The sequence below is a fragment of the Pseudorca crassidens genome, chromosome 12 (genome assembly GCF_039906515.1).
Source record: "Pseudorca crassidens isolate mPseCra1 chromosome 12, mPseCra1.hap1, whole genome shotgun sequence".
NCBI lineage: Eukaryota > Metazoa > Chordata > Mammalia > Artiodactyla > Delphinidae > Pseudorca > Pseudorca crassidens.
Genome location: NC_090307.1, coordinates 4,917,259 through 5,057,352, shown reverse-complemented (window position 1 = coordinate 5,057,352; position 140,094 = coordinate 4,917,259). Strand labels below are relative to the sequence as shown.

The following is a 140,094-nucleotide window of genomic DNA, read 5'->3' as shown; positions in this document are numbered from 1 at the left end:
CCTCCTATACAAAGGGCACCTGCAGACTTCTAGAGGCTGGACTAGAGATTCGGGATTCCAGGGAGGGAAGCACACAGGGGCCACACGCTCCAATAACCAGGCGACTTCGCACAGAAGCTCGTGCCCTGGGGAAATGGCAGGATGCAGTCTCTAACTCTCGTTTAAAACCCATCAAGCCTCAGTTTCCCCCACATTCTTCCTCAGTGTGTCCCCTTCTCTCCATCACTCTCCGACTCTCTGTCTCTATTCTCTCCAGCCTCCCTCCTCCCTCCTCCATTTCTCCATCTTCTCCCTATTTGCTCCTTAACAGACTGTAATAAAGACTTACAAACATCTATGTTCCTTCTTCCTGATTTAAATTGGGCAAGATAGATCTTGTGGGTGTCACTGGATCAGGAGAGGTGAGGATGTGTCTCACCAATTGGAAGAAGCATAGAATTAGAAATGTGTCATTTCATTAAGTCAGTTAAGTGACACCGAGAATCCCACCGATCTTACTAACGATCTTGCACCAGGACCCCATTTTATTCTCAAAGCAGCTGCTCAAAATTTTGTTTTCTTATTTGCAGTGAATAGGTCCAAGGACTCAATCTACTTTTCTTAAAAAGCTATTTCGTTTTATGATCAAGCATTTGGGCTCTGGACTCAGAAAATCTTAACTGAGTTAAAGTCCCAATTTTGCCCACCATTGTGTGATACGTAATTTACTTCTCTGTAAAATGGAATAATAATAGTGCCTATCTCACAATTTCTTTTGATAATTATGTGTAAAGTGCTTAGAAAACACCTAGGAAGAAACATATCAAGAAGCACACAAGATGGACTTCCCTGGTGGCGCAGTGGTTGAGAGTCCGCCTGCCGATGCAGGGGACACGAGTTCGTGCTGCGGTCCGGGAAGATCCCACATGCCACGGAGCGGCTGTGCCCGTGAGGCATGGCCGCTAAGCCTGCGCGTCCGGAGCCTGTGCTCCGCAACGGGAGAGGCCACAACAGTGAGAGGCCCGCGTACCGCAAAAAAAAAAAAAAAAAAAGAAGAAGAAGCACACAAGAACTTCATAAAGAACAATTTAACGTTCTACTGAAGGAGATTAAAAGAAAAATACTTGAATAAAGGAAAAGGCATCCTCTATTTTGAGGACAACATATGAATTCATTAGTATAGATCATCTCACTGTGCCTGCACATACTAAACACTCAGTAAGTGAAAGAAACATTGAGATCAAGAGTGACAAACCCCCACAGTCCCAACTAGCCCTGTAGCAAGCGCCAGCATGTAGAAACAAAAATGTAAACAAAGGATTGAAAACTAAAGCAGACAGATGGCAAATAAGCATATGAAAAGATGCTCCACATCCTATGTCATCAGAGAAATTCAAATTAAAAACAAATTGAGACACCACTTCACACCTAATAGAATGGCCAAAACGCAGAACACTGACAACACCAAATGCTGGCGAGGCTGTGGAGCAACGGGAACTCCATTCATTGCTGGTGGGAACGCACAAGGGTGCAGCCACTTTGGAAGGCAGTTTGGCGGTTTCTTACAAAACTAACCTCTTACAAAACGTATTCTTACCACACAATTCAGCCATCACGTTTGGCATTTACCCAAAGGAGTTGAAAATTTATGTCCACACAAAAACTTGCCCACAGATGTTTACAGCAGCTTTATTCATAATTGCCAAAACGTGGGCATCCTTGTCTTGTTCCTGATCTTAGAAGAAATGCTTTAAGCGTTTCACCGTTGAGTATGATGTTAGTTATGGGTTTGTGAAATATGGTCTTTATTATGTTGAGGTAGGTTCCCTCTATGCCCACTTTCTGGAGAGTTTTTATCATAAATGGATGTTGAATTTTATCAAAAGCTTTTACTGCATCTATTGAGATGATCATATAGTTTTTCTCCTTCAATTTTTTAACATGGTGTATCACAATGATTTGCATATACTGAAAAATCCTTGCATCCCTAGGATAAATCCCACTTGATCATGGTGTATGATCCTTTAATGTATTGTTGGATTTGGTTTGCTAATATTTGGTTGAGGATTTTTGCGTCCATGTTCATCAGTGATACTGGCCTGTAATTTTCCTTCCTGTGTGGTATCTTTGTCTGGTTTTGGTATCAGGGTAATGGCAGCCTCAAAGAATGAGTTCGGAAGTGTTCTTTCCTCTGCAATTTTTTGGAAGCAACCAAGATGTCCTTTAGTAGGTGAATGGATAAGTAAACTGCGGTACATCCAGACAACGGCTTATCAGTCAGCACGAAAACGAAATGAGCTATCCAGCCATGAAAAGACATGGAGGAGCCTTAAATGCGTCTTACGAAGTGAAAGAAGACAATCTGAAAAGACTCCATACTTTATGATTTCAACTGTATAATATTCTGGAAAAGGCAAAACTATAGAGACAATAAAAAGAGTGGTTGCCGGGGTTGAGGGGGTGAGTTGGGGGGCGGTTTGCGGCAGGCACGGGGGATGAATAGGTGCAACACAGAGGATTTTTAGGGCAGTGAAAATACTCCACAGGGTACTGTGATGAACACATGTCATCATACATTTCTCCAAGCCTACAGAATCTACTCCAAATAAACACTAATGAGAACTACACCCTTTGGGAGATAAGGATGTGTTACTGTGGGTCCATCAGTTGTGACAAATGTACCATCTGCTGGGGGTGTCGATAACAGGGGAGGCTGTACCCTGCGTGGGGACAGGGGTTTGTGGAATATCTCTGTACCTTCCCCTCTACTTTACTATGAACTTAAAACTGCTCTAAAAAAGTAAAGAGTTGATTTTTAAAATAAAGCAGAAAAATGTCAAAAATAGAGAAGTCAAATTCTGAGGAACTAAAGAAAGGAAGAGCATCTGTTAGGGGGTGGCATTGCAATAGACACCTTTTCCATGAGCCGAGCCCAGCGGGGCATGAAGTGACCAGGGGCTGTCGGCCATCAGAGGGCTGAACCGTAAGGTCCCTGGAGGGAAGCAGCTGAAGGTGGGGTAGGAATGTCCGCGTGGTCCCGCCTTAGCTGAGGGTCGGGTCTGCATGAAGGATGCGCAGCGGCGAAGCTCTCGTTCTCCCTGCCGCCTCCTCTCGGCCCTTCCACGCCCCCCCGAGCTCCCCTTTCCTTCCCTCCGCTGCACCCCCTCTCCCGTCCCCCCTGCCCCTGAGCCTCTCTTTGGTTCTCAGCTCTGCCACTGCTCTGCCTTCCCCTCACAGCCCAGCGCTGCGGCCCCAGGGTTGGTCTCCCAGGTGCCCCCTGTCGCCCTGCCCGAACCTTGCCCCATCTCCAAGCCTGCTGTCCTGTTTCTTTTGCCTCCCAGAAGCCTCCCCGGGGCCTCACAACAAAGCTGGGATGGAGCCTGGCTACGAGGAGAAAGGGCTGTGGTCAGGAAAATGTTCGCTCCTTTGCTGAGGAGATTACACCTCCTCCTCCAAGGGCAGGGTACCATTGAGAGGTCTTAAGAAAGAAGGTGACTTGTGTTGAAGATACTCTGGCAGCAAAGTGAAGACTGGATTAACGAGACGAGACATTAAAAAGAGCGAGGCTCGCTCAGTCTCTGCAGAGGTCGCAGGAGGTGACGGAGGCCTAATGGAAGGGCGATGGACACGGGGACACCGAGGCAGAAGGAGACCAGGGAGATGGTAGGAAGGAGGACTGACGAGGAATGGAAATGTACACAGGAGAGACGGAGACCAGAACCCCGAGGACCAGCTGTGGGCAGGGCCACGCCCCTCGGGGGCTCCAGAGGGAAAACAGCATCCTGCTTGCCTCTGTGCACCTCCGGTGCTCTGGGCGCTCCTTGGCTTGTGCAGCGTCACTCCCATGGCCGCCTCCCTCGTCGCACGGCCTCCTTCTCTCTGCGTGTCTCTGCCCCGCCCCTTCCCTCAAAAAGACACTTGTCATTGGGTGTAGAGCCCACCCGTATGGTATGGTCTCATCTCAAGATCCTTGATTACGTCTGCAAGAGACTCTCCATTACTCACAAGGACCTACTGTGCAGCACAGGGAACTCTGCTCAATATTCTGTAATGACCTACATGGGAAAAGAATCTGAAAAAGAGTGGATACATGTATATGTATAACTGAATCACTTTGCTGTACACCTGCAACTAACACAACATTGCAAATCAACTGTACTCCAATATAAAACAAAAAGTTTTAAAAAAAAAAGAGAGACTCTTTCCAATAAGGTCACAATCACAGGGTCCAGATATTCCAACAGGGACATATCTTTTTCCGGGAGAGGCACCATTTAATCCATGACAGGGCCCAAGAATCTGTCATTTTTAATGGATTCATATCCAAGTAACATGGACCAATTGGGAACAACCGGCCAAGGGAACGCCCACCGTCGGCTCTACCTGCTGTAGCAAGCTCGTCACTCTCTGACTTTCCTGTTCATGCTGGTGTCTCTCTAAGGAGGCCATCGTCTTACTGCGGATGAGAGCCTTAGCAGGGGGTCGGTAAACACACAGTCCTGGACATCCCTGGGTTGTGCTCGCACAGCTATTTCCCCTGAACTCGAATGTCACGTCCTTGTCCCTCCACAGCCATGCTTCCCAGGGCTCCGCTCCCATCTGCTAACAGGACATCTGCGGTCATTTAACAGACACTGGCACACAGACGGTAGCTCAGTTTGGGAAGGGCAATTAACCTGCCGCAGAGGTAAATTATTTGACTGTTCCTGGCGAGAGCAAAGGTTGCCTCTGTCTGGCCCCCCGTGTGCCCGAAGGGAAGCAGCAAACAAAGCCTTTTCCTCCAGCCGAGCTTTCCCTGTGCTCCAAGCCGTGGAAGAGCCGTTTAGAGCCAAGTGTCGAAAAGGAACAGAGAGCAGGCTGTAACTGACTGAGTCCCACCACAATCTTGACTCTAGTAGAGCTGTCTCTTTTTTCCCCTGAAAACCCTAAAACCACAGATGATGTTATTCCACAGTTCTGCTGCCCTATAATTCAGCTGATGGGACGTTAGGAGCCTTGGTTAGAAATAACTGAAGGGATTTAACGGTAGATTATGGACACAGTCACGCATCTGCTCAAGGTTAAAACTGCAGTGAATTTCTTGAGTTCAAAAATATAATTCAGGTCTTTGTTCACCTCAATGCCTTTTACAGATGTTACCATGAAGTCCCCTAACAGGACTGCCAGAGGGACATCCCACATGTGATTTTTCTGCTTACCTGCAATGGACTTCAGAAATACCCTTTGGCTCTTTATATGGAAATTGTGACATTATGAAGTAGTATTCCAAGAAACCAACAGTACATTTTGCACTTTGTAGGAGACCAGCCTTCAGATTTGAGCATATTTGCAGAATGAGAAGGAAGATAGAACAGTTTAATGTGCTTAAAGGGTTTAGCTTAATTAGATTCTGTGTCTTGGTCAAAATAACTTACATATCAAAAAAGAAATAGGGCTTCCCTGGTGGCGCAGTGGTTGAGAGTCTGCCTGCCGATGCAGGGGACGCGGGTTCGTGCCCCGGTCCGGGAAGATACCACATGCCGCGGAGTGGCTCGGCCTGTGAGCCATGGCCGCTGAGCCTGCGCGTCCGGAGCCTGTGCTCCGCAACGGGAGAGGCCACAACAGTGAGAGGCCCGCGTACCGCAAAAAAAAAAAAAAAAAGAAGAAAGAAAGAAACCCTTAGCTCTGAAGTATTTTTAATATGCCATTCAAATACCTTGTTCAAAATTACATTGAGCAGAACTATTTGGAGAAGAATTAAAGCTATTTTGTGTGTCTGTTTTAAAACCTTGTCATTGAGTTCAACTATATTTTAAACTTAGGGTCTGAATTTATCCCTGAAAAGGAGAAATGGTTTCTTTGTGCTATGAAATCTTTCCTCTGCATACTGCATAGAACATTTTCTTTTATCATTATGACTATCTCTTCCCACTGCCCTTGTTTCTTATTATGACTTTACTTGTGGGAGTCTGGTTTGGTCCTGCCCTGGGATTGTTTTCACATGTGAGGGGGCATCAGCTATACAGTCCCAGATGCACGAGGAGGTGGGGAGACGGGTCCCCGATCTCCCACTCCCACTCAGCGTGCTGGGCTGGGAGCACTGAGCCACTGGCTGGCAGGAGAAAGAAAGATGCTTCTCCTTGTTGCTTTTGGCTGCAAGATAGTGTTAAACTATGATTTGAAAATCAGTAAATGTTTTTTTTTTTAATCTTTTAAATTTTTTATTTTTTTTGACATAGAGTTCATTTGCAATATTGTGTTAGTTTTAGGTGTACAACAAAGTGATTCGGTTATATATATTTTTTCAGATTATTTTCCATTATAGGTTATTATAAGATATTGAATATAGTTCCCTGTGCTGTAGAGTAAATCCTTGTTGCTTATTTTATGTACAGTCATTTGTATCTGTTAATCCCATACTCCTAATTTATCTCCCTCCTTTCTCCTTCAGTAACTATAAGTTTGTTTTCCGTGTCTGTGAGTCTTTCTGTATATAGATTCATTTGTATTAATTTTTAGATTCCACATATAAGTGATATAATATGATATTTGTCTTTCTCTGCCTAACTTATTTCACTTAGAATGTCATTCTCTGGATTCATCCATGTTGCTGCAAATGGCAATATTTCATTCTTTTTTATGGCTGAGTAATAGTCCATTATATATATTCCATTTTATATATATATATATATATATATATATATACACACATATATATGATCTCACTTTGTTTTTGAATTTTATTTATTTTTTATACAGCAGGTTCTTATTAGTTATCCATTTTATACATATTAGTGTATATATGTCAATCCCAATCTCCCAGTTCACCCCACCACCACCTGCCCCCCGCCACTTTCCCCCCTTGGTGTCCATACCTTTGTTCTCTACATCTGTGTCTCTATTTTGAAAATCAGTAAATGTTTTATGGTCAAGTAGCTAGGGGCACAGCAACATAGACCCAGAAATGGAATCCTTGTTCTGCCACTGACATGACTGAGTGACGTGGGTAAATTTACTTAACCTAGCTGAGTGTCAATTTATCGGCAGGTGACACAGAGACCAAGGAGTGTGAGGGTCAGAGGTGAATATACATATTCAGCTGAGTATGAGGCTTAGAATACAGTATGCTTGTAAACAGGATCTGCAATTACCACTTCATCTGCTTGCCTTGTTCAAAAATAACTATCCACATTGACTAAGAATAGAAGTTTTGAACTTAATGCCACATTTTTCTGTACAGTGGAAATGTGTGACCACAAGAATTCAATTTTATTTACCAGGGACAGTCTAACATATGTAAACCAAGTATGCAGTGTCAAAATGCAAAAGGACGATGTAGAAATGAGAAATTGGGAAAAATCACACCACCACCACAACAGTATATTTTTAAAGAAAAATGTGCCATTTATCCCCCTTCTACTTTATCAAATGTCATTAAAAAAAAACTATCTTTTTTTCTTATTATTCCCCCCCCCCATAAATGACCTTCCCTCTAGTTAGTGATAGCTACTGGTCCTGGTTTTTAAATACTTGGAGAGTAGCAAAAATTTTGATTATTTTAACTGAAGCTGTGAACAATATAATGATTTACAATAATACATTTAGCAACTCTGAGCTAACTCATAATTTACCCAAAGGGAATATACCTTTAAAGGAAAGTAGCCCTATAATTTCCTTCCCCAATCAGCATACTATAGGGCATGATGCTTCTATTTCATTGCCATAAATTCTCAAATTGCTACATCACAGATGACCCTAAGAATTTTAGCCTAAGAATAAAGATGGCTCTGATACAGTAAAGGAGCTCGGAGGTGGCCCTGGCTGGTGGGGGACAGAGGGACAGAGCAAAAATGAGTTCATACAGGATATGCTAGATTTCAGTGTCAGTATCCCGGTATCCCTTTATGCTGGCATAAAGGGCAGGGAGCTGAACCTATTAGACTTTTGCACAGCTCAGGACTGGAGACCGGAACTGTATGCCGTGCTTATGCATCCTCCCAGTGTCCGATGAGCCACAAGAATGAGAGTGAACATCACCATCTTACTCAGGGCGAGACTGGATGGAGAGTAACAGTCTGAAGGACGCTGTGGTCAGAGCCGCCCGTGGATGTAGGGAACCAAAGACAAGCCCCACACTGATCCTGTATTGCATTAAAGAGTGTCCCCAAAACTCCTGTTCGCCTGGAACATCAGAATGTGATCTTAACTGGAAATTGGTTCTTTGAAGACGCAATTAAGGTAAGGATTGAGGTGAGATCATAGTAGGTTAGGGTGCGCCCTGCACCCAATGACAGCATCCTTCTAAGAGACAGAAAGAGGCATCCAGAGAAAGGAAGGCCACATGAAGGTGGACGCAGAAATTGGAGGGATGCAGCTAGAAGCCAAGGAACACTATCAGAGAAGAGAGCCGCAAAGACGAAAAGGGAAAAACCAAGAATGAGCCTTGCGTGGCTGGATCAGAGATGGAGGCGCAGGAAGAACCCTGTTCATTCACGTGGATGGATGTAGAAGTAAATACGGATTTAACACGTATGAGCACTGCGTACTGTGGCTGTGTATTGTAACTGTGTACTGTGCTTGCTGTGTATTGTGGTTGTGTGGGTGTATTAGTTTGCAAGGGTTGTCACAGCAAAGTACCACAGATTGAGAAGCTAAACAACAGAAACTTACTTTCTCACAGTCCTGGAATCTCGAAGTCAGAGATCAAGGTATCGGCAGAGTTGGTCCTTCCGCGGCCTCTCTCCTTGGCTTGTAGACGGCTGTCTTCTCCCCGATCCTTTCATGGTCTTCCCTCTGTGTGTGTCTGCATCCTGATCTCTACTTATAAGGACACCATACTGGATTAGGGCTCACCCGTATGACCTCATTTTAACTTAACTACCTCTTTCAAGATCCCATCTCCATATGTGCAACGGAAGCTAACACAGTATTGTGAAGCAATTATACTCCAAGAAAGGTCTATAAAAAAAAAAAAGACCCCATCTCCAAACACAGTCACGTTCTGAGGTCCTGGGAGTTAGGATTTCAACATATGAATTCTGGGGAGACACAATTCAGCACATTAAAGAAGGAGAATATCCTTATTTGTAGGAAATATTCAGTAAAGGATTTGGAAGTAATGTGACATCACGTCAGCAGCTTATTCTCAGATGGTGTAAGAAAAAAGAGTTCTTTGTACTGCACTTATTTGCAACTTTTCTGTAAGTTGGAGACTGTTTCAAAAAAAATTGTTGAAGACAAATACTCAGAGAGGAGAATTTAAAATGTCGTTAATAGGTAGGTGAGACTACCACGATGAATGAAATGATGCCGTAGCACTTTGAAACCTCAGCTCTGAATTTATTCAAGTTCTTTCTTCCTATCCTTTACCAAGATAAATGCTTTACTAAGCAAAGCATTCTTCAGATAACCCATTACCAGGTGTCGGCATGAATTCTTAATACTCTGGAAGAAAATGATCCTGGAAAGTATAAAATATTTACGGCCTGCTGTCTGTTCTGCCTCACTTGAGGAAAATTCTCATCTGTACACAAATGTTCTTCAGCTTTTGGGAACAGATGGTGGAGAGTAATAAAAAGACTGAAAAATTAGAAGCAGGAGTGGAGCACAGTACCCAGCAGAGGGAAGCCGTGCCCTGTGGGGAGCAAGTGTCTCTGTGTTCTTGAGATAAAGAACCTGAACTGATATCTCAGCTTTAGTCCATCAGGTTCTGTCCGTTACTCCTCCTAATTTTATACACATCTCCCCTCTGTCCCCTAAGGATGTGTTATTCTGCATACTACCATTAATCTCCTCCCCTCTGCAGGACAGGTGACCTTAATGAAGAGACCACACGTGCTTTCCCTGTCATGAGTCGATCCTCTGCCATGCCATCACCTTCTTCACCCTCCTTTGCTCTACTAGGAACTGCAGGCAGTCCCCACACGAACGCCTACTTCTTACTTTCTTCAGGTCCATCTGACCTAATCACGATATTGCATCTTCACTGAGATACGCTGTCAAGAGATTCCACCGTCACATAACCAGCTTTGTTTAGGCTCGTTCACCTAGGCAATGCCACCAAACAAGAACACACCCGTACTTCATAAATAGACGTGGACCCAAAAGAATAATCACTCATGCACTCATACACTAACAGTCCCCTACTTTTAAAGACCAATGAAAATCAAAACATGCCCTGTTGCGTTCACACTACTTTTTGGTACATTTGATATTAACTTTTCCTTCCTGAGTGTCATTACAAATTCACAGACCTTCAAAACTTTATCTTACTTGAATTAAGGGTGCCATTTTCTTTGTGATGCTCAAATTGTTGCAATTAGATTAGCAGAAAGCCCCTTGTGCTAGTTCCTTTGTCCTGATATCATTGAGACCCCATCTATGGAGAAGATTACCTTTCTAAGAGCACTGGTGGGACGGGCATAACATTACAGCCTATCGTCTGAACGCCTAGTGTACACATGGGAGTGTGTAGGTGGGGGAGCACAGAAGTGATTCTCCTGCTGCCCTTACTGGGCCACTTTCTATGATGAAGCTGGAGAAAATATTTTTCAAGGTCATACTTTTAAATTAAATTAATTTTAACTTAATCAATTACAATTGAAATTAGTTTAAATACTGAACAAATATTTTTAAATTGTTAATTGTTTTCTGTTTTATTTCTTCTAAAACCTATCTATCTCTTTTAATTTTTCTTTTTCTTTCCTGCGGTACGCGGGCCTCTTACTGTTGTGGCCTCTCCCGTTGCGGAGCACAGGCTCCGGACGCGCAGGCTCAGCGGCCATGGCTCACGGGCCCAGCCGCTCCGCGGCATGTGGGATCTTCCCGGACCGGGGCACGAACCCGTGTCCCCTGCATCGGCAGTTGGACTCTCAACCACTGCGCCACCAGGGAAGCCCTATTCCTTTTTTGATATGTAAGTTATTTTGACCAAGAGACAGAATCTAATTAAGCTACTCATTAACCACCATTCCGTAATCAGGCCATTGACAGCTTCATTCACGAAGCCCATCGTACTTGCGTTTGTGGAATTGAAATCTTACACCCAAGTACAGGAGCATAGACTCTAGGGTACAAGGCACAAACCAGGGAGGAGGGGGGATTTTTAGGAGAACTGACCCTTCCCAGTTTCTCTCAGTCCCTCCACCATGGGTCTGGTCACTCTGGCCACCGCCACAGAACAGGGCTCAAGGATTGTCCCTCTAAATTTGCCATTTTGAGAACCTCTTGGACCATCCTGGCTCAATGAGGCTACCGCACGAGGTATCTTCTGTCTTGGAGAAATTTAGCAAAGCAAGCTTCTTTCCTTTGGTTTCCAGAAAGCCAATGTAGCAAGTTTCACTGCTCATGTGTTTTAATAAAGGGAAATGGCTTTAAATTTTCATAAGTTCTTAGTAACGATAAGATTTCACTAGGAGCATTTTGGAAGATCTTTTTCGACTTGCCTCATTACTCTTGAACACATACCTACAAGTAAATGACCCTTGCTCCTTAGAAGAACAAGAGGAAAACACTCTTCTGGAGGTGTGACAACTGACAGACTTGAAAGCAGCAATTTGCTTGAGTTTATTTATTATCCTTCTTTTATTGACTGATCTTCTCTGAAAAAAATCTGAGTGCACTAATTATGGAGAGATGACGTGCACCACAGAAGGACTCTTCTCTTCACCAAACATTTCAACCTAGTTTCTTTAAAAAAGCAAGACCCTTGGCTCAATTTAGTGATGACTTATATACCACGGAATATTACTAATAGTCATGCACAGGTGTGACATTAATTTTGAAAGACCTAATAGCACCAAAAGGTGGAGAGTTCAGGTCTGACCTTTGCCACCAGCAATGCCACCCCCGGCGGAGCTGGTGATTCCCCTTCTACCAAGGGCGGCACAACACCCTAGAAGGTCTGGACGATTGTCACTTAGGATAGGTTCAGGCCTGTGAGAACTGGGCAACGTGGGAAAGGGGAAAAATGTGTGCCTTTCTTGGTGAAATAGTAAATGTAGGTAATTTGGTACTTCTGAGGTTTGGCATGGGCACCTAAGGCCTCTATGAAATATTAAAAAGATTGTGAGCTCATCATGGTTTGCGGAGGAGACTTGAAATGAAAGGAAACAGGAAAAGTATGGAAATGACTCTGAGTGAGGCTTGCTGCGGGATGATGTTTCCACGGCAGGGTGATTTCCAGGAATGATAAAAATCATGATCATTTTTAAAATCCCCTAAAATTCTGCCAGGCGGCCAAATGGTGTCTATTTGATTTTACAATAATAACTGGCATGTACTGAACACTTACTAGGTGTCAGGCATTACGCTAACTTAGTTTTTATTCATTATCTCATAGTCAAGGCACAGTGATGAAGTTCCTGTAGAAAGCCACAGGGACAGTAATTTTAGATTATCACCCAGAATGTTAAAAAGCCTACAGCGTGGAGGGCTAGGACCCATCCTTGTGGCTCTAACAATTGATATAAATAACAAATAAACTGAGATGCTGATAGCATTGTTCAGATAATATACGTCTTTGCTGAATTTTGGTCTAGTTGCTCCACCAATTTCTTGAGAGAGAAGTGTTAAAATCTCAAGATATATTATGGAATTGTCTCCTTCTCCCTTTAATTCTGTCAATTTTCACCTCTCGAATTTTGAAGCTCCATTATTGATCACACACAGGTGAATGATTGGCATGTGTTCCTGTTCAACTGACCCTTTTATTATTATGAAGTGCCCTTATTTATCTCTAGGAATGCATTTTGCTTTGAAATTCCCTTTATCTCGTATGAGTACATCCGCTCCAACCTTCTTCTTTGCCTCCTCTGTTTTTCATTCCTACGTTTCTCCTTTTCTGCCTCTCTTGAATTATTTTGGTTTTTTTTTTTTAAAGAATTCGCTCAAGCCTGTTAAAGGTGTGATAAATCAGATAAGTTGATTTTTTGCAGGTGATAATCTCAATGGACACAACCGGCCAGAAGGGAAATCTGGTTACATGTATCAAAATCCTTCATAATATACTTGTCCTGTAGTCTAGCTAGTCTACTTCTGCACACTTACGTTTAAAAAAAAATAAATCATAGATCCAGTCTAGACCCCAGACTTATGTTTCTGCTCCCAGAGTTGACAATAATTGCTGATATGATAGTAACACTGTGGATGTACTATCACCACGTAACATGTCATAATAACTGTTGACAGTCCTCACCTTCCCCACCCCCCGCACCCTGACCTTCCACTGCTTTCCCTCTGCCGCTCATCTTAATGTCGCACTGGCATAAAATTGACCGTACACCTTTTAAATTAATTTTAACCCTTAGAATGTCACAAATTAAGAAAAAAGTTTTAGAATAAGCGGTGCTTTCTTTGAACTATTTAATTATGAAATTATTCAAGCAAAGAAAAAATATCCTAATAAACACCATGTGCCCATCATCTAGGTTAAGAAATAAAATTGTTTGTGAGCCCCTTCTCTCTTGACCTCCTCCACTGACTTTCTCTCCTCGTCATTCCCAAATCTGCTCCTGTTAAGGTCACCGACACTGTCCCCATGGCTAATCCAGTCATCCCATCAGCCTCCGTTACACCTGATGTACCAGCAGTGACAGTAGCCAGTGACAACTCTCCTGTCCTCCACGTGCTATTCTCACGGGCTTCCCTCATCCTCTCCGCTATCCTTCTTCATTGCTTCAGCTGGTTTATCCTATTCTCTTTGACCTTTAAAGGTTGGAAAATCTCACACCTTGGTCCACAGCCCTCTTCTCTTCTTGGTCTGCACCCTCTCCTTAGTTGATCACCCTGGTCCCATGGCCTTTAATAGCTTTGATCTATAAATCCTGTTTACCCTCAGCATTGAAGAGGTGTCTTCAGCAGCATATCCTGGGACATCTCCTCTGGGGTCTCTAATAGGCATCTTAAACCTAACATGTTCAAAGCAAAGCACTGAATTGCTACCACTCAAAAAATTCCCTCCTCCAGCCTTCCCACCTTGGTAAGTAGCATCACCACCCTCACTGTTCGTACCTCGATCCAACTTTTCAACAAGTTTTACCAGATGTCCCTTCCAAACAGCCCAAGTATCTTTCCTTCTCTCCATCTCCACCACACCCTCTCCGATCCCTCTGCCTGCTGGTCCCAGCCCCTCTCTCCTCTCCCATCTGTTCTCCACACGACATTGGAAGGGGTACTTTTAAACATGCAAATCAGACCATTGCTCCCCCTTAAGACCCCGAAGACAGAATTAACTAAAGCAATCACGACATCTGTCTCTCTGTGGAGCCGCAGACGATAATTTTAAATCCTTGGACAGGTCCTTTGGGTGACGACTCAGAGTAACAGCCCAAGCGTCCTGTCAGTCCAACTACTTGTTCGAGAGCCTCCTTGCACATTTACAGCTTGTCTCCTCAACCTTTAGGGGCCACTCAGAGCTTTGCATTGGGTAAAGGTTAAGTTGTGGCAGCCCTGATTCACAATGCGGCCGCTGGCAAGTCAGACACTTAGTGCTGGGCTCCATTAATTCTCCCCAATGTCTTATTTTCCACTGTTAGACCCACTCCTGAGTTTGGGCCTGTATCAAACAAACTCTTTCCTGTAAATAGAGATTTACCCTAAAGGGATACTCTTGGATTCAAATAGTTGTTATTCATTTAGCCTAAGGAGTTGAACATTTTCAATACGGTTGTAATTCAATCTATAACATTATGCAAGCATTTTCCAGGTGTTCCCAATTGCCCTTCTAAGAATGTCATTACTCTGCTCAGTAATATGCTGTGTTTCCAAACTGCCTCTCAAAGACCAATCTCCGCCCTCCACCTCATACTTCGAGAATTCTCTATTTCCCACAATATCCTGTCTCCAGAGCCAGCTACGATGAAGCCACTCTATTCACGCACCATCTTTCACTTTCCATAGAATGCTATCTTTCCCACCCCACATACCATAACTTCAACCCCTTCTTTGCTTTAAAAATAAAATCATTCTAACTTTCAAATCTCTATTTTAAAAGTGCCTTCTCTTATGCTCTTATTGTGGAATGAAAAAGTGCTTTTCACATATTTCAAGAAAAAAAAAAAGTGCCTTCTCTGGTGACCCTCCCGTTAGAAATGTTCTAATTACTCCAGCAACAGTTTCAGCCCGCATACTTGCAAACATTCTCTCTCTCCTGCCCCACACATACATATGAAAATCTCTAATATCTGAAAGAAACACACACATTACCACAAAGAGTAAATTATAAATCATCCAAACCTGAGGGGAACATAATGCTTCTATTTCCAAGATCATAGAATTCTCAGCATGGCAATAATTACTAAGTAATCATTCAATGTTATTTAACTCACCATCAGGATAGGCAGAGGAGCAACAAAACTACTAACACAGAGCATTTTCACAGTAACTCATAGTAACATAGTAACTTCGCTGATTTCCCCCAACCCCATGCTCGTCTTCATACACTATATAGGACTTTAAGTTAAAAAAAAAAAAAGTAGCAATACATCCACAGAGAATCTATCAAAAATATTTCATTGTTAGGTTTATCTTGCTCAAGTAGCTTTTAAAAAGTGATGGTGGGCTTCCCTGGTGGCGCAGTGGTTAAGAGTCCGCCTGCCGATGCAGGGCACACGGCTTCGTGCCCCGGTCCGGGAAGATCCCACATGCCGCGGAGCGGCTGGGCCCGTGAGCCATGGCCGCTGAGCCTGCGCGTCCGGAGCCTGTGCTCCGCAACGGGAGAGGCCACAACAGTGAGAGGCCCGCGTACCGAAAAAAAAAAAAAAAAAAGTGATGGCTTCTATTCTAACAATCAAGGCTATGGAAAGCACCTCAAAATCAGAGAAGAGGCCAAACACCAATATCCAAAAGAAACGTTGGAAATAACTATGAGCCATTATCAGTAAGGAAATGAAGATGTTTCTAGTGAAGATGGAGACCAAAGTCCTCTTCCTTCATTCCACAAACTTTGAGTTCCTACCTTGCACCAGGTTTTGGGCTAAGTCCCGGGAACAGAAAGGTGAGAAGGAATCCACTTCTGTCCTGGAGGAAATCACATGTTCGAGTGGAGAAGTTGAGAAAACAGCCATCATCTGAGCGTGAAAAATGCCCCCCAGAGGGGCCGGGAGATATCAGCTAAGGGTGCGGTATCTAAGCGGAGGACAAAGGAATGAGGAGGGGAAGTGTGGGGCAGGGAGGAGAGGGCATTTTAGACGCAGGGGCAGGCTGTGCAAAGGCGCCAGGGGAGGGGAGCTTGGTGCAAGCAGCCGGGTGCAGGGCTCAGGGGCCTGTCCCGCTGTGAGCAGTACAGGCATGCCACACCCAGGGGCCACCATTCCTGTCGCAGACATCTCCACTATGCTGAAATGTTTTCTATTCTTAAAATAATTTTGCTAGCCCCCAAAATGGACATTTTTTAATGTTTATAACCATTTTCTGACAGATAGTAGTAAAATCTCTCCTTCTAACAAAAACTAGTGCATTATGACAACATTCTGATGATGAAAATTAACTATTATTCTAAATTATAAAAGCATACATTATTATAAATTATATGTAATAGATTATATTATGCTATATATTATATATGTAAGAGGACATGATATATATAATACAAATTCTGCTCCAATTTACTAAGGAGGACTACATGTGATCATCAATAAACAAGAGCTGCAACTCTAGCTAATACTCTGATTAGTCAGCATTTTTTAAAATAAATTTGTTTATTTATTTATGGCTGTGTTGGGTCTTCACTGCTGCGCGCGGGCTTTCTCTAGTTGTGGAGAGCAGGGGCTACTCTTTGTTTCGGTGCGCGGGCTTCTCATTGCGGTGGCTTCTCTTGTGAAGCGTGGGCTCTAGGCGTGCGGGCTTCAGTAGCTGCAGAACGCGGGCTCAGTAGCTGTGGCGCACGGGCTGTAGAGCCCAGGCTCAGTAGTTGTGGCGCACGGGCTGTAGAGCCCAGGCTCAGTAGCTGTGGCGCACGGGCTGTAGAGCCCAGGCTCAGTAGCTGTGGCGCACGGGCTCTAGAGCCCAGGCTCAGTAGTTGTGGCGCACGGGCTGTAGAGCCCAGGCTCAGTAGTTGTGGCGCACGGGCTGTAGAGCCCAGGCTCAGTAGTTGTGGCGCACGGGCTGTAGAGCCCAGGCTCAGTAGCTGTGGCGCACGGGCTTAGTTGCTCTGCCGCATGTAGGATCTTCCCGGACCAGGGATCGAACCCACGTGCCCTGCATTGGCAGGTGGATTCCTAACCACTGCACCACGAGGAAAGCCCCAGTAGGCATCTTAAAACTCGAGAAGAACCGTCATTGGCGTGAGACGGATGGGGAGGTATACTGCCTCACACTGCACTTCTCAGAGTGTTCACCTGGATGGTGTTGCTGAGAAGCCACTTTAAGTCTTCCATCACTTTCACTGTGACAGTTTCTATGCAATAACATCCATTTGCCATGATAACCCACGAGGCAAGGATTACACATAAGTTAGGTATATTATAATAACGCACTAAATGTAGCAATTGTTTACTTGTTGCTACGGAGTTTTCATCAAGATGATAATTAAATGCTATTAAAATTTAGAAGCATGTTGCAGATTGTTATAATGTCTCCATTTCTAAGATAAAATACTTTTTCCCGGTGTCAGAAAGTAAAATTTGGATCAGAAAATAGAAAACTGAAAGCTACTAGAGAAGAAAATGAAAAACATTATTGAATAAATATTTGGAGATAATAAATGAAATGGCAGGGAAAGCATAGGTCACATCGTTAACACAACAAAGGATGAGGCTGAATTCACTACCATCATCTGCTTCCTTGTCCACTGTAATTGACAAATTTCACCAAATACGGAAAAGGGAAAACAGACCAAACTACATTAAGCTAATTATTATCTCCTGGGGACTCTGAGTTCCTAGTTATTTTGATTAATTTTTAACCCTCCAATTGGGTTCAACAATTTGATTCATATAATTTACATAGAATGAGACTGCTCAGGATTCCGAGCCTCTCTTCTCGACGCCACCCACCAACAGACACTTCCTCCAAGTCCTGGTCCTCCAGCTCTGCCGACCGCCCCAGCCCAGCCCTCGGGGCCACACGATGAATTCTCAAGAGAGAAGGGGGCACAGCCACCCTCTCTCCTGCCATCTTAGGACTGAGACTCTCTGAGGACCTTTTTAGAACATCCTCACTCCCTGTCTCCTCCCGCTGTTGAAAACTGCCAATCTACAATCAGAATTAGTTTTAGAGGATTAAAAAAAAAAAAAAAAAACGGTAAGAGGAAATAATAATGTTCTTCCAAATATCAATATAAAGGAACAAGTCCTTAAGCCACCTTCCTGTGGCTCGTCCATCTCTGCATCTGAAGGGGCAGCAGACAGTGTGCAGCACCTGCCCGGTGGCAGGAGACTGTCAGGTGCTGTGTGACCAGGATGGTATTTCCTGGGTGCAAGATGGGACACAGCCCATGACATCCTCCCACAGCTCAGACAAAAGGGGGCCACAAGCGAGAAAGAGAGACACACACAAGGATGGAGAGAAAAAGAGGGAGACTATTCTCAAGAAGATCGCTTTTCAGAGAAACACTTCACAGTCCAACAGGGCAGGGATCCGCACAGGAGCAGTTTGGGAACAGAACAGGGAGAGTCAAAGTCCTGGGTGACTAGAATGAAAGCTCTGTTCCAAGGACACACCCGTCCTATGTAGACTGTCAGTCCCCAGAGGCTCTGAGAACAGTGAGAAATTCAGTGAGGAAGGGTCTAGAAGGGACCTTCTGACCTTTGGTAGTGTATGCATTTTTATAAACGGATTCAAATGATAGAAAGGAGAGAAACAGAAATAGGGAGAGGAAGACAGGCAGACAGACAGACAGCTAAGCCTAACAGGATTTGTTGGTGGCAGATAATCAGCTCTATTTTGGGTATGTTAAGTTATGAAATAACCACGGGATATCTAGGTGGCAATACTCAACAAAGAATATATAGATTGGATGAAGATTTGGAAAATCCTTTCTTCCAAAAAGATCTGGAAATGCATATAAATATTAACGCCATGGGAGCAGCTGAGATTACTAAGGGAAATGGTAGAATGAAAAGAGAAAAAAGATCAAAAAGAAAAGGGGGATGAGGTGCTATAAATAATTCGCAGGAATTTCTTTCTGGATTCAGGAAATACATGCTTGAGCTGCCTGAGGGTAAGTAGAAGGTTTCTTTCCAAGTAGATAGCCTGATACCACTTGTCTCACAGTTGTAATAACTTTTTGCTCTTATTTCATCAGTTTCATTTAATTCTTATAGTAGTTCTAACTCCCCACCTCAAAACAGAAAGGGGGAAATCAATATAAAATTATTTAGCATCACTACACGTCCTTTAAGAATGACTAATTGAGGGCTTCCCTGGTGGCACAGTGGTTGAGAGTCCACCTGCCGATGCAAGGGACACGGGTTCGTGCCCCGGTCCGGGAGGATTCCACATGTCGCGGAGCGGCTGGGCCCGTAAGCCGTGGCCGCTGAGCCTGCGCGTCCGGAGCCTGTGCTCCGCAACGGGAGAGGCCACAACAGTGAGAGGCCCGCATACCGCCAAAAAAAAAAAAAAAAAAAAAAAGAATAACTAATTGAAATATGGTCCAATGAAGCAAAAATGTAAGACTGTGTCCATAAGACAACCCATGTTCCACCTGCATCTGACACAGCCCTCATAACACATCCTGGGGCTTGGACAATAAATCCATTTATTGTGACCTCTTGGTACATTTTGAAATTATACATAGGTGGTTTACAAAATGAAGTGTATGTCTGATCACAAAATCAGCTCCTGAAAATAACTGTCTGAAGACCTGTTTTTCCAGTTTTTGCCCGAGCACAGGGGGCCTCATTGCTGCTCTCCATCCTGAACCGCTTTCAGGGGGTGTTGAAAGTCAGCAGCTGCAGCAGCACATGATTTAATCCTTGTAGAGGTAGATGGCAAGGGCCAGGGTCAAGTGCCAATTTGTAGTTGACAGGGAGGGTCAGTTCCCTTGCTCATTTACTTGTAGGCAAACTCAATTCCTTGAGGTTTCAGGACAAAAGTCACTGCTTTCTGGCTGGTTGTCATTTGGGGGCCATTCCAAGCTTCTAGGGGCCACTCCCATCCCGCAACTCCTGGACCCCATCCTCCATCTTCAAAGCCAGCAAGATGGGCGGCATCCCTCTCGCGCCCCAAATGAATCTCTCCTCCTTCCTCCCTCTCCTCTCTCCAACCCAGCCAGCAATGACGCTTCACTTCTAAGGACTCACGTGAAGAACGTTGGCCTATGTCAGGCACCTAGTAAGTAGCAGCACCTGGTTTGAAACCCAGGCATCTCAACCACAGACCCTGGGCCCTTAACCACTCGAAGATGCTGATTTCCTAACAAAAAACAGCAAAGGGAAAGCGGTGCCAGGCTGAGCCACGCTGGAGACCGAGGTGGAAAGAAAAACCAGCTCTACTGATCCTGTCTTTACCTAAAACGTTAATATTTTGTTTATCATGGATATTTTGCATTCGTTTTGATATTTAAAATCTTTCATGTAAATGTTATTTATCTTGATTACTGAGTATCTGGCACCTCCCAGCCCCAACCCAAAGCATGTGCCTGAGGTGAGGGTCTCCCTTCTCCTCACCCTCCTCCCTGGGCCCTGAGGGGAAAGAACACACTGCTGACTGCCCTGCGTGTGAATCTACGTACGCACGCGGCTTTCCCAGACCCAGAATTCTCAGCTGCTTAAAAACAATGATTCCATGTGATGGAAAATGGGAAGTGGAACCAAGACAGTTCATAATATTCTGAAACATACCGAGTAATAAATCTTATCTTTATCTTACCCGTTGATCCAGAGGAGAGATGAGTAATGCAGGTAAAGAAGACAGGACTCATTCTCCTCTTTACTGGGGTGTGTTTCACTTTTCTGGAAGGGCCCCAAACGTGGTCAGAATTTCATTTGCTCAGAAGAGGGAGCTCTTGCTTTTTGTTTCCCCAGCACCTAAGGCTTTGGGGTCTTTGTTTCCTTGTTTTGTAAACACAGGAAGAGTATTAAGGAGTCTGTATAAAAGGCCAAGTCACCGTTTGAGTTGATCACACCATTCCTGCTGGGAACATCTGTCTTCCTCCGACCTTCTGATCCTTCTGTCTCGCGTCCCCTGTGAGCTGCCATCTTGACGGAAGTTTCCCGAGACTTGAACCCTCTGCGCCCACTAGAGGGCCACTGACACCCACCAAAATGAATTTCAGAGGCATGAAATTCAATAAACTGGCAATTACTCTACAAAGGCATTCTTTTAAGACAATCGTTTCTTTTAGACGGTCTTTTAAAGAATTTGTTTCTTCAGTATTCATTTTATATATAGTATTCATTTCAATCTCAAGATCCCCTAAGAAGTCCAATTTAAAATGAAAAGCTATTCACATAGCCTCCGAGTATCCAACAAACATTTAAATGCTGCGTCATGCATTCTGTAAGAGTGTGGCCACAAAACGGAGAAAGACTCAACCCTTATCTTCAAGAACAGACGGATTAGAAGCATAAAGAATTCATCACAGCATCGGACGACAAGCGTCAGCGTAGACACAGGAAAAGGCAGTGCTGGTGAGAGTGGGATCAGCTGCGTGTGTGTGTGTGTGTGTGTGTGTGTGTGTGTGTGTGTGTGTGTGTGTGTGTGAGCTAAAGACCAGGAGCACAGAGGGAATATGACCTCTGACTCCGACGTAAAGCAACATGCGTTTCCTGTGCAAAGTGGGGCAATCTATATACTCCGCAAGTGTTTATTACTTGAGAGTTAGGGAGTCTGTTCAAGCTGGGGTGGCGCTGAGAGCCCGTCACCTGTGCTTTGCCAACATCTACAGGTGCTAGCAGTTAATACTGGGAAACAACGCTAAACTGGTGAGAGCGAGGGGATACGAGTGGCCATCAGTAGTGCTGGCCAGAGTTCTCAATGAACGAGATGGAAACACAAACACACACGCACATGCACACACGCATGTGCACACAAGCAGTGGGGAGGAACAGCATCAGACATACACTTCATTTTGTAAACCACCTATGTATAATTTCAAAATGTACCAAGAGGTCACAATACATGGATTTATTGTCCAAGCCCCATTGGATTGATCAGAGAAAACAAACATACAAACAAAAAACCCGGGTCATCCCCAACACCCGACTGCATTAGAAATCTAAAGAGGCCTACTCAGCACCATAAGAAATGGAAGTTTTTGAAACCCTTTAAAAGATATTTTTAATTTTAGAACGGGTAAAAGCAAAATGTATTTTCTCCAAAAGCCATGCCATGTAGCCTGACAGGGAAACTCCCTCCCCTCCTGCTTTGAGAAGCCAGAGAAATCCGAATCCAGTGGGTGTCACGCTGTGTCCTGCTTGGTGAAAGGGAACGTGCCTTCTCTTTGGCATGAGGAGGAGGTGACGGAGAACCTGAAGAAATGAAATGCCTGCCAGTCCAAAGGTAAGGACTCTTGCTGTTTGTCCCACTTACCTCTGCCCCAGGCTCCGAGCCAGCTCAGATCAGAGAACAGTCAAGCGAGTTCTAAGCCCTGAAAGGCCTTGGTTCAGCCCTTTGTCCCCAGGAGCTCCCAGGATTGGAAACTAGGGGCAGAGGTACCTGGGTAGAGAGACCCACCTGGAGAACCATGTCTGATACCGGGTTCTGGCCCTCAACCATCCAGCCACATGCTGGGGTGGCACCCAATGGGTCCCCCAACTCCGGACCCTGGGCCAGTGGGGGGATTCGCAGGCAGAGCGAGAGAAGGGCATCAGAAGTGCTGGCTAAGCCCCGCGCGGGGGACACACAGCTCAAGTCGGGGCTGTAGGAGAACAGGTGCCTCCAGAGCCCTGCAGTTCAGGCTCCTGAACAGACTTCACCGGGGCAGCAAACGCTAAGCTTTCAGGCAGGAAGGTGCGTGATCAGAATGGAAGGTATTCGTGGGCATGAAGCAGAAGAGGATGACGGGGTGAGAGAGGACACTGTGCCTGAGGGCACCCCCCCAGGAAGGCCGGCTGGGAGGACACAGTCCAGCTCCGTGAGTGACCTCTGGGCCCTACACACTTGTATTTAGGCCTAAACCCCAGGGTCCCGGGGAGCAGGGCCCGGACACCATCACTTAGATAAGCACGCAGCTTCAGTGCTCAGGTAACAGCGGTGACGCAGACTCAAAGAGCCGTCCCCCTCCGCCCGCCACTCTGAACCCAGCGCAGCTGCAGGGCACGACGGCCAAGGTGGGAGACCCGACCCCGCATGGAGGGGCGACCCAGTCTGGCAGGAAGTGGCTCCTGGGCAGATGCTGGAGGCCAGCAGACCCCGCAGCAGGGGGCCTGGGAAGGAAGTCAGCGATGGGCCCCCATGGCTGTCCGGGAGGCCAGACACGCCCTCTGGGACCCGCAGACATAATTATAGGCGCTCTGATGGGGGCTGGAGGTCCTACACTAGTGGGGGTGGGGGGGGGATGGCGGGGGGGCCAGGGAGGCCCAGGTGACGTGTTGCAGCGGTCTCTGCACACAACACAGAGGATGAGCTGAAACCGTAAGCTCCTTAAAGCGGGATCCACGTGTTCTCCTTTTTGTGTCACTTTGACACTTCACGCTGTTGTGCAAGGCGGGTAAGCAAGGCTGCTCCCGGGCAGGCGGGGTCAGAAGGAGACGGTGGGCGCGGCAGCAAAGGTCCAGGGAGCTGGCAGGGGCTGTGCTGGGGCCACAGCGCAGACGTACCACCAAGAGAGGAGGAGTTCGGCCAGTAAAATGAACAGGGTTTGGTTTCTGAATGACTGGGAGGGTTGAGGGTTGATTTGAAGACGTCAGCAAGTTTTTGAACTTGGACAACAAGGACAGGTTGTCAAAGAGGAGTTTTGGGAAACATTGAAGGCAAGGGGCTGGGGAAAAGGCAGTGTGAAGTAGTAAAAAGCTGGAGGATAATGTATGTCAGGTATACATCCAGGGTGATTACTATCAATTATATATAATAACTAAAATCAGGGTTAGTTGATTTTAGAGTCGAGTCGAGTCTTAGGGGACTCGAGCTGATGAATACACAAGAACGACCGGCAAGTGGCACCCTGATTATAAATTATGCTTCTGACACACTTGAGGGCACTTACAAACATTCCATCCATCGCTTCAGTGTTTAGAAACACCTTTGAAATTGTATTTACACCACTAGCCTGTTCTGCCAATGCAGAGACACTTTCCTGAAAAAAGCTCAACTTAGCTCACCCCATAAACAAGTTCATGAAGGCTGAGGGTGACTGTCTAATATTTGACAGGTATCTTAATAAAGGAAATGCCCAGGGCTACTGGAGGATGAAACCTTGTTGATGGAGCTAGAGGGCCAAGAGATAAAATGGAGGTGTTTTAGATGCTGCCTTCCAAAATAGCCTCTTATTCCTCTAAAGATGGGCTCTTTGTTCCTGGGACTATTTTTAATTTTGGATTTCATCTATTTCTACTCCACTTTGGTGCAATCAAATTCCAAGAAGAGGCTCGTAACCTCCGAATATTTCAATTAGGAAGTACAGAGTAGAACTGGAAAAGCCTTATGCCAACGTGGGGCACCCTTAAGAAGCATTTCCAGCCTGTCATTGAAGTGAAGAGGTTACAGAACTGGTAAGAGGACCAGAGCTCTCACTTTCAAGTGTCTATCTTGCCCCCTCCCCACACCAGACACAAAGCTGACACACACACCACTGACCGGAGAACTGTGGACCGACTGACGACTGTCCTCTCTCAAATTCGAATGCCCTAGGGACGTGGGAAGTGTCATCACTGGGCTGGTGTGGCCTCTTTCTCTAGGTTGCTCCCTCCAGCTGCCTGAGTGAAGGTTTTTATTGTCTGGGGAGGGGACGGGAAGGCAGGAAAGAGTGCAGGATGATGGCAGGCTAGACTGGCATATGCCATTCTGGAAACCATCGGACAACGCAGAGAAACTCTAACCATTCCCCTGTAATTATTTTACCTTGGGTGAGAAGAAAGCAGATGTCACCTTGGACACTGGGAAGTTTCCTGCACAAGGAGACTCATGGTGGTTCAAAGCATGGAGCCTGGAGGTCTTGTTAACTGAGAGACGTGGAATAAGCTCCTCAGTCTCTTGGTAGCTCTGTTTCCTCACCTGCAAACCAGGATATTTGCAGTCCCTTCAAATCTTACCGGAAGGAGGGCAATGAGGGCGCAGACATCGAGCACCCAGACAGCGCCTGGCTCAGCAAGTGCTAACAATCATTGTTATAATTACCTTCTTCCTGGAAAGAGGTCATACCAGTCACGCGTGCTGTGTGCCAATCAGCATATAACAAGACAAGAAAAACGTGTCTTGGTATAACAACCTTATTTCACAACAGTCACGCTCTGTGCCAATAAGGCTCAGGCTCTTCAGACCGGTCGTGAAGGAGATAAGCCCCTGTGACTGGCAAGAAGAGATGGGAGAGAAGCAGATCCTACCCTGCAGGCCAGGAGCAGGGGGCGCTCCATAAAAACAGTTGAGGTTGGGCTAGTGGGGCGGAGCTCTGCCAGCCACCACCCTCTGCTCTCGGTCCAGCAGGAAGCACGATGCTGGCAGGTCTTCTCTGGGCTCTGGGCTCTGGGGTGGGGCAGAAGGTGCCACTTCTATCTTTGGTCACAAAACTCAAATGCATAGGTCTCCTGATTTTCTCAAATGTCTAATGTAAGGAGTGCTCAATTTAGCCAAAATCCATGAGAAAAAATAAAAACAGTTTTTTAAAATCTGTGGGGAAGGAAAAGTTGAAATACGGTGTCTGTAAATTACTCAGATTACTACCCCAATGTTCACAGCAGCACTATTCACGATAGACAAGACATGGAAGCAACCTAAGTGTCCATCGACAGATGAATGGATAAGGGAGATGTGGTACATATATACAATGGACTATTACTCAGCCATAAAAAAGAATGAAATGATGCCATTTGCAGCAACATGGATGGACCTAGAGATTATCATACTAAGTGAAGTAAATTAGAAAGACAAATATCATATGATATGACTTATATGTGGAATCTTTAAAAATGATACACATGAACTTATTTACAAAACAGAAATAGACTCATAGACATAGAAAACAAACCTACAGTTACCAAAGGGGTTGGGGAGGGGAGGGGAGATATAAATTAGGAGTTTGGGATTTATATATACACACTACTATACATAAAATAGATAAACAACAAGGACCTACTGTATAGCACAGGGAACTATACTCAATATCTTATAATAACCTATAATGGAAAAGAATCTGAAAAATAATAGATATATATACATGTGTAACTAATCACTTTGCTGTACAGTTGAAACTAACACAACATTCTAAATTAACTATACTTCAGTTAAAAATAAAAAAAGAAAACGATGTAAATTACTCAGATTCCTGCCAGGCGGAACAGAAAAGGGAAGGGAAGATGATCCCCAAATCTCCCTTCTTGTTGCTTGGAACAAAACCTCTTCCGCAGGCCTCCTTTCCTGGGAGAGGCGTGAGGTCAGAGCATCTGTGTATCTTCACTAAGATATTTGTTAAATAAGTAAAGTGGCTTGCCCTTCTTCACGTTCCCCCCGATTTGCTAAACATCACAATGACAGAGCAAAAGGCTCTTGGACTTAACATTCTCCTTGCCTTCTCTTAGGCCGTGCATAGTTTCTCTTACTGCTCCAAGACCTTCCAGTCGCCTGAGTGTTGACGGGAAAGCCTAGGCGACAAGGTCCTGTGGGTTCTCTGCCTTTGGAAGGGCCTCTCCCCGAGAGCAGAGCCGGCTCTGCAAGGGTCCTTGCCCTGGCCTGCTGCGTGCAGTCCGGGCATCACCGGCAAGACTGATGTCACCGCCCAGCCGTCCTCGTGCTTGGGTGTCGCTCCCGCACGCAGGTTGTGTAGGCACCTTCCCTTATAAACGAATGCTGTGGGATCGTAGCTGAGTTTGTTGTGGAGAAGCTTTTGTGCAGGTGCTACAGGCCTGGAAGCAGACTGCGCTGTGGGTGAGGGAGGGCTGCCCCACCCAGCAGGAGGGGCACTGATTCTACTTGCACAGAGTTGGCTTTGAATCCCGCCTCCTACAAACGAAAACCTGAAAAATGACTTAACTGCGCTACAAGTTGGCTCACTCACCTGTAAAATGATGGTAACTCTTGGGGTTAGTTTTGTCCCCGAAAAGGATATGTGAATGTAGCCTTATATGGAAATAGAGTCTTTGCAGATGTAATTAATATGTAAATTAAGATAGGTCAGACTGGATTAGGGAGGGCCCTAAATCTAATGACTGGTGTCCTGACAAGAGAGGACAGAGAGACACAGGGAAGAGGGAGGCAGACTGGAGTGATGCGTCCACAAGCCAAGGGTCACCAAGGATTTGCCACCAGAAGGTGGAAGAAGCAGGAAGCGTCCTCCCCTAGAGCCTTCAGAGGGAGCCTGGCCCCGCCGACACCCTGATTTGGGGCGTTTGGCCTCCAGAACTGTGAAAGAGGACGTCTTCCTGGGATACTTTGTTATGGCAGCCCTGAGAAACTCATACGGTAACCTAGTTCACAGGCTGGTTGTGAGGATTAAATGCGATTACGTAAGTAAATGCTTACTCAGTGTTAGGTATCATCCCTTTTCTTTCCTCTTCCCCACGGACTGGGAATATAAATACTTTCAGGAAGGGCTTTGATAGCCGTGCTGTCACCTGAGAACTCAAAAGTGAGAGCCACTGGGCTTTGATTAATCCTCCTGAAAATGCACAAATTACACACAGCTGCGGGCAGCTTCTCCCCTGCATCTTGCCTTACAGGAGAGATTCTAGGTCCGAGCTGGTGACTGGATGCTTCCACTGGCCCAAGTCCTGCCTAGCTTGGCCCGGGAAGTTTGGAGGTGAGCAGAAAGAAGCTATTGAGCTGACTGTCCTCTGTGATGGCAGAGGGGCCTGGGGTCAGTCCCTCCCGGCCTCCAGTGACAGGTCTGTAAGGTGAGGGACGCCAGCCAGACAATCTCCAAGTCCTCCTCAAGCTCTCACTTCCATGCATCAGGAGTCCAAGATTTGGGGGTCCAGGAACTCCAAAAGACCGGCCCCCAGGCTGGTGGCACCTTACAAGTTGTGCTCGTCCAACAAGAACATTTCAAAAACGTTCAAGAGTTGCTGCATTGTTTCCCAGGTTCTGAGACAGAAGTATCCAACTTATTTTAAAATGCAAGCATATCCTAATATAAAAGGTACTGGGGAAAGCACAGTAATGCATCAGGGAATAATGGTAGTTTGTTATAACTGAGCAGTTAAATAACTTATAATCATGAAAGTCTCCCCAAAAGAGAAGTTCTCTAATGAACAAAAGTCATGAGACAAAAGTCATGACTGTGAAGTTACTGAATTTCAGCAACAGGCATATCTCCAAATGTGGCAACTTAGCTGTGTAGCTCTCATGCACTGAGGGGAAAGAGTCCTTATATCGAGCTTTTATTAAGAAATAAAGAATACATCCAAATAAGCTGGAGTTTTAGATTCCTTTAAGCTTGGAAATGGTTTAACCAAATAGCAGTCTGAGAAGAAAGTTAGCATGTAGCTACGTACCAGGAAAAAGATCAAGTACCTTCTGAGAATATTTCTAAAAGGAAACTATCCAAGAAAGATAAGTTTAACATCTCCTTATACATCTTTAGAAAGCAATCGTCTCACTTAAAATGTAATTTGGTAGTTGAATATAAAAATATATGTTTTCACAAATGGTAGGATTTCCTTCTTTCTCATGCCTGAATAATATTCCATTATATATACATATATAATATAATAATGGAATATTATATGTATATATTTGCCACATTTTCTTTGGCCACTCATCCACTGCAGATAACACTTCCATATCCTGTTTTCATTTCCTTTGGATATATACACCCAGAACTGGAATGGCAGGATGATATGATAGTTCTGTTCTTAAGTTTTTGAGGAACCTCCATACATAGCGGCTGCACCAATTTACATTCCCATCAGTGGTGCACCAGGATTCCCTTTTCCCTACATCCTCACTGTCACTTATCTCTTTTCTCTTTGATGGTAGCCATCCGTACAGGTGTGAGGTGATAGCTCATGTGGTTTGATCTGCATTTCCCTGATGGTTAGTGCTGCCGAGCACCTTTTCATGTACCTGTTGGTGACAACATGGATGGATTTTGAGGGCATTGTGCAAAGTGAAGTAAGTCAGAGAAAGACTAATACCGCATGATATCACGTATATGTGGAATCAAAAAAAAAAAGTCAAACTCATAGAAACAGAGAGCAGAAAAGTGGTTGCCAGGGGCTGGGGGGGTGGGGGAAATAGGGAGAGGTTGGTAAAAGGGCACAGATTTTCAGCTATAAGATGAATAAGGTCTGAGAAGTGAACGTACAACACGCTGACTAAAGTAGACAACACTGTTGTATAACTGAAATTTGCCAAAAGAGTAGGACTTAAATGATCTCACACACACACAAAAGATAAATATGTGCGGTGGTTAATTAACTAGATACACATACACTCCTTCCCCAGCATATATGTATATCAAATCACCACTATGTACACTTCAAATATCTTACAATTTTATTATGTCAACTAGACCACTATAAAGCTGAAATTAAAAAAAAATATGCTTTAAAAATATGTCTAAATTAAGAAGGATGATGTTACACTAAGAAATGTGTGGTGGTGAGGGTGGTGAGCTGCACAGATTCTAGAGAAAAGAACACTGGAAGGTGAGAAGCCGTCAGCTCATGTGTTGCAGGCCTGAGAACCAGGCTCATTGGAAGACCTGCCGCCATGGGGCAAGCACAGCCCAGATCCCCCTTCTCAGAAATCTTCTCACTTCCAAGTGTTAACTCAGTTTCTCGGGTCAGACGCAACACCCATACATATCTGGATGCACGCATGGGTGCTGTTCACGATTAAACTGACACCATGCGTAACAAATTAATCTCCTGCAAGTCAGGCTTTTAGCTTCAAATGTCCGAAACCAGATCAGCAAGTTTGGGCATAAAAGAAATTGAACAGCCCCTGGAATCTGGGCGTGAATAGCCAGCCAAATGTTAGGGAGGTCACCTCCCTGCCCACCGCCTCTGAGCTCAGGGGACCGGCTACTTCTCAGCAGAAAGTCCTAGGAGAGAGCCACCCCCGACCACCACGTGTGGGCTTAGCGGGAGCCCAGCAATTCCTCCAGAGCCACGTGGTTAGAACTGGAATCGCAGGGGGAGGGGGAGCCACTCCCCAAATAAGTGGCAAGCTGTTGGGTGGGGGTGAGGAGGAGGGAGGATGGCTCTCACCTGGCAATGCACAGACAGGTGTATCCAAATGACATGTATGTAAACTGATTTGGGGTGTTTATTTTATTTTATTTTATTTTGCGGTGCGCGGGCCTCTCACTGTTGCGGCCTCTCCCGTTGCGGAGCACAGGCTCCGGACGCGCAGGCTCAGCAGCCATGGCTCACGGGCCCAGCCGCTCCGCGGCATGTGGGATCCTCCCGGACCGGGACACGAACCCGCATTCCCTGCATCGGCAGGCGGACTCTCAACCACTGCGCCACCAGGGAAGCCCCTGGGGTGTTTATTTTTTCGAGACAACTTCCTGGGGTCAGATCATACATAACTAATTTTTTTATCCCTTTTTTAATCAAGAGCGCTCTATGTAGAGACCAGCTATTCAAAACCATCTTTCCTTCAACAGCCATTCAGGGTATGCCTAGCATACTTCAGGGCTCATGACCAGTGCTGAGAGTACATTATCAGGCTCACTTAGTGGGAGCCTCTTACATGGTCATTGGGTGACTTAACCTCGCAGAACCTCAGTTTCTTCATCAGAATTACTGAGACCATTAACACCACCTTCCCTGTTGTAACAAGGAGACATACGGCGTAGTGCCCCCCACTTAAAACATCCACGATCAGTTATGTTCTATTAACTGGTGATGTTAAATATGTATTACTCTAATTTATTTTCATTTTGGAAATCCAGTCATGGTAAATATTGTTTACCTTCCATTTCCCACAATATTAAATTTATAATGATGATTATTGTAATAAATTCAAATTACATTTGAAACATAATTGACAGTTTGGGGCAGTTCCAGTTATCTAATTAAAGTAGTTAATAGTTCATCAAAGATATCATGTCTCAGTTATTCCAAATAATTAGAGGCTGACAATCATAATAGCCAGAAAAGAAAAATTAAGTCTTTGTAAGTGAAGTTAAAATAGGAGAGTTTAAAATAATATTTAAAATATCGTCAAGTTTTTTAATGTGAATAATGTCACTCAAGTGTAAGAAACACTACATGAGGTGCAATGAGGTAGCCTTTGACCTTACCGATATATTTTTTAGACAAAATTTAATGAGAAGTTTTGGTCATGGGCTTTAGGTTTTAAGAGCACTTTTGAACTTCCTAGAGATTAAAAGCTGCTATGCTTAAGTGGTCTGGGAGTGAGCAACTCACTTTTTCTCAGAGCCATGAGATTAGTAAAAATTTTGTCTTTCACTGACTATGACTGAGCATCCAGGAGTCCCTTCTAGAAAATTCTGCCACATGAAGGGCAGCAGGGACAAGCGATGGGAGGACATGGCAGAGGAGAGTAGCAGGTTCATGCAGACACTGACACCAGGGTATTATCAGCATGAGTCAAATTGTGAGACATTTAGTTTTTCTTTTCCAAAGAACAAATGCCTTAAGATCTTGAGTATTGTCAACCAAAAATAAATCAGTGTGGAAGAAAGAGAAATGGCATCTATCAGAAAAACTATACCATGTGTGCGATACGGGAATATTATTTCTAAGTCCATGACATATAATCAAAAGAGAGCAGCATGTCATTCAAATGGTAGAAATTAAAAAGCCCAGGGACTTCCCTGGTGGTCCAGTGGTTAAGAATCCACCTTCCAATGCAGGGGACTCAGATTCAGTCCCTGGTCGGGGAACTAAGATCCCACATGCCACAGAGCAACTAAGCCCACGCGTGTCCTAGAGTCCGCGCACCACAATGAAAGATCCCAGATGCCGCAGCTAAGACCCAACACGGTCAAACACATAAATAAATTAAAAAAAAAAAAAAGCCCAGAGAAGACAAGGTCCAACACTTTGGTTCAGTAAACAGTGTAAACAGTGAAATCGCTCCTATTTGCGTCTGCTCAATTCCACTCAGTGCTGGAAGCAAAAGCAGCTTAAGAAAATGAATACCCACGTTTGATAACAAAAATGCTGAGTGTTTAACAATAATTTTATTTATTGTAAACATTCATCAGTAAGGTGATATACTTGCATTATGCTGTAAGTGCTCAGAATTAAAGATCTTCATAGGAGAGAAATAAAGTGAAATAATAATTTGAACTAGTGTCTGCTGTGTAATTCTTGTTACCTTTGAAAATGCAATTATATATTAAAATAACCAGACATAGTTCTAACTGTGGGACGTGATGTATAAAAGAAATCTTGTTTTTAGATGTGCATGTCCAATAATGGTCTTATTATTGCAATCATGGCCAGTATTCTAGATTTAGAATATTTTCCAATCTCAAAATAAAGCATGTATTGGCATGTGAACTATATCTCAATAAAGCTGTCAAAAAACAAAACAGGGCATGTACTGTATTTAAAACACAAACATACCAACAAAAATCGCAGATAAAGCATGTATACCTTCAAGGAGTATTTTTTAAACTATGGTTCATTATTTAGATTTCATCAATCTAAACATGTTAAAACTCTGGCACAGAACTTGTGCCTAGATAAATATCACCTTACTACCAAAACCGAGGTAAGAGCTAACATTTATTGAACACCTACTAAATACCACGAGATGCTCCAAACCCTTTACATGAACTAACTCACTGGATTCTCACAATTACTTTAAGAAGTAGGCGCCATTACTGTCTCTGTTCTATGAAAGAGGAAACTCAGACACAGAGTTTGTACAAATTGCCCACGGTCACCCCGCTGGCGAGGGACAGAGCCAGCCTCCGAGCTCAGGCAGCGTGGCTCCAAGTGCACACACTTAAATCGGGTCTAGGCTAGTAGAGCCCAGAGAACTGAGGTCAAGTGCCTGCTCCGTCATCCAGTCAGAGCCCACCTGGAGTCGAGGCCTCCCGGTGGCCCTCTGGCCATATCCCCGCACCACTGTGTGCCCTTTCAAAGCTCCACAAAAGATGCCAGGGAAAGACACTGAACTGGAAGTCAGAATAAGGGCCCCTGGAATAAAGTAGCTGTGCAACGCTGGGGCTGGCCCAGAGGACAGCTAGGACACCTCTCGGCACTACCGTCACTGACATCCTATAGCCCTAGGAACTCCATGGACTTCCTTCCAGAGTTGATTTGGGTCAGAGTCCCCTCTAGGAATGAATGTGGACCAGGGACTCCCAAGGCAACATGGAGCAAAGGCAGGGCTGCATGACTGTCAAGTGACCAGGTGCGAGGTTGGCTCCACCACGGGCTGGCTGAGGCCGAGGGCCGCCAGCTGCACTGTCCACGTCAAATGCTCCCCCAGGACCACGAGCCTGGAGGAAAGAAGCAGGGCCTGCTCCCTCCTTTTCCTGGACCCCAAAGAGGGAATTCTGGAAGTTGCTCTGTGCATTCTTCTCCATCCCATCACTATTCCACCCTGAAGAATGGAGCGACCCACACGGCCCTGTTGCATGTCTCTGATGGGCTGAAAACTTTCTAGAGAGGTTACTCGGCTGTTCCGGAAAGATACACCAATGTTCAGCAGGTGGAGATGTCCCTAACTAGCCCTAAGCCTCCCTCCAAGTCATAACGTGAAAACGTGAATCAGTAAAGGTGCCCGCCTTCTCCCCACTTCTGCTCTAAACTCCTGCTGCTGCTAATTACGAATCAACCTAATTACTGCTTTCTCTTCTGCATTCAAGTATTTTCACGCTAAGATTTATTAAGAGCTTACCTAATGTCAACCCTTCCCTCCAGGTGATCAAAACATGGTACACTCCACCTTCAAACCTTCCCAGTTGATAAAAAGGTAGCTAAACAAAGTTTATCTAGAATCTCTCCTGTAAGGCAAGAGGCAGGGGAGAAGCAGCCCGCGGCTGTGTGTGGCACAAGGAATTCAAGACAGTCAGGTGGCGATCGAGGTAACTTCCACATTCATGGAACCATGGTGGTATGCCCCTTAATGGAAACTCCTTTTTTTTTTTTTTTTTTAACTGAAGTATAATTGATTTACAATGTTGTGTTAATTTCTGCTGTGCAGCAAAGTGACTCAGTTATATCTATGTATATATATGAAAAAGAATATATATATTCTTTTGCATATTCTTTTCCATTCTGGTTTATCACAGGATATGCATTATAGTTCCCTGTGCTCTGCAGCAGGACCTTGTTGTTTGGAGCTTTCCTCTCTCGAAATGAGAACTAAGGCATCTAGACCAGCAGACCTCAAGGCTGTGGGAACAGAGAGCAAAAACTCTTCAATGGGTTATTAGGTCCCACCCTGTTGTTCCCAGACTGTGGGACAAAGAACGTCATCAACCCATCACTGGCTTAAGACATACACCACGTCCTGTAGGATGGTACCCAACTTCCCGAGGGGCTGCCTCCCAGCCAGCACCGGCTGCTCCTCTGTTCTTTCAGGCCACGTGATGATGGCGTATGTGGTGAGAAGCGAGAGGCCTAAAGCTGCACTTCTTCACCTGAATGGACAATGCTCCCCCACGCAGGGTTCCATGACCATGGGCAAGGGGTGTCTGAAGTCCACAAAAGCATTTCAGTCGGGGGGGGCAAATCCATACCCGGAAAGGATGCCTTTCCATTCAGGACGAATCCATCATGATAAGATGAGCATAACATCGTCAACTCACCGCTAGGTTTCCAGCAGCACCTCCCACCCTGCCGCCCACGACCACCAGGCAACAGCATCCTTTCAGGGACTCAGTATTGGCAGATTGGGCCCTCAGCGGCGCTGGTACCCAGGCTGACTTGAGAAAGAGGATGTCCGTGCTGAGCCGTAGAAAACCTCCATCCCTGATGCCATGGCCCACTGAGCCTCCAGGTAGCTGGAGGAAGATGCTGTTCTCCACAGAATGGACCATCTTGTCCACTGATTATTGAGTCTTCTCTGCAGCAGAGATCCTTCTCTGCAGCACCTACAGGGAACAAAGATGCTGGGACCCACTGTAGTTATAGGCCTGGAGGCAAAGACAGCTGGTGAGAACACACCTGAACACACAGTCCTTACGCAAGAAAGCCTTTCCTCAGACAGGGAGGAGTCTAGCAAGACAGGCTGGAGGAACTGGGGGTAGGGGTTGTCAAGGTTCTTAGCTGAGGCCACTCAAATGTCTCCTTCCCTAATTCCCGGGTCCCACCTCTCCCCAACTAATGCCGCAAAGTTAACATAAGGGATTTGGTATGGTTGTCATTTCTGCTGCCCCCACAATTAGTTACTGGGCCCGGTCAGCCATGCCTGCCTTGTGGCTACAAGAAATGAATGCTTGTTTTAAGGCTGACCTCTGGATGCATTTGTGCCTAACCCAAGACTTCCAGCTCTTCCAATTCAGGACTGTCGTTCTGGAAACTGTCCAGCACCATCCTCGTGATCATTATTACTGCACATCAGTGCAATGCAGCTTCTAGTTAGTATCCCAATGCCTTGAACCCAACCAACATCCCAAGTCAAACAACAGGTGATGGTTTAGGCAGTCATGACACAAATCCATGTCCTCAGTGAGGATTCCCCTCCTCCATCTGCAGGAAGGGCACCACCGTGTGCTCAAGCAGGGAAGCAGCCCAGTCCCCTAATCCCATCCCAAAGATCTGATTCTGGCACTAATTCTGCTAACAATAACTCCATCGGCCAGGGGCCAACTTGAAAAACAAAGATCATTTAAAGATTAAAAACAGAGGGAATCTGATGAAAGGAATTGGTTATACAGGTGATGGAAAGGCAGAGAAGCCAAATAAAGGACCCAAAGAGATCAGTCACACAAGAAGACACCCCCATGATGGGCTGGAGGGACAAAGGGAAGAGGCGGGGCTCCTAGAGCCCAGGGAGGTGGGCACCACGGCAGGCCCATCCGACAGACGTTAGTACCAAAGAGAAAGTGCAGCCACTGCCTGAGACACCCCAGGAAACACAGGGAGGGAAACCCCTGCGGCTTGTCCCTTCCCCCTGCTTGGCCAATCTCCGACCCTGGTCCCCACTGGCTGAATCAGCTCTTCTCAGAGTCTAGGAAATGAAGCCTGCCGGGGTCACCCCCAAGTGACATAGAGCCAAACAGGGGACAGGTGAGGAATAGATCTGATAGCAAAAACCGCCAAGAACCAGCGCCCTGCAAGGCAGGCTTGGGATGAGTAGAACCCAAGTACGTAAAGCAGGCTGTGCTCAAAAGCAGCGCTCTGGTGTGCAATGAACCCAAAGACTTGGAGCGATGCTTCTGAATGAACTCTTGTGACTTGTAAATAGAACTACTGTATGTGAATAAATGTCAAGAGGAAAGAAAACACGGTGTAGAAAAAAACCGAACAAGCAAATATATACGTCAGATAAGGAGTTCATCATTCCCACTGCGATGTTCTGGGCTCAGCAGACCCCTTCAACACACAACGGAGGTGAGCATGGACTTGCTCTGGGTAAAGCTGGAACGGGGCTGGCCGCCTAGCCCACTCACCAAGTTTATGGTATATTTGGAACTATGCACAGGCAAACACAGGCCACAGATTTCAAACACCTCTTTTGCAACCCTGTACATATCATTTCAAGACATATCAACTATGTCAGATATGTCAAAACATGTCAGACCATCAATGCTACCGGAGGCTAGAATAGTGGGGGTCAAACTTATAAAGCTGCAAGAGGTCTTAGGGTGACCTCGTCTAATGAGGAGTCACCTGCAAGCAACACACTATTTTCAGGAGAAAGAAATCTCAGAAGTTACGTTCAAAGGCAGACACAGTGTTGCGATGCCTGATTTTAAAAGTTACCGTTTCTTTCCTTTTTCAAAGGAGACCTGTTAACCATGTTTTCCTTAAACTGACTCTTGTGCAACAAGAGGTGTTCTTCACCATCCACTGCTCTACAGCTGAAGAAATCTGTGCCCAAAGAGGAGCGTGGCTTGCTGCCTGAGGTTACAGAGTCAAAGGCAAAGCCCAAATTTAAAACCTACCCTCCCAACTCCTAATCCTAATCCTGCTTTCTGTTTCAGCCAGCGGTGGTTGCCAAGAACAAGAGAAGTGCTCTCACTTATGGCCCGGGAGATTAAAATGAGGCAACAGCCATGCCGCCTGCCCCAGTGGCCCCTGAGGCCAGTCAGCCCTGCAAACAATTGCACCACTCCAGTCTGTGTCGCAAGAGGGCTTGAAATATCAATCACGATTGTAACAGACAGTACTTCAAATGAAAAATTTGAGAGAAGGCCAGACTTGGGACAACCCTGGCTCTCATTTGGGAAGAAAGTGCAGGGTACAGTATTTCGAATTCTACGTGTCACGTACATTTAGTTATCTTGTCTGCTTCTCATTCTGGGCTCTCGTGGAATATGGGGCAAAACGTCTGTGACAGCAGACCACTGCCCTTCCTTCCTGCACCTGCCCTCTACCTGCACTAGGTGCTCATACTTCTGTGTCTCTAGAAACAAGTGGTTCCAACGCACAGTAGCACTTGAAAAATACTTGCTCAATAAATGAATGCACAAATGAGTAGAAGGTGATGGCCAGTCATCTCACTTTCTGGAGACTGACAATTCCTATCGCTCTGAAGATGATGTGTCACATGTACCTATTTTGCTGGTATCTTCAATCAACCAGGCAATATGTGTGAAGTAGAAACAAGTTAACAGTCCTTGATACTGATTTCTAATAAACCTAGAGCTGACAAGTATAATTCCTAAAATATTTGTTGGAAGAATATTTACAGGTCGTTTGTTCTTGTCATATAATAATATTATATAGCATTATACCTTAGCAGTATATAAAGGGCTAATATGAACATTCTTGCTTTTAATTCAGAAATTTTTCTTAAGTATGTTAATATGCCCTTTGATACCTTGGTTTTTTTAAATTAAGACTTCATTGAGTGATTTATTTGGAAAATTATTTCTAAAAAGGAAAATGAAAAGATAAACTCAGTGAACATTAGCACAGACACAGACTGGATGCAGCCTGAGTTCGTGAGCTTGGGCTGTTGCTGGAGAAGCCCGTGGTCTCAAACTGGGCATCCCCGGAGGTCGACCCTGGGACAAGCCCACAAGTGCAAGGAGTGAACGTGCGAGGTGAGCCAGGGAAGGGAGGACAGGCAACGAAGGTTGTGACAGTGAGGCAGGGACATAGGCACAGGTAACAGGGACTCAGCGAGGGCATCGAGCACGCCTCAGCACCATCCTGCCCAAAGGCTCCCTGGCACTTCGAGGCTGCCCACCAGCCGGCCAGCCATGGTCCCAGGAAGAGCCAGAGAACACCCTCAGGCAGAGAGACGCAGGAAGCCGACAGCCCCAAGAACAGGCCTTAGATGACTCCTCAGGTGGGCTGAAAAGACACAGGTCAGACGCCCTGCCCTCTGCCCTCACTAGGCTTGAAAACCCCGGGGCATCTACATAGACTTAGGCATCATCAAGGTCTCTTCACAGGTGAATATCCACTGCAGCGCCCAGTCATTCTCTAGAACTTACAGGGCCCGCCCAAGCTTCCTGGACGGTTCTGACCACCCCAAGTGAGGAGTGCTATAGCGTGGTCCAGTGATGACAATATTGTTGAAATACTACGCTTTTATTAATGAAAACCATGCACTCCAATTATATACACTTCTGTATCAGAAATGCCATTTCAGAAACAAATATTTGAGAACCCAGGACACGAAAGGAAGAGATTCACTCATAAAAAACAAAACCAGGGAAGCTAGTCACTAACTACTCTCCAATGTCAAATGTGCTAGAAAAAAACTGTCTTTTAGCTCACCAACTGGCAGCCCATCTACTAAGTAAGAATGAACAGTTTGTACCTTTTGGCACTTTTCAGGGAAAACTAGAGGAGAAGAGAAGGCCTGGCCTGGGCTCCACTGGAAAGGACAGAGGTGCAAGGAGGGGTCAAGGGCGAGGAGCGTGGAAGGCAGACCAAGCAGGGCAGGGGTGTCCCGGCTCCTGACGGGCAGCTCCTGGAAACATGTGTGCAGCGGACACGGAGAACCCAGTCCCACCCCAGGGCCCTGCCAGCGCTCACAGGACACCCTGCAGCCATTGTGAGAAACACAATCCCTTCCTACCACCAGGGCACCATCTGTATTTTGATTTTGCCAGCGGACCCACAGAGCCTTTCACCATTTTTTTCCTTCAGCACAGCACAGCACCCAGGATCTGGTACTGCATCCATTCGCCACGTCTCCTTAGCCACCTTTACTCTGGAACATTCCATCAGCTTTTTAAAAAACCTTTTATGACACTGCATTTCTGAAGAACAATTTCCTCCCCCTTTTTTAATGGAATTGCCCTCATTTAGGGTTTGATGCATTCCTGGCCAGTAAACCACATAAGCGATGCTGTGTCCACTGCAGACATGCGGGGTCCATTGACCCCTCTCTAGCAGCACCCATCACAGGCATCACCCAGTTTCCCTACTGCATGGTTCTATTGCTTCCCCTGCAGTGAGTAAGCAGGCTATGGGGAGACACACGGAGGCCGGTCCTCATAAAATATTCCCCTTAGACTCAGCATCCATCAGTAATTCTTGCCTGAATCCGTCTTTACTGTGACGGCTGCACAAGATTTCCCATTGCTGGCACTCCTCACACATCACCAGCCAACACTCGGCATTCCTGTAACCCTCCTTTCTCTCTCATTTATTGACTTATTTTTTTAATTTATTGTATTTTTATCTTATTTTTGGCTGCACTGTGCCTTCGTTGCTGCGCGGGCTTTCTCTAGTTGCGGCGAGCAGGGGCTACTCTTCGTTGCAGTGCGCAGGCTTCTCACTGCAGTGGCTTCGCCTGTTGCGGAGCACAGGCTCTAGGTGCACGGGCTTCAGTAGCTGTGGCTCGCGGGCTCTAGAGCACAGGCTCAGTAGTTGTGGTGCACGGGCTTAGTTGCTCCGCAGCATGTGGGATCTTCCCGGACCAGGGCTCGAACCCGTGTCTCCTGCACTGGTAGGCGGGTTCTTAACCACTGCGCCACCAGGGAAGCCCTCTCATTTATTTATCCTTTAATTATCACTATGAACTCGAGAATTCTGTTTTTTTCGAACAGTTAATAAGTCACTACTGTACTTGTTTGGCTGCTGAAACTGGGCCAGATTTAGCCAATGAGAGTCCCATCAACTTGGCTCCTGTGTCCTTCCGACATGCCCCATCTTTTTTTCTTTTTTAATCACTCCTTATTTTGTGGCATAAGGTACCCCACGCTCATGGACCTACACTGTCTTAGCCCTGAAATAGGCCATTTCTTAGAGGAGCCCTGGCTCCTTTGGGTGAGAAACAGTATTTGACACCAAGGTCTGGGTACAAGGTGTTCATTGTTACCGAGGTGTACTTGCTTCTAGGCCTTTCAGTGGACACAGCACTCAACAATGTCTTGAGTGACTGAACAAATGAGTGCATTTCTATCATGGGGGTGTCCTTTCCAAGGTCAGCTTTTATTGGAACCAGCATTATATAACACGGTTCTTTCTACGTTCTCTCCCAGGAACAAAGAGGCCTAGAGTTCAGGCTAAGAGGAAAAAATCAATAAGGACACTGTGATAAAGGACTGGGCTCCCAGTGCAAAAGGGCACCACTCTGGGCCGGAACTACTGGGACCGAGAGCCCCACTCGGGATGGGGCTTTCAAAATCTGATCCCCGGCACTGGTCCCTGGATTTGAACCTTTCCCGTGACTTTGGACAGCAAGCCACCAGGTTATTTTAACTAGAAAACGGAGCAGTGAACTTTCTGGGATACTCGTGGAAATCACAGGGAGTTCCTTGAACCCCTCACCTGCCATCATGTCAATGAAATGAATTCCAGGATGCCCAGACTCTGGGGCAGCGCCAGCACCAAAGAGCACGTGGCCCATGTCCTCTTTTTTTTTTTTTTCGGTACGCGGGCCTCTCACTGCTGTGGCCTCTCCTGTTGCGGAGCACAGGCTCCGGACGCGCAGGCTCAACGGCCATGGCTCACGGGCCCAGCTGCTCCGCGGCATGTGGGATCATCCCAGACCGGGGCACGAACCCACGTCCCCTGCATCGGCAGGCGGACTCTCAACCACTGCGCCACCAGGGAAGCCCTACCCCATGTCCTCTTTTTAAACCATGGTATTATAAACAATTTCAAACACACACAATCGTGAAAGAACCTGTGTGGCCTCACCCACCATTCTTAGTTCATCCACACCCCTTCCTCCCCCATACATTTTGGCAAAATGATTTTAAAGCAAATTGTAAACATACTTCAATATGCATCTCTAACAGTTAAGGACAACATCATTATCATCTGCAACAAAATGAAAAGCAATAATCTCATTATCTAATATCTAATAGTACCCAGTCCATGATTAATTTTCTCCAATTATCTCAACAATGTCTTATTATACTTGGTTTAAATTAAATTATAAACAAACAAGGCCCATACATTCAACGTGATGGATCTCTTAAAGAGTATTTTAACCCATAATAGTGCTCCCTCTTTCTTAATCCCATTTACTTGTTGAAGAAACAGGGTTCTTACAGAATTTCCCACCTCCTGGACGTGGCTGTCAAATTAACTCTTAATATATGAGGAATGTTTAGCTCAGGAGAAATTATCCAGTGACCCAGTGAGTGGTAAACCCAGTGGCTGATGTGGTGATAAGAAGTATGAGGGAAAGGGTATGTTTCTGGGATCCACTGAGCAGGTGACAAAAGTCCAAAGGAAGGGACAGAAAGAAAGAGGCATTTCTAACTAAGGAAAACGCCTCTAGGAATTTGACACGGGTTCAGCTGAAAGAAGACGGCCCCCGCAGGTAGTTGATAGCTGGGCACCAACAAACTGGTGCACGTTGATCTCAGGAAAACCCAAGTCCCCTTTTCCAAAGCTGTGGAAGGAGAGTCTTCCACAGGCTTCCACCCTGTGGCTGCCAGAGTGCATTTCTGATAAACTGCTCTCTCCATTGGTGGTTCGTATTACAGACAGCATCGCATTACCATCATTCTTACCACGAACAAACAAAAACATACTAGTTCTACAGCCTTTCAAACAAAACAAAACACTCCTTAAAACTACCTTTTAATGCTCATTCTTATCTAATTGACACCTTTTCTTTAATCTTTTTTGTCTGTTTAAATATCTGGATTTGTTATGAGGCCAAGATCCACGGGTACAGAGAGACGCATGACCGGTTATCATGCGGGAACATGAGGGCTGTTCAGATCCTCCTAACCAGCCGTCTCAAATAGGGCACATCCCGGTTTCTCCCCTGATTTAGTCTCCTGGGGCTGTCATAACAAGAGGCCACAAACCAGGTGGCTTAAAACAACAGAAATTGATTCTCCCACAGCTCTGGAGGCCAGAAGTCCAAAACCAAGGTGTTGGCAGGGAAGGGAGAAGCCTTCCTGCCTCTCCCAGCTTCCGGTGGCTGCCGGCAGCCTTTGTCATTCCTGAGCTTTGGCTGCATCCCTCTTTTTCTCTCCCTTCATCAGCACAAGGCGTTCTCCCGCTGCACCTGTCTCCATGTGGCCGTCTTCTTATAAGGACACCAGTCATTGGATTAGTGTCCACCCAGCTCCAGTAGACCTCACCTTATCACACCTGCAACCATCCTATTTCTGAATGAAGTCACATCCTCAGGTACTAGGGCTTTGGACTTCAACATGTGTTTTTTCGGGAGACGTAATTCAACCTATAATGTTCCTCTCTCACATATGATTTCAATATAAATAAGCACACAGGTGTAGCTCCAAATAAAGTACAGATTATCAACCTCCCCACAACTTAAAATCATGTCTGCCTTATCCAGACTGACATGTCAAATTCTACAGGCCACCGATACCTGGAGGTCTTATACAATGCTGCTATCCTAAAAACCAGGGCATCAACATTCCTTTACCTGTAAAGAATAAATGTAGGAGCTCCTAGAAGCCAGGCTGGAGGAAAGCTTGCCAGGGAGGAGCATAGAGATGCTAGGCACCAGAGGCGAAAAGGATGCAGAAAGCAGAGCCGGGACCAGAAGCCTGCACCTGTGCGAAGCCAGAACGAAGAGGTGAGACTCAGGGCGTGGGCCCTCGGAGCCGAGCAACCTTCTGCAAGTCACCGAGCTTTGCTGAATTTCAGTTTCCTTCTCTGTAAACTAACTGCGCTTGCAGGGTTGTTGTGAGGGTGGAGTGAAATGATGGATGCCCAATGCTTAGCACGCAGTGGTCGGGAAACGGAAGGTACGGCCACCTGCTTCCGTCAGGCACAGACAGCATAGAAGAAACGCTGGAACCCGATCCAAGGACTTGCATTCCCTGGGGGAATGTCTGTGCTCCCACCTCCTCCCACTTCAGAGGCAGGCTCAGTGGGGATGTCATCCCTGCAGGGGGCCCAGGGGACACATGGCAGGGCAGCCCTGTCATGGTAGCCTGGGGCTTACAGAGCCATCGTGGGTGGTTTGAACCTCAGACCAACAGAAAGGAAGCTTGCGGTTCACCCAAGCAGCACCTTGACCAGGTGTTCATGGACTAAACTTTGACATTTAAACTCTGCTCCATGGAGGGATGTGGAAAAAACAAAGATGACCAAAGGGTATGTCTGGGGCATTCGTGAGAAGGTGAGATGACCGTCAGGGATGTTCCTGCAGGCGCAGTGCCTCATCAGCTGGGGTAAAGAGGTGGAGGAGAGTAACAACCCTCCGCGTGTGGATGACGACTAGGTTGTGTGGCTGTCCACCAGTGCACACGGACGGAGGTCGTTATAAAGGGAAATGGTTCTCAATCCGGGCACTGACGTGCATTGTTCCATAGAATCATTGCCCCAGACACAGGCAGAAATGAGCAAGAAGACTCTGGGGACTGCAAGTGTGAGAACGCTGTGTAGTAAAGGGACTGAGTTCTGCACCAGAGGCTTCCTGGGCTATTCCCCAGTCCAACAAATTGCACCCACTCCAAACCGGAGGTAATGATCGTGTGTGACTAAGGACTGTATCAAAGGTCTAGATGACGCAGCAGGAACCAAGAGCAAATAAACACCATACTGATAAGACAGAGCAAAAATCAAACAGGCGTGCAGTGCCTACCAAAGGCGTTCGACCACCCTGCTTAACTTTAACGCACTCAATGCACGCTGACTCTTCCTCAGCTGAACTCTTAAAGGGGCGCACCCCCGACTCCACACCTGTGACTTCCATCCTGTATTCATTGTGGTGCATGTATCAACAAATTCATTACTTCAGTGTACATTCTGGGGGAAGTGTTTCCCCAAAACGCTATAGGTTGTTCCAAGTTAGGGGTCAACATGTGAAACATGAGAAAAGATGTATCATTCTTTGGAATCAAATAATTTATATTCATATGTAGGAGACATGTGAGTTATAGGTTCTCAATGCTATCAGACCCCATATTCACCCTTTTAAAACTAAGATTTTCTAATGCCATCTTAATCTGAAATAAGATCCCTAGACGATATCACTTATACACACTTTTGAAAAGAATCATCATAACAACCTAAATCTAATATAAAGGGAAAATAAAATGAAAGCTGTTCGTAATCGAATAATAATATATATTTTAATACATAAACGTTAGAGGGCAGTTTTGCTAGAAGACAAAAAGGGCCCCACATGTTTCCAAAACACCCCCCAGGAGGAAGTACCACTGTCACCGGGAAGCACTAGGGCTGCACGCTATGACCAGGGCCACCCATTGGACCATGGAGATCCCCCGACCCAGGAGGGTTCATCCATGGGGTGCAGAAGACTCTAGCCAATAGTTAGCAGAGCCAAAAATGTCCTCCCAGCATCTGTACTAGAGACTGCAAATCGGCCACCAGAAGTAAAGAGAAGGGCTGGGCCATGGCCGCTGAGCCTGCGCGTCCGGAGCCTGTGCTGCGCAACGGGAGAGGCCACAACAGGGAGAGGCCCGCAAAAAACAAAAAAAACAAAAAAAAAGAAGACAGAACGCACCAGAAATAAAGAGGAAGCCACTTGACCCTGGAGACGGCTCTAACCCTGCTGGCTCCCAGCTCCGGCTCCATCCCATACACTCACTCTCCTACCTTCTCTTTCAGATGGCTTGACTCAACTTCTGTGCCCTAAAATCAACATGGTCAAAATTTTGGAGTGAAAAGGAAGTTTTGACGAGGTTTGTTTGCTTGTTTGTTTTAATCTACTCCTGTGCTGGCTTGACAAGTGATTTAATGGCGAGGTGAGCACCAGTGGTGAGGAGTTGTAATTTCTGATACTTTGTCAGTCACGAACTCAATACAGAGCTTGAGGCAAAAATACATAACATCATATCCATTGCAAACACCCCTTCCTCCCAGGTAAAGACTGAAAATCTGATTCATTTGACTACTAGTGACCTTGAGATTGGAGTTGCTTGACACGCACCTGTACTACACCTGCTCAGAGCAGGTGTGTCCACAGGCTTGCCTGGGTCTGCCCGTGAGCCTTGCAGCACCTTTCAGCCAAGCTCTTCTCCCAATGGGTGCTGAGTCATCTGCAGGGAACTGCCAAGCAGGGAAGAGGTTGCCAGCTGAGAAGGGACAGCAGAGCCTGGAGAGATCACCTGTGGCCCAAACCATCCATGATGAAAAGACGGAACAGCAGAGACGTGTGGGATTTTATTCTGAGCTCCATTCTGTTAACCAAAATTTTAGAAACAGAGACCTGATTAGGTTGTTATGATGATTCTTTTCAAAAAAGTATGTATAAGTGATATCATCTAGGGATTTACGTCAGATTAAGGTGGCATTACAAAATCTTAGTTTTAAAAGGGTGAATATGGGGTGAAATTAAAAGGTGTTTATTTGGAGTTTGTTAGGACTGCAGCCCTGGATACACAGATTCAAGAAGCACTTGAATTGTGTTCTGCCAGACTAACAAAAGGGGGCGTTTATAAAGGTAAAATCCACAAGATTACAGTTGGTTACTTGAGTTGTTTATCAAGAAGTATCATTGGAGCTGGCAAGAAATGGGGGTGCTTGGTAAGTCAGGGTTGGCTGGGGACTGAAATGGTTGTACAGTTACAAGGGGAGGCCTTGAGACCATAAGCTGACAGCTGGCAGGTGCTGCTGGTGGTGTCCTTGGTACAGTTCACAGGCAGTTCAGGTTCTCAGCGGGGCACGGATGTGTCTGCGACCACATCCATGGTGGCCATCCGACTCCATTTTTGCATGCCTGAGCTGTGACGGCTTTATTATAATTTCCCTTTGTTATCACTGCCAAGTCTTGGTGCTTCGCAATTTGCAAAACATGCGGCGGCACACCTGCTCGCTTTGGAGCTGTGGTCTCCGTCGCAGCCGAGGTCTGTTTCACATGCTGCACCTTCTACCTGCCTTGCTCTCGGCTCACCTGGGTTTTGTGAGGTCTCCTAGGACCAGACGGAGCCCAAAGAGCTGGGTGACCTGCAGAACCACCTGCCCTTCAACAGCGCTATACATGCTCCTCCACAGAAGACGTCCCAACCAGACGGCTTCGGGCGGCACCCCCTGCACGAGGGGATACTAGAGTGCTGTCACAACGCCACTTTCCCAGGACAGGCATGCCAGCCTGGATCTAGTAGCTATTTCATTTTCATTGCTTTTCTTTCCCCTTATGAGAGGTGTAGCCAATTTCTGGCACAGTACTTTTCTGCTTTAAAAATTAATTTTTAAAAAATGGGCCCTGGGTCACATTTTCCCTGAAAATCTGGCCCAATATTAGGTTTACTCATGGTTAGCGGTTGAATTGTTTCTCCCCAAATTCATATGTTGAAGTCCTAACTCCCAATGTGAGCTTATTTGGAAATAGGGTGATTGCAGATGTGTTTAGTCAAGATGAGGTCATACTGGAATAGGGTGGGCTCTAATCCAACACGACTGGTGTCCTCATCAGATGGCCGGTGAAGACACAGACACACGGAAGGAAAACACCATGTGAACATGAAGGCAGACAGCAGGGTAACGATGCCACAAACCAAGAACACCAGAGTGCCAGCAAGCCACCGGAAGCCGGGAAAAAGACATATAACATTTATATATGTAACGTAAATCTTGTTTATTATTTTCTCCTTTGGCTATACCTAAGACCAACCCTTAAAGTCAGGCACACTGGGCATTAAATACATCATTTTTCTTCTCTCCTGCCCACAGGACAATCAAAGGCAGCTTAAAGCACTGCAAAGGAAGGAGTTGTTCCGCCTTTAGCCTCTAAGGGGAAGAGATTAAATTGAGAACGCTCATCTCATCTGAATATCAAACAGTGCTGCGATTCTGAGGACTCAGTCTCCACGTCGGGAAGGTGAATGCTAAGAGATACTCAGAATCTGACTCACTTTAATAGTGCAATTCTTTGTTTCCACTCCTTAGGCATAAGGTGGATGGATTTTTTTTTTCCTTTTTTTTTTTGCGGTACGCGGGCCTCTCACTGCTGTGGCCTCTCCCATTGCGGAACACAGGCTCCGGACGTGCAGGCTCAGCGGCCATGGCTCACGGGCCCAGCCGCTCCGCGGCATGTAGGATCTTCCCAGACAGCGGCACGAACCCGCGTCCCCTGCATCGGCAGGTGGACTCTCAACCACTGCGCCACCAGGGAAGCCCGGATGGATTTTTAAAATATATTTATTTTACTTTTTTATTTTTTAAAAAATTTTTGGCTGCATCCGGTCTTCGTTGTGGCATGCAGGATGTTTTTGTTGTGGCACGTGGGCTTCTCTCTAGGTTGTGGCATGTGGGCTTCTCTCTAGTTGTGGTGCATGGGTTTTCTCTCTCTAGTTGAGGCACACGGACTCAGTAGTTGTGGCGTGTGGGCTTAGTTGCTCTGTGGCACATGGGATTGTAGTTCCCTGACAAGGGACTGAACTCGCGTCCCCTGCAGTGGAGGGCGGATTCTCTACCACTGGACCACCAGGGAAGTCCCAAGGTGGATGGGTTTTAATAGTCCCCCGATCGTCAGCCTTGGCAATGCAAGAGATTGCCTAACAGTATGTGTACCAACAAGTTAAGCTGTCCCCTGTGGGTTTTGGCTCAGTAAGGGGCATGTGCACTTTTTTTTTTTTGAGAAAGAGTTTGGAAACAGACAAACTGATGTCATCGACAGCAAGGCAACCATCTTCGACTAATAAACAGAGCTAATTAAACCTCCCTGACTTGAGAAAAGAACCATGAAACCACGAAATCAAAGAACCTTTGATTTGAAAGGTTTGGGCTCTGAGGCTTTGTCAGCAACGTGTTTCACCACATCGTTGTGCTCAAGTTACTCTTTGATGAGTGGGAAAGCAAGAAGTGCTAGAGGCCTCCACTAACCTTTGCTGGACTAAGAAAAGCCAATGATTTGCCTTCTTTGGCTTATGAAGCAAGCGCTGTCCCTCCTGGAGACCAGCTCCTATCCCAGCAAGGGGCAGGGGGGCAGGAGGTGAAGAGGCCCAGGGCACAGCTCCCAGCAGGGTGGCCCTACCTGCCCAGGCTCCTGCTGTCTCCGTCAGGAGAAGTGAGTCAAACAGACATCTTATGTAGGAAGAGCGTGTATGCAAACACTGACTTAGGATTCCTCTTCCCTCACATAAGCAAATGACTGCTACCTGATAAAACATGTTGGGTTGATACTAATGAACTATGGTTTCAAGTGAAGCCAGAAGCTTATTGAGCACCGCGGGCAGGAAAAATCCACTGCCGAAAGCGTGCATATTCTAACCTAGAAAAAATTCCTCCGGCCCGCAAAACTGGCATCGGTCCGACCTACCTCGCCACACCAAAATCCCTTCTGGCTAGTCCCAAATATTCACTCTGAGTTAAAAATTCAGACATCTGCAGGCGCCTGGAGGTCCCACTGTCCATCCTCAACACATTTACGGAAGGAACTTGTTTCAGCCACACTGATGTTTAAGAGGAGGGAACATTCACAGCAGAGCCTGTGACTCTCAAAGAGAGGTGTCTGTCCTCCTCACCCTCTGAGCCTGCGGACATTCCCCAGACGCAGGGGGACTCCTGTGCGTGAACTCACTCTGACTGGCTGCGCTGAGCTGGGATTTGCTCCAAACCATAATCCTCCCGGGCTGGGGCTCATGGAAACCTGGGGTCGGTTAAGCCAAGCCCGCCCCACATCTGTGTCCCTCGGGCATCATCAGAGCAGCCGTGGCCATCGCTGCTACCGCAGCAAACTGACGCATCTCTTGTACTGGCCAGGTGTGAGCGGCAACAGGAACCGGTGGCAGCAACGGCACCACAGAGACGTCCTGGAGCAGTCAGCACCGGGGTTTAGGGGTGAGCTTCTCCTTCTCGGGGCATGGTTCTGAGTTCCAGCTTGTCTTAGCAACAACTCACCTCAAACTGACTTAGACGGTCAAGGGGGTTTATGAATGTTGACTCGCAGGTTGAACCAAAAGAAACTGCCATTCTTATAAGTCAACATTTGTAAATTTATCAGCAGTACTACAGGCTTCTGACGCGAAAACATGCCCCATGATCCGGAAGAGAGGCATGATCCAGCAGCTTGGTCAGTGTCTCCAAGAACTCAGATTTCCCCAGTCCTTCCAATCTGCCTTTCACGAGGACAGGCTCATCCCCAGACCTCATGAGTCCCCACCCCAGTAGGACCCAAAATACCTCATGATGCCAAAGTGGCTGCGGCAGTCCATGACATACATCTTTACACCCTATCATCCAGGAAAGGAGAGATGGTCTCTTCTGACAGCACACACGGAGGAGGGAAGGTGTTTCACTTTCCCGTGAACACTAGCAAACAGCTCTTCTGCCTCCTTGGTTCTGACAGAGCAACATATCTTCCCACTATGGCCAAGAGATAGAATTTTTTAGCTCAAGCAAATCTGGGTTCACCCTGGATTTAGGAGTGGGGTCAATCCTACCCATAGCACTATCGCTGAGAATGATGAGGCTGGTCTCCTAAGAGTTAGATCTGGGTCGTGTTACCAGAAGCACTTGAACTGTGTTCCCCAGGGCTATAGTCCTCAGCTTGGCTCAAATAAATATTTCTTATATTCCTCATTATTATTATTCCTTTTTCTCCTCCACCACCTCCCTCTGTCTCTCAGATGACTTCAGGAAAACAGAAGACAAGAGGCATGAAATTCCAATTTCCCTATCTCCCATCCTGGCCTCCTTGGCCCTTTCACAGTGGAAAGCCCTCCTCCAGGCCTGAGCTCGCCCAGGGACCTGTGGCCACCAGTCAGCCCTTTTCTCAACCTCTGCCTATACACAGCTCCCGGCATTTAAACATGTGTTCATATCTCCCACTTCTAAGTTAAAATAAAGCAAAAAGCCCCCCACCCCCTGCCCAGCCCCTCCAGCTAATACCCCTCCCTGTCCTCTCACAGCCAAGTTTCTGGACAAGCAGTCTCTCCCTTCCATCTGTGACCCGCTCCCACCCCTTCTTCTCCAGGGAGCTGCTCTCCACAAGGCCTGCCACGACTGTTCTGTTGCTGTTCTAGGGGAAGTCTTCAGTCTCAATCTTGGCACACTGGTTCAGAGCACGGACCTCAGGGCCAGCCTTGCAGGAGTTGGGTCCCGGCTTTGTCACATGTTGGTGACCTTGGGAGAGTTCTCTCTCTGCCTCTGTTGCTTCATCTTTAACCCAGAGATATAGCAGGTTTCTACCTCCTGTGTGTGTTACAGGATTTAGGTGAGGTCATAAATGTAGCACCCTTCAAAGGGTGTCTGGCCTGTGGCAAACCCTACACAGGTGTTAGGGCAGCACCCGCTATTATCCGTGACCGCCGGGGGACACTGGTGATGCTGAACACTCTGCACGCCTGTGTCCTGCCCTCTCCTGGCCTCCCTCCCGCTCGGCCTACTCCCAGGCCTCCCCTGTCCTCACACGGGTCCCATCTTCTCACCCCACATGTTCTTCCCAGATGATCCCAAGCAATGAGTGGCTTCAGCGACCATCTGTAGTGATGGCTCAGCCCGTGTCTCCAACCTGACTGGAGAGCATGGCCACCACCCAGATGCCCAAGCCAGCCCCTTGGAACTCCTCCCACTTATTCAAATGTCTTGATCATTTTGTACCCTTGGGGTTTCCTACAAAAACTGACATATGGAAACTTCTCAATATGCTAGAGATGGATGGATGGTCTCTGGTAAGAGATTCAGTATGAAAGTATAGCGTCATAAGATTATTCTTAAGTCATAACAACAGTTGACTTCCTCTGAGCAGCATGAATAGAGAAGAGCAGACGGCACAAGATAGGGCCTTAGGGAGGACCCCATTCAGGTGGCGGGGGAGGGCTATTCCTCTGCAGGCCTCCTGGTCAACCCCACTGAGGCCAGTGCCTCTCCATCTTTCAGGTGGGGCTCGAGATTCTGCATTTAACAAACTCATTGATGCTGCGCTGTTGCTGGTCCACAGAACACGCCTTGAGAAGCCAGGGTGCAGGCCTTGCTAATTTCCCTTAAAAATTAATACATGTATATTTTACCACAATAAAAATAATAATAGTACAAAATGGATCACATTCAATAATAAGGAAGACAAAAAAGTGGCTAGAAGGAAGACAGAAGACAAAAGGAAAAAAAATAATGAGGAAGCCTTTTGCTTTTTGATACGGACAGAGTTCTGCAATTTACTATTGAGTGAAAAAAATCTTTCCACTGTGATTCCACTTATCTAAAGGAATGTGAGAAATAATTCTGGAAGAATATGTATATTGAAATGCTAATCACAGGTATGTTCAGGTGGCCATCAATTAAAATTTTCTTTTTATAGATTTCTGATTTATATGTCGTTTCATTTTTCTATTAATATATATAAAATACTATAATTTTAAAATTCCCATTTTGAAAAATTTAAATACATTAAAATGTATTCATAAATACATGTATTTACTCCTAGGCTTAGGCACCTGCTCTTGGCCACCCATATAATCTCCAGATGGATCCTTCTAAACGTAAATCAGATCATGTGTGTTGAAGCCAGGCTGGCCTCCTCGTTCTTCTTCAAATGTCAGGCACCCTGCTGCCTCAGGGCCTTTGCACTTGCTATCCCTGATTTTGGGGATGCTTTTTGTGAGAAATTTGCATGGCTCATTCCCTCACTTCTTTCAGGTCTCCACCCAGATGTCTCCAATTCACAGAGGATTTCCTAATCACCTAATTAAAATCACACTCCTCTTCCGTTTAGAGGGCCTGCTTTACTCTTTTCATAATACTTTTCACTGATGTTCCACGCATGTGTCTTTATTTACCCGTTATTTGCACACCTCCCACCAGAATGAAGCTTCCAGACGGCGGGGACTGTGGCGTCCTGGTCAGGGCTGGGTCCCCAGGCCCAGATGGTTCTGGCTCATAACAAGAGCTCAATGCATAGTTGGGGGATGGATTTTAGGCAACAGTTTTGAAGTGAAGAGGAACACTTTTTCCTTCATTCTTACACTTATGTAACGAGTGGCCCTTGATCCTTGGGGAATAACAGACCCCTTAAGAATTTAAGAAAACTTACCAATACCCTTCTCAGAAAAACATGCACACGAACAGGACATTTCATGTAATTTCTGGGAGTTTAACAACCGCTGGAGCTGCTTTTTAAAGTTGAAATCAGCTGCCCCAAACTTCAAGTGCCACTCATTTAAGCCTAATTGCTATTCAGCTGGGCCAGAAGTTACTAGAAAGCTCTTTCCTTTGGGTTTCTCCCACTGACAGATAACTACTGCTGTCACAGGACGGCAGTTGATTATGAGAATGCACATGACACCAACACACGTTATAAATGAAAATTTACAATTTGAGCTTGAGATGGGTGAGAATCAATAGGCTAGATTTAGCAGTATAAATTACAGTAGGAGCTCTATCAGCCTATCTCTACTGAATCTAGTCACCAGATTGTCTCTTTCCTCATCCTTTGAAATACTTAACCAATGCCCACGACACACTGATACACTCAACTGAGTCTGCCTTCCTGAGTGCCTGCACATCCCAACTCTAACTAGTTAAATGTAGGTTTATCAGTTGCGTTAGTTCCCGGTCTGCTTATCGTAGCTGTATCTATAATTGCAATGACAATATTTAATTGAATGTAATGGACCTGTTCTCAAACAAAAGCACTGGACAAGAGAATGAACATTTGAATGAACTTAAAAAAAAATGATGATGTTCCACTTTACCCGACTTTGAGTAATCAACCATCTAACCATACAGTTAAAGGGGCTTCGACTACATTCTAAAAATAGGAAGAGGAGACAGGCAACCCAAAATCATAAAGGGAAGAAAGGAAATCCTATGAGCATTATGGAATTAATTTTTATAAAGATGTAATGCATCAGAGCTGTTGTGTTTTTCCCCTGGCGTGACTCAGCAAACTGAGGAAGAATAGGTCCTCTGTAATCCCTCAGCGGGCGAGAGCTTTAAACAGAATAGGGGCACAGGTGAAAAGAGCCACACATTGGCTCTGGAGGGAACAGGTTCATGAGAAGAGAAATGAAAGGGTTATGGAATCCAGTTTGAACTTGAAAAGTAGAGAACCAACCAAGGAGGGGCATAATGCCCAGGAGAGATGATTCTGAAAAATAACAAGCAGTGAAGAGCATTGGAGATAAAGGCAATGATCAACCCCATGATTTCCCTGAAAGGATTTTGTTCTAATATGTGAAAACTTTAGCCAAAAACACTGAGAGATGCTCCTAGCTGTATATGCTGGGAATTCTCCTATGAGTTAGTTAGTGCTTCAGTGTCTCGGGGCAAATCAGTGACCAAGCTCACACCAAGAGGAAAGAGAAATATGCTTTCTCTAGTTACTGTTGGCCTCAGTGGTAAGTCTTGAACGCTGAAATAATCACTATGTTCCCAGGAGGAGAGTGCCCCTTGGGGCCCCTAAAGCCTATAGGTTTTAGTTAAAACGAAGGCTTTTAGGGACTGGGCTTACTGCCAAGTAAACTTTACCAGCTTGGAAGAGTCTACAGGCTCAGGTCTGGGGCAGGTTTGCTGAAGTCATGAGATACTGCAGCTCGGCAGAGATAAAGAGTAACTAGCAGAAGTTAATCAGACTCAGCTCCAAGAGCCTAGAACTTTCCTGACCTCTGGGTGTGTAACCAGCCTTGCCCTCCTTCCTGTTTGCAACTGATAACCTTCCACCCTCCCTTGCCCTCCATTTTTGGACAGGCTCCAAGGTCTAGGTACTAACCTAGCCTCACCAGCTAACAGGATCTGACATGCTAATATCAGGGGCTTGTCAGATAACGTCTTTCTCCGCCTCTTGCCACTTCTGAGAAACTACTAGAGTCTAAACGCACCTGTATTCCAATATACAAAACTGGAGTTCTTAAAGCTCAATATCCTTCCAGGCTGAGGAGCAGTTTGCCAAGCGCCTTCAGCACCGCCTTGGACTTGGCGCTATCGCCAAGGCTTTTGGGCAAGAGTGATATCAAAGTGGTGTCTCAGTAAAAATAATCCGATAATGGGAATAAGAGATTAGAAATAGAGATGTGAGGTGGGAGACCAGCTAAGGGACATCAGTCATTTTTTAGTTATTCAGTTAACAAATAGACACCTCCTATGTCCCAGGAATTGGACAAGCTTTAAAAGATACACCATGGAATAGAAATAACAGATCCAGATGGGAAAAGCCAGGGAGGATTTGTAGCAAAAATTTAGAAGAGCTGAAGGCTTGAACTAAGGCAGTGACACTGCAGGTGGAGAAGGGAGATGGATTTGGGTAGAGAGTAGACAGACCATTAGAGCTATTTCTTATTTTTAATTGCAAAAGTCAAACATTTTCATTCAAATAATATATGAGGACAAAATATAAAGTAAAAAAGCAAGAGTCCCTTCTCTAGCTTCACATCCCACATCTTACAGGAGGCCACTTTTAACAGAGTGCTGACTTCAGGAAGTGATGCTGTGGGTGGGCGGGATGTGAGGAACTCCAGCTGCTGGCATGAACTGGGCAGATGCTTCTAAGACAACGAACATGGGAGAAGACCAATTTCTTGGGGGTAGGGGATGTTTACTTTGTGCTGAATTTTTTAAATAACTGCTTTATTGAACTATATTATAATCCCACACCATACAAGGTCGCCCATTTTAAATTATACAATTCAATGTTTTTTAGTACATTCACGGATATGGGCAACCATCACCATAATCAATTTTAGAACATTTTCATCACCACCAAAAGAAACCCCATACACATTAGCAGTCACTCCCCATTTCTCCCCAACCCCAGGCAACCACTGCCTACTCTGAGCATTTCAATATAAATGGAATCATACGATATGTGGCCTTTTGGGACTGCTTTCGAAACAGAGCAGGACCCTACGGTCCTTGTCCCCCGACCATGTCCTCAGCCTGCCTTTTGTCTGTGGAAAAACTTTAGCCAAAGAATAAGTTTAATCAGAGAAGTGAGAAAATGCAGAAACAAAGGAAAACAGTGAAAGGAGACCAGACAATAATAGTCTAATCATTAAGCACAGTCAAGGACCTTTAGTTCCTCCTTAAGGGCTGCGGATAATATTCTGAGCCACCTCCTGTGAGCTGTTTTGCAGATATTGAAGCCCCCCACCAGGGGGAGGATGACTACATGATGACCAAACTGAAGCCATGACATGACCTGCCACAATTACGAGAACTGGCCTCAAAGAAATAGGAACAAACCCTGGAACTAAAAATTAACTGTACTTAAAACCACCAAGGTGATGCTGACCAGACCACCACATTACTGGTTTCAAGATGACTGTCGGAACAGACTGTGCTGTTCTGCTCCCTCCCTCCCCCTGAAACTCCCCTTTAAAAGCCCCTGTCCCCTGAGCAGCCATCCGGAGTTGGTTCTCCGACAGAAGTCCACCCTCTCCCCGGGATGCCGGCCTCCGAAATAAAGCAACCTTTCCTTTCCTACCAATACTTGTCTCTCAAGAATTGGCTTCCGAGCCTTGAGCAACTGGACCTGGGTTCGGTAACACTTTCACTTTGCATACGTTTCCAAGGTTCATCCACGTTGTATCACGCATAGTACTTTTTGTTCTCAAATAATTCAACACTGCGTGAATATAACACATCTTTTATCCATTCATCTGTTGATGAACAAATACTTGGGCTGTTTCCACCTTTTGGCTATTATGAATGCTGCTGCTGTGAACATTCATGCACAGGTTTTTGTATCAGTACCTGTTTTCAATTTTCTTGAGCATATCGAATTTTGGGGTCATAGGTAACTCTATGTTTAACTTTTTTTTTCATTGAAGTATAGTTGATTAACAATGGTGTGTTAATTTCTGCTGTACAGCAAAGTGATTCAGTTATACATATACATTTTAAAAATACTCTTTTCCATTATGGTTTATCATAGGAATGTTTTTTAAGGAACTGCCATGATGTCTTCCACAGTGGCTGTACCATTTTACATTCCCACCAGCAATGCACAAGGGTTCCAATCTCTCCACATCTTTGTCAACGCTTGCTATCACCAGATTTTTGTATTATGGCCTTCTTACTGGGTGTGAAGTGCTATCTCATTGTGGTTTTGACTTTCATTTCCTAATGACTAATGCTGTTGGACATCATTTATGTGCTCATTGGCTTTGAACATCTTCTTTGGAGAAGTGTACAATCAGATCTTTTGCCAATTTTTCAAATGGGTTATTTTTTATTGAGTTGTAAGAGTTCTTTAAAAGTTCCTCATTAAATATGATATGCAAATATTTTCTCCCATTGTGTGTGTTGTCTTTTCACTTGCTTGATGGGGTCCTTTAAAACACAGAAGTTGTTAATTTGGAAGAAGTTCAGTTTATCTATTTCTTCTTTTGTAGTTCATGCTTCTGGTATCATTATCTAAGAAACCATTGCCTACTCCAAAATCATAAAGAACTATGCCTATGTTTTCTTCCAAGATAATTATGAATCTTTTGTTGTTCCTGAACTGGTTAACTGAGAAAACGAATGTGAAAGTAATGCAATTACTTATGTATTAAATATTTCCATCTGATAATTCTCAAATGACTTCTTCCTGAAGAGCTATTGACATGACAAGCATAATCATAAAGGTGAAATAAATTCAGTTTATCAATAAAATATTAGGACAATGAAACAAGAGTTTTCAAAGTTGTTGAATGTTCACCACAAGATAAATGTTACTTAAAAGTATCGGGTAAATTCTTTCTACCAGAACTTCTAATTGTTCAGTTATTTCTAGAATTCCCCCATGGCTCCAAGAATGTTAAAACAAACAGAATTTTCTTATCTAAAAATGACAACATGTCATTTTAATGGTTTCTTAAATTAATTTGGATTGAAGGTAAAATTTTTGCAATTGCACCTTTTGCATCGTTTTTCTGGAGGACCTACGCTGCAGACACAAGCATATTTGTTTCACTTGCTTCTTTCTTCTTTAAAGGGAATGATGAAGGGGGAGTCAACCCACAGCCGCACCCCTGGAAGTATAACTGTTTCAAGGCCAACCTGAAACCTTGAGTCAACTTCAGCTTGGTCCTCGAGAAGATGCCAAATACTACCAGATGTGGAGAGACCACCCGTGAGATCAGAAAGACCCGCTGCCCACCCACCCTCCTTAAAACAACGAGCCTTTATTTAAGAAATTCTACTTCCAAACTTCACATGGGCTTTGTTTGGTTCATAGAGAATTTCATGACTTATGGGATTCTTTGCGTCATCTGCCTTAGTAGGAAAAAGGAGTGACTAGGTAGAGATACCCGGGCATGAGGGAACAGTAGAGAGAAGCAGGAATACAAGGGTTACCTATTTCTCCATTTTTTAGGACTTTCCCTGACAGGTGCATCATTCCCACCTACAACTTGGGCTTCATTTTCTATCTTAATGGAAATGTTCACATTTGACAGTCAAAAAACATGTAAGACTGTGATTTAGTTTTAGAACTTACATAATGATTTCGTGATCAATGAAGTTCTCAAACATCTGTTGATCTTTTACAAAATGTGCCTCCAGATGAACCCCCTCCCCCACTCACTACGGGAATCCCTTGTTATCTTTTTCTACTGTTTCTGAGGCTGACGCCAAGCTTCCTGCATAAACATCTTCCTCTCCTGTTGGCCCTCCCCCAGCCTGCCCAGCCTTTGAGCAGCTGGACACAGCAGACATAGAAGTCCAGCACGATCCCCACCATTATGCCTTCTCTTCCATGCTTGCTCCTCCCAGGAACTTGGTAAGGCCCGCTGAGAGCAGGGACAATATGAAAGCTTGTCTTTGCTAATGCCGATGGCACAGGAGTGGACCCTGGTCCCTGAGAGCAATGCTGGACTATCCCAAGTACCAGAGCTCCCCACCCTGATTTGGAGCCAAACCAAACTGGGCCTCCAGATAAGGTGACAGTGAACACACATGCAGCCAGAGAAGAGCAGAAAGGAGTCTGGAGGCTGGGCCGACCCAGACTCACAGAGATTTCTGCACACAGACAGGACATGGCTTTTAACTGTAAATATCGCAATTATTGTATGATTTGCTTTGTTCAAATTTCACACACCAAGTATCTCATCCAAATTTAAAGCAAGCTCTTCTCTAAGAGATCCAGATGGGGGACATGCAAACATTCACTGCACGTGTGGGCCAGGCAGAGGAGTGCAAGCTTGGTGGTCATTTCATTCCAAGCTTCACAGGAACCTGCAGAGCCCCTATCTATGGCGCGGTGGGGTGGGGGAGTGGGAGAGGGCAGATGCAGAAATGCTCACCAGGGCACTAATTTCTTGCCTTAATCCCTTTGGTTATACTGTTTATTTCCAGACACACCCTTCATAATGATGCTGAAAACCACGCCTGGAACAGTGAACCGACTGCTCTCCTATCTTAGAGGTAGAACCGTGGAAACTCGACATGGATATCCTTGATACGGTAGCACCAAAAAGCAGAGTGAAGGTTCCACAGTCATTTTTATTTAGCTACTGACCTATCCATGATTACACAGTCACGACAGCATGTTACAGCAGAGCCTGCTGACTCGTCTGTCGATGTATCAAAACGCAGAGGGATGTGTCGGGCACTTCAAGTCCATTACAAGAGGCATGATTTTGTTCCAGGCTTATGTTTATTAAAATCTAAACAAAGGATTCCTCTGCAAGGTATTTTCCCATGTGATAGAGACAGCTGCCCCACTGCCCTCCTACATTCGCTCTAACTTCCAGTGACAAAAAAGGCAGAGGGTAATACATGTCATTGATTATAAAAATCTATGCTCTGTAATTTAAACAAATTCCTTTCCAATGTGTTTAGTTATTTCTGAAGAACTCCATGGCTCGTCAGTCGGCGAGCAGGCCAATGGACAATCATTGCTAACTACAAAGTACTTCGAGTCTGTAAATTCAGTTCTCAAGTTTCGACATTTAAAGAAAAAAGCACTGGGCAGAGAATAATAAACAAAGACGGGATGACTGAATCAGTCCACTCAATCAGTCCACACCAGAGTTCTTCATGGCCCATCACCAGAGCTAAATTTCTTCAAAAGTCAGATTCCAAATGTCCCACAATCTCTTTCACATGTGTGTTTTTACAAATTAGGGAATCAACATTTCTTTACAGGAGCACGTAAACAGTTTTCACCTCTGCAGGAGGAGTCTGTAAAACCTGAGAACCTGTATAGCTGAGAATCTCTTCGGAATGACATGTTTAAGCTGAGAGAATGGACGGTGGTAATGTTCTCTCATGGTTCACAGTCTTTTGTTGATGTTGCTGGTGTTTTTAATCAAAGAAAAGATGGAGTATCTTTTCTAGGTCTTGCAGGCCACTTTCTCTTTTTATCATCTATATGATTGTTCAAGTGGAACAATTATTAGAAATCTTTAAGCTGTTATTTCTGGGCCTTCCTTAATTTCCTTTAAAAAAAAACTACATTGGAAACATTCAATACCTGATTATTCAATTAGATGAAGCAGCACAAGAAGAGAACCAAGGACATCCCTGCTCACATCAGACAGACAACTTGGATCTGAAAGATTAGCAAATTAAATGACCGCCAAATAATCAGATTCCAAACATTAAAGACAATTACATATCAAACAGACAGCCAAACATGGTGGTATGTTTTAAAGGATTGTGCCCACAATAAGCAAATGACATAGTGGTGGAACATCAAAACAAAGCTGATGGATAAAAAGGCACGCTCTAAACGCTCAGGAGCAGAAAGGACAGTTCTTTTCGTTTGTTTTGTGTCTAATGCAGGAGGAAAGGAAAACAGGTGTATTCAAATCATTTTCAGGTGCAGGGTTCTGTCAGTTGAAGCAGTTAACGGTGGCTTCTTTCTCCCCAGACCAAAGCAGTCTTTTCTTCCATTGGCTTCTGAGAACGTGTTTAGTGTTCCGATGTGTAGAAGTGATACATCAGGGCTACAACCAGTGCTGAGATGGCTGGGATCACCCAATTGGTCCACCAGCTGGAAAGAAACAGCAGTGATGCTTGCATGGTGTTCAAAGGAGGGCACTCAAAACTGTGCTCCTTCTCTCTACCATGAAAGTCACCATGGCATGTTTTTATTACCTCTCCAACTTTTTTGGATGAAAAGGTAACTGAATTGCTGAAAGTGCAGTGAGTACAACACATGTCCTGGTATACTGGCAACTGGTCTGTCCTTCCAGCCTTATAAGAAAACTAATGTCCTCCCGGTTCCATTTAGATCTGTTTCTATGTACTTACACAAAGAGCTATGAATCACTCCCCCGACAGATGCCACCTAGAACTAGTGACTTATCAAAAAGACACCAACTCTGGGTTACATATCACAAGTTCACGAAAGTGAATATTCCTAGCAGGTTTTATTCTAGTTACATCCGTAAGTGAAGAATTGAAAATGGCACTGAACTGAGAACCGGAAGACCAAGGTTCTCATTTCAAGAGAGCCGTCAGCAAGCTCTATAGCCAAGGGCAAATCACGTCCCCTGAGCATAAAGTTAAGGAGTGTGAAGCATGGGATTACTACGGTTGCTACTAGCACCACAGCTCAACATTCTGTGATTTTGTTTTGAAAATCTACTCTTTACATGTGTGTAGTAGGTTTAACGTGTTAATAAACAACAGGCCCAAATTCCTTAACTTGTGGTGTAAATTCACAAAAATCCCTAATTTACACATTGTTCGGTCCTGATGCATAGAATTTTTGATCTACTATAAATGACAGATGATATCAGGGGCAGGGTTAGGAAGATCTTCAATACAGATTTGAACCTATAATTTCTTAGAAAACAGAAATTAATGTATAGGTTTCAGAATCTGAATAAAGAGCCGGTAACAGCTACGTATACATATATTTTCTGTCATAAACTTTCTACCCTTTAATATTCTTCACATATCAACCCATTCAAAGATCAAGTTCAAAATAAAGATTTAAATTGCAAAAGGATTATAAGTGTAATTTGGTAGGTTTTCAGTTTCCATTTAGAAGGAGACTGACATTTCAGGGGAAAGCAAGAGGAAATAAGGAAATACTGCAGGGAATGTACCAGAACACTGACAGCCTGGGGGCAGCAAAATTTGACAGGGTGAAATTAATAAGCAGGACTGTGTAGCTTTGAGCTTGAGTCCCCAAAAATGTATATAATGGCAATTAAACAAGTCAGGATGGTAGAGCTGCCAAAAACGTCATTATGATCTTAAACCATAATAAAGCAAAATCTAGTGCTTAGAACAAGTGATTCATGCTACACTGGATTACTGCATTCGAGTTTAAGACCAACCTAAAAAAGGGACAAGGGAAAAGTGAGCCATGCTTAGGGAGGTGTAATCATGACAATTTAAGAAACTGACCACATATCAAATGAGGAAGGAAATGAGGAATGTCCGCCTGGAGATTAAAAGATTGCCCAGGTCACAGGACTGCCACGGGGGAACAGGAGACTACATTTGTTCTGTTCCTTAAGGTAGATGCAGCTGGAGGGTGAGATCTGGGGTCGCTCTAAAGTGTCCATGGTCGGAGCTGTCAGACAGTTGAGGAGGGAAGGCCCTGGGTAGTCTGGGTGCTAAGTGGAGATGACCCCTGGCCTGTCCACTGAGAGGCACACGGCGGGAGCCGGAGCAACAGAGGCGCCTCGGATGAGGGGAGAGGCCCCCAGTCCAACTCTGATTTTAGGAGCCTTCTGATCACAATAATGCTTTTAAAGAAAACTACCACATACCTGGAATTAGAATCAATAGTAGTAATAAGAGTTTCCTGAAACACAAGAGAAAAAGTAAAGTAAGTTAAGGGGAACATCTAAACATTTATTCAATTGACTAAAACCTGTTTTAAAACAAGATCACAGGGCTTCCCTGGCGGCGCAGTGGTTGAGAGTCCGCCTGCCGATGCAGGGGATGCGGGTTTGTGCCCTGGTCCGGGAGGATCCCACGTGCCACGGAGCGGCTGGGCCTGTGAGCCATGGCCGCTGACCCTGCGCGTCCGGAGCCTGTGCTCCGCAACGGGAGAGGCTACAGCAGTGAGAGGCCCGCGTACCGCAAAAAAAAAAAAGAAAAAAAAAAACAAGATCACAATAGTTTATTCAATTCATTCTTCTTATTCAGTGCATTCTTCAAAAACAGTTGAAAGGGAAAATTATATCATAAACTTCTCACCTGAATACCTAATTTCACCATTTTTTCAGAAGAAAAAATAATTAGATAATTTGAAAGAAAATGTTAAAAATTAATAGGCTACCTAAAATATTCTGCACATCTAAATACTTTAACATAGAAACCGAACACAGGTATCATTTATACATATACAGAACCTATCATTATCTTTAAAGTTTCATTATCTTTGTTTCATTTTTCAAATGCATGAATGAAATGTTCAATAAAAACATCAGTTATTTCATCAAATCTCATATGAAGTAAAAGTGTACCCAGATTATATAAAAAGACATGTCAACCAAAAAGAAAAAATAAGAAGTATCACTTAAATTATAACAGTCTGGACCACCTTTCCTGGCCTTCTTTAACTCTGTCAAGAAGGCTCTAAAAAGACACTGGAGGCGTCACAGGCTGACTTCACACTGTCACCCACCAAGAAACCTTCAAATGCCGTGGTCTTTCAGTTACAGCCTGTATCACTTTCCAGCACTTTCTGAGTGGGGTCCTTCCTGTCAGTACCATGAAAATGAACTACGGATGGCTCTAGGAAGACGCATACTTCCCCAAACAGTGGGGTAACTAAGGCCTAATGAAATGTAAGCTTTTTCGGGCTTAAAAACTTGTTAAGAAGCATTCTTTTGAAGCGCCACACCAGCAAAAGTATTAGTGCCTCAAAGAAAGGTAGCCAGAAATAAGGCAGCTTCACAGAGTTCTATCTCTGTAGTTTCCCAAAACACAAGGTAAAAAACCATTAGCAAAACAATCAGCGATTTGCAGTGAGGCAAAGCTACACACAGCAAGGCGAGTTAAAGACATTCCCATGGAAAGGCAGAAACCTTCCAGGAAGAGCAAGCAAAGCAGTTGTGAGACCCACCAACCTGGTAACATGGCCTTTAAGATTCCTGACACAGGAGGAGGGAAAAAAATAGTCATTTAAAAGAAAACTTCACAGTTATTATCTTTTTAAGCAATATTAAATCTTAGAGACTACAAAATGTATCCATAACTACTGCAAGATTAGGTTTCAAATTTTGCATAGATGAATAAAATTAATAAGGATTACTAGAAGTAACTGGACAATGAGAAAATATTATTTAGCTATTAGAGACATATAAAGAAAGACATAATCAGTTCTGAAACAAATACAACAGTTCATTTAAGGTAAATTATTGTCACACTAGACAGCTAAGCCTGAAATAGTAAACAGAAGGCAAACACGGATCTGTTATTTTGTTATACCGAGCACATGCATTTCACCAAACATGCTGACAACTCGGCATGGAAACTTGGCTGGCTTGCCTTCCACTACTAGTGCATCGTCACCGCCAGCAACAACAATGATCCTCTAAAGAGCTGAACTGTAAAAGACAATATGCATTTTTGATTGCTTATTATCTGTTAGGCTCTTAATCCAGGGATGCTTAAGAGTTAAGGCAAGTTTGAATTAGCACTTGGGCCACAGTTGGGTTTTGGTATGTAACTAACAAATTTGTCAGAACAGGGAAAAAAGACTCTGGTCTTTATTACAGGCTGTGCCTCCTGTTCACTCCGTGACCTTGAGGGGTTCAATTTCAAGCAGGAAAAGGTTAACAATGAAATCAGTACATGATAAGCTCTCAATAAAAGCATGCAAAGCCCACTGAGCTTTTGCAAATCAAAGTCACCTCATTTATAACTTCATCTCACTTAGCCTATTTCTTCACTGGAAGGCTTTCCTAAAAATACTGCTGATGGAGTGATGCCTTTGATGCGAAGGCTAGAGCCTACGGAGGCATGAGAGACTTGCAACTGCCAAGCCTTAAGTGGGTGCTAGCAGTGGGTCTGCAGTGTGTGACCTTGAACAAGGTCAAAGCCTGGAACAAGGTTGAGTTTCATTGCCTTCACCTTCCCTAGAAGGTCCAGGAATTCCCCCGTGATATCATGAGAACCAAATCAATTCACTAACATAGAAATGTTTTGAAAACTGCAACCACAAAATCCTATCAGTAGGTATTGCCACTAATGATATCGTCCATGTCAAATTGATAGACCTGGATTTGCTAACTTAAAAATGTGTCTCTGTGTCTACAAATATCTTAACTTGGCAGCTTCACCGTTTCCCTTTGGGCAGGTTCAAGCTAATAATCTTTGGTGCAGATTCCTTCACAATTTGAATATCTTCAGCAGACAAAAATTCAGACCACAGTGTACATTTATCAGACTGGAGATAGATGGAATGGTTATAAGACACACCCAACAAGGAACACTCTCTTCTGATAAACTAGAAGCACAGAAAAGATAAATCTAGGAAAGTGGTCATGTATTTTCTTTCACTGTGTCTGCTTATGGCCTCTAAGAAAAATAGCAAGTTCCTGTCCCATATTCCTCCAGTTCTGCTCTAAGTCAGCAAAGTCACATATGTTCTAAAGGAAGAGTCTGCCTCTCAGAAGTAAAACAGTTATGTAGGAGATCTTAGCTCTAATTGGTGCTTGCTTTCTGCTGGTAGGAATCGTGGTTCAGGACATGGCTGGACCTACATTAGTTCCAAGTTCAGGTAACAAGCCTTAGCAAATCCTTGTTTTACTACAGCTGAATGATATGCACCAAGCTTACTAACATACTGAACACCTAATGGGAAAAATTACACTTTTTCCCTGACAGACTTTAGAGAAAAAGCAAAAAACTTCATGTATCACAGAATTTCAACAGTCCAAAAAGGAGCCTCAAAAAAGGTACTAAGTCATCTAAGTGAGGTGATCAGTTAAGAGAGAAGGGCTAGTGAACCAGGGCATAAGAGTAGCACTACTAGAATTATTTTTCTTCCTTAAGGAAAAATACATCAAAAAGTTCTTTAATTAGCATTAAATTCAATCAACAAATATTTACTGAATACCTACTATGTCCCAGAGACATGAAGATGAAGAAGACATAGGTAGTGTCCTTAAAGGTTTAAGTATTAAGACCTCTGCTCAGATTTTAAGTTCTCTGAAAAGAAGGCTTATGTCAAATCTTTCAGATCAGAAGCACAATGCTACTTATAAAAAGTAGCTCTTCAAAAGGTATCTGTTGATAATTATGGTGAAAAAGTTATTTTAAGTATTGAGAGTCATGTGACAAGAATATACAAGCTATCCTAATGAAATATACTGAGCGGCCTAAACAAACAAAAAATTTTGCTGAGACAACAGGGTACATATTCATCTAACCTAGAAAGACCTAAGCTGGTCTCAGGTAAATAAATGCCCTCCAGTTTGACAGGTATGAAATACAGCGCAGATAACTATAGCTGAGATACTGGAGATGGTCACACTTACCGAAGGCTTGGTTATCTTTGACCTGTCATCCTGCAATTAAGAAAAAAAAAAGTAAGGTCCATTATGAAAGGAAAAACATCTGTAAAACTACCATTTCCAAAGTACTCGCTTTTACTGAGATTTAAAAAAAAAAATTATTATTCAGTAATTAGCATTTTAGGTTCCATCTAGGTTATCAAATACACAGTTTGATCCATCTGACTGCAAAAATTAATAGCAGATTAAGTGCCTATATTTATTTCGATCTAGCGTTCCAAAGTTTAAAATAGCATGATAGTCATATTTATATGCTGATCTGTATATATATTTATGATCTGTAATTCAGGGAGCAGCTGAGACCTACTTAGATTCTTCCCTTCTATCCTCTGAAATTCACTTTGAGGTGGGGGGGGGTAGGGTGTGTGTGTGTGTGTGTGTGTGTGTGTAATTTGTGTGGTATCCTCAGTGAATTCCTGCAGTCTCCCAATTATAGGGTTATAATCTACTCCCTAAAGGGTGATCACAGGTGAGGCAGAAATGCTGCAGTCACAGCCTGAAATCCCACCTGCTCTACCCTCACAAGCTTTGGAATGGAAAGAATAAGGACAGGATGGAACATTTTAAGGGAAGGCCTTTCCAATTACCATACAACTATTTCGCTTTGGTGACATATGAAGATAAAGATGAAAATATGTGGATGAATAAACCTTCCTGATAAATGAAGCTTCCTTTCTCAAAGTACCATCTCCCACCACCAAAAAAACCACGTCTCACTCGACGGAAACTGCTCTAAAACAGATTTCCTACCTTCAGGCTTCCCCAAAGAGCCTACTTCAACCTTTCCTTTATTCACAGTCACTACAAGAAGCATCAATTAGATGCAACAGAACTTTTTGTATGGCTGTTTTTCATATGGTTTCTAGGTGTGCTCACTGGGGTTGAGGCTATTTGCTATGTTTTTTTCTTGTTGGAGCCCGCTTCTAGGAGCACCTCCACCCCTTCAGGTTGGCCACTGGTAACGTGCCCAGAGCTGGAGGAGGAGAAAGGAAGGCACTGGCTCTGAGGAGAGGTCCAGGGTCTCTCTAGAGGTGAGAGGGATCTACCTGTCTGCTCCAGATTCCAAGTTTGCACATCTCCAAGTTTGCAGCTATATTCCTGATGACTTTGGTTGACAGATGAGTGAAGTTATAAATGTATATTTTAAAATGCTGCAGAAGGGCCTAAATTCCTATTACAGCCCTGGGTTTACATAAAAGCCAAAACAAGCCTACGTTTCTGCAAAATCAGTCCATGGACTGCCACCAAAGATGCTGTTCTCAAAGGTCTCAGGTAGAGTGACAAGGTTGAGGACTATGTGTGGGTTTTACAGAAGGCAGAGTTTATTCATTTAACATAGCTGATTTTTTTTAAATTTCTAAATCATTTTTTAGAATTTAAATATCCTCAAACTAATGAAAGTAGAAAGGAGTTTCTTAAGAAAAATATTCTGGTCAAAGAAGAAAGACAGACAAAATAACCCTACTCTGGGTCACTACCCCCACCTTCTAAAATCTGCTGCTCAGGGAAACTTCAGAGTCTGAGACGCACTGTCCCCAGGACGTGACCCCGGAGTGAGAGGATTCTAAGTGCTGGTGAAAAGTGCAACCAGGGAAATACAAAGAAATTTCTGGTCAATTTATTTCTAAAGTCAGGAGGAACTGTTTTTTGCTTTTCTCCTTTTTCAATTTTGTAATATGCAAGTCTACAGATTCGAGTAAGGTCAACCCACAGCCTTAAAGAGAAACAAGGCCCCCAAAAGGTGCTTACTGGATGCAGCTCTCCAATGATAAACGTTTTGGACAATTCTCGAGCATCTGTAGAGTGTCCGACATCCTCAAAGTTTTCAGTAGCATCACCTCCAGCTTGTTCCCTTAAGACTTCTTCCCCACCAGGGTGCTGTTTGAAGGACAGACAGAAAAATGAGTATGTTTTCCAGGCAAATGAGTTAAAAGGAAGTGGCCAGTTTACTTAACCAAATAGGCTACTCCAGAAGCCACAGATGACAATGTGGCAATATAAACCATTCACAACCTGGGTGAAAACGATTCCTTTGTATTCAATTTCCTACTTGAAAGTACAGACAAACTTTCTCCAATAGTAAGACATTTATTTCCCAGTTATTCACATGACAATAAAACCATTAGGCACACATTTTTCATCCTTTGGGAATGTCCTCTTTGCTTTTCCATAAAGCTCTCAAAATCTCAAAAAGCTTTTCTCAGTCTTTACCCAATCTACATCTTGAATGCATTTCCACACTTATTTAAAAGCCTTCCACTGGGGCACAGAATATGAGTCCACTTAAACATGGGAAGCCGCCCTGGAGGTACAGGCTGTTGACTGGCTCACTCTGAAAGCCAGCTTGAAGCTTCCTGATGCATCTCCAAGGCCGTGGCAATGACAAACGTGGTTTGTTAATTCTCGAACAGTCTGTTTATTCTTAGGCACAGCCTGACAGGCACAGAAGCAACAACGTGGGAGACACAAAATGACTAACTTATGCAGCACACACAAATTATGCAAATTCACAGATTGTTGTTTCTTCTGTGTGGGTGGCTTCATTCATGAGTTCCTTAACTTTTGGGTCCTGTTAAAGATATGTGACCATAGACAAGTTTCCCAAATTAAATCATTATTTTCCAGTTACAGCCTATCTTCAAAGGAAAATTTCAAATGAGGTTAAAAACATAGATTGGGGCTTCCCTGGTGGCGCAGTGGTTGAGAATCCACCTGCCGATGCAGGGGACATGGGTTCATGCCGCGGTCCGGGAAGATCCCACATGCCGCGGAGCAGCTGGGCCCATGAGCCATGGCCGCTGAGCCTGCGCGTCTGGAGCCTGTGCTCTGCAACGGGAGAGGCCACAGCAGTGACAGGCCCGCGTACCGCAAAAACAAAAAACAAAAACCAAAAAACAAAAACATAGATTGGCCTTTTGTAAACAATCAGAAAATTATACAAGTTTTAAAAATACAGAATTTTGGGACTTCCTTGGTGGAGCAGTGGTTAAGAATCCGCCTTCCAATGCAGGGGACATGGGTTCGAGCCCTGGTCCAGGAAGATCCCACATGCCGCGGAGCATCTAAGACTGTGCGCCACAACTACTGAGCCTGCGCTCTAGGGCCCGCACGCCACAACTACTGAGCCCACACGCCACAACTACTGAAGCCTGCGCGCCTAGAGCCTGTGCTCTGCAACAAGAGAAGCCACTGCAATGAGAAGCCCCGCACACCGCAATGAAGAGTAGCCCCCGCTCGCCGCAACTAGAGAAAGCCCGCACGCAGCAATGAAGACCCAACACAGCCAAAAATAAATAAATAAAATAAATTTATTATATATATATATAATTTTATCTTTAAAGTGCTAAACTGAAGAAAGTAAACATTCTACTTCATAGACCGTAACACAATAGTCTTCACCTAAAACAAAAGGACTTCTCAACTTAATTTCTCATCAAGCACAGGAAACAAAGAAGTATGTGTCTACATGTATGTATGCACACATGCATTGCATGTGCAAGTGTGTATGCATTATGCATATGTGTATGCATGCACATATGTAACCATTTATGATTCAGACCCTGCCTAAACCATTTATAAGGCAGTTTTCATTTTTTTTTTATAAGGCAGTTTTCTAAGGAAAAAATAGAGAATGAGAGAAACATCTTGGGTTATATTGGTTTGAATGACCACTGTTTAGGAAAAAATATAGAATAAATGAATTGATGCTAAAATACATTTGCTCTACTTTTTAAGATTATTTGGATTTTTTTAAACAATTAGTAAGGAAACAAAGCCTAAAAATTGATTTTTGGAAAAATATAATTCAAGTCTTGGTAAGACAATAAATATGGGACTGGCTTGTTATGTGCAGGGAGAGGCAAACAGAGACACACTGCCAAGGAAATCAAGTCTAAATCATGATGGTGTGGAACTCCGCAATTCGTCTTGTCACTGTCCTCACTCTTGTGACTTAAGTTCATGCTGCCGTTTTAATAAGCAACCATCACATTTGAAGACTAAAAGAAATGCTCTTCCTTACCTGCTGGCGCCCGAAAGTGACACAGAAAGAAAACTGGGAACGCTGGTGTTGGCGCCGTCTTGATTATTCCCAGAGATGGTCTATGTCTCCCATTTCTTTCCAGAAACTCTCAGAGAACATACTACTATCTTTGGGGCAGGTTATAGAATTTGGGGTAGCCCAAAGAAAAGGCAAGGCTTTGAAAAAGGAAAGTGGTATAAGAACAGGCATGCAAAGCAAAATTATCTGAGGATTTTCTAAAAGATTAAGGAAAAGACCAAAATGCCTCATTACAGGCAGGCAAGATTAGAGGTAACAAAAAAGAGTCTGACGGGGCTTCGCTGGTGGCGCAGTGGTTGAGAGTCCGCCTGCCGATGGAGGGGATACGGGTTCGTGCCCCGGTAAGGGAAGATCCCACATGCCGTGGAGCAGCTGGGCCCGTGAGCCGTGGCCGCTGAGCCTGCACGTCCGGAGCCTGTGCTCCGCAGCTGGAGAGGCCACAACAGTGAGAGGCCCGCGTACCACAAAAAAAAAAAAAAAAAGTCTGAGACAAATTTTGGTGAAGTCTGTATCAGAAATCTGTCCTGGTAAAGGGTCACTCGCTAGGACCTCCACTCATCCCACCGTGTGCAGGCAGTCAGCCGCTGTAGAGCCCAGAGAGAGAGAAAGACTGGAGGGAACGTCAGCGGTGACGGTAGGAGGACCCAGGAAGGACAGAACCGGTGGCAGCCATGGCAAAACAAGCCATTCCCACTGGAATTGTCCTTCTAACAAAAAATCTCCCATTTTTCCAGAGGAAGATTCCATTTTCCATGTGCATAATTCCCTGTCTGCTTCTGTAAAATCTCTACTTATTATAAGGTCCCCAAGTACCACCTTGCGCTGATAACATATGAGAATCTCCAGATACAAACTAGGGAATACCAATAAAATAAGTGGAAATAGCTTTCATTTTTTACATCTTTTTGTATATAAGGGTTATTTGCAAGCAAATAAACAGGAAATAGATTTTAAAAGATGAAACATTGGCATAATCCATAATTCAGAAGACATCAACTGTCACAATCTCTACCCATTCCTAAGAACACTTTCAGAAAGACATGGTAAATTCTTGTGGTATAAAGAGAATGGTGGCTACCAGGTCCTGGAATTACAACTGGCTTTCTACTGCTCACAGCATAAATGCTTTCAGCGATGCTGGCACAGTGGATCTCTTCTCCTTGAAATGTTTTCTTCACGTGGCTTCCAGTACAACAGGCTCTCCTAGTTTCCCTTCAACTTTATTTCCCCTCCTGATCTTCTCCGAGTCTCAACCCCAGCGCTCAGTCCTTGGCGCTCTCCCATTCCACCTGTACTAGCTCTCCTGGTGATCTTACCTGGTCTCCGACCCAGAATATCACCTGTTCTCTAGCGAGTGCAGTTCATTAGGCTTCCTTTGAGCTCCAGACTTCTCCCACATGCAACAGCCTACTTACCTGTTCACTCAATGTCTAGTGAGCATCCTGAACATAACATAACCAAAACTGAACGTTTTACTTTGCCCCCAGATACACTCCTTCCCAGTTTTTCTATTCGCAGTGAATGTTGCCACCATGCATACAGTTGCTGCAGCCAAAAACTAGAAATCAAACTTCATTCCTCTTTCCTTCTCACTGCCATCCATCAGCAAATCCAGCTGGTTATCTTCACAACATATTCAGAAGCTAACCACCTCTCCCCACTTCCAATGCTACCACCTTAAGACCAAACCAGCATCTCCTGAATGGACAACCACAACTGACCCCTAACGGGTCTCCTGCTTCTTCTCCATCCTTCCCACAATCGACTGTGCTTACTCCATCATGCCTGTTACCTGTTTACCTGTTACCTCTCTCGCTTCCACTATGACCAGCTACCCTGGACTAAGCTAACATCTGAGGATTTTCAGAACCCCTACATTTGCCTCTGTGTGGAATGCTCTTCTCCCAAACCTTGATGAGATTTCGTCTGTCCCCTTGTTTATCCCTGCTCACATGTCAGCTTTTCAGAGCCCTTCGCTGAGTTGCCCATCCAGAAGGGCCTACCCCATCCTCACACCACGGTCTCTATCCCCTCCCTGCTCTTTCCTTCACAGCACCTAGAACTCCTGAAGCTCTATTTTGTCAATCATTTGTAAGATTCATGAGGACAGAGGCCTTTGTCTGTCTTACTCATCCCTGCTGCCCGATACCTAGTTCAATGCCTGGCACATGGCAGATACAAGGAAGTATTTGTAAGCAAGTTTGGATAAATAAAGGAGATGTGCACGGCTGATTACACATTGGTCTTACAACTAGTATATGCAACTGGTTAAGTGACTGACAACAACTTTCCCATTCCAACTATTCTAGTTCACACCCCTTTCCTTCTCCTGAACTATAATAGTTCTTACCATTCAGAAACCATATAATTTCATATTCAATTTTGTTTAATTCATTTAATCCAAATATTTATGAATACTATGTGCAAAGCATCGCCTGGGACACACAAAAGTACATGAAAAATAGACACAATTTGATCCTGAAAAAGCATACAATTAATTTGAGGTTAAAGAAGAAAAACAGATATAGCCTCATAGTTTTGACTATTCATGTGTGACCCACGGCAGTGACTGCCACCATTCTATCTTCCAGGTCACTTACCCATTCTTCTGCCTCAGTTACTCTGCTACTGATTCCTTCTAGTGTATTTTTCATTTCACTTATTGCATTGTTCATCTCTGTTGGTTTGTTAATTCTTCCAGGTGTTTGTTAAACATTTCTTGCATCTTCTCGATCTTTGCCTCCATTCTTTTTCCAAGGTCCTGGATCATCTTCACTATCATTATTCTGCATTCTTTTTCTGGAAGGTTGCCTATCTCCACTTCATTTAGTTGTTTTTCTGGGGTTTTACCTTGTTCCTTCATCTGGGACATAATCCTCTGCCTTTTCATTTTGTCTATCTCTCTGTGATTGTGTCTGCCCTCTGGTGGATGAGGCTATCTAAGAGGCTTGTGCAAGCTTCCTGATGGGAGGGACCGGTGGTGGGTAGAGCTGAAATATGCATGGCATACTTGGGGCAACTGAAGAGACGAGTGTGAATAAAGTAAAACATGTGAGGCTGTGTGATGGCTTACTTCACATGTCAACTTGAGGTGAAACTTGATTTCTGGGAGGTGTTTCTAGATGAGATTAGCATTTGGATCAGTGGACTCAGTGGAGGAGATGGCCCTGCTCAATGTGGGTGGGCACTATCCAATCCATTCAGAGCTTGAATAGAACAAAAGGTGGAGCAAGGAAGAATTCACCTGTTTTCCTGTATCATTATTTGAGTTGGGATATCTTATCTCTCCTTCCCCCGCCCTCAGCCTCCCATTGACTCCTCTGGTTCTCAGGCCTCCACACTCAGACAATCACTCTACCAGCTCTCCTGGGTCTCCAGCTTGCAGATGGCAGACTGGGGGACTTCTCACCCTCCATAATCATGGGAGCCAATTCCTTATAATAAATCTCTTCATACATAAATATATATATGAAATATGTATGAGTATCTCCTATTGGTTCTATTTCTCTGGAGAATCCTAACACAGGTTGGATGGTTAGAAGGACCAAACCATTAGGGCCTTGAGAGCCAGTGTGAAGTGGAAGACACTGAGGATCACTGTGGGTTCCTGAAGAGCAGGGCGACCATGACAAAATGCCGGATGGACCTGTCATGGTTAGAACAGAGAGGCTCAAAATCCAGACAGGGAGAGCACCACTGCAGACATGCAGCAATCTGACCAGCATAGCAGCACAAACCCCTCTCTTTCCCTCTACCGGCCCACAGGCGCCAGCCTTAATAAGAAGCCCCTCTCGGCTTCCTGAAAGTCGGCTGCCCTCCACCTCACCTGTGAGCAAAGCATCCAAAGCATAAAACTCAACTGGAGATCTTAACTCAAAAGGCTAGGCTACATGTTAAAACCCCAGAAGTTCAGAGTCTAAAAGAACCTTCAGAGACCCAACATCCTTAAATTCACGGATGGATAACCGGGGGTCCAGAGAAATTAAGCCCAACATCGCACTGACAGTTCATGGAGTAGCAGGACCAGAACACTGGGGTCTGACTTACAGTCCAACCTCCCCTCTCTTTTTTGAATGGGCAAATTAAATGGCCGTTTTCATGTTTCTGAACACAGTGACTTTAGATGCCTTAAAAATAAAGTTTCTTTGTACATATCTCTTTGGGGACTTTGTTGGGGAATTTCACTTCTAGACCCCAAGAAATGTTGTCATTTGCCCTGCCTTCCTGGGCCTTAATAACTAAGGACAATTCAAAGGATAGACATGCTTCTGTCTCAGGGCTCTGTCTGGCTACGAGGCTGTCCCAATAAAAAACCCAGAAGGGAATGCAGAACCACACTGCAGTATCGCAATACTCATCAGGTCAAAGCCATTCACTTCGAGGGTTTGCTTAACTAGGCAAAAACGAATGATAATAATAGAAAAACCCTTTCCACATAAATGTAATGTTATATGGACCCAAAGTCCACCAGTTCTGGAGTTTTAAATAGGATCTTTCAGTCCAAACACTTAACACTGCCAGAAAACGGTGGCACAAACAAGACTGTGCATAAACAATGACTAGGCAAAACCAATTTATCTAAAGAGATGATCTTCAATAGTTAAGCCAAAAATGAAAACAACTATTTGGAGTGCAATCAATTTATATAAAATTTAGAAAAAAATAACAAGACGGCCAAATGTTTCCTATCATTTCTAGACACTGTTTCTGATAAGGCAAAGGGTGATGGCCTTGAAGCTGGTTGGGTTCCCCAGACCTCTGTTCTGCTCTGCCCCCCTGTGGACTGGGTGAAGGGGCTGGAACCTGCGTCTGCACCGCCTCGGGGCTTTCTGCACACCTTCTCACTGAACCCTCAAAGCTTAGGGACCAGAGGCTCACAGGCATCATCTGAATTACTTCTCCTCATTTCACTCTGAAAATGATGCAATGAAACATGAAACAAGGCCCATCTTTGCATTCCCGCTGCTGGCTTATGAGACCCACCCGCTCACTCAAACATCTGCCAAGTGCCACGCCAAGCTCTGTTGTTTCCAAGGTGGGTAAGTCATGGCCCTGCCCTCAGGGAATTACACTCCAGTGACATGCAGACAAGTAAGAGCTAAACATAGTAAGCCCCAGGTGCAGAGCCACGGCACAACAGAGGGAGGGATGAGCTCTCCCAGAGCTGGAGGTGAGAAGCGGCCAGGGATGGGTTGCTAAGGAGGGGGTGCTTAGTCCGGTGTAAAAGGTACACTGGTGGTTCACCAGGTGAAAAGGGGTGGGGAAGGTCATGTTCTATGCAAAGAAAATGGAGAACACAAAGGCCCGGAGGCAGAGACACAATGGCACCCCGGAGGAACTGCAGGCACTGTAAATAACCGGATTTCACATGGATAAAAATGCACTGTTGATCACTTTTTTATTTGTTTTTGTTTGGGGGAGGCAATGAGAAAACAGAATCACGCACATGTCACCTCCCAATTGCTATCAATAACCCTTCCCCATATCACTCGACAAAATGTTAAAGCAGACCCCTCAGCAGTCACGTATTTGGCCATAGCCCCTGCACCTTTGTTGCGGTTTGGTCTCCAGCTGTCTTGGCCTCCACATCCAGGTAGTACTGTGTTACAGAAGAAGCCCAGGTTTGGAAGCAAAGGAAGCTGAATTCAAGATCCAGCTCTGACACGTCTTAGCAGAGCAACCCAGGAAGGTAGCAGCTCTTCCTGAGCTTCCATTTCTCCATCATTAGATACCTCTCCCACTTAAACTACAGAGATTAGTGATATAACTAGTATAATACCTGGCATGTAATAGGTGTTCCATCAATATCAATTTCGTTCCCTTTCTTATTCAATACTGCACATTCAATACTGCCAGAAAGAACCTTGCACAGAACCTCACACAGCGCCTGGTCCCTGTAAACTGCTGAGGCTAAGTCCAGCACCAAACCCCAAACCCCAAGGGACCCCTTCTTTCCACCCTGCCCTTCATCTTGAAGAGATTTCTGTGGATTTAATCAATTGGCTTGATCCTACTAAGCCACAGACCCAATGACAAGAGTTAATAGAAACAACATACCATAAGGACAAAGAACATTCGCTACATGAAATCATTCTTAAAGGTCATTAGGATGAGAACAGATAAGCAATGCAGCTGTGAGCTGGTAACTATCCTGCAGAGTGCTGTTATAGTGTTCTCTCCTTGAAAAGAAAGAGAAGAAAAATCATTCATGGCTACTTTTATTTTATTTTATTTTATATATATATATATATATATATATATATTTTTTTTTTTAATAAATTTATTTTTTTGACTGTTGGGTCTTCATTTCTGTGTGCGGGCTTCCTCTAGTTGTGGCGAGCGGGGGCCACTCTTCATCGCGGTGCGCGGGCCTCTCACTGTCGCGGCCTCTCTTGTTGCAGAGCACAGGCTCCAGACGCGCAGGCTCAGTAGCTGTTGCTCACGGGCCCAGTTGCTCCGCGGCATGTGGGATCTTCCCAGACCAGGGCTCGAACCCGTGTCCCCTGAATTGGCAGGCAGATTCTCAACCACTGCACCACCAGGGAAGCCCCATGGTTACTTTTAGAGTTGAGACAGTAAATGTTTGGCCCCAAATTTACCATGAATCAAAGATAATTTTGCATTTAGTCAGTGTGCCCTGACCAATATTTTTAATTCTACCATCACTAAACTTATATCATTAGGTTAAATAAGTGAGTTCACTGGAGACGTAACAACTCCTGGGATCTCTGAAGGGAAGAGTAAGTCCCAGACTGAGAAGTAATGACCCTGGGGTAGAGGAAGGGGCAGGGACAGGTCTGCCTCCGAGGGACAAGAGCAGGGGACACCGAGGACAGGAGAGTTAGAGCACGCACCGCTTGCCTTGTGACCCAGCTCAACCCAACGCTCCTCATAAGAACAAGCAAAGCCACCAAAATTGAGGGCCCAGTGGAAGATGGGTTATGATCTAAGAGGGGCTATTCCTCTATCTACGCTAGGATCCATCTTGAGTTGGAATGGCCAACAGATGAGAGGACAGGACAGGCTACAATTGAGACTGAAAAGGAGGATTGAGGGTGGAACCAGTCCTCCTCAATACCAAATCATTAGGCCTATTTTTCCTTTTATATCTAGTGTTAAGAATAAAAAAAATTGGCTAAAACAGGCAACTGGAGGCAGGAGAGAAATAAAACAAGCTGTCAGGAAATTATCCACGCTGGCCCAACAGCCATTCTGCATCGATTTTCTAATATTTTACACTCGTAAACTTTCACTTATTCATTCAATAAATAACTATTTATTGAGTCTTTTCTATGTGCCAGCATTGTTCCAGTTGCTGGGATACTTCCTGCATTCACAGAGTCTACATTCCAGTGGAGGGAGACAGATAAGCAGTAAACGTGAGAAATAGGTTACATGGCATGTCAGAAGGTGACATATGCTACAGGAAAAAGAAACACCAGAGCAGGGTGGTGGGCCCAGAATGCAGGGGCTGGGGGGTGACCAGTTGTAAACGGGGTTCAGGAGAGGCCTCGTTGAGACAGCGAAGGAGTGAGCATGCTGCTATCTGGGGGATAACCTTCCAGCGCAAAGGGTTATATGGTGGAAGGCTTCCTGGCACGTTCATAGAAGAGCAAGGGCATCAGCATGCATGACGCAGTACGTGCCAGAAGGCGGTGGGACCTTGTAGCTGCCTTACAGGCTTGGCTTTAACCACAAAAGAGAGGGAGCTGATGAATGTGTTTTTTGTTTTAACTCTTTATATTGAAAATAGCTGCAGAGAGGTGTCATGTGCCCATCACTCAGATTCCTTCAATGGGCAACATTTTCCATAACTGTAATGCATCGTCAAAACCAGCAAATATCTTAAATAGGGGTCACTAGACTGACTTAGAGTTGTTGTGTGCACTTGTGTGTCTGTCTGGTGTATCTCTGTGTCCTGGTCTGTGGCACTTTCCCACATGCAGGTTCACAGAACACAGGACCATTCTGTCACCACAAAGGCGCTCCCCCTCCTGCCCCTTTGCAGTCCCCCTCCCCCACCACCTATCATCTGTTCTTCACTTCTGTGACCTCGTCATTCTGAGAATGTCACAGAAATGGAAGCACACTGTGTGCAATCTTTTGAGACTGTCTTTTTTCACTTAGCGTAATACCCTTGACACCCAGTCAGGTTGCTTTATTCCCTTTTTACTGCTGAGTTGTCTTCCCTCTATGCATGTACCAGTCTCACCAGGGACCCACTGAGGAACATGTTGAGTTGTTTCCAGTTCGGGGCTTTACAAATAAAGCTGCCAGCCCAACAGCCACTCTGTATCAATTGTCTGATATTGTTTACACTTACAAACTTTTATTCATTCAATCAATCAATATTGAGTCCTCTCTCTGTGCCAGCATTGTTCTAGTTGCTGGGATTTGCGTACAGGCTTTTATGTGGACATAAACTTTCATTTCTCTAGGACAAATGTCAAGGAGTGCTACTGCTGGGTCATACGGTAAGTCTATGTTTAGCTTTTTAGAACAGGTCGATTGATTTCCAGAGTGTCTGTACCATTCTGCATTCTCACCAGCAATGCATGACCAATTTAGCATTTCTACATCCTCACCAGAATTTGGGTTATCAGTAATTTGTATTCTAACAAGTATGTTATAGTATCTCACTGTGGTTTTAATTTGCACTTCCTTAGCAGCTAATGATGTTGGACATCTTTTCATGTATTCATTTGCCATTCATATATCTTCTTAGAGGAAATGTCTATTCAAGTCTTTTTCCCATTTTCTATTTGGATTATTTGTTTCCTTATTGTTGAGATTAGAAAATTCTTTATTATTCTGGATATAAGTCCTTTGTCAGATATGAGATTAGAAAAAGTTTTCTCCTAGTCAATGGCCCCGTCATTTCATTCTATTAACAGGATCTTTTAAAGAACAGAGTTTTTAATTTTTATGAAGTCCAATTTATCCACTTTTTCTTATATGGATCATGCTTCTGCTGTTGTGTCTAAGAACTTTGCCTAATCCTAAGTCTCTTCAAAATCTTAAAATTTTATATTTAGATCTATGATCTACTTGGGGTTAATTTTTATATAAAGTGTGAGGTTTGGGTCAAGATTTATATTTTTGACTACTGTTGTCCAATTGTTCCAGAACCATTTGTTGAAAAGGCTGTCCTTCCTCCATCAAATTGCTTTTGCATCTCTGTCAAAAGTAAGAAGTATCTGCATGGGTCTACTTCTGGTTTCTCTACTCTGTTCCATTGATCTACGTGTACGTCTCTTTGCCAGGACCACGCTTTCTTGATTACTGCAGCTATATCCAAAGTCTTAAATTGGGTGGTGTCATTAGCCACTGAAGGGTTTGAATAGGAAAGTGATAGGATCTGACATCTTAAAATAGCACTCTACTACCAAAAATACACAGTCAGGGGTGAGGGTCACCAGGCTGGAGGTGATGGTGCTTGGAGCAGGGAGCCGGCATAGAGGGGGAAAGATTAGTTGGATTCTGACTCCTTTATAAAAGTTGAGCCCACAGAATGTTCTGGGGGATTCAGTGTGGGTGTGAGAGAGACAGAAGGATCAGACATGACCCCAGGGTTTTCGACCTGAGCAAATGGATGGAAGTGTCATCACTGAGATACGGAAGGTGGCAGCAAGATGTGTGAGGGAAGGTCAGTTCAGTCTTCAACACGTTGTGTCTGAGAGGCATGTTAGAGATCTGAGTGGAGATGCGAAGTGAGTTGCGGATACGAGAATCCTGAGTGTAGGAGAGACATCTTTGTGACCTGGAGATAGAAATCCAGGAGCTGTCAGCACATTTAAAGTTGTGACACTGGATGAGACGGCTGAGGGAAAGTGGAAAACACTGGGCCCCGGGGCCTCCGACACTGCAGGATGAGACAGAACATCCCCCTTTCTGGTAGAAGACATTGGGCGGCGACCTGAAGAGGGTGGTGAAAGGAGGGCACACCAAGCAGAAGGAAAACTGCACAAAGGTCTTAAGGCAGAAACAAGCCTGACTTGTTAGGGACACAGAAAGGTGTGGAGGGCAAGGCAACAGTGTTACCAGCTGAGGTGGGAGAGGAAGGAAGGGGCCAGATCACGCAGAGTTTGTTACACCGGGAGAGAGGTGGCATTTTATTCTAAATGCATTGGGAAGCCATGGAAAGGGACTAAGCAGAGAAATGACAGTCTGTTTCTACAAAATGAAGTTTTTTATGTTCTTCTAGAAATCACATTCTTTAACACAATAACAACATACATTACCTGAACTGAAAACTCATAAATCAACAACCAATGTGATGGAACCACTGAAATCCTGAAGACTATGTCAGGAAACGGGCTCTGAAGAGGAAGACAGTCTAACAACTAGAGCCACAAGAAAGGAAGGTGAAGACGGACGACGGTGTGAAGGAAGGAGGGAGAGACCCTTCCTGAGGCCCCCAGGAATCACGTGTAAGTGAGACGGGGACTTTGGCAGACAAGCAAACACAGTACCACCCACAGCTCAGAGGGCAGGACTGAAATCAGCGAGGGGGTGGGAAGGAGAGGGCAGGGGATTAGCTAAATCCACAGAAGGATTTCATCAGAGCAGTAACCTCATCAGATTTCCATTCAGAACAAGCCCTTCCAGGCCAGTTACTTAAGAGGCCTTTAGAAAACAACATTTAACCTCTGCACGCATGCCCAACAATCTCTTTCTTGAATGAAATAATACAGATTCTTAAAATCATGCAGATGTCATCTGTGTTAGGAACAAATGGCATCCTTGAAGACTCCTTCAGAACTTTCTCTACTTAAAAACTCCCCATGGGCAACTGGAATGGCTGTTTTCTCCACCTTCTAGAAGGCAACACAGTAAAACGACAGCAGATGGAAAGAAAAGCACATTTTAGCCCTTTGACCTTCCAAAGGTTTTCTTTTTATTCTTTCACAACTTCCCTTTACTTTCTCCCTGGTTCCTATGGAGAACCCTGGATATGGGGGTTGGGGGGAAATCTCAAAGCAAATAACAGCAGCTGTGTACCAACTGGATGTCTGTTTTCTTTTAAAGCTGTACTAGTTATCTTAGGTCCCCTGCCCTAGTCACAGAGTTAGTGTTTTCCACTTTCCCTCGGCCATCTCATCCAGTGTCACAACTTTAAATGTGCTCACAGCTCCTGGATTTTTTCAACATATAAATTCTCACATTCACCATTGTGAGATGAGGCTCTGATGGCTATTTACCCAAGATGCCTGAACCACCTTTACCACCAAGGATCCCTTTACATTTTCCTCCTATGGATTTCATATTTTCTGAGGTTTATTTACCAAACTATGTATGTTAAATAATAATAACTTTTCCATTTCACACTCATCAAAGACATATTTGCAACTGCAGCTTTATAGTAGTATAAGATTCAGGATATTATCAAACTTCCTTGAAACAAACAAAGGCACTTGGGATTTTAGCACTAAATATGACAGTCCTACCAACAGTAAAGATGTAGGGTCCTCTGTGTTTTTCAAAATGAAGGACACTGAGTTTCAAGCACCCACACTCTCCTCCTGGCTCCCCAGGGCACTGAGGTCCCCCAGGCTTGGAACCATTCGTCTCTGCAAAGCAGGCAGCCATGTTCAAGGAAAACAACAAAAAGTAAGTCCTTAAAACAAAACCTGCTACAGAGAATACTGCCTAAGACTCAAAAGGCAAAAGTGAGTCAGAAGCCAACAGCTTTGTAAGGCAGAATGCTGTTAAAGAACATCTAAGATGCAGATACAGAGCATCAGAATCCCAAGATCACCAGAAAAAGTTCTACAGAAACAAGTTTCCATTTTGATCATGTAAAGGAGGACAACTTGACACAAAATATTATGCTTTATAGTATTTTTCAGGAAGGTGTCTATTTCACAAATTAAACATGTAAAGACTTGAACTGAAAGCAAGTTAATATTACTGCCATCAATTATGTGATATTTTCTTCTCATGTTCCACAGCACTCATAAGACCTGAATAAATGCTACTGCCCAACTCACAGAAAGGGAAAAGCAAACCATTTTTCTCCCTGGCCCCAAATGCCTGCATTTTCATTCAAAGTTCTACAGTCGTTAACCCTGCTAATGATATAATCAGAAATGACAAGACTCAAATTCACAAATATAAGTTCAAAAACTATAACTCAGAATTGAAAAACAAAACCCACCTACTTCAAAATACGTAGGCAGGGACTTCCCTGGTGGCACAGTGGTTAAGAATCCGCCTTCCAATGCAGGGGAAACAGGTTCGATCCCTGGTCCGGGAAGATCCCACATGCCAGAGGGCAACTAAGCCCGTGCGCCACAATTAGTGAGCCTGCACTCTAGAGCCCACGAGCCACAACTACTGAGCCCACATGCCACAACTACTGAAGCCCACGCACCTAGAGCCCGTGCTCCACAACAAGAGAAGCCACCGCAATGAGAAGCCCGCACAGAGCAATGAAGAGTAGCCCCCGCTTGCCACAACTAGAGAAAGCCCGCGCACAGCAACAAAGACCCAACGCAGCCAAAAATAAATAAATAAAATAAATAAATTTTCAAAAAATACGTAGGCAACAAGGCTCATAATCTCATAGATCAGTATCAGATAGTAACTGAACACCTGCTGCTATTGAGATTGCCAGTAATAAGGAGCCAATCTTCCCTCTCAGGTGTCTACCCTTCTCTGGAAAACAAAACAGCTTTATAAGGCTATTATTTCAGGAGATGGAGCTCACTGCACAACTTAGAAACTTCACTTGTGTTCCTGCCCAGAAGGTATAATTTTTATAATGCTCTCCTGTTTCAACATCACCTGCCAGATTTTCACCTTCACCTAAAATCTCATGTTAGCACTCAGCTGCATATGGTGCTACAGAAAGAAAGCCACACCCCATGCTGACCTGTACAGGTATAGGAGTTTGCATTTACTGTGAAGACCATACACCTGCCATTGTGTTATATGTTTAACCAGCATTATTTTGTTTCTTATCATAACCCCTCAAAGTTGGCACTATTGTCATCCTCCCATTTTATGTTAAATAAAGCATATGAGGCATAGAGAGCGTAGGCACAGACTAGGACCCCCTTCCATCCATCACAGTATATACTGTCTCAACATGAATACAGACATGCATATAGATCTATGATATATACGGAGATCTAGCCCATAATGAAAGTTCACTATTTAGAGGTAGGAAGGCAAAAAACAAACAAAAAACTTCTTTCATATTTGGGTAAGTTAGGGAAAGTAGAATCTTCTTTAGTTACCACGCAAAGCCTTCATGAATTTCTGGAGCTTTTAAATGATGGAAGAAAGGGGGCAGGGCAAGGGGGGAGAAACATATCTTCTGGGCTCCTTTCTCTGTTTCAAAAGAAGGGATGAGATAAATAGCACTGCCCTAACAACGAAACAGGAGGAATCTAGGAGGAAGTGAAAATTCTGGCAGAGCGCCCTGCAGGTCTGTGAAGGAGATGTTGAAGATGCAGTAAGCCACTGGCAGGGAATCCTAGGATGGCTAAGCTGGGGCAGGAAGCCAAAGCCTAGGACACTGCATTAATCAGAGATGGTCACAAAAAGTGAAAACAGATAGTGAAAACAGTAAATAGAACATATGTCCCCTAAAAGTAGAATCAGATGCTCTGGGAAGGCTGGCACTGCCGATGACCAGCTAGAACAGGCTGCAGGAGCCTCCTCCTCGCTGCATACCTTCATCCTTCTGATCGGTCCCATTTCACAATGTCAGCCACTGTCCTGTTCTACCTTAATCCAGACCAGCTCTGGGAGCCGGTCTGTCACCGCTGATGTTAGGCCCTACTCACCAGAGTCGATGCCTGACGCCTCGCACGGCCACTCCGGGTCCACTCCCCACTGCTGAACTAGACTCTGGCTGATACAGCACAGCTTTGTGTGTAATCCCTGCCCATGCATTGTTTTCTGTGTTATTCCTGCTTCCTCAAACGGAAACTTCGGAGAATAGAACTGATATCTCTTCCTCTCAAGTTCCACAGTCTCCACTATAAGAACTCAGCAGATACAGGATCACTGATCAAAAGGAAGGGCGTGAGTGAGTACCAGAGAGCAGTGGTGTCACAGATAGGCTATTCTGGGGAGTTTCTACCAAGAAGCAATTAAGAAAAGTTTAGTTTATAGGAACCGCTGTAAACTTGTTTTTATGTATCTCACTATAAACAGTAGTTTTGAGTTATCTTGCTATAAGTATTAGTTATCAAATATTAGTGATAAACTCGACTCATCGCATTTTTCTTGAGAGATGTTCTCCCCAAGCTACTTTTAAAGAAAGAGTATTGAAAACTGAGTGAAAAATAAAGGAATTTGCTGTCAGCTAATTCACCCATTGAACAGCTGGTTTGCATCTCTTCCCGTTTTGCTTAGAAAACCTTGTGCAATTCCTTTTCTGCCTCATAAGAATGAAATGTAAATGGTTTATAGTAAAGCTTAATCATCTTCTCTTCCTTATCTCCTGAGAAATGTACCCATAAAAGGTATGCAAAATATATCTTAGGGCAGTGATTCTTGACTAGCAGTGACTTTGTTGTCCCCAAGGGGACATTTGGTAATAGTTGGAGACATTTTTGGTTGTCACAACGGGGGGAGGGTGTGATACTGGCATCTGGTGGGGGGAGACCATAGAGGCCCCCTGTACAACACAATGAATAGGACAGACCCCACAAAAAAGAAAGAAAAAAATGGCAAAGCTTCATAACATAAAATATCCTATTATTTTATAAATGCTATTCTTTTTTATAGACACAAATAAAGAAAGCACACAATGGATCTTAAAATTCTACAATTACATATACCATGGGAAGCGGGAAGGAACAGTTTTAAGCAGACATCTGGTATCAATTAGACCTGACCTTATGATGCAGAATTACTAGTTCAAGAATCTCTGATAGCAAATAAGCTCTGTAGCTCAGCAGAAGGAACAAGACAGATCAGATCTGACCCCCTACTATAAACCACTCTTAACCAGATCAGGACACTATTTTATCTTCTGGCACATCACCTGAGGACAATTTAACAGTAATATATCTTACTAATAATCATCAACTTCAATCTTTAAAAAAATTTTTTTTAAAACATTCTCTACAAAACCAATGTCCTTTGATATAAATTGTGATCCAGCTCAGACCAGGCCTCTATCTTCATTTTCCTCACAAACTATGTAGAAAATTCCCATCACTAAGCATTCCTGTCTATTGTCTGGGGAAATGAAGGAGAGTAAGTGTTACATGAAGATTTATGACTGAAACTCCCCCACAGTGATATAACACAGCCAGAGGCAGCAAAGAAAAACTCCTTAGAATTTATTGCAAAAATTATAATCAACACAAAGAATCTCATCGAAGAAATGTTTTCCTCAAAGTTAAGCAAAGTTACTTTACAATTCCCAAAGCTGCTTAAGGATGAAGTTGCACTGGCATTTTTCACTTCACTGTCCCTCCCCCTTGCTCCTCATCAAAGCCACATACATACCCCCACGCTCACTCGCAGGAGTCCACTACTGTACCTCACCGAAGTCGTCACTGGATACCTTAAATATCACTGGGCGCCCTCTAGGTGAACAGCGGGTGGGTGGGCGTGGATGGTGGGGTGGGCTTGTGGATGCCAGGGGGAGAGCCGGCGCAGACCACACCTGGACCTCCGAACTCAAGGTCCCCTCTTGTGGGATCCCACAGCTCTCAAGGTGGGTGGTCTCCAACCGGCTCCAATTAGGAATCCACTCCAGGAATAATAAGTGGGACGACCCCTGTCCTAGATGAAGACCTGGTCTATGCACACTCAAGGATAAAAAGGATCTTCAAAAATCCTTCCGTAGTTGCGCTCTCTCTTAGGAAGACAGCTCCAGATGAGATTTTGTTTCCCACGAAGTGCTAAGTGGTGCTCTCCTACATGCCCGCGAAGGGTCTCGGGAGACAGTTTCTGCCCTACAAGGGCTGCTAAATTGGTTCACCTGGTCGCGGCAGTGGCTTATGCACCTCCAGGTGTGAACACGCGGGCGCGCAGCCTCAGGTGTACAAACTCGGGGTCCGCTCCCAGGTGTACAGACTCAGGGGGTGCACACACAAGTATGCAGACGCGGGGAGCAGCTCCCAGGTGTGCAAAGCCGGGTGCGCACGCACTGGTTAACACACTCAGGTGCGCACATAGAGCCGGGCAGGTCAATCCCACCACGCTGCGAACGGCAAGTCTCGACAGGGAACCCCCAAACTCCATTCGGCATCCTGCCTCCACCAACTCACCTCCTCCAAAAATTTGGTCAAATCGTACACCTTGTAATGCAGGATCAACCAGGTGCTCTTGCTGTGGTTGTGCTTCTGGATCTCTTCCAGGGTATAGTACTTCACGGCTTTGTCGGACTCCTCTGCCATTTCGGAATGCGGCGAGCCTCAGGCCCTAAAACTAGCAGCGCAGCCGGGCGGAGTTCAACCGGCGTCTCCGCTAACTTACCCCGGGACATTCCCCACGGCGCTACTCAGCGCCTGGGCAGGGAGGCAGGCACTGGGGTGGGGGTGGGGGGAGGCCGAAACAAGGCCTCCGATGATTGGCCAAAATTCGTGTCACTCAAGGATCCCCCCCTCGGCCGACACTCCACCAACTCCAACGGGCCGCGCCCAGTTCGCGAGTGTTGATTGGCTGCAGAAGGTGCCCTTCACAGTCACAGCTGTACGAGCACGCGGAGGGCGGGGCTCCCTTTGTGTCTGCGCAGAAGGCGGTGGCGCGGAGATCGGGCGCCAGGGCTCGAGCCCTCGGGTGTGGGTGTTCGTGGCGGATAAGGCGAGGTGGCCGACGAGGGAGGGTCCGACGGGGCGGGCGCAGAGTCCATCTTGTGTAGGGCAGCGACCCCACATCAGAATCGCCGCGATTTCCCAATCAGGTCAGATCAGGCAGAGCTGGGCGTTAATTTGTAACAAAGTCGTTCCGCTGCGAGTGTCGAGGTGGACTGTTAGTGTGAGAGGAGATGTAAACGAGCCTCGTGGACGGTAAAAGACGCAATTACCTCATGTAGGCCTCGACAAAACAAGTGTGTTGCCCAGAACAGTGCTCTGTAATTTCCCGACCCATCCCCAGAACTGCCCCAGAACTGCCCCATTCTCACAGGATAAACAAACCCAGGGAAATTGTTCTATAAAAGCAAAAACGTCCTAATGTGCGTAGGACATATGTCGCTCTGAAGTTATTCGCTGTTGACCCTGACTAGGCGAGTACTTGTATTAGTGTCTCCTGTCTATTCTCAACAGTATATTGTTTAAGGTAAATCCTAAATAATTGATTGCTCTTGGAATAGAGTCTGGAACAGTACCTCCCCAGCTGGGCACCGATAGGAAGATTTACAAATGTTCTATTTTAAAAAGGCGGGGGAGAGAATTCCAGCATATTAAAAAGTCGTCTGATATTTATTAAGGTCTTTTTCGGCAATGGTATTTAATTCCAAAAAGAACTACACAATAGGTTACACAGGTACGTCATCCTCCCATAAACTAAGCACAGTTCTTCCACACTAGTTGCTGATGAATGTTAGCTTCCTGTCCCCCTGCTTACCTCTTCCATAGGAATGCAAGGCCATGGAAGACATTTTTCCAAACATTCCAAATAGTCTTTAGCCTTTTCATATGATGGAATACATTGATTTTCAAATACTGCACTAGCTTTGCATCTCTGAAATAAACCCCACTTGCTTAAGATGTATAATTTTTTTATTTGCTTTTTTAAAAAACTGAAGTATAGTTAATATACAATGTGTTAGTTTCTGATGTACAGCAAAGTGATTCAGTTATACATACATATATGTTTTTCATATTCTTTTCTGTTATAGTGTATTACAAGATATTGAATATAGTTCCCTGTGTTATACAGGACTTTGTTGTTTATGTATTTTATATATATATAGTTTGTATCTGCTAATCCCAAACTCCTAATTTATCCCACCCCCTTTCCCCTTTGGTAACCATAAATTTGTTTTCTATGTCTGTGAGTCTGCTTCTGTTTTGTAAATATGTTCATTTGTATCATATTTTAGAGTCCATATATAGATGATATCATGATATTTGTCTTTCTCTGACTTCATTTAGTATGTTAATCTCTAGGTCCATCCATATTGCTGTGTCATAATTTCATTCTATTTTACAGCTGAGTAGTATTCCATTGTACATATGTGTGAGTATATATATATACACATATACCACATCTTCTTTATTCATTCATCTGTCAATGGACATTTAGGTTGATTCCATGTCTTGGCTATTGTAAATAGTGCTGCTATGAATATTGATTGGGGTGTATGTCTCTTTTTGAATTAGAGTTTTCTCTGGATATATGCCCAGCAGGACTACAAGATCATATGGTAACTCTAGTTTTTTTAAGGAACCTCCATACTGTTCTCCATAATGGCTGCATCAATTTACATTCCCATGGTGTAGGAGGGTTCCATTTTCTCCACACCCTCTCCAGCATTTATTATTTGTAGACTTATTTGTATTGTTTCTGACCTGTGTGAGGTGATAGCTCATTGTAGTTTTGATTTGCATTTCTCTAATAATTAGAAATGTTAAGCATCTTTTCATGTGCTTATTATCCATCTCTATGTTGCAGAAATATCTATTTAGGTCTTCTGCCCATTTTTTGATTGGGTTGTTTGCTTTTTTGTTATTGAGTTGTATGAGCTGTTTGTATACTTTGGAAATTAATCCCTTGCTGGTCACATTGTTTGCAAATATTTTCTCCCATTCTGTGGGTTGTCTTTTCATTTTATTTATGGTTTCCTTTGCTATGCAAAAGTTTATAAGTTTGATTAGGTCCCATTTGTTTATTTTTGCTTTTATTTCTGTTGCCTTGGGAGACTAACCTAAGAAAACATTGCTACAATTTATGTCAGAGAATGTTTTGCCTATGCTCCCTTCTAGGAGGTTTATAATGTCATGGTTTATATTCAAGTCTTTAAGCCATTTTGAGTTCACTTTTGTGTATGGTGTGAGGGAGTATTCTAACTGCATTGCTTTACATGCGGCTGTCCAGCTTTCCCAACACCACCTGCTGAAAAGATATGTAATTTTTATGTACTGCTGAATTATATTTTGTTAAGAGATTTCCTATCCATATTTATGATATTGGTGTGTAGTTTTCATTTTATGCATTGTATTTGTCTGGCTTGGCTATCAGAGTAATACTGGCTTCATAGAATGAGTTGTGAAGTATTCCCTTTTCTTCTATTTTTCTGGGAGAGAACGTGTAGAATTGGTGTTACTCTTCTTTAAAAACTTGATAGAATTCTCCAGTGAAATCATATGGGCTGGCAGATGTATTTTTCAGGAAGTTTTAAACTATGAGTTTAATTTCCATAACAGTTATAAGACTATTCAGATCTGTTTCATACTGGGTGAATTGTGGTAGTCTGTACTTTTCGAGGAATTGGTCCACTTCATCTTAATTGTCAAATCTCTGTATAGAGTTGTTCATAGTTGTCCCTTATTATCTTTTGATGTCTGCAATGTCTGCAGTGATATCCTCTGTTTAATTCCTGGTAGTAGTAACTTGACCACTCTTCTTGTTGTTATTGTTGTCAGCCTTGCTAGAAGTTTGTCAGTTTTATTGATTTTTTCAAAGAGCTAGCTTTCTGTCTCTGATTTTCTCTACTGTTTTTCCTTTTTTTTTTAAATATCACTGATTTCTGCTCTTTATTGAATCCTTCCTTCTGCTTGCTTTGGGTTTCTTTTTTTTTTTTTCCTAGTCTCTTGGGGTGAGAGTTTAGATTATTGAATTGAGACTTTTCCTCTTTCCAAATGCATGCATTTAGTGTTATAACTTTCTTAAATGCTTTAAAAATAGTAAACCAGGGACTTCCCTGGTGGTCCAGTGGTAAAGAATCCACCTTCCAATGCAGGGGATGCAGGTTCAATCCCTGGTCGGGGAACTAAGATCCCAATGCCATGGGGCAACTAAGCCCTTGCGCCACAACTAGAGAGAGAAAAACCCACATGCCACAACTAGAGAGAAGGCCTAGTGCCACAACAAAAGATCCTGCATGCCTCAATGAAAATCCCGCGTGCCGCAACTAAGGGCCAACGTAGCCAAATAAATAAATATTAAAAAAAAAAAGTAAACCAGATTATGTATACTATTTTCCTAACAGTTCCCAGGTCTGCTGAACCTCCCCGTGACTCTGGCAGAGCAATGAGTCTCTTGAGTGCGTGGCTACCTCTATAATCCAATGTCAAGACTGATTCAGATTTCAGTCCCAGTTCCAAATAACTCCGTAAGTGGTTAAAACAAAACTTTGGTGCCAGTGACCTGGTCTTATCCCTGGATTAGTAACTTATCAAATGCATGACTATGACCTAATCAGTTAACTCATCTAAACCACTGCTTATAAAATGCTTAGCACAGGGTCTGGCACATAGAAAGCAATCAACAGATTTTAGCAAGTGCTATTATCGATCAAGACTTCCTTATTCTAAAACACAGGTATAAGGAAACATCCTACGTGGAAGGTGCTCCAAGGTGAAGTAAATTTAGGCAAATTTAGAAACAAACAAACCTGAGAAATTAAAGGAACATAAGAATTTATAAACTCTTCCTGACCTCCCCTACAGCAAAGAAATTTTAATAAACATTTAGAAAACCAACTCTACTCCTAAAGTTCCTCAGGTAAAATATACTGTAGAAAGCACTCAGTCTTTTACCATAAAGCACAAATAAGCAAACGTTATTACATTTTTTATTCCTTTTCTAATTCTTTCTGCCACTAATACACAAGAAACACTTCAGCTCTTTCCTTCCCATTGACAAATCATTATATTTGCCATAACCACAGAGAGCAGGTTCCCTCTTAACAAATGGGCACTCTTAAAAGATGGACTCCAAATTAGCTACATGGATAATTTGTATTAAATCCATGTCTTTTAAATATGTTAGCATAGGTTAACTTTTCCCTTCTAAAAATATCTGTATCTCTAGTATGTATACCCTATTTAGTTGATTTCCAAACAATTCCCCATCTATTAGCAATAAGATCCAAAATTTTCTAAATTTTTAAAATTTTCATTCATCTTAAATAAAGCATTTATGTCTTGAAGTTTTTTTAATCCATGCATATTTATAACACACCAGAATGTCAGTTGATAATCTCTAATCAGTTGAATAGCAAAGGCAGAAATGAGCAGAAAATAATAGATACCTGATCACAAAGTCAATACAAAGGTCTTAAGTTCATTGCTGAGGTAAGGCAACTTAGTAACTTCAGACAAAGACAAGTTAATTATATGTAGGACATCTTATTGTAACTACGTTCTTAGGCACATTTTCCTTGTATGTCCATCTTTAAGTAGGAGCAGGTAAATAAAAAGATTAGATGTTTGATTGTACATGCTTGCAATATTAAACTTCTTTTTAAAAATCTTTTTGTCTCCAGCACAAGTAAACAGAACAAGAGTAAAATGGTATAGATAAGGAAAGTTCCAGATATCCTATTTAACTCTGTAAAGCCTTCAGGGTTCTAGACAGTTCTATGAAATACAGCTGATAGTGTTATCATCATCAGGTCACCCAAGTCAGAAGCTTGGGAATCATGCAGGTCAGTCTCTCCTCTTTATCCCTACTACCACTGCCCCAGATTTGCCTTTCATGATTACCTGCCTATCTGCTTACAATAACTTCCTAACAGGCTTTTTGCCTCTAGTCTTGAACTCCTCAGACCCATCTTCCATGAGTAATGGATCCATAATTAAAATCTGATCATATCATTATTTGCCTAAGACATTCCAATGTTTCCCAATAACTAAAGTTCAAATTCCTTACCAGAACATCCAAGGTCATTCAAAATCTGTCTCTCTCTCTAGCTTCATCCTTTGTCATTTCCCCCTCAAGCGTTATAGCCTAGCAACAGTGAGCTATTTTTATATCTCCAACACACTGCATTCTTTCCTCACTTCCATACCCTTGCTCAAGCCCTGTCCTTTGCCTCTTACCTTAAGTTTACCTCTTACTCTCCTTACCTCCTTTCTCCTACTTCCTTTATCCTGGCCAAGGACTCAGGATCCTTTTTGACTCAGCTTAGGAGTCAACTGTGGAGGAAGCATGAGCTGACCACACCCTTCCCCTCCAAGTAGCACCCTCTCTGCTCCTTTATTCCCCAATCATGGCTATCATGCACTCACTACATCATCGGTCAACATGTCTGTCTTTCTCACTGGACCAAGAGTTCCTAAAGGACAGGAATGGTTAGTCACATCTGTATCTTCAGAACCTAGCACAGTGCCTGGCACTCAGCACGTGCTCCATAAATGTTTTTGAATGAATAAGGGTATAAATGTGATATAGGAGATGGCATGTGAGTACTTGGAAAAATCATAATTACACTATAATCATACTGAGAAATGTGGATTCATTTATCTGACACTAGCAAGAGTATTAGCCAAGTTTTTAACTTTTCCCAGGACACCTACTGAAATGGGGGTGGGGTGGGTAATCATCAGTTAGATCCATTATACCTGTAACTTGCCCTTGCTGACCAAGCTTGCTTTAACTGTCTTTACAAAAACTTGCATGTACTCCAAGTGTCACACAGCCCAAATAATAAGAGATGTTTGCCCAAGTTGTTTATTCGTAACTTGGAGTCAGCTGTGTCCAGTTCAAGCTCCAGACAGTTAAGACTGGTTAAGATGGCGAAAATGTCTCATGTCAGAAGGCCAAAAACTCCACCCTCAGAACATGCTAATGCCACCATTTTCTGAGCACGTGTTCCAAGAAGCCTGTAGCTTAGCTGCACAACGATGATTACCTCACCTTTTTCTTGTCTCTAATTACCTTTCCTCACACTCCCCGTGCTCCTGACACCCCAGCTTTATTCCATAAATATCCCAAGTCCCTTGCCTTTGGGGAAGTGGATTTGAGATTAGTTCTCCCATCTCCTCACTTGGTGGCCTTGAGAATAAACCCTTTGTCTGCTGCAAACCTCAGGGTCTCAGCGTTTGGCTTGCATGTCAGACAAACAAACCTGGCTCGGTAACACTACAAAAAGTAAAACTGTTTTATTTCTTCCCCAGTTTAGGAAAGTGGGGAAAAGAAGCTAAATGCAGCAACAGCAGCATGAAAATAGTTTAAAATGAATGAGCGTGTGGACCTAACACCCGTCCAAGGTGCTCAATGCAGCCACGTAAGTGTACAAGTAACATGAATGATGGAGAGGGCAGTGGAGTTCTCGAAAGCTGGGAGTCCCATATCAGAAACACAGCTACCTACCTAAATAAAAATACCATCTAGGACCTCTAAGGCTGACGCTAGAAGGAAGTAAAAGTTTCTTCTTTCTAGGTATGCAACTGCATCCCTCCATATCCTTCCTTCCCTGATTCCCTCACTGATTACTGATACCACTCCCCACCGCCTACCACTACGCTACTCTCCTTGACACTCTAGCACAAGTGTGGATAAAGAGCCCTTTCTTTGCCTCCTTACAGCAGAGCCAAAATATTCAAATGAACTTTGCTAAAGGATAACCTAAAAGAATTTTCCACTATGAGAGCCTGACATAGTTCATTCACCTTTAATAAATGAAGCAGTGATGCCAATTCAAAAAGTCTGTCCGATTGTCAAATCTCAGGTGACTGTGAGGCGCACACCCAGTGAGGACCCTTTGTAGGGGCCCTTCCTTCTAAGTCCCAGTCTCCCTCTGTATGTTTGAGGGCAGATGATTATACTCTACCCATAAATACAATCTCAGACATCCCAGTTCTTCGAATTCCAGTCCAAGGTGCATGCTGAACCCAGCCGTAACGCCCAATCTAGGTCTTGTCATCTTAGTTCCAGTTTCCAGTCTAAAGATCTGACTCTTCCCCAGGTAGTTCTTCTGAGAAATGACCTTCATTTTCATGTGGTACTTGGCTACCCATAAAGTATGGTCTAATCTTTGCATGTCCTAACGGTTTAAACATGATTTAACACAATGCAAGAATCTTAATCTTTATAAAAGATACATACAGGTAACTAGTGGGTGGAATCCTTAAGAGCATTCCTTCCCATCTTGAATGCCTGTGAGTGAGATAAAGGGAAACTTAAGTAACTCATATACTTGGAAAATTGAATAAGCTTGCCCACAAGCTTGTCATCAAAATGTATCCTGTGAGGAAAATTTTTCCCTGGATGAAGATTCTTGCTGGCCCTATAACATTCTGTGGTTTTTTGTTAATTAAAAATTATGATGTAATGTTTTATACATATAAATGGATGTGCATATATATTTTGAAGCATAGTACCATAAATGAACACCAATGAACCCTTCACTTGACTTGGGGACAGTGGGCTCCTCCCATATCCCATTCTTCTGCCTCCCCAAAATCATTATTATCCTGAATTGTGTTCATGATGTCCTTGCCTATTAAAAAAATTAGTTTTGCACATATGGATATATCAACAAACAATTTATTCAGCTTTCCTGGAGAACTATTGAGCTTTATAAAAATAGGATTATACTGTATGTAGTCTTTTGGAACTTTCTTCTCCATTCAAAATTATGTTTCAAAAATTCATCCATATTGAATAGAAGGAAATACAAAACAAAAGAACAAGAATGGTCTTAGCAGCATTCTTCATAATAATTCTAAACTGGAAGCACTCAAATTGTCCTTCAACCTCAGGAAGGATAAATATATACACACAATGGAACCCTATCCAGCAATGAAAATGAATAAAATACTGCTGCCCTCAACAATATGGATGAATCTTATGAATATAATATTTACAAAAGAAGCTATACACAACAGAGTTTGTGTTGTATGATTCCATTAACTTTTCAAAGCAAGCAAAATTAATGTATGGTGTTAGCAGTTGGGACAGCAGTTACCCTAGAGGAAGTGGGTAAGTGACTGGGAGAGGGCATGAGGAGTACTTCCTGGATACAGGTAATGTTCTATCTTTAGATCTGGGTGGTAGGTATATAAGGGTGGTCATTTTCGAAAAAAATTCGAAAAACTGTCTAAGTGTCTACAGTAAGTCCCCTACATACAAACCTTCAAGTTGCGAACTTTCAAAGATGCGAACGTGCATTCACGTGTCCAGTCACGTAAGTTAGTTCACGTGTCTGGCGTACATTGTCACGTGTGTGCATCCTCTACAAGTGGTTGTGCTTTTGTGTACTTTACTGTACGGTACTGCTGCTGTGCAACACAAGGAGCTTACTAATGGAGACCCGATGGAATTGGAGGCTCAGAGAAAGGACAAAGAGAGTCAAGAGGAAGAAGAAGTAACTGACGAACCGAAGAGATTCACCACGCAGGAAAAGGCAAGGGGATTTTCTTTATCTAAGGAGGCAATGTTAGCTTTTGAGGCACAGGACCCAAACGTAGAATGGTAAACGGAGGTTGCAACAGCCATTCAGAATGCAATCCAGTATTACTGTCACCTATGACGAGAAAAAAAGAGCTACTACGCAGACATCACTGGATCATTTTCCAAGAGGGTAGACAGAATTAAATCCAGCAAGGAACCAGAACCTGTGCCATCAACGTCTGGCGTGAGTGAAATGGCAGCTCGCCCTCCGTCTCCTACTGCTGACGATCCTTCAGCTCTAACAACCCCCACCTCCTCTCCCTCCTCCAGTCAGTAACTTCTTGTCTGTTCACTCGATGCCAGCCCCTGTATGCCAGCTGCTGTACTATACTACTGTACTTTTCAAGGTACTGTACTGTAAGATTTTAAATGTTTTCTTTATTTTTTGTTTTATGTATTATTTGTGTGAAGAGTATTATAAACCTATTACAGTACAGTACTATATAGCCGACTATGTTAGTCGGGTACCTAGGCTAACTTTGTTGGACTTACAAACAAATTGGACTTACAAACGTGCTCGTGGAACAGAACTCGTTCCTATGTAGAGGATCTGCTGTATTTATGATATGTTCACGTTTTAATTTTGAAAGTTTTATCCATATTATTGCATATAAATGTAGTTCATTTTTTTCTTTGCTGTATAATATCCAATTTTGTAAATATAATTCAATTTATCTATCTGTTCCCCTGTCCCTGAACATTTGGGATTTTGTTTGTTTTTTCATTTACTTATTTTATTCAACAAACAATGCTGCTACAAACATATTTCTTGGTGCACATATGTAAGAGTCTCTTAAGGGGAAGTGTATATAAGGAATTTCTAAGTCTAAGGGTATGTTAATATTCAACTTCAGAAGATTACATCACATTGTTTTCAAATTTACATTCCTACATTCCAACAGTGTATGGAGATCTTATTCTGCATCCTTACTAACCCTTAAAATTTTGCCAATACTGTGGTATTTCGTTGTGGTCTGATTTAGATTTAATAATTAATGAGGTTGAATATCTTTTCATAGGCTTATAAGCCATCCTTTTTCTTCCTTCTGCAAAATACCTGTTCTTGACCTTAGTGCTTTTTTCTATGACTGACTGTCTTACTCTAATTGATTTGTGAGAGTTCTTTATATAATCTGGAAACTAATCACTTGTGGGTTACTTTTGTGAAAATATCTTCTCCCAACTTGTGGCCTGTCTCTTCACTTTATTTTACTTTTGAAAAACAGAAGTTTTTTAAAGCTTTTTATTATAGAAAAGTTCAAACACACCACAAAAGTGGAGAAGATAGTAAAATACATAAAAGCACAGATAATAATAGGAACCTTCACTCATTTTCAACAATTATCAAAACATGGCCAATTCTGTTACCTCTTTGTCACCACCCTCATCTCCCACGGGATCATTCTAAAGCAAATCCCAGATATGTCATTTCATCCATAAATACTTCTATACGTCTGTGAAATAAGGATCTTATAAGTATTATCTTTAGATGTTATTTTGCCATCTAGAAAATAATTCCTTAGTACAATTAAATATACAGAGTATGCAAATTTCTGACTTTCATAAATAGTTTTTATAGTTTATTTAAATCAAGATCCAAATAAAAGCCATACATTTTCACAATACACACGGCTTATCAAGCCTAACTGACCCGCTTTAACCTCCGGCCTCGCGTCCCTACCTCTCCTTCCAGCTCCACTGCAGCCAGCTGGTCACCCTCCCGCCTGCCTCAGGCGTTCTGCTTGTACTCGCGATTCCCTCCCTTACAACGTCCTCCCCCGACCTGTGTGTGGCCGCCCACTCCCATCTCCTTTCTGTCCTACATGTCACCTTCTCCATGAGGCCTCGCGACCTCCGACAGGGCCTCTCCCGGCACTCCGTCTCCCTGTCCCAGCGCACCTATCACCATCTTCCAGACCGACATTTTACGCATTTATCGTATTAATCTATCCCCAACCCTCAAGTAAAATGTAAGCTCCAGGAAGGCAGGGAACGCTCTTAGTTCAATGCTCCATGAGTGGCTCCTACAAAAGCTCCGGGCACTCAGTAGGCGCTTAATAAATACCTAGGAACTAGCCCTTGCGCCCGGCTTCCGCTCCACGCCACGCCACGCTGCAGGGCCCCCCACTCAGGAAGTTCCACCGCCGGACATTCAGCGGATTCAAGGGCCGCCCTGCGCATGAGGCCGAACAGCCCGTCAGTGCGGCGAGCGCGGGGCTCGGCACCTGTGGCTCCCCAGCGGCCATACCGCGCACATGCATCCTACCTCGCTCTGCAAGACAGCAAGGGCCTCGAGACGGGCCACAGCAGCGCCAACGCCGGCTCTTCTCTCGGGGAACCACGAGCGTCGGCAGAACAGCGCAGGCAGTCAAAAGCTTTGGCGGGAAAAAGTACGGCGCGCGGGGCATTCTGGGAACGCTCGGGGTTACGCTTGGGGTCGCGGGGGGCGCAGGGCATTCTGGGAGCGGTACCTCAGTGACGCCGGGAGGACGCTGAGGATCGCAGGACCGCGGCCCGGGAGACTGAGGTGAGGAGGCCGTTACCCGGGAGACCAACTTCTTGTCTGAGCCAGAGACTGAGAGGGCGAGCGGGGGAGGTCGCTGCAGGCCGGGCCGCTTCACCGCGAAGCTCGTGCGTTCGCGTCAGGGGGCGACGGCTCTGAGGGCATTGCTTTGACAGGACGCGCGTGCTGAAGAGCTAGTTCTAGCTTGTGAAAAGGGAAAAGGAAAGGAACAAAGAGTCGTTCTTTCACGAAGGCCCACAGATTCCAACAGTAGCGCACCTTATTTAATCGGTAACTTATAGAACCGCCTTTTAAATAAGGTGCTTAAGTTAAATAAAGACCTTGGAGATGTTTCCACCAGTTCCATGCTGTGTGTTAAGAAGATGGGGCCCGGCGTGGCGGGGCTGGGGGAGCTGGCCTGTTGACCTGGGGAGCCATCCGTGGGCCCGCAGGAATCCGACCTGCAGGCAGGCTTTTTCCCCCCGAGGGCCCCAACAGAGGGCGAAACTGCAGCTCCAGAGGGGCCGAAAGTTGCTTAGACCTCAGCGCCCGGGCGTGCACAGCGAGTCTGGTTCTCCTGGGGTTTTTGAGTCATCACATGGAGAATCTTGTAGGTACCTGTTCCTTACTGGTAGCACTTCACCAGGGCAGAAATGTGGTCAGAATTTTATTTTGGAGTCAGCAAGTTTTCCATTTGTCAGCTTGGACGTGAAAGATGCTAGTCTCCGATCAGTATGTTAATTAACAGTTTATCCACATATGTTATATATAGTATATCCGAGTTTCGAGCCTTAACGTTACAGTTCGTATACAATCTAGGGAAAAAACCCAAACTTTTAATTTGTAAGTTTTGCCAATTATGAACTGAAAAAAAATTGTTTTAATGTAGTTCTAAATAGTAAAGTTAAATAAATTCTCCTATATTCCTAAACAGGTCGGTGTTGTTTACATACAGTTTTCCGAGCACTCTTGGAAGATTGACAAGAGAAGGGGAGGACCACTCGCAGGAATTTCTTGGTGACTTTGCTGGAAGATATTTAAAGGAAAAGTGAGGCAGAAAGTACTTTTAGTGGGAAATGTGTTTTAGAAATGGAAGTAACAAATCTCTAACTTTCGCCCATGTCTTTGACCTATTTCCATTCAAATATGCACAGTTGTACCTCTGGGCCCAAGCCATAATCAGTTCTTTGTTTTATATTTTACTTTATATATTATTGATGCCCTTTACCAAAACGCTTCAGAGGAAGTGAATTTTAGCAGAATTGTGAAGTAGATTGTGTTGGCCTTGGAACTTTGTACTTCATTTTTATTTTATTTATTTATAATTTTGGCTGCACTGGGTCTTCGTTGCTGCGCGCGGGCTTTCTCTAGTTGCGGCGAGCAGGGGCTACTCTTCGTTGTGGTGCGTGGGCTTCTCATTGCGGTGGCTTCTCTTGTTGCGGAGCACGGGCTCTAGGCATGTGGGTTCAGTAGTTGTGGCTCGTGGGCTCCAGAGAGCAGGCTCAGTAGTTGTGACGCACGGGCTTAGTTGCTCCACGGCATGTGGGATCTTCCCGGACCAGGGCTCGAACCCGTGTCCCCTGAATTGGCAGGCGGATTCCCAACCACTGTGCCACCAGGGAAGCCCTGTACTTCATTTTTTTAAAAAAATTTCACAACAGTAAGCATTTACATAGGAGAGTAGAAAAGCAGAGAGAAGGAAGGACTGTTTCTATTTTTAATATCAGAAATCATCTTGATTAGGTATTTAACACCTTGTGTGACTTTGTTTGTGTTAATCATTTCCAAGAGTACTTCCACTTTTAAAAGAATCTAAGTGATCTTTAATGATGAAAATTTCAAGCACTGTGGTACTTGAGTGAGAAAGATGTGTGGGGAGCAGAAGGGCATTGCCACTATTCCTCGAATGGCACCACAGAGACATTTGGCTACTGAGATCAGACCTAAGGCTGGTCACACTCCAGGTTCCAAGACTGATATGTTACTACTTTTCTTCTTAAAGAGAGAAAATATGTAGGTGTTTAAAGGTTTGAATTACTAGAATACCAGTTACCTTCCCTGGATGTATTTGTGTGCCCTAGAGAAATTGAGCTTAAATTATATGCTTTATTTTTACATTGCAGTTTTCTTTTCTGTCATACATAAGATAGACTCCAAAGGTATGCTCTGTGAATTATCAACTGTAAAATGTGTCCCACATAGAAGTTTGAAAGCCAGATAATCAGTGGAAAAGGAAACTAGATAAAAGTTTAGAGATCTCAGTAAACATTTTCTTTCGTGTAAAATAATGAAAATATATTCTTCAACTTTGAAGTGCTTTATAGAGGTAACCTAAAACAGCAGAAGACTTTGCTATACATTTTTATTTTTTAAAAATTATTCTTGTTGGGCTTCCCTGGTGGCGCAGTGGTTGAGAGTCCGCCTACTGATGCAGGGGACGTGGGTTCGTGCCCCGGTCCGGGAGAATCCCACATGCCGCGGAGCGGCTGGGCCCGTGAGCCATGGCCGCTGAGCCTGTGCGTCTGGAGCCTTTGCTCCGCAACGGGAGAGGCCACAACAGTGAGACGCCCGAGTACCGCAAAAAAAAAACAAAAAAATTATTCTTGTCATAGGGAAGATTTCATTTTCCTGAAAACAAAATGAAACTTAAGAATAGCCAGAAACTTTAGAAGGAATTTGTTAAATAAAAACAATATAGTAGGACTTCCTTGGTGGCGCAGTGGTTGAGAGTCCGCCTGCCGATGCAGGGGACACGGGTTCGTGCCCCAGTCCGGGAAGATCCCACGTGCCGCGGAGCGGCTGGGCCCGTGAGCCATGGCCACTGAGCCTGCGCGTCCGGAGCCTGTGCTCCGCAATGGGAGAGGCCACAACAGTGAGAGGCCCGCGTACCGCCAAAAAAAAAAAAAAAAAATACAGTAGAAACATATCTAGTACCCAGAACAGAGTAGGCATTTAATACACATTGCTGGGGGGTTTTACATTATTTGTATTCAAATTATTCTATTTGTTGTGTAGAACTGCAGTTTTAAAATTCTAGCTTATATTTTTGGGGTGACAAAAGTGTTCTAAAATGTATCGTGATGGTTGCAACTCTGTGCATATAATAAAAACCATTTAATTGTACACTTTATTTATTTATTTTTGCGGTACGCGGGCCTCTCACTGTTGTGGCCTCTCCCATTGCGGAGCACAGGCTCCGGACGCGCAGGCTCAACGGCCATGGCTCGATGGGCCCAGCTGCTCCGCGGCACGTGGGATCTTCCCGGACCGGGGCACGAACCCGTGTCCCCTGCATCGGCAGGCGGACTCTCAACCACTGCGCCACCAGGGAAGCCCTAATTGTACACTTTAAATAGGTGACTTGTATGGTATATGAATTACATCCTTATAAAACTTGTCCGCCCCCCGCAAATTCTAGATTATCGTTAGAAAACCTCAAAGGTAAAATGTGAATGATATTTAACTGCTGATGTTTGCTAACTTGTTTTTATCATCTTATACTAACACAATATCAAATATTCTGTAATGAATTGGTATTGAAACCCTATTGGTAAAATAGTTTGCTACCCTTTTATTGTTGTTTATTTTTAAAGGCCTGATTACTGAGACATTCAGTCAACAAGAAAGTATGAATGACTCTAGGCAGCAGTCACTGTTCTTCATCACACTTCCAGATTTACACAAACTCTGTGCTGTCAGGATAATATTGAGTAATGGAGTGGCAGATAATGAGATGAGGAGTACACAGCTGAAGATATGCAGGTAAAAAAACACATCTTATAAATAAGACTTTATAAACTTTTTGAGACCTTTAAGAGCTGTTTTAGTAGTATCTCCTTTAAAGCAAAATACTCATTTACTCAATCTGTTTATATAATTTTGAAATAAAGGAATTCAGTTTTGTTCTAATCAGGTATATTGAATTACATTTAGGGGAGGACTTGAAATACTTGAGATAGACTATCTCACTGTTGAGTTTTTATATTTGTGGCTTCTTGTCTGATATTTTAATTTAAATATTTTATAGACATTGATGAATTAAATCAGGGTCCCAAAACATAGAGATAGTAATAAATATATATGAAGTACCTACTGTTTTTGAAGCACTTTAGGAGATACTGTAAACATTTTAGATTAATGTAATTTTTAAATTTTCAGGTTGATATAAGAGTATTTCTGAAGAGTATTTCTCCAAGAACTATCTTGAAATATGACCCAAGATAGTCTTCGAAAAACAGCTTAGTTGAAGCCTAAAGTATAACACTGTGATTACTGAGGTCCCACCATGTATTAGTTCCTTAAATTGTTTGAGACATTCAAAAAAGAACTCTTAGAATACGTAACTATTATATCTGTAACTGAATTTCTTGGAGAGGAACAAACACGTATAAGATTGCTAGGGGCCAGAAATAAGACACTCTTGGGGTGTCCTCCATTTTGCTCTTATTTATAAAACTTTTCTCCTGCCCACTGTATATTTTCCCACTCAGGTGCAGCCAGGAGTCTGTACCCTTCCTGCTAAAGTACAATTTGATACTCATTGAGCATTCACTTGTGACCCCTTTGGGAAACAAATAAGTAGAAAACCTTAAGAGAGATTTTTTGCTGTTCACCCTCATATGGGTCATGCCCAAAGAGAGGGGTGTTTTGACTCATCATTCCAATCACTGACAAAGAGGCTGGAACAGAGACAGCAGAGACGTTGTGTCAGACAAAGGCAGGCCTTGCAAAAGCACGTACCTGCTGCACCACAGTTCCAACAAAGATGAGGCCACCAGAAACAGATTGACCCATCTCACCTTTTGATGTAATCCCATACACGCACACTCCTGGTTTTTAAAATTTGTTTCCTTGATGATTAATAATTTTGAAAATTTTTACATTTCTACCTCTATTCCCTTTTGTTTTTCCCATTTTTTCCAACAAAATTATTGATGGTAATTTGAATTGTAATGATTGTTGTTGTAAGTTCATTTGGCTTTTGAATACTGAACTAAAACTGCTACACCACTTCATTCTGGCTTGGAAAAAAATTCCTTTTTGAAGAAAAAGCATCTAGTCAATAGTTCTCACACTAAAGTAGTTGATAACTTCACTGATGGGTGAATCCTTAGACTCTTTCCTCAAGTGCTTCTGACCACTACTTTAAAAAAAAAAAAAAGGAAAATGGAAGAAACAGGAATTTAAAAAGCTGGATTCTTCACAGTGGTTAGACTTTTTCAGGTCTATACTTAAGATAAAATTGGAGTTTTGTTTTTTTTTTTTTTTTTTTTTTGCTCTACGCGGGCCTCTCACCGTCGTGGCCTCTCCCCTTGCGGAGCACAGGCTCCGGACACGCAGGCCCAGCGGCCATGGCTCACGGGCCCAGCCGCTCCGCGACATGTGGGATCTTCCCGGACCGGGGCACGAACCCGTGTCCCCTGTATCGGCAGGCGGACTCCCAACCATTGCGCCACCAGGGAAGCCCAAACTAAGCAATTTTTAAATGTTCTGGTAAAGTAAAAACAGAGAGTGGGCAGTCCACTTTGAAATTAATACATTTCATCTCCACAGGCAATTGCTGTTCTTGCACCAAGATATCCTGACATCACCTGTACCTGAAATATTTACCCAAATTTGGGTGGTGATGGCGGTTAGTATTTTAACATTTTATAAAGTATTATTACTAATTATTAGGAGCAATATTGATAAACATTAATTCAGATATTAATTATAGCTCAAATTGAACATGGTTTATGAAGACAAATTACGTTGTGTTGTAGGTTGATCAAACCATTAACAGACTTTAACTTTGATATACCTGATGTTTAAGATCCATTTTTGTGGCTCTAAATTCATATTTAGTTTTCCCTGTCATTAATGTTAAGATAAAGATTATCAATGAATAAAATATGTTACAGCATAATTTCAAGATAGCACAGACTTAATCCTTTTCTTATATTTTATTCTTTAGAATTACGTTTAATATAAAAGAAGAAGTTTCTTGTTCCAGCAGATCTCCAATTGTTTTTAAAGAACTTAGATCAATAGGTTTTTTTTTCTTTTGAATTTTATTTTATTTATTTTTTTATACAGCAGGTTCTTATTAGTTATCCATTTTATACATAGTAGTGTATATATGTCAATCCCAATCTCCCAATTCATCATACCACCACATGCTCAATAGTTTTTTTTAATTTGGAAATTTCATTAAAATTTTTTCTTAGTAAAATTAGAACAAGAACTATATTTCCAGTGCTGTATATAACTGGGAATGATAAATGAAGTACCAAGAATCTTTATAAAAATTATATTATCCTGAGATTTTTGTCAAAAATCTTTCTGAAAATCCTCTTATTCTGAGATTTTAATTCCCCAGAATCTAGTGAAATCAATATTTAATAACAATGCTGATAGACCATTCAAAATCTTCTTCAGGTCTTTTATTTCTCTTCTAGGTTTTATGGTTGTATGTCCATCTTTTATCTTTTCATCCTTAATATAGCTTTTAAGAAAGACAAGCTGTTGGTGAACCAGTAGACAGTAAAGTCTCTTATTTGTGTTCTTTTCTACCTGAAAAAATTATGAAACAAGGAGGACATTGTTTAAGAGTTCTAGTAAATTCTAGTATCCTAATCTTAGCAAGAATAGTAAGAGGAAAATTGCCATCTAGAAATATGTTTTACTTTCTTACAAAGATATTACACGCTGTAAAAATTTTTACAAAAATATTTAAAATAGAAAATGGGATTATTATACATACTATTTTGAAACTTACCTTTTATTTCCCCATTAGCAGCCTGGGTATTGTTCTGTGTCAGTACATATATTTTACTCATTTTTAAGGATTTCATTGTATGGGTGTATAATAATTTAATTATTACCTTCTAATGCTCATCTGAGTTTCTAGTCTTGTGCTATTATAAACAATGCTTCAGAAAGTGGAAATTATATCATTTTTATTTATTTGGTAGTTTCTGTGGGTTAAATTCTTAGATGTTGGATTTCAGTACATTTTAAACTATAATCTACATGCTGCTAAATTGTGCTCTGAAAAGCTTGTACTAGATTACATTTAATAAATAGTGTATGAGAGAACCTATATTTCGACATCCTCACAAGCACTAAATATTAGCAGTCTTTGCGTATCTGCCAATTTGTTAGGTTAAAAATATCGATAATATCTTCTTTTAATTTCTGTTTCATTGGTTAGTTGGAACACCTTGGCCTTTTGAACTTTCTCTTGATCTTCCACTTGTGTCCATTTTCCTTATTCATGTTTAATAAATTATTGTTTATTAGGAAAGGTATTAAATGTTTATTATATAAACTTCATTGGCCTTTTCACTTATATGGTTTCTGGATTCGGGTCACTCCCAGAAAGGCTTTCCTCACTTTGGAATGTACCCACGGATTCTATTTCAGGAAGAGAATGATTATTACCTGCTTCTTTGTCCTGGGCATAGAAACTGTTGAGATGATGGCCCTCTGCTTTGCTCTGCTGTATAATGTTTAAATTCTTTATGTAGTGCATTATTTAATAATATATTTATGTTAAGTCCTTCTTATCAATGTGGATTTTTTTAATAGATACCATTTTATAAAGCTGGAAAACTTAATGCCTATATTCAAAAATATGGAGCTAAGGTAAGTTTTAAAAAGGATAATAATTCCAGACATTGTTTATATTGATTTTGTATTCAACTTCTTTTGTGAGTAAACAAAAACTGGAGTACCTTTCTCATAAGTTATTGCTATGCATGTGAAAGAACCCAACATTTTTTTTCCCAGAACAATTATTTTGTGCACATTTAGTAGAGAAAGACGGGAAGTGTCTTAATTTTGTTGGGTACTTTCTTGCAGGCATTTTATGTGGCATAATTTCACTTATCATCTGTATCTTCCAAGAATAAAATATCCCCATTTTTACGGGTGAAGAAAATGAAACCCAGAGAGGTGAAAATATTGTCCACAATCATATAGCTAATAAGTAGGGGAACAAAACAGTATAGATTGTATTTCCCGTGGTGGTGAGTGTCTGGATCTTAGCAAGAAAAAAAAATGAATACGTGGAGTTGAGCACCTGTCATGTCTCAGTTGCTCAGACCGTGGAGACTTTGGGGGAGCTCCCTTCATGTCTCTGCATTGATCTCTGAGGCACTGTATTCTTGGTTATTCTAGCAGCCCATCCAGGCATCACTGCTGGCCTCTGTTCCTAGACCTAGTGGGGTTAGGGTTAATGAGGTTTTCGGTCATCTCCAAGATGAGATGCTTTCTTTAAGTTCTAGGATGATAAGATCTCAACAATACCCGGAGATTGTTTGCAGTTCCCTGAGAAATGTTTGAATAACCTGAAAGCTGGTTTTAGCCATCATTTACAATCTGTGGGAAGGCAGTATTCTTTCCCACCCTTGTGGAGACTTCATGATTATGCTCAGTTTTTCTTTATATAGATATTTTCTACATGATAATAATCACAGCAGGTATCTATAATATACTGAGCACTTTACTTGTTTCTGGAGATAAAGCTGTGAACCAGATAAACTTCCAGCCTTCAGGAATCTTAAAGTAGGAAATAATTCCCTCCTTTTTACTTATTGGGTGACAGTTACTTTGGCTCGCTCACTTTTCTACATGCTAGCGAAGGCAATGGCAGTGTTTTCTTCTGGGCTACATTTGTAAGGACGTTTGTATAGCAAACAGCCCTGAGAAGTTTCCTCATATGCATGTGCTATTCCATATGTAACTGAATACTCAAGGAGGGACTCCGCTGATCTCAGAGTTTCTCTCTATGCAGCTCTCTTCTCTCAATACTTAACCCCCAAACTCTACCTTCTTTGGCCTCCCTGGAGTCTCAGTTCTGTCTGCTCAACCCACAGAGCCCACTGCCTCTTCCAGGATTCCTCCTCCCTGCACTGCAGCCTGGAAACCCTCTTTAATCAATATGCTGGGGGTACTCATGAATTTCCCATCTGATCATTAAAAATTCTGTACAAGTAGAGATACTCTGCTGGTTGCATGTGTGCCCATGTAAGTATTTAATTGTTTTGTGATATTGAACTAGAGTGAACCATAATGAGAAATATTACAGTGTAGTTCTGGACTTGTTTCCTTTGTGTACAGCAAAATACAAAGTAAAGTTTAAGGTCCTAGCACTGGAGCTCCAAAAATTTAGGCTTATTGAGCCAGGATAAGGAGGTAGAATTTGCCCATTATAGTCATAGTTTCAAAGTGAATATATTTTAACACTTCTTTAACTTTAGAACCAGATAGGATTAGCTGTAGTGATGACTATAACTTATATCCAGGATAGCCCAGTTTGTTAGGTGGTGATCTAAACACACAGACATTTTTCTCTGAGTTTATAGGGACATAACAATTGCTGTGAACTTGCCCATATTTTGTGCTTTAATATTTTAGGTGGAGGCTCCACAACGAGTAATTCCTGTAATTCTTCAAAACTGCCTTTCATATTCACTCACAGCTAGACTTGCTCCAGCCTGGAATAAAGCTGGCCATCTCTTGGTGCAAGGTGACTTTATCTCTTTCAGTCATTGGGGCTTTCTGAACTAGCTTACTGCTATTATGTACATGTGTTTTTAATTTTAAGATATATTATTTTTAGGGAATGGTTTTTAAAGCATAGCCCCAAACAAGGATTCTCAAGCAAGCCCACATCAACATAAGTGTCATCTCCTTACTTTGGGATTATATCTAGAGGGCTCCTAGTGTTTCTTTGAAAAAAAATGTTTTTATTATAGAATACTTGACGTTTAAAGAGGAATAAATATAAGTTATGTAGCATTATAATAAAATGAACACAAATTACCAGCATTGTTGGAACCAAAAGTCTGTTCGAATTTTTTGTTGAGATCTGTTTTCTAAATATTTTATACCAGGAATAAATATTTGAGGGAAGAACTGGGTATTTCTGTCCTTTTAATTGAAGAGATACTTTTTGAGTGATTATATTTTTTCTCTGAATTGTCATTAGATATTCATATAAAACTTCATTTTATCTATTTATTCATTTATTTATTTTGGCTGTGTTGGGTCTTCATTGCTCCATGGGCTTTCTCTAGTTGCGGCGAGCGGGGGCTACTCTTCGTTGCGGAGCATGGGCTCTAGGCATACGGGCTTCAGTAGTTGTGGCACGCAGGCTCAGTAGTTGTGGCTCATGGGCTCTAGAGCGCAGGCTCCGTAGTTCTGGCGCATGGACTTAGCTGCTCCACGGCATGTGGGATCTTCCCAGACCAGGGATCGAACCTGTGTCCCCTGCATTGGCAGGTGGATTCTTAACCACTGCACCACGAGGGAAGTCCCTAAAATTGTATTTTAAAGCATTTTTCATAGCTTTGATAATTTTACATAAAAAGGTTATATTAAGCATGATTTATAAGTTTTAATAATATGGCATATCCTATGAATTTTTTAAGGAAGAGAATTTCTTTCTCAGATGGGAAAGCAAAGTGCTGTTGGTAAGTAAAAATACATAAGTTAATAGTTAAAACATTAATATAATAACAGTTTAAAGAATGGTACAGATGGTTAGGTTGTTAAAATCTTGATGATTAGGTTATATCAGAATTTAATCATATATTGTTATAATCACAGTTTTACTCAGGAAGTCACCTCTGGTTCAAAATATACGTTCTACTTACATAAGAAAAAAAATTCACGTCTCTTAATTGGAATAAAAGCTATATTTTTAATTTCTCTACTTAAAGAAAACTGTGACCAAAAAGGAGTTTAATTCTGCAGGCATTTATAAAGTATAGTTTCCAGAGCCATATCATAAGAATTCTTTAGTACTGTTGTAAGTAAAAACTTTCTTTGAGTACATGATTCTTTTTCTTCTTAAAAAAAAAAGATTGTCTAAAGAGACACAGATGATCTAAAACACACAGTTTACAATATGGTTTAATCTAATTCTTTCATTGATGTGCATGGTTGTATTGCAGGTAGACATGTTCCTAAATAGTAGTCCAGAGATAGCAGATGGGGGAAATCCTGAGCCAAGTAGACATTATTGTCAGTCATGGTAGCTTTTACCACCATTTGGCCACAGCCTTAAATCTCAGACTAGCACATGTAATCCACAGAGTATTTTCTCTGAGTTGACTTCCAAGCTGAAGCCTATTTGCCCTCATTGCTCTGGTTTTATGTTTAAGTTGGACAGTGGCAGTCACTGTGTATTAGCTCTGGATGAACGGGTTCATTACCTAAATTTTGTTCCATCCCCAAACACTGTCAGGAGACTACAGGAGGTTAAAGATAACAGCTTAGGAGAGCAAAATTCCTCGCTCACGTGTTAGAATTTTTTCTTCTAGTTTTACTGAATGTAATATTCTATGGCAAAACTGGCAAATTGTAGATGTGTAACACTACCAGTACACCAGAAACCCCCTCGTGCTTTATTCCAGGTACCAGTATCTGACTTGTATAAGTAATTTTAATCACAAGAAAGCAAGATAGAAGCCTTGGGGCTCTGAAATATCTGGAATATATCTGCCAGTATATTTGAGGACATTTGTTAGTAAGACTAGTGAAGTCAAAAGCATGGCCTGGTACCTCTTCTAATTTAAGAAGAGCCTTTATCTTTCACATATAATAGATGTCAGACTTCTAAAAAGTATTTGTTGAATTTTCCTCTCAATTGTGGGATGTCTCATTTTTCTTATTGTAACCCTACCATACACATGCATACCCACATATGCTTTTGTCTTCTTTTAGATGTCTCATCTATAGACCATCAAATATTATATGGTGATTATTTGAATTTTACCATGTGGGAAAAAAATCCGTTCTTAACTGAGTTTCCAACTTGAATAAATTGAGTTAAATTAATTTCTTTTGTTACTAAAATACTTAATTTGATAGGATGGAGTAATAATTCCGGAAAGTTCATGGTTAATAATTTTATTTTCAGTATTAGACATCAATGTAACAGAAACTCAAGTTTGTCTAAGCATAGAAGCTTACACAATCAGACTGCCACCACCTCAGGTACCACATATTTTGATTTCTATAATTAACCTTACTATACTTACTGTATAATTAATATATTTATTATTAATACTGATATGCTAGGAGGTTTTAATTTTTAACAAGAAGAGTGATAAAGTTTTTATTATCAAAATCCATATTATTAAATGCTTGCTATATTGATATTGTCCTAAATCTGTTTATCAAAGAAAACACGATTCTGTCAGTTTAACACAGATCTAATTATATTACTCCCTTGCTCAAAAATCTTTTTAGGTAGCATTCAAGACTCCACAACCCTGCCCTGCCTCAGCACCCACTTCGTGCCTCTTCTTTCATCTCCAAATATTAAAAATGCTATTTCAGCTCATACTAAATGTAATAACCCCCCATTGGCATTATTAGAGCTTTTTCTTTCTCATCTATTTTTTACACATAACAGTTTTTTCCTTCTTAGTGGAAGGATGTATCTTTTATTTTGCTGATTCTCATAGCACCCAGCATAGAATCTTACACATTAATGGTAACTCAGTAAATGTTATTTTCCTTCTTCTATGACAGTGGTTCTCAACAGAGAAGGGTGGAGGGCAAAATTAGTGATTTTGTTCCCCGTGAGACATTTGTAATGTCTGGAGAAAACTTGACTATCACAAAGTGGGAGGGGTGTGTTGCTACTGGCATTTAGTGGATAGAGGCCAGGATCCTGCTAAATATTCTATAGTACACAGGACAGCAACCCCACTCCCATCCCCACAAAGAGTTTTCCAGCCCAAACTGTCAGTAGTGTCCAGATTAAGAAACCTCACTCATAGCACAGATGACTCTTCCTTTGCTTAGAGTGCCCCTCTGAGTGGCTATACATTATGCTTATTCTTTAAGAGCCAGCTCAAATGCTACTTTATTCATTTCTCTATAATTTTTTGATTACCTGTTATGTTGAGGCAATAGACAAGTCAAAAACGAATAGGATCTACTTTCTGGCCTTCAAGAGTTATGTAAGCCAGTAGGAAAGCTGACCTGAATATAAATAATTGGAATCGTTACTGAGTCAAAGCTCGTACTGCCTGCTGCACAACAGTCCAGTAAATTGAAAGATGAGGTGTTGGGGCAAGGAGTAGTCACTTGCCAGCAGACCGAGACTGTGGTGGACTAGTATCCCAGAGACCCATTTTACCTGAGTTAGAGTTCAGGCTTCTTTTATACTAAAAAGGGAGGGGTGTGGCTAGTTGTTGCAAACTTCTCCGTGCCGAATTCTTTGTTCTTGCAGCTGTCCACGTAGGTCAGGTCACTATGTTCCTGTAAACCTCCAACAAGACAAGTGTTATTCTCTGTTCCACAACTTTTTATCTCTATATGAACAAAAAGTGTTATACCTTTAAAGGTCAAACCGGGGAGGCAGAGCCTTGAGAATGGGCCATCGTGTATATTTCAAGTTTGTTCTTCTCTGTTACAGATTGGGCGGCATAACATGAGTATCTGGTACTGATGAGGAACCTTCCCAAGGCTCCAAATCCACTGTGGTCTCTCACCCTCTTTTAAACCTTCACACTACTCTTCACCATGCTCACATACTTATTTGTATTTTTATTTAGTTAGTTACTTTAATATTATTTATTTATTTGGCTGTGCCAGGTCTTAGTTGTGCCACGTGGGATCTTTGTTGGGGCATGCGGATTGTTTAGTTGCGGCATGCAAACTCTTAGTTGCGGCATGTAGGATCTTGTTTCCTGACCAGGGATCGAACCCGGACCCCCTGCATTGGGAGCACGGAGTCTTAGCCACTGGACCACCAGGGAGGTCCCCCTATTTGTATTTTTAGAGTTATACTCATTTCTGTATCTCCAACTTGCCTTATAATTAGCTTCTTAGGGACCAATATTGTGTTTTACTGCCCTTTGAATTTCCTACAGATGATACTTCTGTTTTATATATCTGAGATTTGAACCAATTAGAGAATGACAAAGAAGAGTATGACATATAGAGATCAGAACACCACCTTTATTACTAGGATGAGAATATAATTTATCATCCAAAATGAACACTTTTGAGAGTGAAAGGGGCACTAGCTAACCTAATGGGATACTGGCCCAATGTGTATGAACTGGGATATGTTAAAAATTAAAATGAGATCAGTCAAAATTGTATTTATTAAGAATTTATTGTGCATAAAGCTATAGTTTGTGAACTGGGAGTCTTCAAACCAACAGTGGAATGAAGCTCAGAGGTGTGTTGTTATAGGACGGCTTATATAGCAAAAATGTGGAAGCTGTTTAATCTTTATAATGATTGGTTATAGCAGTGGGGTTTCCAAATGACAGGGGATTGGTTAAAAGTTATTGTAGCATACCACTTTGGAAAACAGTGTGGTTCATTTATGATTTTTGGAGGCATTTACAAGAAATAATCTAAGTTAAATTTTGCTTGGGTTGCAGAATAAGCTAAATTAGGTTTTGCCTTTGTAGCTTAACTGGTATTGTCTGCCTAAGGAATTTTCAAGTTTGGTCTCCATTTTAATTATTTTAACAGATATACGGTCACACTGTTTATTACTGAAAAAGAAAAACAGCTACTGGAGAATGTGACCTGTCTGAACCCTAGAATTAGGTAGATTGACCCACGAACTTATGGCAGTAACAGAAACCCACAGATTCACTTGGGAGATCAGGCACCATTCCCAGTATGACTGAGAGAATACAGAAACTCTTTGCCAGCAGGCCAGCTCCCAAGAGGACGAGGTAGGAGTTGTCCCAATTTAACCGACCAGATAAGCCATCCCATCTGCCCTGGGAGGGGTGAGTGAAGGAGGAGAGTGACATCATGAATATGTGTTAGTACATCGTTCTCGACATGGAAGCAAACACCAGAAATGGGGGCGATACGCTCCTCTCTTCTGTTCAACATTTACACTCAACAGATGCTTGTTCAGTTTATTTAAATTGATTCCCTAAATTATAATTCCTCATCAGTTCCTCTAAATCTCACTTTACTTATACTTTTGATATGTCATTTTTCACCTCCAGACTGCTATAAAAATTAGTTTCATATATGTCTATGTTCCTACTAAGTTGTAATTTCTTTGAGAGTCTGGGTCCTGCCTTATTTACCTTTGTTCCCAATATACTAAAAGATAATTGGATTGAATTTTCATTTTATCAAAATCTAGTATTGGTTATAGGTCCGGAGGGGGGAATAAAAGTGAGGAGGAGGATATTTACCATCTCTCTCCTTTCCATTTCATCTTCTACACTTTCATTCTCCTTATTAAAAATCTACCATGGCTTCTATTATCAATAAGATAAAATCTCAACTCTTTAGTATAATATACCAGTCGACCCAAATTCATCTCCCCCATCATTGCTCTCCAAGTAGCCAAACTACTAATTGTTTCTCAAAGATAACATGGTCTTTCATACTTGCATGTGTTTGCTCATACTGTTCTCCAAGCTTGTCGTGTCCATTCTCTGGCTTTATCTTCCCACTCGTCTTTCAAGGCTTATTTCAGATATCACCCCTCTGTGAAGACTTACACAACTCCCAAGACTCATCTCTCTCTGTGCTCCCCTGGCCATGTGTATCACATATTCTTGTCCACGTAACTATCTCATTAAACTTAGAAGTCTTAGAAGGAAGGGCCTGTGTCTTAATTGATTTTTCTATCATCAGAGCCTACCATACTACCTGTCACTCCAGTAAATATTTGTGGAATGAGTGGAAGGTTGAGTGGAGTAGAAGACTAATTTATATGTTGAACTAAGTGACATTTGTTTCTATATCCTATTTAACTCCTGTGGGCTACAAATTAGTAGTTTTCTAAATTCTGATCTTTGATCCTATCTAGGCAAATTTTAAGACAGTTTATCATAATTCATTATGAGAAATGGGATTTTAGCCTTTATCTTTAGAGTTTAAATGGATTCAAGAAGTATTTGAAACAATAATTTACTCATTTATCAAATTTTAGACTATTTTAAACTTTAAAATAATGCATTCCTGACAGTTAAGTGTTTAAAAAGAAGTTTATATGCATAAACTGCCGTTTTACTGGTTGATGCTTTACGATTATAATTGAATCCACAGTTACATGAGGAACATATTCCAGAATAGCATTATGTAATCTTAAGCTATTTGCCTTGATCATTTAATTATACAGAAAATTTGGGAAATGGGCACCTGGAAACAAATTTGTAGTTACTCCATAGACAACTATTTATTGGTTGTCATTATGTATATGTGCATGGTGCTGATGGAAGACATCTTTTCCTTCCAGAAATTTTTATCTTGGTCAGAAGAAAAGGCATGCGCACACAACTTACCAGGAGAAAGGAACATTTCCTCAGCACCGGTTAAATTCACACACCGAAAAAATTCAGTGTAGGCTTAGAACTACATTAAAGTCCCCAGTTCTGCACTTAGTAGCAGTGCCTCTCTGGGCATGTTACTTAATTGCCCTGGATCTCTTGTAAATTGAAGGTAACGATATTTACCTCATACAATGTTAGGAGGTTAATGGGATAAAGTACATTAAGTGTACATAGTAGAGGTTCATAAAGGATGGCTATTGTTATTTATAAGTAAATCGAGACACAGAGTTTAAGTAATTTGCTGTAGGTCATAAAAGTGAATAGATTCAGGATTTAGATTTTGTCCTTCCACTCTCTTCTTTCTACTACACTACATCATACTTCCTTCACCTAGGCTTGGGTTCCTTGGCTCAAATTTTTATGTCCCAAAGAGCCTTACAGAAGTACATACCTAATAAGTATTGAGTAAAAAACACAACAATTGAATAGCAATTTTTTTGGCAATAGAGTATCAAAATAATTGTTATAGGAACTATGTTTCTTTAGGAGTTCAGAGAAAAAGGAGATGTCTGAGGGAATTCATATTTGAAACCTTTGGAACTTTGACAAAATTTTCCTCTCTTCTTGAATCAGCTCCTTTTTTGATTTCTCTGAAACTGTTTTGGGTTTTTTTCCCCAGAATCTCCTCCATTCATTCATGGCTCATCTTTCTCTTATCACAGTGTAAATGTTGCTTATCACACTGTAAATGGAACCCTTGGGTTCCATTTTCAGCCCTCTTTTCTTCTCCTTCACAGGCTCACCCATTCCAGTGTTGAACCTATACAATGATACCTCCCAGACATCCTTGTATAATTTCAGCTTGTCTGTCCTTTCTCTGATACTTTCACATGAATGTACTAATGGTACTCAGACCCAGTTGTGTCTAAAACTGAATTATTTACTTGTCACCCTCCCCAGCCCCAACTCTGCTCCTCCTTTGAATATACTCTTTTGGTCACTGGCATCAACAGCCAGTAAGTTACCCAGCCAGAGGCTTCAGGGTCATCTTTGGTTCTTGCTTGCTATATCCAATCGCTCTTCAATAGTCTACCTTTGTCTTTGAAATCTCTTCCTCTCTGTCTTCATTTCCAGTGCTCTAATTTAGACTCCTTTCCTTTCCTTGAGCTATTAAAATGGTCTCCATTTTGGCCTTCCTGTTTCCAGCATTTTTCCTTCTTGTTCTCTAATTTTTCCTCACAGTGTCAGCAGAGTTCTCTTTCTAAAACAGATGTCCCCAACATAAATATCTCTAGTATCTCAATGTTGCCTACGAAAGATAAAGTCCAAATTCTTTAGGTTGGCATTATAAGGAGGAAGTGATATTTATTTGAGTACCTTCTTATATGGATTTGCTCACATAAGGACACAAATATTTGTTAAGTAAATAAATGCAAAGAGTTAATAAATGATAGGTAAATCAGAGTCTGTTGGGGTGTATAGTGAAGAGGTGAGTGGTTTGCTGGTCTTCAGAAAACTCTTAAGTTGAGAAAGACCAATATAAACATAGTGCTAGTATCATGGAGATCCCTGCAGCAATTGCCTTGAGTCCCTGAATAGTGTAGAAAATACTCAGAAGGATATAAACACAAGCTGTGTAAGTAGATGTATGTTAGAACTCATAAACTGCAAACATTTGGAACTGATACCCACCTTCTCTGAATTCGATTTCAGGTTCTCTTTTCCCTTAAATAATTTATTCATCCACCTGCAGCCAGTCTTTTCTAACAGTCATAGCCATTCCTGCACTGACCATCTTTTTCTTAACACACAGCTCAGGCAACTAATCTCAAGCACAGAGTATCACAGCACAAGATTTATTTCCAGTGTACAGCACAATAGGTATCTTTTCATTCTTGGTGTCCTTTCAACATGACCAGCGCTTATCATCTTCCTCTTCCTACATCCATGGTTTTTTGCTCTGCCCTGCTCCCCATTTCCGTTAATCTAATAAATGCAGTGGAAATTCAGAGAAGGATAAGTCACTGAATGTGGAGGAGAAGGGTCTAGATTTAGGCCTGTAAGGTTTGTATTGGTAGAACTCAGATAAATCAGAGTGGGGGCAATGCTTTAAGCCAGTGCATTGTTAAAATGCTTATGACTTGTCCAGGCAATAAAAAATTGGCCAGGTTAGCTGGAGTTCATTGAAAAGCAGTAGGCAATAAAGTTAGAATGTTGTTTCCCAAAAGATGGATGATAAGGGCAAATGATTGTGAACCGTTCTCTCTAATCTTAATACAGTGTCCTCTCACCCATTAATACTTTATTTTCCACCTCACTTGAGGTCTCTCTAATCTCTGGCTCACTGTAAGAAAATGCCCCACACTTCCCAAGGTGAGAAAACTTTAAGTGGCAAGTTGTTGGCTGCCTACAGGCTTCAATACCCTACAGACAGGGCACCTGAGGACTGCAGAAAAAAGCATTCCAAGACATGGAAAAGGGATACAAAAGGAGAGTGAGAGTATTGGCTCTGTCCTCTCGCCTCCAAAAGACCAGATAGAGGTATAACTCCCTAACACATCCTCCACTTAAAAAAAATTTTTTTTTTTTTTTTTTTTTTTGTGGTACATGGGCCTCTCACTGTTGTGGCCTCTCCCGTTGCGGAGCACAGGCTCTGGATGCGCAGGCTCAGCGGCCATGGCTCACGGGCCCAGCCGCTCCGCGGCACGTGGGATCTTCCTGGACCAGGGCACGAACCTGAGTCCCCTGCATCGGCAGGTGGACTCTCAACCACTGCACCACCAGGGAAGCCCCTAAAAAATTTTTTTTTACTTTAGTTAAGATGCTATTCTGACAAAATGTAAGTACCTTCCTTTGGACAGAGATTCAACTTCTTATAAATTAACATAATTAAAGAAACAAAACCAGTTCAAATAAGTACAAAATAGGAGTTTGGGTTTGGAAGATAAGAGGGAAAGCATGAAATATTTGATATACTGTATAGAGGAAAAACAGGATGAGCTGACACACTGATTACATTATGTAAAGTGGTTGTGTATGATTCAGTGTAATAGCCTTTGAAACTATATAATGCATAACTAACTGTGTGTAATAAATCTGTGTTGTTTAATGTTTCTTTTTGTTTGCCAAATTCTTTTGAGGACTTATGCATTAAAATCTTATTTCTATTCAAAGCTAAGAGAATTTGATATTTCTCAAAGTATTATAAAGGATTTTGAAACTAACAAGAATGCTGTTATTACGGGACATTCGATTTTGAGCAACTGGTGCTATGTTTTGCCAAGGTGAGATTTAAATTTGTAATATCTAGGGTGGGTTCAAGATAGTAGTTGTCTCTTATTTTGCTTCAACATTGATATGTGCAAAAGTATAAACCATTTTTGTGAATTTTTGAAACTGAATTATCACTTTAAAAAGGTATTGAAACAATATTGTCATACAGAAGCCATCAAATTACTAAAATAATTTTGTTATACATTTACATTTTTTTTTTGCTGAACATATATCCAACAAAGCAGCTTTACTGAGAATACATAATATATTGAATATATAAAGTACTCTTACAATTCAACAATATACAATTCAATTAAAAAATAATTAAAGATTTAAACAAGTAATTCACCAAAAAGATATATGGGTGGCAAGTAAGCACATTGAAAGATGCTCAACATCATTAGCAGTCATTAGGAAAATGCAAATCAAAACCACAATAAGATACTGCTACATAACTACTAGTATAGCCAAAACTAAAAAGCCTGATATAATATGAGAATGTGGAGGAACTGGAAAACTTATACATGATTGGGAAGAATGTAAAATGGTACAACCACTTTGGAAAACAGTTTGGCAGTGTCTTTAAAAGTTAAACATATACTTACCATGCAGTTCAGCCATTCTACTCCTAGGGGTTTACCCAAGAGAAAGGAAAGCATATGTCCATACAAAGATTGACATGTATACACTGATGTGTGTAAAATTGATGACTAATAAGAACCTGCTGTATAAAAAAATATATTAAAATTTATCTAAAAAAAAAAAGACACAAATGTTCATAGCAGCTTTATTTGTAATAGCCAAAAACTGGAAACAACCAAATGCCCATTAAAAAGTGAATAGGTAAACAAACTGTGGTATATCCACACAATGGAATATTATTTGGCAATAAAAAGGAATGAAATATTGATACCACAACATGACTAAAGAATCCCAACCAAAAAATAGTACATATTGTATTATTCCATTTATATAAAAATCTAGAAAATGCAAACTAAGGAAGAATTGGAGGGATTACAAGGACAGTTTGGAGAGCGATGAGTATGTCTGCTATTTTGATTGTGGTGATGGTTTCATGGTACATACATAGGTCAAAATGTACCAAGTCGTACAGTTTAAATATATGTAGTTTATTGAGAGTCAATCATACCTCAATAAAACTGTAACCAAAAAACTACCTTATTTCAACTCATTTTTTGTTTTTTTGAGATTATGAAATGTTCTAAATTTACTGTGGTGGGAGTTCCCTTGTGGCCTTGTGGTTAGGATTCCAGTCTTTGACTGCTTCAGGCCAGATTCAATCCCTGTTCGGGGAACTGAGATTCTGCAAGCAACGTGGCATGGCCAAAAAATTTTTAAATAAACAAAAATAAAATTGACTGTGGTGATGGTTGCACATATCTGCAAATATACTAAAAACCACTGAATTGTATACTTTAAATGGGTTAATTAATTGTATGGTATGTGAGTTACATCTCAATTAAACTGCTTAAAAAGGTCTATCTATTGGGAATTCCCTGGTGGTCCAGTGGTTAGGACTCTGTGCTTCCACTGCAGGGGGCACGGGTTCGATCCCTGGTTGGGGAACTAAGATGCCACATGCCACTGGATGTGGCCAAAAAAATAAAAATATCTATCTACTTTTTTTTTTTAATTTACGTAAGAGTTCAACAAATTTTTTTTACCTGGAGGAGATACTATAGGCAAGTACATGATTAAAAGTGGGAATGTATATATTAAAAGTGGGAATGTATATATAGAATCTGACAATAACAAGTAGAAACAAGAACTCAAACAGCTCCCCATTCTGGGTCAGCAAACAGCTTGAAAAACCTCAAACTGCCATGAAGGGAGAGCATCATTTTACTGTGTGTACATAGTACCTGGGACTATACTGATAAGCCAAAAATGCTACTCTATTTGGTAAACTCTGCTAAACAGACCACATAAACACAGTACACTTTAGAGAGAGAATCTTAAAGTGCACGACTCTAAAGGCCTCTGATATACATTTACATTTTTATTAGACCTAGTTTTAAAACAGTAAAATTTCTAGGTATCTCATTACAAAATTACAACTATTATAGTAATATCAATAGAATATTATAAACTTGTACATATAATTAATGATTCATTATCATTTGATATGAGCTGTTTTAAGTTTGTACTGTCTTCAGGGGAAAAAATGACTTATTATTAACATAAATATGACTATTGGCATGAAATTTTAACCTGCTTAGGCAAAAGAACTTTCAAGCAGCATATACACCATGCCTTGGTCATTGAAGCCAAGAAAAGGTAGGTAGGGAACAAGATTTGACTCTGATTCATTCAGCTCTTAACAGACTTTTCCCTAAAGTCTAACAATTACCAGGCATACCTCTATGTGGCAACACTGTATTCATTAGTTTGTGTTTATAACTGGCTTATTGTTTGCATCAGTTCAACTTAGTTTTTTCTAACAATTCTAGTTGTTAAGAATTTAGTACAATGTTAATTTAGAACTGGGAGCAAATGAGTAGCTTATTTACTTATGTGTTGATAGTTGCTAAAATTTTTGAATGCTTTCCAAATCACATAGTTAAACTGTATCTAAGCATTGGCTCATACATAATACTTCACCACCTCTATCTTTTATAGTATGAAAATGGGACAAATAATAAGTATTCTTCACACCATACCCCCTGACTGTCCTTTTCACTCATATGAAGATTTCCAGATGCACTGGGATGACCTGGTAAGGAATAGAAACATATATTACATTAGTAGCTATTTGATTTTACTTCTTGTAATTTAACCTTAAGTTTAGGTTTCTCAGGAGAATTTCAACTTTGTTCTTAATTTTTAGTATAGCTATAAGCTTCCAGAAAATTATGGAACTACTAAAATATACTGCAGCATCTACTTCAAAATGATAGGAAGAAGGATCTTCACATATCCTTTACAGATGCTCTCTGCCCACCTTATGATCCAGGCTTACTCCTGCCCTGATGTCATCATTTTCAACCTTCTCTAAGTTCAAATGAAGCTACTTTCCCTCTACTTCTTTTTATCTGAATAAGTGTTTTTTGTTTTCCTTAGAATTTTGCTATTTTTATTTGAGGATGAGCTTAATAAAAATATTTTTTCCCCTTAAACACTACTGCAACAATTTAGACAGCAGAAGAAACTTTAGACTAGATAGGAAAAATGTTTACATGATTCCTAGTAGAAAGTAAGAAAATAATTGCAGGCTTGTTAGCCAAGGGCTCCCTCCTGTGGCATGCTGGATATTACTGAAAGGGTAGAATTAAAAGAATTAGTCATTTAATGAAGATCTTTTTTCAGAGTATTTAATTTTATGGTCAAAGTTTAGAGGATTTGAGTTGCACTTAATGCACCCCATTGATTCAAGAAAATATTTTTCTTAATGTTATTTTTAAAAATCAACATACAAAAAGCACACAAGCGCTCAGGTGAAACTCTTCCATCTTAATTAGTACTTATTTCACCATTTCTGTCTCTTTATACTCTGACCAGCTGGAGTTTCCAAATGGAAGAGGGAGGAGCCTAATGTTCTCTTTCTGTATTCTGCATTTCCTAACCCAAATCTTAATATAAAACTGAGGTTGACAGGTATCAATTTTTCCCCTTCATTAGATGCTAAGACATTATTCCAAGTCTTCAGAATATTTTTCATCAGAAAAAGTAACTGCTTTTCTTAAAGAACTGCTTTTAGAGCTTGAGTACACTCTATACATGTTGTTTACTGAATTTTTACTGCTCTTGGAGATGCAACCTGTTTATTGTTTACTATAAACACTTATTTTTATAATCTATAAAGGTCATAGTATCTTTTTTATAAGTCATTTTTTTTAATAAATTTTAGTTTGCCAGTCTGTGTAGAAAGCCATATAGTAAGCGTACTATGAGTTGTCTTTATTGTGAGTGTTAAAATTTAAGCAGTTAAGATTCCTGTGAGTAAACGTTCTCTATAGCTTTGGATAATATGGAATAAGCAATACATAAAATATTTAGGATTTAGTTGTGTGCCTTTTAAGACCGTTTTACTTCCATTAAAAAATGCTGTCTTCTATCTGCAGAAAATTTCCCACTGTTCTTTAACAATGTTCAGATACCCTCTCAGTTGCATCAGAAGTCAGCCCATACAGTTCTTTCCAAGGGTAGATATGGAAAGTGTGTTGAAAAGTTTTCTTTCAGATTTAAAATCTAAGCTGCCCCATATATGTGGATTTCCCATAAAGATGACAACTAAACCGTTGTACTACACACAAGAACTAACTAAACTGTATCTGCAGGTAAGAGATTTCATATCCTACCAAGTTCTCTAAGACATGCTATGCACCTTTTGCCTTCAGTGATGGACTACCTATCCACTGTGCTATAAGTCTTTTCTCTCAGTTCAGTGTTTCCCTAATACTATTTGTCATTGTTGTACTTACCCATTTGTTATTGTCATTATTATTATTATTATTATATTTAACTTGGTATTATGGTAGTAGTTGTTTACTGTTCTATTTCTTCTAATTTAACATGACTTCCTAGAGGGCAAAGAGCATATTCATCTTATTCCAAGTTCCTGGTACTTAATAGGTGTTCATTAAATGTTTTTTCAAAGAATAAATGAATAAATGATCGTATAGGATAGTTTGGAAACATTTGCCTCATACAAATCCAAGTTTTCTTTGAAATTCTGCCACTTCAGTCATTTGAGTCTGATTGATTGAAAAAGCCTTTGAATAATTCCATTTATAGAAATTGAATTATGGTAGCATTTTCATTGTAAGATGATATGCTAAGTGAAATCTTATTTATGAAAAAAAGAATAAGTAGCAATTAAGCAATATTGATGAAGAAAATATGATGGCCTATCTTCACACTCAATAGAATAAGATTTCTTTGTCAAAAGGAAACAAAATTAAAAGGGAAGTTTTTGAAGAACAAGTGGAAATTCAATTTAAATTTTTCAACAATGATCTTTCTTTTAAATGACAAATATGTGTGTTTTCATCAAAAGGAAAGACGGAGGTTTGAATAATTTGAACAGTTCGGAATGTAATATGAATTATTTGAATATTTCTGTGTCTTCTGAGTCTCCTTTCTTGACTTATAATACTAGCGTCTTGTTTTATTGTAGCTTCCACTGCTCCAGTGATTTAGGCTTTCATGTGGTGTTGACTTGCTACGGCTCAAACACTATGCCTCATGGCATTTTTTTCAGCTTTTGCTGCCATACTGCTTGCTTCATTCTGTTTATAATCCTCGAGTAAAATTTACCAGAGCCAGTATTTGATAGATCCCTTTTATCTTTTCTAGCCAGGTCACACCATCTGTCACTAGCCAGCCTGTGGATCTGGTATCCTTGGGTTAGGGGCTAACACCTCATATAAATGCTATAAAAACATAACAGCCAAGATATCTTGGCTATAAGGCAAGGCCATTTCCTTAGAAGGGAGTGTGCGTGGACAAATACCAATTGACATCTTTATGATCTTTATGAATCTTAAAATTTTGCCCTGACATAACATTTTAAAAAGTTTAGTTGTTGGCCAAGTCCAAATCTGAGGAATTTAGAAGATATGTCATTACATCATGCATTTTTATTGAATATATTTATTGAATACCTTATATTTCCAGCCTACATCTGTTTTGAAAGTGGTGAGTCCAGACAATATATTTGTGAAAATTTGCTTCTTAAATGTAAAATAACACTTACTTGGAAATTCTGGTCTTTATATTGCTTCTGACAATTGGTACATTGACAATAAGAATTTCTCCTCAGTTTTATTGAGTGCCTTCTCTGTGCCTTCTCACTTAATCATCAAAATAGACTCTTGGGGTAAAAAAATTGTTTTCTCAGTTTTGCAGAAGAAGAAACTTGAAGCTCACAGCATTCAAGTAATTTAACCAAAGCCACACAGTTAAATACATTGCAAAATTAAAACTGAAACCCAAAGAATGGATTCTTAGTTCTAAAATTGGAAAACGTTTAGATTTGTGGTTAAGAGCCAGACTCTAGAGACAGGCTGCCTAGGTTTGAACTCCTTACTACTTGTATAATCTTGGGCAAGTTATTTAATCTCCCTGTGCCTCAGTTTCTCCAGTTGTAAAATGGGGCATAGTAGCAGTGGTAGTAATAGCACCTGTCACAAATTGGGCTCTCTAGGAGGCCTACTCTGAAATGGAGTCCAGTGCGTGTGATGCTTATCGAGAAGTGCCCTTGGAATCAACACCTACAGACAGCAGGGAAGGAAGAAGAATGGGTAAAGGGAGAAGTCAAAAGCAAAGCAGGTGCCAGATAGCCATGGCCAACCTTCTGAGGAGCACAGGGGCTAAAACGGCCCATCACAGTGGTTCTGCATTGGCCAAAATAGCCAGGCCTTTATACCTCTTCCATCTGTCGTTGGATTTGGGCCACCTGGAGACAGGCAGGTTCTAGGGTGAGGTGGGTCTCCATAACTGAGGCAGTCTCTGCAGGGGCTGACTGCCAAAGGTGGTTTGCTGACAGTACCCTGGCAGCGGGGGAGCAGCCCTTTCTTGAAGGGGATCTGGGCAGCACATCACCATTTCCTTCCCAGTACTTCATAGGGTTTTTTGTGTTTTGTTTTTGGATTAGATAATCCTATTTGGAACAGTTCCTTGTACTTGAGCTCTCAGTACATGTTAGTTCCTATTATTGTTACAAGCTTGTTAGCTCTAAGTACTAAAAAGAATAAATTAAAAAAATGAAAAACAAATTGATCAAACTACTTGATAAAACTCAACTGACTTAAAAAAGTAAATTAGTAGGAGTGCTTAGCCAAACTAGCTTTTTTTTTAACTTACCAGAATTCTCCAAGATACATAAAAGAAATTACTATAGTATAACGAACTCTTGTATGCCTATCATCTGGCTCCTCCTTGATGGATTTTTGGGGTGGGGGTAAACTGTAGTATTTTAAAACAAATCCAAGATATGCTGTTATTTTAATCTGTAAAGACTTTAGTATGTGTCTTTTTCTGATAAGAGCTTTTTAAAAATATTATGTAATAATAATATCACCTAATACCAGTTCATACTGCAATTCCCTATTTATTTCAAAGATTTATTTTAGAGGTTTCGTTTAAGTCAGAATCCAAGCAAGGTCCACATAATTTGGTTGTTCTATCTCTTAGATCTCTTTTATTGAATAACATTCCAAACTCCCCTCCTTTTTATTTATGCCAGTTATTTGCTGGGAAAACTGGATCATTTACCTGGAAAATGTCCCATATTTTGCATTTGAATGATGGCTTCCTTGTTGTGTCACGTCTTTAAATTTAACGCATTCTTCCAAGCGCCATATTTCCTCCAAACCTGTACTTAAATCCTAAGCTTAACTGAATCCTGGTTGGACTTTAATCAAGAAACACTCAGGTGGTACAAGACACAGAACCAAATTTTAATAGAAAAAAACACATCTGATCCATCATTTTGATCAGTCCTCAAGCTTCATTTAACAATTTCCTTAATTCTAGGCCTCCATTAGATGTCCATTCATATCTAAATATAAGTTAAAGCTTTTGGTTTCCCTATAATTTTATGTTAATGTACAAAGTTATATAAATTGTATGTAAAGTTCTAGAAATTAAAAGTCAACTAAGCCACACTGACACCTGGCAGAATAATGGTAATAATGTGGTAAAGCATATGTTTTTTTGTTAGGTTATGACCTCACAAAGCTTTGGTTTGTTGACAATTTAAGTATTTTAAGTTCTGTGAATTACTTATGATTTCATCTGCTGTTTACATTGGCCCTTTTTGTAGTCTTTTTAAAATTTTGAATGTAAACCTAGAAGAGGTTTCCCCCTTTGGGCTGTTTACTATATTTTAGAAATTGAAAGAATAAGTAAATAATACATTGACAGGCTAGGGAGCAAAACAAGCTCCTGGAAATTATTTCCACCAGATATATATTCCTGAGAGACAGATGAGGATGAAACTGGGTGTGAATATAAACGTTTCAGATACATATTCTAGATAAGTTTTATATCAAAATACAGATAATCTATTCTTATATGAATCTGCCTAGAATGAGTTTTTCTTTTGGTATCTCAAGTAGTAGGTATATTGTTTAACAGTTACTACGGTTTATGAAAACCAAGGGTCTAAAAACGTTCTTTGATTTTCTACAATTGATTTCAACTTAGTTCTTGACCTGTTTTTCATCAAATGGAAAAAATTCAGTGTAGCCATTTTAAGATGATTCAGCCGCTTATGACAAAACATCTTTTTGAGGTAGAATTTCATTCAAATTTAAGAATCATTCTCCCCGTGATAGCATCTACGTACAGGGGAAAGCCTACATAGGGTGAGGGCATTTGGTGTGTTTGCCTCAAATGGTCCACATCAGGAGAATGAATGCCCTAAGCTCTGTTCCAGACACCTGCAAAGCTGGTGAGTGGACACTTGGGCTTCTGCTAACTCTGCAACTGAAAAACCAAAGGCATTCATAAGTAAACTTTTCAGCAGAAACTATGGAAGTATGGCTTTACCTCACTTCTTTCTTCCAAATATTGTATGAGTGCATCTGACTGGTTGATCCTAAATCACATCCTGAACCCTAGCTGCAAAGGAGAAAATGTTCATTTTAGATTTCCAGGCTCTAGAAGGAATGCTAGAAGGAGGGTGGAATGGGTATTGAACACCAGTCCACCGTATCCGTCACGTCCATCACACAGTCACAGCTGCGTAGTGGAGGGGAGAGGGCAGGCATTAACTTCTTGACTTGCATTAGTCTGATGTTGCTGGTCTCATATGGTATCTTGACAAAGATGGTGTACAAGGTGTTCTTCTAGCTCCTTTGTACAGATAGTCTTCAGAAGAACAGCTGTATCCCCTCTTGAATTTCTCTAGCGCTACATGTCAAACCCTGTTATGGGTAGAATTGTGCACCCCTCCCCCCCACAAAAAAATTGACATGTTGAAGTCCTAACCAGCAGTACCTCAGGACGTGACCTTGTTTGAAATAGGGCTGTTACAGAAATGATGAGATACTGGCATATGTGGGCCCCTAATCCAGTGTGACTGGTGTTCTTATATAAAAGGGAAATTTGGACACAGACTCATTTGCAGGGAGAATGCCATGTGAATATGAAATGGCCATCTCCAAATTGAGGGAAGAGGCCTAGATCACATCCTTTTCTCATGGCCCAAATTCTGCCAGCACCTTTATTTTGGACTTCTCACCTCCAGAACTTTGGGGCAATACATTTCTGTTGTTTAAGCCACCCAGTTTGTGGTGGCTTTGTTATAGCAGCCCTATCAAACAATACAAACCCCTTCTTGATGCGTGCTTTTTCACTCAGCCTAGCAATCTCCTGGCATTATAAACCATTCCTCAGTTAGCTTCTGCATCACTTCACTCAGGGTCATGAAAGCTGGCTAGTTCCTCTTCTGTGCCCTCTGCAAATTATGAGGAAGTAAAGAGGGGCGTCTTCTTGCCTCACTGACATGAATAAGACTCCAGCTTGAGAAATCTACAGACAAAAGTGAACCCAGTCACCTACTTTGAGCATCACCCAAACCTTACCCAGGACTTTATTGGGGACTTCCCACTTCTCCCACGAATAGCCGTGGTGGGAGAAGGAGCGTTATTCTCTGTGGTGACTTTGTATTATGTCAACCTGAGTACGCTGTAGGTATGTGTCCTTGAATTCCTTCCTACATCGTTCTGGCTTAGGGTGGCACGTGATTGGGAAGGTGGAGGCGAAGCAAGAGCTACGTTCACACAGAGAAAGTCTGTGTGAGGCCAGTGTTGCAACTCAGCCTCATGGGGATAAGCTATGGCAGCTTGTTGATGTGGAGCAGAAGTTGGGCCATAGCTCCATCTACCCTGACCACATCTCCTCCTTCAGCTCTCTAAATCCTGCGTCGGGTTTGTATGCATCTCCATTGCCAAGTGCACCAGCCCTTTTGTAGGTCACCTGTACTATGATGTCAGAGGCTTGAAGTTGGTAAGAGACCAACTGCTCTCTGACATTCTACTCCATTTTTCAAGGTGGCTACAAGGTCACCCAGCCACATGCCCTTCTGACCAGTGACAACTCTTCTATTGTAGTATGGGGTCTATGTCCCCTCCTTTTGGATCTAGGCAGGCCTGTGATAGAAGTGATGCTACATGACTTCCAAGACTAAGTCATTAAAAGAAAAACAGTTTCTTCCTGTCTCTTGGGACAGTTGCTATGCCACATGTGAGGGATCCCAGTCTACATGAAGAGGCTACCTGTAGGTACTCCAAATGACCACCAGTGTCGATCATCACACATGTGAGTGAGGAAGTGATTCCAGCCCCAGAGTCATCTAACCACAACTGCCTGAGAGCCTCTTCGCTAAACCATGTCAAATCCCAGAATCAAAAAATAAATAAATTTTTTTAAAAAAATCCCAGAATCATTAAAGATAAAACATAATTATTTTTGTTTAAAGCCACTAAGTTTTGGTATGATTTGCCTAATAAGTAAGTGGATCACTCACTCACTTTTCCTCTGCCTGTTCACAACTCTTATCTCCTAAAATTCTGTCCTACTGTCCTCCCAACTATATTCAACAACTGAATCTCCAGTAAGGGAGAGAAAAACCAATTGTTCTGGTTTGAATATTGTTCCAGATTGTTTTTTTTAATTATATTTCAAGGTGTGAATCTATGTGTTTTTTATGTCAGAGGGTGAGAAAAGAACTCTGTGTTCAGTGTTTCCGATTATTGTCACATGTCTCTCTTTTACAGACACTAAGACTTAATAGGTATGTATTTTAAAAGACTATAAGCACTTCGCAGCAACAGATGAATAGATAAACAAAATGTGGTATATACATACAATGGAATATTATTCAGCCATAAAAATGAATGAAATTCTGACATGTGCTACAACATGGATGAACTTTGAAAAGCTGAATGAAATAAGCCAGACACAAAGAGACAAATATTGTGATTCCACTTACATGGAATACTTAGAGTGGGCAAATTCATAGTGACAGAAAGGAGAATGGTGGTAACCAGAGCTGTTAGGAGAAGGAAACAAGTTATTGCTTAAAGACTATGAAGTTCCTGTTTGGGATAAAGATAAAGTTTTGGAAATAGTGATGATTACACAACAGAAGTACAGTGGGGAATGTACTTAATGCCACTGAATTGTATGCTTAACAATGGATAAAATGGTATATTTCATGCTTTATATTTTTCTACAACAATTTTTTAAGAAGACTATGAACACTTGTTTCTCTTTGATGTATCTGACAAGTCAGTTTGACAAGTACTTGCTGAATTGCTTCCAGATACCAGGCACTCTAGTAGGCAATAAGACTGCAAAATGATTAAGACACAGTCACTGCCCTATACTCAAAATCCTACTTGTTCTGAAGGGCGTAGTGTAGATGCAACCACCTCCTCCATTAATTTAATTTCTGAGTAAATGTTTTGTTAGTAACTGTGTGAAAGATTTAAGCATGTGAAGGATGTAAGAATAAGTAACTCATAGTTCCTACCCTCAGCGAATCTAGTATCTACTTAGGGAGACTGAACATGCACACTAAAAGATAAGAGCATTACCTTGTCCTATTTTTTTGGTGACAAATAGTAACTGATAGAAGATCCTTGGGAAGTTGAGAGGGAAAAAATGGAGAGAAGAGGGAAAGACATTCTGAGAGAGACAGCAGAACGAGCACATTTGGACGACGATGGTAGCAGCTAAGGGTATAGTTTTTATAGTTGATTTATATACAATTTAGAATATAACTTCATCTTAAAATATTACCTTGAAAGGATGGTATCTAAAGAAGGATACAAATCATAAGAAATATACACATGTCCTCACTAAGGCTCATTTGTTTGTTTTTCTTTACCTGTTCTATGTATTGTAGTGTTACTTTTTATCCTTATTTTGATGATATCTTATGTCATTTCTTTTCCGTTAAGGACATTATTACATTTTCGAAATTTCCTAATCTTTATCCTTTCAGGAAAAGAAAGTCAAGCCGCCTAATCTAACCACTAAACAAAAGTTCAGGTCCTCTCTGGCTCAGGCCCCTTCCACAAGACCTGCCCAGGCTCAAAGTATTCCACTTCATTCAGTAGCCACAGACCACAAGATGGAGCTTTCGGTCAGCCAGCCGAAGCCCTATGTGTCCTCAACTCTGCACCTCCAGCCAGAATCTGTTCAGAGCAGAAAGAAATCCCTGCCTGAGAAGGCAGCACAAGTACATCTGGAAGTACCAAAGCTCAACAGAGGAAGTACTCAAGTTCAAGACACAGATTTTAGCTCCCAACATAATATTGCCCCTAAATTCATACCAGTTTTCAAAAATCGACAATTACAGATGAACAAAAATATCTTAGAACCTGACAACCTGAAAAGAAAACATGTTGTTACAGAATCTAAGTTGCTTTCACTTAAAACTAGTGTGATCCAGGATGATAAACTGAATTTAGATCCAGCTATTAAAAAAAGATCTAATCGCAGCATTCAGATGAAGACTTCTAGATCTCTGCAAGAAAAAAACACTGAGTCCTTTGAAAATATGACAGAAAATCCCCCTTCTAGTGGAAAATTATCGGTCATGAGTTTAAGTGAAATTAAACAACTACCTAATAGTTCAGTATTTCAGATGTCAAGTAACAAGTTAGGTGTAATAAAAAGTGCTGTTGACTTCCAAGTGAATGAAAAAGAAAATTTGACAAGCAAATACATAACACAAATTTTAGGGAAAGGCCACGAGTCACTAAAAGTGAAAAGACCACCACACATTTTTGAATCAGACACAGAAACGGAAGATTCCCAACTGCTGCAGCAACAATCAGTTGATCAAACTAAAGAAGCTGATGTAAGTGACCACCGGTTAATAGTAAGCAGAACAGCCCACAAGTCTAAAAGGAAATTATGTCAGGACTCTTCAGAAACTTCAAAGAAGCCTCACTCCAATACTATCCATTACGGACAATCCAGTTCTTCTAAGAACCAGGTAAAAAACCTAAAAACAATTTTAATCTGGGGATATTGACCATGTGATAGACCTTTAAAACCCCTAAATAAAGATTTAAATGATTTGCCCAAGATCATCTAGAAACACAGTAAGAAGCAGAGTATCTAACACAACTGCAAGTATATACAGTTAATTTATAACAAAATGTGATTCTTCAATCTGGTTACAGATACATAACTTGGACAAATCAAAACATAAGAAATCTCTCATCATTCCTAAAGCTTAGGACATGGATGTGAAAGAAGGAAATATCCACCAGGTAACTTAGGTGATATCTTCTGATTGGTTGATTGATTGATTATTATTTGGCTGCGTTGGGTCTACATTGCGCGCAGGCTTTCTCCAGTTGCGGTGAGCGGGGGCTACTCTTCGTTGTGGTGCGCGGGCTTCTCATTGCGGTGGCTTCTCTTATTGCGGAGCACGGGCTCTAGGCGAGCAGGCTTAAGTAGTTGTTGCGTGCGGGCTCAGTAGTTGTGGCTCGCGGGCTCTAGACCACAGACTACAACTCAGTAGTTGTGGCTCGCGGGCTTAGTTGCTCCGCCGCATGTGGGATCTTCCCAGACAAGGGATCAAACCCTTGTCCCCTGCATTGGCAGGTGTATTCTTAAACAGTGTACCACCAGGGAAGTCCCTGATTTATTTTTTATTACATTAACAAAATTGGAATTACCAAGTTTATGTACCAAAGGAGCTACTTTTAATTCCTTGAAGCCTTAAAATCAGCAAGGAAATAGTAAATGGTGGGGACAGTACAATCCTTGACTAAGGACTGTACACAGCAACTGTAATGTGTTGTAAAGGCCCCTAAAGAGGGATGAGGTAGAGAGAGGTCCCATCACTGGCTCCCACCCACTCTTTTCTGGGGTCTTTGCAGACTAAGAACAAGGCGCGGCGCAGACTAACTAAAGATACAAGATTTCATAGCCATTAGAGAACACCTACCTTTTGGACTCTTACCCAAGATGATTAACCTTAAATAATGTTTCAAAAATTAATCATTAAGTTCAAGTTAACTCCAAAAAATTTTGCAGTGCTCGCTAAAGTTAAACTTGAGATTTAGCTGATAAGGCTGAGTCCACAGCACTGAAATCACAAAACCATGCATCTGGAAATTGCATTTTATTCCATTCTGCCATCTGTTTAATCTAACAAACATATTACTAAAATACCCACAAATACTTTTTTGCATAGAACTGTTGGAATATTTTCAATTCAAATTTATTATGAACAAACTACAAAGCATTTTCTTATTTTGTTTTCCAAATGCTATTTCTTTCTATAATTAAAAGAGTTTTCAGCCTGATTTGAATTACCAAAAGGTACTTAAATCTATTTTCATATATTGTATAATGTTAAGTTTCATGTAGTTTTTGATGGCTTACTATATGCAGTCAGTAGGTGGTTGAGGAAAAAACGTATGTGCTAGCTAGAATGCCTTAAAATTTTTTATTTTCATTTTTAAAAATAAATGAAATCTACTCTAGATTTCATATTGTTTTAGAAGTATAGCACTTTCCCACTTTGAATTACTTAAGACCTAAAACAGTTTTTAACAATTAAAACATCTGTCCATCAGCTAGAAAGAATAACATAATGAGAAAAATCATAGGATATCATAAAAGAATTTCCCCAAAATATAAAATTAATATATACCCCTGTAAAATTGTTAAATAATACAAAACAGTTTCAAGAAAAAAGTAAAAAAACAAAAAACCACCTGCAATTCCTTTTTGCAGAGATAACCACTCTGAACAGTGGATGGACACACATGCACTCCTGTGAACATGGAATCAGGCTCCATACGCTGCTGTGGAAACTCTTTTATCACTCAGCAGGTTTCTTCATAGTTGGATAGTGTTCCATTGCAATGTGGATATCCTATATTTAACTATCCCTACTGATTGACATTTAAGTTGTTCGCAACCTTTCACTATAACAACGTCATGTAATTAGTCTAGTACAGATCTTTGCAAAATGCCAGTTATATAGTAGTTTTGTTAGTTGGAAATATCTTTATTTTGTCTTTTTATTATTGAAATGTATTTGAATTCATTATTTTTACTGTTGAAATTTTCAAACCACACAATATGCATAGTATAAAAAACCTCTCAGTACCTATCACCCTGCTTCAACAATTATTAATATTTTGCCACTCTGTTTCATCTGTTTCTCACAGATACACTTTTTTTCCAGTATATATGTATACAGATACACTATTTTAAAGCAAATTCAATATGTCATATAGTTTTACCCATAAATACTTTAGTGTATATCTCTTACAGATAAGGTATAGCATATTTTTAAAGAAAAAAAAGAATGTGTATATATACATTAAATTTGGGGGGGTCTACCATATCTTCATTGATTCACTAACTTTCATTTTAGTGTAAATATGCAAACTAACGGGAAGCCCTCAATAAAAATAAAATCTATTTCACAGAAGAACTAGAGCCTTCAATCATATAATCAAAATATTGGAGGGAGATTTATTTGTTCAGCCTTATTTATTAAGCCTATGCTATATGCCAGGTAGTATGTTATACACTGGGTTACTGAAATAAGACTGCAATCGGCCATGTGGTCTCTTTTCCAGCAAACCCATTCTGGGTGCCTGGCAAAGACATAGGAGTATAAATGTATTGAAACAAATGTCAACAATGATATTTGGTCCATATTACAAATAAATTATCTAATATATAAAAAGAGGGAAACAGAAATGGAGCTTCTCTCCTAACTAGTATTATTCTGGCTTTCAAACATTTTAGAAATTTAATTTACAAAATGCGATATAATTGTTGTGGTAAGATATTTAAAGAAACCAAAATCCTCATTAATATTCCACTGAAATAATCCTTCATTAAAAAAGAGCCAGCAGAGAGTCAAGTATAAGTTGAACTTAGATTTTTTTAGTGTGACTCACTGCTTTGGCTACTTCACTAAACCACTGCAATTAAAGGCAAAAATGAATACAAACTTTACTTCAAAATTGTAAATATAATTCTTGTTCTTGAAATTGTGCCCTATTAATTTACTGTATAGCTTTACTGAAAAAGTTTCTATTTTCCAGAATTATCTCTATTTTATAATTATTTTACCATTTTCGTAGGGAAATACATCTGGTTTAAAGCCTATTTTGAGTGTGCCTTTCTCATTCTAAAACTAGTATGATAGATAACTAGTAGACTGCAGTAAAAAACAGTATGTCACTTTGTGAGGACGTGGTGAAAATATTTGTGAAGGTGCTGTTAATAAGGATATATATTTGGTCACTTGGTCAGTCGACCACAACCTGTACTCATTCTTGAAACCAGTCTTCCTCCTGCTCCGTGGAGCTTTAGGCTGCCTTCCTGCTACTGTCCACTTATCATGTCTCAGGTAATACAAACTTATTTTACTATTAGACTTAGCAAATCCAATGCTTAAGTAGTGTGTAGTATCTTCCAATTCTTTATGTAAATAATCTTGATAGCCCCTCCTCCACTCCATTAGTGTCTAAAATTTAGAATTTATAGGAAAGTACTTCTTTAGATAAATATTAACTTATATGGCAAAGCCTGCTTATGTTAGAATCAGTCTATTTTCTGGTATAAAGTAGGTTTATTTTTCATCTTACAATATTTATCCTAATGAAAATTTACCAGAAAATATGTATACACATATAACATATAAAGACATATACATATATGTGTGTGTGTATATATGTATATATATATTTAATTTACTGTAAAGATAAATTGATTGATTGATTAATTATTTACTACTCCATGTTCAGAGACGAGAGTCCAGACCAAACTGTTGTGCTCAAATTCACTGGAGAAATCAGTGAAGATTTTGGTTCATTATAAAGAAGATTTTGGTTCCTTGTTTTAATTTATATGCATTGTGGAATACCCCTTACCCTGCCCCAAATCATTCTTCACATTCCAATTGTATGTCAGTTTTAGAACCATTACAATTTTAAAACCATAAACAAATGATTTTGTTTGCTTATGTATAGATCAGCCATGGCATTTAAAAACCGAGTATGCTGAAATTAATGCTAAAAATCACCTTCATAGAAATGTAAAAAAGCTTTTTTTATACCTTTCATATTTTAAATTTCACAGTATTTGTTGCTTACTATGTTACTATTTTAGTGATATTTTATTAGATATTACTATATTATACATTATATTATTTATATTTTAGTTGTTGCTTACATAGCAAATAAGTAAAAAATACGGGTTAGTCAATGATTCGCTTTTTTAACCAGTTCTTGCTTTCTTTTTCAAATTGCTCATCATCTGCTGTTATGCTGGAACTGACAATATATTGGGTATTTATTGATACTTAAGAATGGTCAGTATTGATAAATGCTTAAAGATGTCATGGTCATTATCTATTGATGCTTAAAATATTTATGCTGTATCCTACATAGTGTCATAGTGTCTTATTTTTAATTAAAAAAACTATTTCAAATAGATGTATTTTTCTCTGTCAGAGTGACTATATAGGAATGGAAAGGCTTAGATAAATTACATTCTTTTACCTCTGTGGTTCCATTTCTTAACATGCATTTGCTGCTGGACCCACGTAAACTATTTTAGGTTCTCACCACTTTACAGAACCTTTATTCTCGAAGTCTTTCATTCTTTCATACAACAGACATTTATTTAGTATTTGGCATGTGCCAAGAGCTATTGTAGATGCTTGGGATATATCAGCGAACACTGGCAGGGAAAGACAGACAATAAACATAACAAATAAATAAATTATATAATGTATTAGAAAGTGACAAGTGTAGGAACAAAGAAAAATAGAGCAAAGTTAGAGACATGGTTTAGGTAGGCTTCCTTGGGCAAAGACATGCAGGAGGAGAGGGAGTTAGCCACATGGATATCTGAAGGATGAGCTCTCCAGGTCTAAGGAACAGGCTATATGTTCAGGGAGACATCAGGGAGCCCAGAGTGGCTAGAGTTAAATGAGCTGGAGAGGAGAAGCCAGGAGATATGACCTGATCAAGAACACATACTTTGACCCTGAGTGAAATGGAGTTGGGACCAGAGGGGTGACACATCTGGCGTAGATTTCAGCAGCATCATTCTGACTGCTGTGTTTAGACTAGACTGAGGTAGAGCAGAGTTCAGGAGAAGAAACAGGGAGACCCGCTGAGAGGCTGTTGCAGGAATCCAGGCAAAGATGAAAGTGGCTGGTAGCAGAGGAGGAGGTGAGAAGTGGCTGACTCTGGATATGTTGTGAAGGCTGAGGTCCACAGGATTAGGGATGTGAGAGAAAGAGGTGCTGAGGAGGGCCCCAGGGCTTTTGGCTTGATCACTTGGGAGGATGGAACTGTTATCAACTGAGATGAAAAGGAGCAGGCTTTGGAGTAAGAGGAGGACTGAGGATTGACCATTTCATAGCATGGAGGTCATTGATGACTCTGACAAGCAATTTCTGTGTCATGATGGAGGTGAAAGCCTGACTGGGTGAGTTTAAGAGAGAAGGGGGGCACAGGGGGGGATTGGAAATCACGAATGTAGACTGCTCACTTGAGAACAGTCACCGGTGGACTTTTCTAACTCATTTTCATTTACTCCTTAACAATATTATCCTGTGATTACCCCTTTCTTGAAACACTGTTCTCCCATGACGTCTGTAATCTTACATCTCTGGACACAATTTTTCTGTTTCCTTTACTCACTGGCATTAAATATCCCAAAGACCTTGAAGGATAAACAGTGGTTATGCCTGACACATTTGGGACACGGGAGGAACAGTAAGAAGGATATTCCAAAGAGAAGAACTAAAACGAACAAAGGCCGATGAGGTTACATGTGTTTAAGGAACAGTGAATACTGATTCTGGTGTGGTCAGAATGTGCTTCATGCAGGGACCAGAATGAGTGTAGACTGGGCCACGGTGATCAAGGAGAGTTTTAGGCATGTCGAAATCATCTGGAGACTATTCCAGAAACCTAATCCAAGGAGCAGAGAATAGAGAATAAGAGTACTAACAGACCTAGAAATGGCTGGTCAGGGAAACTGGCTGTGGATGGCACATGCTGGAGAGGTAGGCTCAGAGATGAAGCTGGATTTTCAAACTTGACCAGTGCGAGAAGAGCATTCCCCTTTAAAAATACAGAAATGAAGGAGTGGTAGGGAAGATGTAACAGGAAGATGACTGATTCCGTCCATCATAAACTGGGTTGGACTGAATCAGTAGACAACTAGATTAAAATTCAGGACATGGTATCGTTTGGGGAGTCGTCCACATAGAAATGTTAGTTGAAGGCATGTGTGAGCGTGTAAGCAGCAAAGAGAAGAATACAAATGACAATTTTGAGGACAGGATATCAATGCATAAGGAATGGGGGAGAGGGAGAAGGTGCAGAGAAAAGCAGTCAGGATAAGGTCAGAAAGCAGAGGTGTGGAGTTCCAGAGCCAAGGAAAAGGAGGGTGTGTGATGGCAACATTGGTGTCAGTAAAAGCCCAGGAGAAGGAGGCCTGAGAGGCAGAAGGCTTCGGTCTCAGAGGTCCCTAGTGGCTGCTGTGGTTCAAAGGTGAAGCACAGAGGATGGTCAGGTGTGCAGGAAGCAAGTGCTGGAGTTTTCTGTGAGAAGTTCGGCTGTGAAGGGAGGACGGTCATTGGAAGAGATGGCAAGATCAAAGGAACATTCGTGATCTGAAACAAAAGTGCAAACACTTCAAAATAACCAGAAAAAAAAAGAAACGCTGAGAATATAACAAATTAATAGGATTTTTCAATTTTAAGCTTTTCATCTATGATTTGTAAAATTTCTGAAAACTGCTACCACTAAATTTAACAGAAACACTCATAAACAGTTGATCATCTTAGTTTATCAGCTTGTGTTTTTAAGAATGCTCATGATTGATTTTTTTTAATATTACATGTATCTTTCATATGTTTTCTGCCAGTGAAACTTTTCCTAGTTTCTACAAAAAATAAAATGCATTAATGTTTTATTGCATTCCACAGAGATCATCCTTGCTACTTTATATTACTAAATTTCTGAATTTAAATATTCAAGGAATATTTTACTGTTAACATTCAAAGATGAAAGAAATTATATATAGTATGCAAGTAATATTTTAATATTTTGTTCCCCTAGCTTTTATCCAGAGGATCGTTAGGAATTATTTACATTTGGTAGCCTACATTCCTGTATAAAAAGCGGAAATCTGCAGTCATATTCAAGGAGAAATCTGGCAAAACATAATTGGCTCTGTGGTTTATTATATATCTACTTATCTCATCATTTTGGAATAAAATATTTAAATCTCTGAAGAACAGGAGTTAAGCTGCTTTAAAATAAAATCCTGGGTCTGCATGTAGAGGGAACATATGTCAGTATAATCATTTAGCTAAGATGAATGACATAATGGAATCTTATAAACATGCTGTTTCAACCATTATAAGGTTTTATTGCTAAGAGTAAAAATTTTATATAAATTGTCTTTTTCAAATTCATTTCTAGCTCTGCTCCTTACCAATACTGCCATACTGAAAAAAAGAAATAAATATGGGACTTTTATGAAGCAAAGACAGCCTCACTGCCCTCACTTCCCTTTGGTTCTCAGCTTGGTAAATTCTTGTTTTAGTCTGAATCAGAATTTGAAAACTAGCTTCCTTTCTGGAGTTCCTGTTTTTGATAATGGCAAGCTAGGTTATTCAAACTAACCCTCTCATGGAAAGCAACTAATAATGCTGGATGAATTTTTTAAAGTTCATGAAAACATCCAAGAACCAAAATGACATAAGGAATTACAGTCTAAACACTAAGAAAAAAACAGAAAGGTAAACAGAATTCAAAAGCACTTTTGCTTATAAGATATATGATAATCCAGAGCTGAAACTAAGCTGTTTTGATGCCGTTGAGGAGTGAGGGGAACAGAAATGTAAAAGTCCAGAGCCTGCAAAGACGCAAAGCCTAACTGGAGTGCCCACCACACCCTGCAGCACACACACTTTGCCGGGATCCCGAAGCCTGTGCCATGGCAAAGGTGAGCCGCCAGTAACTAGCTCCATTCTCTTCACCCCCAGCAGGCCACCAGGGTGCACCGCCTTAGTGGGAGACGAGTAGGCAGAAAAACATCCCTGTAAAGGGGCCCCCAGTGGATTTCTGCCCAAATTTATATCACCAGATGATCCAAGAAACCTCAAACCAAGAATTTAGTTTAAAATAATATCAGAAATATAAAATTATCAGAAATACCAAAACCTTTAGGGAGAAAACTAAACTTTATTGAATTATATTAAAGAATATCCAAGTAAATGGAGAACTATGTCACGTTCATAGATTGGAACTCAATGCTGGAAAGATTGAATGTGATTTTGTTCCAAATTTCAACATGTTTGTTTAAAACTTGATAAACTTATAGTAAAATTGATACGGGAATGCAAAGGCAAGAATAAACAAAGGCTCTTAGAGAAAAACAAGAAGAAGGGAGAGCTTGCTCTCCAGATAGCAAGATTTATACAAAATTGTAATAATTAAAATGGGGGACCTCCCTGGTGGCACAGTGGTTAAGAATCTGCCTGCGAATGCAGGGGACACGGGTTCGAGCCCTGGTCCAGGAAGATCCCACATGCGGCGGAGCAACTGAGCCCATGCTCCCCTAGAGCCCGTGCTCCACAACAAGAGAAGCCACCGCAATGAGGAGCTCGCACACCGCAACGAAAGCAGCCCCCGCTCACTGCAACTAGAGAAAGCCCACATGCAGCAACGAAGACCCAACACAGCAAAAAATAATTAATTTTTGAAAAAATAGCCAATATGATATTGGTATGCAGATTAACAAACCACTGGAACAGAGTCCAGAAATGGGCCGATACATATACGATTTCATACTGTCACTGTTTATAATAGCTCAGACACAATCTAAGTGGCCATTATGAATCTTCCAAACATAAAGAAGCAAGACATGAATGAGCTTCCATTCATGTGTAGTCCAAAAACAGGACAAATTCAGCCATCCTGTTTAAGGATGCATATATAAGTGTAAAAGTTATAAAGAAAGGCAAGAAATGGTTTAAAAATCCAGTATAGTAGTGCCTCATGAGGGAGGGAAGGAATTATGACTGGGGCAGGTAGATGATAGGGATGGTAGGGAGGTCCTTCTGGAACAGTGGTAGTATCCATTTTACTTCCTGTCCTGCGTGCTATTTATATAAGCATTGACTTTATAATTATTCATTAAACTGTACCTGTATGTTTATGCACTTTTCAATGTGTGGGTTATATTTCATGTGTGTGTGTTTTATTTTGAGAAAAATAATACCAAAAAAATACCCTCACACAGTGTAGAAGCCTGAAGGGTCTTACCTTTGGGGCTGTAAGGTAGTAAAATGGGGCTGTAGTTCATAACAATTGCATTCTGACAGTTCTCTGAAGGATGGTGGTCGCCCAGGGCTCTCAGAATGTAACAGTGGCTTGAAAGCAGAATGAGGGGCTTTATGGGGGTTGTGGGGATGTGCAGTGAGGGCAAAGGGCAACAGGAATGCAGCATGAATTGTGGGGTCACAAGGTTGTTTAGTCCTATGAGGCTCACCTTTTCCTGCCTAGAACAATGTGGGGTTAGGATGTTTCTTCATGGTTTTCCATCCAGCAATTCAATTTCTAGAGGTTTATGCTGACAGAATCACTGGATAAGAGATCAACTATGTTGGTTGCTAACATTGTTTTAGATGGTAAAAAATTTGGAAACACTATAGATACCCATCAAAACAGTATTATGTCCTTATAATGGATCCCTACACACTATTAAAAACTATGCCCATGATAAGTGGAAATGCAAGTTGCAAAACTGTATGTGATATGAACTGATTTTTATTTTAAGTGTGTGTAGTCATAGAAAATGGAGAAATACATGCTTAACT

General features: G+C 42.0%; 2 protein-coding genes across 3 annotated transcripts; one reads left to right on the top strand and one right to left on the bottom strand.

Annotated features, from left to right (window-relative positions):
- Nucleotides 1-58,952: 58,952 nt before the first annotated feature.
- CYB5A (cytochrome b5 type A) lies at nucleotides 58,953-86,359 on the bottom strand. 2 transcript variants are annotated; one of them, XM_067698840.1, is made up of 5 exons: nucleotides 86,105-86,358; nucleotides 67,556-67,684; nucleotides 65,771-65,800; nucleotides 62,048-62,082; nucleotides 58,953-60,312 (listed from the first exon to the last, which is right to left on the bottom strand). In XM_067698840.1, the coding sequence occupies exons 1-5, from the start codon at nucleotides 86,231-86,233 to the stop codon at nucleotides 60,231-60,233; spliced, it is 405 nt and encodes a 134-aa protein (XP_067554941.1). In that variant the 5' UTR covers nucleotides 86,234-86,358; the 3' UTR covers nucleotides 58,953-60,230. The 2 variants fall into 2 exon arrangements, with proteins under 2 accessions (XP_067554941.1, XP_067554942.1); XM_067698841.1 differs by lacking the exon at nucleotides 62,048-62,082 and having other exon boundaries at nucleotides 86,105-86,359.
- A 14,952-nt stretch (nucleotides 86,360-101,311) lies between these two features.
- Nucleotides 101,312-130,444, top strand: C12H18orf63 (chromosome 12 C18orf63 homolog). Its single transcript, XM_067701401.1, has 12 exons — nucleotides 101,312-101,445; nucleotides 103,237-103,315; nucleotides 105,253-105,309; nucleotides 107,083-107,194; nucleotides 108,099-108,140; nucleotides 109,592-109,668; nucleotides 117,123-117,232; nucleotides 119,862-119,958; nucleotides 120,070-120,155; nucleotides 121,336-121,519; nucleotides 129,199-130,197; nucleotides 130,388-130,444. The coding sequence occupies exons 1-12, from the start codon at nucleotides 101,312-101,314 to the stop codon at nucleotides 130,442-130,444; spliced, it is 2,034 nt and encodes a 677-aa protein (XP_067557502.1).
- The last annotated feature ends 9,650 nt before the right edge of the window (nucleotides 130,445-140,094 follow it).

Coding starts and splice junctions, on each gene's coding strand:
- CYB5A (XM_067698841.1), bottom strand. CDS start 86,233: ATGGCAGAGGAGTCCGACAAAGCCGTGAAGTACTATACCCTGGAAGAG. Junction 67,685..86,104: donor TGACCAAATTTTTGGAGGAG/GTGAGTTGGTGG, acceptor TCCTTCAAACAG/CACCCTGGTGGGGAAGAAGT. Junction 60,313..65,770: donor CAAAGATAACCAAGCCTTCG/GTAAGTGTGACC, acceptor GTTTCTTTCCAG/CTGGTGGACCAATTGGGTGA.
- C12H18orf63 (XM_067701401.1), top strand. CDS start 101,312: ATGAATGACTCTAGGCAGCAGTCACTGTTCTTCATCACACTTCCAGAT. Junction 109,669..117,122: donor TCAGACTGCCACCACCTCAG/GTACCACATATT, acceptor TTCTATTCAAAG/CTAAGAGAATTTGATATTTC. Junction 130,198..130,387: donor CCAGTTCTTCTAAGAACCAG/GTAAAAAACCTA, acceptor ATCTGGTTACAG/ATACATAACTTGGACAAATC.